We start from the raw sequence: 126,872 nt of genomic DNA on the forward strand, positions 1-126,872 counted from the left end.
TCACCCGGTGCCCGAATCCCCTCGCTAGCATGCAAGGGGATGTGTATGAGAAATCATCCGATGGTCGCTGATCATCGAATGATTTCTGCAGCCTTCGCTCTGAAAAGTCCATACTTACTTTTCAGATGGCCGATGATCTCCGAATTCTTGCAGGGCGCTGACGCCATGTGACGCCATCCACCCGCCCCTAGCAGGCATTGCCACTATGCATTCTCAGGGGAAAAAACGCCAGTACACCTGGCCCTTGGACCCTTAGTGCCTGGTTTTGCACATATTTTTACATTGTAATTCAAAATATTGGGCATGCGCCAGGCTTCCCGGTTCTAGACTCCCATAATATATGTCTAGATACAAATGACTATATAACTGCTTCTAATAAATAACTAATGCCTGAGAAGTCAGAGAAACCAATGACCTTACCCACTGGGCCAGATGCACTAAGCTTCAAAAGTGATAACATGGAGAGTGATAAATGACCAACCAATCAGCTCCTGTCTGACATTTTTCAAACCCAGTGTGTGACATGGCAGGCAGGAGCTGATTGGTTGGTTGTTTATCACTCTCCAATGTATCACTTTTGAAGCTTAGTGCATCTGGCCCAAAGTCTGCAGTTTACCACCAACCCCATATTGTGATAGAAGCATAAATGAATAGCTATCACAAAATTACCAAGCAGCAGATTAGGGCCCTTATTCTGATCGGTGCGGATATTCCCGCATTCTTACGGAGCGGTCCGCACGCCACGGTGTTCTGCCGCGTGCGGCCATCGTCCGTAGAAACGCCCACGGGTCCTCCGCATTCGGACGGACTCACTCTTTAAGAACAGGGCGTGTTTACGGACGACATACAAACCATGCGTGTGCGGGAGAAACACTCAGATTCTGCACGGTATTACAGAGTATTACAGAGTATGCTCGGGAATACCGCATCCGAACGGGAGCCAAGCGGTGCTACCGCACGTAAGCGGAGTATTTACGCCAAACAACCCACTATTATGTATCTTCTGCAATACATCACATGACCCACTTATTCAATTACCTATCCTCATAAAAAACTGCTTATTTTGAATTGGAATCAATTAGATGCCAATATATCCTTACAAGCATGCCTAACACATGCATTGCACACATTAACCCTTACAGCAATTGAAGTGCAATGGTTTCAATTAAAGCACTGACAAGCGTCCTATTAGTGAGTAATGAGTAAAGGAGTCGATTCTATTGGGTTCAGGTGTTAATGCTTGTAGTCATTAGGCGTACGTTCGCCTACCGCATGAACGAGTGGTGTCCGCAAAGCAATAGTACACTTGTGGACACCGCACATTTCTTCCCTTTTTGATCGCGTGCATTCGGAGTGCTATCCGAATGTACGCCCCCCAACATAAGTGTACTCCCCCGTGTCCGCCCATGTTTCCGCCCCGTTTTGCCCACTTTGAAACTACGCCCATGTGTCATTCCGCATGACGCCCATAATACGCCCATATTTCCCGACTGATTGCGGGGAACAGTTTGGGACGGGATTTGGCCGAACTGGTACGGAGTCATGGCCTGGCACATGCGCGTTGCGTTCTCCACGCATGCGCAGACGGCGTAAAGACGCCATCCGAAAGTATGCGGTAAAGTACGCGTCAATCAGAATAAGGGCCTAGGAGAGGAGAGTGTGCATGATCCATGCAGGCCACCTCCTCCCTGGCATCGGCTGCATTGCTGTAGGCTCTGGTTTTGTGGCAGAGTCTATTGTGCATGAGCAGGTCTCTGAGAACATGGCTCCCGTGCGGTATCCCCAGCGACATCTCTACTGTTCCTGTGCAGTTCCCATTGATTTCTGTCTGCAGCGCTGGCCCCCGCTGGACTCCGGAGGGGTAAGTATACTTATATGGGTGCAGGGTGCCTGATGTGAACCACCTGGAATCAGTAGCCCATGTGCACCACACACCCTGCCTCCAATATAGATATACAACTGTGACGCAGCAAATAGTCGGGGGTTTTGGCACTAGTTAATGCCATTTTGAGATGGCTTTACCTCCCCCTGGCAATAGCTGACCTATGAAACTGGAGAGGCTTCGCTGGGTGACCTCTGAGTTAAACCTTTATACAGTATGTATGTTATATGTGTGAGCTGCCCTCTTGCTATAATCCTTTGCTGCCAGTTAGTTTGCAAGTGGCAAGAAGAAAATGTCCACTGATAGCTTGCAGAGAATCTGCATTGTGCAAAGCTCTGGTATGTACAGAATGTAGCCAATAACTCACCAATGATAACAGAGCCCAGTAAAGCATAACGCTATCTATTCCGTTTAAGCCGGAAGCAAATTTTTAACCGTTTTAGAGGTTTTAGCTATGAAGGACATTAGGCCTTCATCCGCAGCATTCTGTGCAAAGGTCCATACACACTGGATGATGTTATGTTGAAAGCAGCTCACGTTTTATCGTTTGATCTGCACTCAGCTCAAAAGCCGCCCAGTGTGTATGGCCCAGCAATGAGCTCCCGCGTCATTGCCAGCCTCCGCCGCTCATCTGCTGGTATTACCAGCGGATGAGCAGGGGGCTGGACAGTTTCCCCGGAAAAAATTGTTGATTATGCCAGGTGGGACCCCCCCCCCCTCCCCCAAAGGTGGCGATACCCTGCCCTGTGATGACGCGTCAGCCGGGTATTCGTACCTTAGAAAATGCGGTAAACTCCCAAAAACAGGGGTTTTACCATATTTTTAGCTTAGTAAATCACGCCCAGGGGCCCTAAAAGGCGTGGGGCCATAGGCCACTGCATACTCTGCCCATTTGGTAATCCAGCACTGCCAATCCAGCTGTCTGCATAGACACTGTTGTCTTTCAAATGAGTGAAGTAATTTATTTGTTTATATATAAACAAATATATAGTTAATATATAGTTAATGTACCATAGTAACCGACAATTTAGGTATTGTCAGATTTGTTCATCTCTTACCTCAAATTTTTTTCAAGACTAGGAGATACAGTTAGAATACAGCTGGCGAATAATCCCCAATATTGATCTGTGAGTTCCTGTGGTGATCAGCACATATGGGCTCCTACCTGTAATTCTCCCTCCCACCACTAGGTGCCTCCGTGGACATCTGTATTCTTTCCTTGCTTCAAATCCACATTGAACCTGTTGTGTCCACAATGCACTGGGAGACAATCAAAAGGCAAGTGACTGCAGAGCCTCACATTTTACATTCTCCCCGCATCGCTGTCTACACAATTCTGCTGTGGTTGAGCATTTGATGGACAGCATCACTCTGTAGCTGTAAGTGTAGCTTACCGGAATCAAAAAGTGTGCCTGGATAATGAAATATAAGGTGTAATTACTCTGTAATAATTCAAAAATCACCCAAAGCAGTTCAAAAAGATTTCTATTTATTATCTAAGAGTTAAAGCTGACTGCGTGCGATCATTGTACTGGTTGCATTCCAAGCCTCTTATCTGATTTTCAGTCTCTATAGAATATGCATACACTTCTGAAGCAACATGCACATTACTGCCCCAAGGGGATTCCTGGCTCCCATTTCATATGGTTTCCTTGGCACTGTATGTGATCGGCATGCCTCCTGCCCCCATCTGCTGATACTGTACACTGGGACTAATTCAGCGTGGCTTGCTCCTCAGAGAATTCACAATCCATCCAACTGCACATGCAGAGCACAAATTAGGGAATAAATATCCAAATGCATGGCCAGGGCCGGCAACACCACTAGGCAGTTTTAGGCATTTGCCTAGGGCGCCGGCTACTGGAGGGCGGTACTGAACCGCCAAGGAGACCAGGAAGTCGTAAGAAAGCTCTTTCTGGCCGGTGTATTTGTAAATTAAGGCAGCTGCTTTTTCTCTAACTAGTGATCCAGGCTGAATTAGGCCCATACACTCTACTAAAGTTGGAGGTGTCCTGCTTGTATATCAGGCATCCACTAGTGAGTTGGGTTATTCGATCTGTCTGGAATATCGATAGTAGCCTGGTCCTGCAGCTGTTCCTGAATCATGAAGAGTTTCCATCTTTACCTTATATGAAAACTCAGCAGAATTCTGTGATTTCTAAAAGAGCTACCAAGAAGTCAGAGAACATACTTAATATTAGGGATTTGTGGGTTCGGATCTCCAAGTTCTGAACCCCCCAAACTTCACTATCCGAGGTGGGATCCGAGATCCGAAACCCCCGTGGCTCTTGATCAGGGACGTGCGGTGAGGTACATGACTCGAGTCCCTGGCAAGTACCAGAGACAGATTTGCACACACTATATGAGCCATGGGGTACATGCTGGCATTATACACATGTGCAGCAGTATACACTGCTGGAGATTCGCTGTGTTTTGATAAGAGATGTGCAGAAAAGGTAGCCAGGTGAGGCACTGCCTCACCTGCCATAGACTTTTTACTCCAGAGTTTTGACTATAAAAATTATTACCATAACAAAAATAAGATTATTTTTATATATTATTTGTACTTTTGACATACTTTATAAATTGAAGCCGCCGGCATATACGCTAGTATGACAGGAAAGGCTGTGCCTCACCTGCCTCACCCCACTGCACGCCACTGCACTCTTGATACACTAACTCCAGCTTCGGTCCACTCCTTGTAAAGTACACCCTGACAATCCTCTCTAGGCTGCGGTCATCCCTGCTGCTTGTGCACCTTTTACTTCCAAACTTTTCCCTTCCACTTAACTTTCAATTAATGGTCTTTGATCCAGCACTTTGAGAACATTCAACTTCTTTTGCAATTTCCTTTTGAGGCTTTCCCTCCTTGTGGAGGGTGTCAATGATGCACAACTAGGGAGAAGTAGAAAACAAGAAGAGAAGAGGGCGTGTTTTAGTGGGAGGGTGATAGGCGTGTTTTAGTGGGAGGGTGATATTCACTTATCACAACACTAAAAGGAATGTATCCCAGTGTTTAGGTATTCCTACCTCACTTACACTTATATCAAGAATAAATTGTTCATATTTAAACCTTCGCATGAGAAAAGATACCTTTATGAGAGTAATCCTACAGATATCATTGTGAGTATTGGTACGCAGCACATATAAGAAAGATACCTTGATGTGAGAGTCTTGGGATATATTCCTTTCCTTTTAGTGTTGTGAAAAGTGAATAGCACCCTCACACTAAAACACGCCCTCTTCTCTTCTTGTTTTCTACTTCTCCCAATATAAATCTGCAAGATTAAAGTGAACACAGAGGAGAGAAGAAGAATCACCCCACTGGATTAAAAAGATTAAAAAGATAAGTATCAAGAAGAGATCTATGATTAACCTAGGGTAGCGCCACACCCTTACCAAACAACCTATTTTACATTATTTAATTGGGACTTCAGGGAATAGTCCCTCATTAGGTAAAGGTGGGCAGCACAACACTAGGAAGAAGTGCAAAGGACTCTGTTTTTATATACATTCTTTTCATTGATGCACAACTGTCAGCAGTCTTCCCCATGATTGTGAATTCTACTGAACCAGACTGAGAGACCATTTAAAGGCTCAGGTGTTTTGGATGAATTAGCTGATTACTGAGTGTGACAAAACCTTTTCACAATATTCTAATTTTCTGAGATTTGGAATTTGGGGATTTCATAAGATGTAATCATCAAAATGATAACAAATAAAGGCTTAAAATATCTCACTGTGCATGTAATGAGTCTATATAATATATTAGTTTCACCTTTTCATTTAAGTGACTGAAATAAATGACCTTTTGCATGATATTCTAATGTGTTTCACTTGTATAAGTCCAGTTATGAAATATAATAAACAAACAAATATATATAAATATATATAAAAGGCTAACTATTCCTCACCTCTATGAGGTGAAGTACCACCAGCGACCAACAGAGGGCATTCGGCGGACCAAATTACTCCTTTGTGTGATAAAAGTTGTCATAACAGAAAGTGAAAGCAATTTTTTTCAGGGATACTGATCTGTTTCAAACTTGCTGATATGGAGAGAGGGAGCTGCATACCTCCCAACTGTTCCGATTTTCGTGAGACAGCCCTGTATTTTTTTAACTGTCCCATGTCTCACCCAGGGCCAGGAGTGTTCTGTAGCTGGTGGTGGTGGTGGTGGTGGTGGTGGTGGGGGCTGTTGGGAGTCCCCCCTGCCTGTTACTGCTCTGCTTCATTCAGTGAAGCCACGCCCTTTTTACTGAGGCCATGCACACGGGCAGCATCTTAGTGATAAGAATGTTGGGAAAAATGGTACTGTGAAGACAGCAATGGGAGGTAGGAGCAGATAGGATGTGTGGTGGAAAGTTTGTAGGCTAAAAAAGTACATCGCAGAAGCCGTAATTTTGACAGGCTTTTAATTAGTAAATAAATAGGATAGTACAGTAAAGCAGGCAGGCTGGTTTATAAAATAAGTGAACACAGTACAACCTACTTCTGCACTCATCACTCAGCACCAATAGGAAAACAGATTAGACTTTGCTTTGTTTTCTGCCAGTTAAAGGCCATTGTATCTCAAGGGGTGTAAAGGGGATTAGCATCGCCAAATGAGCTGAGGCAAACACCACTCTCTCCACTCTGTGCTTCTGTGCATTAAATTGGATTTCTTTTCACTGGTACTTTATATGCAGGCGCAGTTATTCAGTCAGACTTTGTGCACACCCGGCTTTGAGCTTGATGCACCCACATTTTCAGGATCAATGAACTTAATGAGAAAAATATTCAAATAACACCAAAATCATCCATATTGGTGCATATAGGTATTTATCTCAGTCTCCCGCTATATATATATCAGTCTCAATTTAAATGTAAAATTGAAAGTTAGTAGTCACGTGACTAATTTAAAGCTATGTTCACTCATTTTGTTTGTTAGGAGATACATACTGTCCAAAATGTTCTAGCCCTAAAGCAGAAATAGTGAAGATCTATCTGTAACTAGTTGACTTTTGAATGATAATGATTGATATTTAACCTTAACTCTATATTACGCCTAGAAATAAACCAAACTGACACATGCATGAGTTAAAAGGTCCTGGGTATGGTACGACCCTATTTGTAAAGGGATGGCCAGGAAAGCGCTTGGAGACCAAATCCGATGACAAGGTGTTAATAATGGCGGCGACTATAATGCCCCAACTTATAACATGGGCGATGAACCGCCCCCCATCTATTTAATGTTGCAGCCCACGCTGTACATATATATGTGTGTGTAGTGTGCTGTGTGTGCCTATGTGGTGTACTGTGTGTGTGTGTGTGTGTACAATGTGTACGTGTGTATTTTATGTGTGGTATATGTATATCCCCAATTGTTCAAAGCCTACACCATAATGTTAGAATGTGCGTGCATTCACAGCAATGAAATCAGGTGTGGTGGTGTTCCTTTTTCATCTGTTTCCCAGATCATCGATATTTTTTCCAGATCATCAATCAAGGCAAATTGAACCTTGTTTTTTTTTTTGGAATTGGGCCCACTATCATGCACATAGCACTTTATGACAAAATTGTTGGAAATGTATTAAAAAGAATTTGATATCCAAACCAGAAGTCTGGTGAGTGTTAACCCAAGAAAATAACACATGTTAATTTTAGCTATGATGTGCAATCAGTTGCCAGATTCCCATGAAACCAGTTGTTAGTGTAGGACTTGCAGTGAAATGGGGTCCCTTGGCGATGGGCTGCAAGCTTAAATGCATTGATCAATTCATGAACTAAAACCCCATTATTTATTTAATAGATTATTTGAATGTTAAGGTGAGTCAGTTTTTTGTAGTGAGTGCTGGGCCCCCTGTGTTTGTATTCACTAAAGTGTGTGGTCACAGGCCACCGCACCCCATCCTGGGAAGTGGGTGCCGTTTGCACCCCATTCTTAGGAATGGCGAGTGTGTTGGTACTTCTGTATCTGTCTATCTATATATATATACGATGGTCCTATTGCGCCGGCTCCCAGCCACAAATAAGACAGGCGGCACTCCAACGGATTGAGGTAAAAAAGAACAAGTGCTTTATTTCATAGATGCGGCTGCCTACGTTTCAAGACCTCAGTCTTGTCCTCAGGGCGTGCATATAAAGGAAAGTGATGCACATCACTTTCCTTTATATGCACGCCCTGAGGACAAGACTGAGGTCTTGAAACGTAGGCATATATATATATATATATATATATATATATATATATATCCTGACCTCTAAGCTGTGTGGATGTCAATGCTGTGGTGTCTTGATAAAGGCCCTCTAGAGGCCGAAACGTAGACCTACAAAAAAACCAAATCTGGTAATGGATTACCAATAAAGAAGTTGTCTTTACGTGAAATTCTGGTGAGTGCCCTTATTGGGATCCTTCCCACTCTCTATATATTATTGAGACACACTGTGTTACTTTAAAGGAGCACCCCCTGAATGTTCAAAGCTGGCCGTGAGTGCATAATCTACAAAGATTTATATATATATATATATATAAAGAGTGGGGGGGAGTGTGGTCCTTTTTCTGCGCTGGTTAGTGAGCAGCACTTCTACCGTACCTAGCTGTTAATATAGGTACCAGGTGGGACAAATAGAAGGAGAGAGAGATAGATGTGCGCTCTGTCTATTTCACCACTTTAGTACATTAGTAATCATATATTGGTACATAAAAAGTTTTTTATTATAAATTTCATCACAGGGATAATATGTCAGTAAAAAGGTTTGTACAGAGTTTGGTTCACTTTTCAATTTTAGATCATAGTTTTGTTCAGACAAGTAACATCAGATCCAACTTCATGATGTGTGCGGCTCCTTAAAATGCGAGAACCCTACGCGTTTCGTCCCTTTAGGACTTCATCAGGGGTGAAATAAGGATCCAATCTGAATAGTATCGTGAAGACAGATTTCTTCCAGTAATAAGGGTAATTTTATAAGGGGTTACTGACCGCGTTCAAGTAAAATCTCTGTCCTGCAGAGATATGGGACTTCAAAAAGTCCAATTTTTGCTGATAATTGTAGAACTGCTCTACCACAGAGATCACTCCCACGTATGTGTGGATAAACAACAGATAGTAATGAACATCCGACTCCTGTGGGTATGCAGCGACTATATATATATATATATATATATATATAGTGACAGTCAAAGAACAAACAGAGGCACTCCAGGGGTCTTGAAAAAAATCAAACTTTAGTGTCCCAACGTTTCGGGGTTAGCAAACCCCTTTGTCAAGGTGTTTGCTAACCCCGAAACAGTGGGAGACTAAAGTTTGATTTTTTTCAAGACCCCTGGAGTGCCTCTGTTTGTTCTTTGACTGTCACTATACCATTTACGTGAGAGGGCACCGGGGCAGCTGAACCCCTGTAAAGGAGTGCCAGGCTGATCCGTGCATATATATATTGTTTTTTATACTTTGTTGTTGCACGTTTGATTTCATCTCTTCTGGTCCTGACGAAGGGCGATTGCCCGAAACGGCGTAGACCGTTAAGAAGGAGAATAAATACCACAGTTTGATTCACCTAAGACCCGGAGTGACGCCTGCTTTATTGGAGGTTACATTGGTGGCAGCATAGCCACAGGGGAAGGCACCTGGGCACATACAAGTTTTGCAGCGAGGAGTGCCGGACATACTACAAGTTCTATATATATATATATATATATATAGAAGACTTGCGGTGGGGCACTCGTGGCTATTTTACAATAAGCAAAAATTGCCAGCTGGTTTGAAGCAGCAACGTTTCAATTTATTAGTCAAATTGTCGTCAGGTTACCTGACGACAATTTGACTAATAAATTGAAACGTTGCTGCTTCAAACCAGCTGGCAATTTTTGCTTATTGTAAAATAGCCACGAGTGCCCCACCGCAAGTCTTCTACATTCCCTTTGTGCTGGCACCGGCGCAGTTGCTCTCATCGTTACAAGGAGTGCCAAACCTCTGTTCTCTCTCTTTCTATATATATATGTCATTTTTAAAAGATTCCTCTCGCAGATGTAGCAGGTGCCACTTTCACAATCTCGATTCACAATCTCTCCATATTTGGAACTAGCCACGCCCTTTGGGTGCAGCATGACATGCCCCCTCAATGGGGGGGCTTTGCAAAATTCTATTTCCAACTATAATCTCTGTGAAGCCAGTTCTCAAAAGTATGCGTCGGAATGCGTGTGCCCAGAGCAGCTGCTGTACTGGCTGCAGGATACCATCTCCTGAACCCCGCACCATGAGAAGCGGCACCCCTCATAGGCCCTTATTCTGGTTCACTCGCAAAGGCAAATTCTTTCTCCAATTGGCAAAACCAAGTGCACTGCAGGGGGGGGGGGGGGGGGGGGGAATGTAACTTGTGCAGAGAGATTTAGATTTGGGTGAGTTATTTTGTTTCTGTGCAGGGAAAATACTGACTGCTTTACACTGCAATTTAGATCTCACTCAGGGCCGGTGCCCGGAGCGCCCCAGGTGAGTCGGGGTGGGGGCGCCCCGGTGGCGGGGGGGGGGGTGTACCTGTCCTGCGGCTGTGTATATAAAGCTTGCGGCTGCGGCAGCAGCGGGGGGTCCCTGCAGTCAAGAAATAACGAGCGCTATCCGCCTGGCTACGCGGAAGCGCTTCTGTTGTGAAAACACTGTCCGCACGGCGCACGCTGATTGGCTGAATCTCAGCCAATCAGCGTGCGGCCAGTGTTTCCACAACAGAAGCGCTTCCGCGTAGCCCGGCGGATAGCGCTCGTTATTTCTTGACTGCAGGGACCCCCCGCTGCCGCTGCCGCCGCAAGCTTTATATACACAGCCGCAGGACAGGTACCCCCCGGGGGGGGGGGGGGGGGCGAAATGCCGCCCTCCAGTGGCCGGCGCCCTAGGCAAATGCCTAGATTTGCCCAGTGGTGGCGTCGGCCCTGATCTCACTTACAGTAAAACCCCACCCAAATCTAATTCTCTCTGCACATGTTACATCTGCCCCCCCCCCCCCTGCAGTGTACATGGTTTTGTCCATATGAGAAGGAATTTGCCTTTGCGAGTGAACCAGAATAATGACCACAGACCCCTAGTTATTGGAAGGTCACATTAAGTATATTTCCTTTAAAAGCATAGACTCCTACTCCATGTCAATCACACAATCGTTCAGTGCTCCTCCAAACTTCATCAGAGGACCCAGGAAAGGGATCTGCTATAATAAGAATACATTGGAACTCTCCAGGACATTCCAGGAGAATAAACAAGTATTGTGGCAGCATTCATTATAAATCATAAGTTATTAGTAACCAGACCGTCAAAAGAACGGGATAACAGTAATGTCAGCACCAGCGACTGTGTGCGGCGGAACAGAAAAATACTTAAATTGCACTTTCGGATGCCATCTAGTGCCCGTTCAAAACACTTGAATCCCCCCCCCCCCCCCCAAAGGTGAGGAGCAGTGTAGTATTTTATTATTATTTAGGATGATACATTCTCCATATAGTCCTTGGTATGCTCTTATACAGTATATGTATTTTTTTTACATGGTAAAATGCATGAAAACTGATTAAAAATAGTTGAAATTCCAGAAGTTTTTGTCTGTCTGGGTAGCTATCTAAAAATATTACATATGATTATTACGCAGCTGTTCTCTATTTTCGATATTGTCTTTTTTAATAATATGTTCTATTGCAAACAAAATAAAAATAATACAAAAATATATATATATATATATATATATATATACGTAGTATATTACACAATCATCACGCAAACTGCATTGAGAGATTTGTTATTCGAGCATATGCGCCTATGAACTCTCAGTAGAGCTGGCGTTAAAGGGTTAAGAATAAACTGCAGAGCAAAAATAGGGCGGGCGGCTGACGGCAACCACAGAAACCATTGAAAGCCTGAGAGAGTGTATGCAAATGAGGTGTATAGTAGGAGCAGGCGCTGTGCATGCTGGGCTGTGATCATGGTGGTGTACGGACAGGAAGGAGGCTGGAAGGCAGCCGGGAGCCCCAGATCTCCGTAGATCTACTGGAGGACACCACCGGGGATGGGCGGTCGGTGGTGAGGAGGACTGGGGTCACCTGGGAGCTCCTTTATAAAGACCTCTGCTTGGTTTACAGCCACCCTACCGCCTGCTGCATTGGGCACTTTGTAACGTGGGTGAAGATCACACAGGTTACCCTGATCCCAGCGTTCTAGAACGTTGAGACTCTGGGGGATACCTTGTATCTTCCTGAGGAACCCACCAGCCAGGGAAGACCGTTGCCTGGAAACCCTGGGAGATGGTGACATCTGAAGAGTGTCGGAAGGACCATGGTTGAGAGGACCAGCAAATTTTTGCTGATCTTGGCTGGCTCGGTGTTCTTCATGCTGATCCTCTACCAGTATGTGGGACCAGGGATGAATTTGGGATCCCCAAGCAGGTACTACCAAGAGGACCTAGATCTTTTCCCAACCCCAGACCCCCACTATGTCAAGAAGTACTTTTTCCCAGTGAGGGACCTGGACCGCTCTCTGACCTTTGATATGAAAGGGGACGATGTGATTGTCTTCCTGCACATCCAGAAGACCGGGGGGACCACTTTTGGGAGGCACCTGGTGCAGAACGTGAGGCTGGAGGTGCCCTGTGACTGCAGACCTGGCCAGAAGAAGTGTACCTGCTACAGACCCAACAGGAAGGAGACTTGGTTGTTTTCCCGTTTCTCCACTGGTTGGAGCTGTGGGCTTCATGCAGACTGGACAGAGCTCACTAACTGTGTGCCAGGGGTGCTTGATAAGAAGGAGACCTTAATGAAGATGAGAAGGTGGGTGAGAGCAATAGGTACCCATGGTCATGTTGGTGAGGACCAACTATAATTCCTTTAATATAGCACAATCCTCTTATTTACTGTACCTGACTTAAGTCATTCCAGGCTTGGGCAAGCTATGGTGAGCTAGCTGTTGTTGAACTACAATCCTCAGCATCTCTATGTCAGCTGGGTGTTGTGTTTTTCTGCAACACCCAGAAGACCACAGATTGACTGACCGATAAATGCAAAACATTACTTTTTTTTTGTAAGTAGACAAAAATTAGAATTAGACAGTCCCGATGTTGTAGATATCATGGTTTCTAATATAATTATTTTTGTTTGCAATAAGCACTTACTGTATGCAAACAATTGCAGATAATTTATTGGAGATGCATGTGTTGTCTATTGAGGTGAAACAATACAAATATGTCCATGGCCATCTCGAATATTGTTTGCTGGAATGCACAATGTGCACATTCTTTGTGCTGGAATATTTCTGGTTTCTGATGCTTCTGACCTGTCATTTTCAGGGTGTTGGGGGGTTGGGTTGAGTGTATAAGGTTTTCCTTTGGCCTGTTTAGAGGTCAAATGAAAATGACCCTTCCTTCTCTGCCTGCTCCTGGCTTTAAACTTGCTGGGAAATGTCTGTTTGTTTATTCCAAGTGCTTGGATATAGCTGGTGAATGAATTCCTTGTCTGACTTCTTTACTTACAACAACTTCATTTTGGTTCATTACCCTAAACTACTTCTGCTGTTTCCCGGGGTGGAAACTTCCATTAAGTTGCCCCGTCAAAAAATTATTATAAAAATATATTCCGATTCCAGAGTTTATTAAATCCTCATTAGAGAAGAACAAAGTATGTATGTCAAATATCTAAATTATTAGGTTGCAGAGCTATTCATTTGGGTGACCATTGTCTATTTCTTTGCTACACATTGTCACCTGAATACTGTTAAATAGAGTATCCAGTAGAATAGAAAATGTTAAGTGAGCTTCTGCCATTATTATAATATAAATTATAGCCGGTAGCTCGTTTTGTGGGAGGTTTACTTTACTAATAGTTATGTTTATTATTCTTTCTTTGATGTATTGGATAGGAATACCTTGGTGGAGTACCAGCTGGTACAACTGCCTGGCAGCTCCTGATGGCTTTTACAATTTATGGGCACGGATAGTCCTGCCAGATAGAACTATGTAATCAATGATTATAACTAATGATTATACGGTAACTGAAATTGTTGCTTCTAATAGAGGAGAAAAGGCTTCAAGTAAATCTTAGGCGCTAACTTCTTTCGGTACTAGTTCCCATGAGGAGAAAATATTGTGCGCTCCTGCTTAGTGACAGATTTTGGGGTTGGTAAAACCCCCACAGAGCTGGCACCTATGGTGTGAGTAGTTATTTACAGAGTTCTCATGAGCAGAGATAACATTATAAAACCTGTTTACACGCGGTCTGTTGTTGTGTACTCCTAGTGGCAATGTAGCCAAAGTGTGAGGTGCCATTGATTGACTTGCAAATTTTCGGCTATTTAAATGTAAACTTTTTGCTAATTAATACCTTACAATAAACAAACAAACACTCCCCAGCTGCTAAAAGTAAACCTGATCTGATTGTTTGCATTCGTTATGTAAAATAGAAAAAAAAATCTTTAAATTAGTGTTGAACAACCTCTTCACACATTATCATACCTTGTTAGTCTTTGCAATTAGAATACACACGGCACAGAGATTTACAGCTCGAACCGTTGAGAATAACATTATCATTTTGTTCAGACATTTACCGCTAATTGGATTTGAATCCCTTTTTTTTTTTCACAAACACTTTTTTTGCTATTCTGAAAAGAAAATAGACAAATGCCAGCCCCCGAACGTACACCCACCCCTGAGAGACGGTGCTGAATCGGACCCCTACTGTCTTTATATGTGTTTATATGTCCATTCTGGAAGCTGGCTAGAGACCTATTCCCAGAACCTTGTTTAGCTCCATGTGAATCAGGACCATATTGCAGTGTTTGCCATGGTGATGAGCACTGGTAATGCCACCAAACCTTAGTGGAGTGAAGTATGTACAAGTAGATGTCATCATTATAAACCACATGGTTGGTGTAGTAGTTGGCATTATTGTCTGACACAGCACTGGGGTCTTAAGTTCAATTCCACCAAAGTCCTATGTGTGTGGAGTTTATATGTTCTCATGTTTGTGTGGGCTTCCACTGGGTACTTGGGTTTTCTCCCACCGGGTCAGATGTATCAAGCTGGAGATGGAGAGTGATAAACAACCAGCCAATCAGCTCCTACCTGTCATGTCACAGACTGTGTTTGAAAAATGGCAGGTAGGAGCTGATTGGCTGGTTGTTTTTAACTCTCCATTTTATCACTTTGTGAAGCTTGATACATCTGGCCCACAATCTGAAAACATAGGTTAACTAGCTTCTGATCAGACATCATTACACTGGGGCAGCACTGATGCGAATGATTGAAATATTCCCTGTAAGGTGATATAGTCACTATTTTTCTATTCGATTTTGCTTATAGAAGCAAAATCGAATGGGCATTGAATGGTTTTTCTACATTCGATGCAGATTCGATCCCAATGAGCGCTCCCGTGTAGTGTAAATTGAATAGAAAAATAGTCTTGGCAGGCAAGACTATATAGTACAGACCTGTGCTAAATAGTCAAATGAAATGCATTTTGCGTACCATTCGTCCAAATCGAATCGCAACCGTGTGTACCCTCTATAAAGCAGCACTTCATGTGCACTACGAAATATCTGTTTAGAAGTAAATACGTTTTTTTTTTAATATCGGCTCAAACGATAATTAAAATCATTTATATTTAAAGTTTTAAGTATTGGGGAATTAGGGAAAGTATATCTGAGTTTGCAAAAGTACTGTTGTTGCTTATATTTTTTATTTATTTTTTATGTTTTTACTGTAGGCAAGTCATGTTTTTGCCTATAAAACAATCGCTGCTTTAATGGCCACAGCGAAATTGCAAAAATGCAGATTTTAGCCAATCGGGTCTGGCTGTCTATAAAATCCCTAAAGATAGAAATCAGACCATGGGAAATCCCCGCCTAAACCATATACAGTACAACACATCCACTAAACAGAGGTCTATCCTGAAACTGTCTTCTATTTATTATGTTTGACATTATCCAAGGATAATGTCCAATAAATGACTGTCCACATTAACCACATTTGTGACCTTTCTCACGACACACATATTTCCTTGTCTGGCTGCATGTCCTATAACCTGAGTAACAGGCCTATAGATTGTGTTACAGTCTGTGCTATAGAAGTATTATCAGCACGGGTTCATCTGTGCTCTGTACAACATACACAGGGGCTCTGGTGAGGAGGAAATCTGCTGTGAGACCTTGGTCAGGCCCAGCTGAATGATTGAGGTGAGAGCCCAGTGCTGATTCATTAGCTGGACTGTAATAACAGACTAAGCGCCTTTCCCAGAAGGATGCAGCATAAAACTGCAAGCATGAAATAGCGTTATTCTCCAGAGCCGAGTGTCTTCCACAGAACAGATCAAGGAGATATCTGTGCGCAGCAGATATATATACGTCTGCCAGTCTCTTGTGTCCTCATGCTTTGCTGTAAAATCATTACTAGTAATATAATAATTGGTCTACTACAGATGCTCAGCCCTATTACCTCTTTATCAGATCACCTCGCTGTGTAGACAAATGATCTGCTTGCTGTAATAAACCGTGTTGGACTCCTTAACCACTGGTGAAAAAAATAATGCTTTTACTAGTGTGTTTCCAATGCTTGCGAGTATTTTATCAGGTATGGGAATGGATGACAATGGGGTAAATGTATGAAGGTTGGAGAAGCGTTATCTATCCCCATAAAGAAGTTATGTTCAAGGTGATCATGCTCCAGCCAATCAGCTCTTAACTGTCAATTTACATATTGGAGCTGATTGGTTAGTGCCGTATCACCTTGAAAATAACAGTCTTTATGGAGATAGATAACGCATCATACATTTACCTCATTGTTTCCAATGACCCCATACCATAGTTTTTGTTGCTAGGCCCATTACACAGTGTGCTGTCATTAGGTTGACAGTCAAAAAATTCGTTACATTTTTTAACCTACCCAGTGGACATAGACGGAGTATATATTAGTGTATGAGCCATGCGAGGGGACCTCGTTACATGTATTGGGTGTCCCTGTTGACCTAGACACCCAAATAAAGTGAAAAATTCATGTGGTCCTTTTTTCTACGTCTATGTAATGAACATCGACTTAATGCATGTTGACATTTTGACTGTCACCCTAATGACCCTTACCCCATGACACTAGTAAAAATTGCAGAAGGGAATAAAAATCTGGTGAATTAAAGTTGTGTTGCAGGCCTCACAGAGTATATGTAACAAAATAATGTTCATTCTAGCATCCTGCACTTTTCACAATCCCTACAGTTCCTATTTCCCGCTTGGGGTGTCACACTCTGCTGTTGTAATTCTAGCACAGGCCGGTCTGTATTTCAGGTGAGATACAGACTAAACTGTGCTAGAAGCAACACAGCAGATTGTGACCCCACAAGAAGGAACTGCACAGAATTTGAAAGGTGCGGTCTGTGTGTGTAAATATTATAGTGTAAACAAACAAATTTAGTTGTAGCCTGGCGCAACTTCTTCAAAAAGATATTGAAACCACCATATATAATTGACAGGGGTTTATTAGATTAAAACAAGCAAACAAATAAATTGATACAGAATACAAACGAATGATTCTTGTGGACTTCGGACTGGGGTTTAACAATTTTTGAGGATATACATATTGTATCTCACCATCAAACGATGCTGCGGTGGGCTATTACTTCAGGCGAAGTTTCTGCGGCACCACCGCAGAGAGCTTGGTCTTTCAGATGAGGTCCTCAAAACAAGGTGCAGTTGCAGTAAAGTGCAGGTGCAAAAAGTGCGATCCCCATAAAGTGTCCAAGTGTCCAGATAAAGTGCAAAAAAGGCAGGTTATTGCACTCTGTAGAATCAAATAATGTGTCCTTTCAAAGTAGGGTCAGCTGACCCTACTTTGAAAGGACACATTATTTGATTCTACAGAGTGCAATAACCTGCCTTTTTTGCACTTTATCTGGACACTTGGACACTTTATGGGGATCGCACTTTTTGCACCTGCACTTTACTGCAACTGCACCTTGTTTTGAGGACCTCATCTGAAAGACCAAGCTCTCTGCGGTGGTGCCGCAGAAACTTCGCCTGAAGTAATAGCCCACCGCAGCATCGTTTGATGGTGAGATACAATATGTATATCCTCAAAAATTGTTAAACCCCAGTCCGAAGTCCACAAGAATCATTCGTTTGTATTCTGTATCAATTTATTTGTTTGCTTGTTTTAATCTAATAAACCCCTGTCAATTATATATGGTGGTTTCAATATCTTTTTGAAGAAGTTGCGCCAGGCTACAACTAAATTTGTTTGTTTTCTAGTATTCCTAGGAGGTGGTGTACCTCCTTTTTTTTGTTGTAGTAGGCTGCACTCCCTCAAATTTATTGCGCTGATTATTCCACATACCCTGTGCATATCTAAATATTATAGTGTGTGTGTATGAGTCGTAGCAAGGTTCCATGGTACCTGGTATACTCTATCTACAGTACCTTCTAAAAAAAAAAAACACAAATATATGTGAAGCCATAACATAGGGCCTTATTCTGGTTCACTCTCAGAGTCAAATTCCTTCTCAAATGGAAAAAACCATGTGCACTGCAGGTGGGGCAGATGTGACATGTGCAGAGAGAGTTAGATTTGGGTGAGTTATTTTCTTTCTGTGCAGGTTAAATACTGAATGCTTTATTTCTACACTGCAATATAGATCTCACTTTGTAGAAAAACCCCACCCAAATCTAATTCTTTCTGCACATGTTACATCTGCCCCACCTGCAGTGCATATGTTTTTTCCATTTGAGAAGGGGCAGGATGTACTGAGCCGAAAATGCGGTTTTACCGCATTTTTAAATTAACCAAAGCCCGTCCACACCGTCTTCGGCGGGCAGAGTATTGCCACCTTTGGGTCCACACCCCCCTCCCCGTGCTGCTCCTCCTCCCCCAGCAGCATTTCACAGCCAGGGATATCCTTCCGGCTGCAGGGGGGAGGAGGAGACGCCGGGGATGCCGCATAGCCCAGGAGGTGACAGAGACTCCCAGCAAACCACATTACAGGTATCACGGGGGGCCTCCGTCACTGCACCGCAATGTCAGCAGCATATGATAGTACATATGCGCTGGCATCGTGGCAGGGCCGTGGCGAGGGGCAGCGATGTATGTTAATACATCCCACCCATTGAGTGAACCAGAATAAGGCCCATAGTTAGAAGAGCTTGGAGTACTTATTCCTCCACCTCAATGCCACACATAGGGGTAGATGTATGAAGCAGTGATAAGGGAGAAGTGCATGGTACTTTATCACCGGCCAATCAGCTCCTGACTGTTAAGTTACAGGGTGGGTTTAAAAAGTAAGGAGCTGATTGGCCAGTGTTAAAAGTGCCAGGCACTTAATCACTTCTCCCTTATCACTGCTTCATACATCTACACTATAGACTGGGATCGCAGTAATCTGGTCACTGTTCTCCCCGTGTCAGTCGCACAGCACTAGTTGCTCTGCTATGTACGTATGTATGTATGTATATATAATATACTGTTGTGGAATGGCAGTGGCAGCATACCATCACTTCTCCTACTGCTTCTATTGTATGAAATTCAATTCCATTTCACTTTTCGTACTGATGCTTCTAAATTTACATTTCAATCCGTATGCGTACAGTCTGTACTGCATGCGAGTATAATTCAGGCCTACTGCAGAGCAAAAAAGTATGAGGTTTATCAGACTGCTGGTTCTTCATAAATCTCCAGAATTCCTCCTCAAAGACAAAACAATGAGCTGACAGCTGTGGATGATCTAAAACAAAAGGCACTCCAAGCTGTTGGATCACCCTGTAGATAATCTCTTAACCTCAAAAGCTACATAAGATGCGCCCATAATTTTGTAAAAAAATTCTCCTCTAAACAACTCCAGGTCCAGCTGGAGGTTGAAGGAGTCTGAGCGACCTTCCGATCTTATCAAAGAGCATGAACTACGATTGTGTGACGGTGGGTTCGCAGAACTGGGCGCCCATTAATTACTGCGCGTCACGCCCAAATGCCCCAGGTTTAACCGTGTCAAGGTTCTAAAGTACTGGATGCCCTTTATTTTGGCACCCAAAATTCCAGCTTTTCGTGGGTTTCTCCTCGCCACCTTATGAGGGTGTGCGCCGAAATCATTGCCACCCATTATTTATTTATTAACAGGTTTTCATATAGCGCACACAAATTCCGCAGCGCTTTACAGAGAATAGTTATGAGCAAAAACACATAACGAATTACAGTACAAGACAATTTAGGACAAGTACATGGTAAATAAGGATAGTTACATTGGGGGACAGGACACTGAAGCAATCAGGGTGGCAGAGCGGGAGCAGGGCGTCTGGCTCGCGCCGCTGCCTGGCAGCCAGTTTCATCCTCCCTGCCCGGCGCCCTGCTCCCGCTGTCACCACACCACAACAGCTTCAAGTGCCTCCTGCCCGGCTCCCTATGCAGCCTCCCCCTGCTCGGCTCTCTATAGCCGGCATCCCCGCCCGCTGTCATCCCCCACACGGCTCCAGGGCTGGGCTGCACATAAGATTTAGCAAATCTTATGTGCAGCCCGTCCGACCTCCCGACCCCGATCCGATGCGCACGGGACCACACATCGGATCGGAGGGGGTGTCTGCAAGTGCGATTTGGGCCGATTTCATCCGAATCGGGTGAAATCGTGCCCAAATTGCATAGTGTATGGGGACCTTTAGTCCAGGCTTAAGCTATGTAACTGTTTTCTCCCTACTTACAAATCTTCCTACTTTCAAATCTGACAAAATATTAAGTCAGCTTTCAATGGTCAGCCTGGTATCCTCTATAAATACTAAGAGCTGTTTCTAAGTTAATTGATTGAGACCCCACCCAGCCATTGCCCCTCTCCCACTAGCAATAAAACCAAGATAAACAAATGGTAAGAGGTTGCATAACAGGGACCTATAGTGGGCGCATGCGTAGCCGCATTTCTGCGCATGTGCGTGCGACCACGCCCCAAACATTGCGGTCTGGGCGTGGGATGGTGGTGGATAGTCAAGCCCATGGGAACGCCCAGCGTTTCATGGGTGTTCCCATGAAAACACTGTGCCCGGTGACGTGGGCAGCTGACGTTACCTGAGAGTAGATAAGTAGATGTGCGTGTGCCTTCCACATCATTCGATAATTGGCGACGATCGAATGATGTGGGTATTCCCCCACAGCCTGCAAATGGATGTTATGTAAAACATCCATTCGCAGCCCATGCGGGCATATGCGGTGTGTGAGGGGGGGAGGGCACACCAGCATTTGCAGGGCGGCATCTGGTGGACGCACAAGGCTGCGAATTTGCAGCCCTCTTGTTCTGTTCAGGTAGAATGATGGTTGCTAATTATACAGTGCAATACAATTAAATGTATTTTGTTTGCACTTGTCTGTGTCTGACAATGTATGCGCTGTGTCAATGTCAAGACTTGTAAGAATTTAATCTCCAGTAAAACGTTGACACCTTAAAACAAGGGTACACCTATGTGTGTTCTGTTGTTTCACAAAGTTCTTAGAAAATAAATGCAATGTAGTGTGGAAATGTTATATTTGAAAGATATAAAGCACTCCCTTTTTTTTTTTTTTAACCCTTCAACTCCTGGTTCTTAAGACTAAACTTTTGACTCTGAAGGTGCCCACACACTAGAAAGATCTGCGATCTTAAGATGTGCGCATAAATTAGCCTTGAAATCTTTTGTCCTTCTTGGACAAAAGATTTCAGGCAAGCGCACATCTTCACCAAAGATTTATCTGAAGGCCCCCATACATTAGGTCGACTTTGTCCTTAGGACAAGTTGGACCCAATTCCCCTGTAAGCCGCCCGGCAGCTCCCCGGGAGAGCTCTCAGCCAATCAGAGAACGGCCAGTCATTTGACAGGTATTTTAAAAATCTAATACCCGCCAGTCGGCCACTGCACTGCCCGTCCCCGCTGCTGATGTCTGTGAACACACACCGCCCGGCCAGGTCAGCACTCTGCGCCGCCAGCTAGTTAAAGCGTCCGGACCCGCTGCCCCCCTTATGAGCGCTGCTGCTCCCCCGGTCAGTCTGGAGGTCGGACGTGATCTTATGTTCTGACCGTCCGACCTCCCTGATTTGATCCGATGGGACCGCGCGTCGGATCGGATCAGATAATCACACATCTGCGATTTTGGGACGATTTCACCCGGTTGTCGGCCCAAAGTGCTGAAATCGGATGAAATCGTACCAAAATCGCATAGTGTATGGGGGCCTTTAAGATCCGATGTGCGTTCCTATGGATCTTTTGCTAAATCTTCTGATCTTTCATGCAGCATGTATTAGATCAGAAGATTCAGCAAAGATCCGCGGGAGCACGCATCCGATTTTGCGTAAAAAAACGGCTGATCGGCAAAAAATAAATTTTTTAGTGTGTGGGCATCTTGGGAGCGATGTGCATGTAACACAGTAACTGCTTCTTGCAGAATTGCAGTAAACTGGATAGAGTATAAACACTTCTTTAAAGTATTTACTTGGGTTGGCCCCAGAGTGTGGCCATTGCTTTGGGAATAAATAATGGTCAATGCTAACGTATCCATGATGGGCCCTCAACCAAGCAAACCCCCCCCCCCCCCCTTAAACCTTAAATGCAAGTGGCTGTTTTTAGGAAAGCAAATAAAACCAAGAACGAAAATACCATATGGTATGTGAATGGGTCAGCCGTCATCGTATATCTTGGTGGTATTGAAAACACAATTATGGGTGTCGGATATCATTGCTGCCCAATGTGAATAACTACCTTCCTTATTGTACTACACATGATGAACCTTTGGGTGCCCAATAAATTGTACATGGATATAGCATTTTGTAACTTGATTATTTGATTTCTCTAAAGACCAGCAGGTCTGTATTCATTTAAATGTGGGATTTTGTCATCCATTAAAACTTGCCTATTGTGTAGGTGTAGCATTGTTTTCAAGCCATGCACTGCCTAAGTAGCAGTATAATGGTAATTTAAATTCACAAAAGCCCCCTTGTGTTAATTACGGAACACTCTGTCAAACCTAGATCACAGATTATGCAAACAGGTTTCTTCAAAGCACTTGTGACTGTCTTCCTAATGCAGACACGTGAGCGTACCGATCACCATTACGCTTACTGTATAAACTCTAGAACTTCAGTTTTGGGAAGGAAAGAACAGAAGAGAAATCCTGCTACACAGGTACACAAATGAGCTGCCCGGGATCCAACCCTCCAGACACTTCACCGTTCTTCAGGACGTTACAGAATAGGTTGGAGGGTTTGATACACCAAGGCGCTGTTTATTTAATACCATATACTGTGTCTTCAAAAAAAATAAAGGTAATACGTTACATCCCCTTTAGTCTTTATGGATTCAGATGTCTTCCGTTCCCGTATGGTTGGTTCAGATATGGAGTCTTGTTTTGATGTGGTGACCATGTAAATCAGTGGTGTCAAACTCATGACACTCCTGCTGTTGTGGAACTACACATCCCAGCATGCCTTGCCACAGATTTTATATAATGGATTGCTAAAACTGTGGCAGGGCATGCTGGGACGTGTAGTTTCACAACAGCTGGAGGGCCATGAGTTTGACACCACTGATGTAAATAAAACAAGTTTAAAAAATGATGTGAAATCTTCTTATATGTATATTCTCATAGGTGGGTTACATCAACAGAGTCTTCTATATGTGTGAATTAAACGTAAATGGGCGTACCCTAATCGCTTGGCATAATTGGGTACTTATTTGGGTCCCAGCAAAATTAACCCTAGAATGTCTGTGTGCGTGTATATGTGGTGGTGAATATAGGTTGTAAGCTCCACTGGGGCAGGTACCGAAGTGAATGTTCAACTATACTATACTGCGGATTACGTGTACGCTATATAAATCACTAGGAATAAATGAATGATACTCGCAGCAGTTGGTGATGTGATCCAGTATTTGCTTGTACCTGTGTGGATTCAGGTCACTAGGGTCCTAGGTTTACATAATACTTCATTGATTTTTAGTAAAGATCTGACCTGCATTTATAGATTACATCAAAGTAAATTTGAATATCTGTTCCTATCCATTGGCCCTCTCTGTTCTATATTGATTTAGCCGTGAGAGCGGTCCCAGTGTGGACTTTAACTTTGGCAATTTATTTAGAAAATCAATTATAAGCATTATAGTAGCTGTGTCTCGGGTGCAAATTTTGCTTGGACAGTACATGTTTTAATAAAACAACACACCTGCATTTTAATAAATGCATGTGGTGGTTTTATGTACCAATAAATATGCAATTCTTAGGGGGATATTCAATCCCGGGTCCCGAATGTTGGGCTGGCCCGACAGCCATGAGCCTGTCAGGCAGGATTCAATGTCCCGCCTGCCGAACGATGAAAAGGGGGCATGGCTGCGAGCTACGACTCTGGATCGTTGAACTGAGAGCTTGACAATCTACGGCTGTTCTCAGCAGAATGGGCCCGACTGCTTCTAAAGTTGGGTCCGTTCTGCTGAGATCCCTGTTCAATGCTGTCGGGAAAGACGGCATTGAATAGGGCCCCGCCACTATTTCCCCCCCGTCGGGAGCAGCGGCGGGAGACTAAATACCCTCTTACACTTTTCTGAGGTCTGAAATGCCCCAAATGGTCAATGGTTGTTGGGCAATTAACAAGTAGGCCTAAAATAAATTATTCACTTGGAAAGAGGCTACAGACATTGAGACCCTTATGCTAATTGGTTTAGAATTTCCGGTGCCATCATGGTTCCTTACACCACTAGATGTAAGGGGAATTTTTTGTTTTAAAGTAACATCAACCTGGTTTTCTTTTAAAACGAATCAGCCGCTTAAATCTCTCAACTATAATGCTGAATTCCCACCGTGCACATCACATAAGGGTCTGAGAGATATGTTCTTTTGAGATAAAGGTCTTGGCTCCATAGCAAATGGGGAGGCTAGATTATCCTTCTGTTATATTGCTCTTCTTTTCTTTACCGTAAAAGGGGGATAGGTGATAAGCACCAACCAATCATCTCCTGTCATTTTTCAAAACGTCCGTTAGATGCTGGTCAATTGGTACTTTATATCTCGCCCACTTTATCTTTCTCCAAGCTTTGATACGTCTCCCCCCTCTAATTGTTATGCTTATCCTTCCACTGGAAAACTGGTTGTCCGTGCCACATTATCGGTTTCCAACTTGGCCCCAAATGTGGGCCATTTAACATGTATTCCCAAAAAATGATCCGATTGATTTTAATTGGATCATTGCCTGGCATGCTGATCATTTTGGAAGCACACATCAACATCAAGCCAGTTTGACGTCAGCTGTACCATCTATTGCTGCCTGCGCTGCCAGCATCCATTTATGCCCTCAGAAAACATCTGATAACATAGGGCCTTATTCTGATCGGTGCGGCCCGATCAGAATATGCGGCCGCAACCGTGCAGGCGAATCCCCGCCTTCCATACGGATCGCCACCTGCCGTCCGTACGCGGATATGTGGCGATCCGCATGAAATTGGACGGGGATACGCCTCCTCCGTCTTGGGAGCTGCCCCTGCATTCGATGGTCGCCGAACATCGAATGCAGGGCCGCACGCTCCACCAGGTCCCGCAACACAAGACCACACGGACACTTGTCCGTGTGAAATCATGTATGGGGGCGGGCAGCTGACATCCGGCGATGTCAGATGCCCGCCCCGTACCCACGCGTCACGGCCTCATTACCATGCATACGCCCCGCGTTTGCATGGGAACGCCCATGAAACGGGGGGCGTATGCATAGGGTAATGAGGCTAAGTAGCCCCTCACGCCCCTCTACGCCCCCTGTGCGGCGTATAAAGAATCCATGCGGCGAAATCGCCTGCACATGCGCAGAGTGACCTCTGCACATGCGCAGACGATAAACATCGGCGGGCCGTACGCAAGCGGGAATATCCGCACCGATCAGAATAAGGGCCATAGTCAGTTGTTTGCAGTTCCCCTCCAAACCCTAAATCATCACCCTTTCCAAAAAAAATACCTGGTAAATATAACAATCACCTTAAGACACATTTTTTTTTTTTTTTTTACTTGCATATTTAAACGAGCGATTTTATTAAAGATTTTTTTTTTTTTAAATAGTAACTTGACCTTGCTTTTTTTTTTTTTTTCGAGGTCACCTTTAAACCCATTTCAATGTATGCATTTATGATTCCTTTGTACATATCATCTATATTGTACTATCCAAACTTTCTCCAGTTTCTTCCGTGATGTATTTACTATGAAATACAGTTTTACATTATAAACCTTAGATGGTCAGTGGTTTCCTTTTCTTGTCTTACTTGGCAATGAGAGGTCACTACAGAAATACTTAACAGCTTTCAGTTAAATGATTAATATTCTTTTCTTTCATTATTTTACTGTGTTTCATGATTAGTTTTAGTGGGCGGAAACTGGAGTACCCGGAGGAAACCCACACAAGCACTGGGAGAATATACAAACTCCACACAATTGGTCTCATGGTGGGAATCAAACCCATGACCTGAGTGTTGTGAGGCAGTAATGTTAACCATTACACCAACTGTGCTGGTGCCTTATTTATGAAATCTGATAATAATAGTGACCTATAACAATTGAAACCCCCCCCCAAGACTTGGCACAAGTTCTGTATTAACTTAAGTGCTGCATTCTATTGGTTACTTGATTTGTTACAATGAGACAGCACTGCTCCCACACCAGTATACCCATCATGATGTCCTAGCCAGGCATGTGGCCCTCCAGCTGTTGTGAAACTTCACATCCCAGCATGCCTTGCCATACTAGTGTTCATTCTAGCATCCACTATCTTTGCAAACCCATACAGTTCCTCTTCCCTGTCTGGGGTGATGCCGTCTGCTGTAGTGCTTCTAGCACGGTGTGGTCTGTATATCAGCACTGATATGCAAACCAGACCTCTGCTAGAAACACCACAGCAAACAGCGACACCCCAGGCAGGGAAGAGGAACTGCATGGCTTTTCAAAGATAGCGGGTTCTAGAATGAACACTACCATAGTTTTAGCCTTCCCTAATAGTGAAACTGTGGCAAGGCATGATGGGACTTGTAGTTTCACAACAGCTGGAGGGCTATCGTTTGGCCATGCCTGTCCTAGCCGTTAAACAACAGAGTGGACCGTACGAAATGCCCTCTGTATTCATAAATCCATGATTTGTTTGCAATTTAGAATTCTTTACATTTTCATGTAACCTATTCTTGACCTGGAAGTAAAACGTGAAATGTTGGTTTATGAACCACAGTATATTTAGGAGCCAAATCTTGGAAACTGATGGAATCCTTCCATGATAATCACGTTAACCTAAAAGTCTTTCAGTGATCCACTTCTATTATGGCCTGCTCAGTGTATTTGTTTGTGCTCCTGTAGTGTGTGACACATGCTCTATCTTTGGTTACACTGTAATTGGCTGTCAGTTATTCCGAGTGCTGGTCAAGGTTCATTGCAGGAGATTGTCATGTTGTCATACGGAGAGCATGTAATTGACTTGGGGAGGACACAATACCTGCCTGGATGCCCCACTGTTAGGCACCGACTGTCGCTGTGGGTCCTCTGCTGTATGACATCTGTTACTTGTGATCCAGTGCTTTATAAAGCGCCAATGATTTCCATACACTGTACAATGGCCCTTATTCTGGTCCGTTCGCTCAGACCCCTTAGTTCGCAAGGGATCCGATGTTTGGCATATGTGCACGTGCAGCCGCATTTTGCGTGGCAACACGAACAGAATGCACCCACCCAAGATGGGGGGGTGGAGAGGGGCGTGGGGTGGCTCATTAGCATATGGGACCGCCCAGCGTTTCATGGGCGTTCGGCTCAGCAGCATTTAAGGGATTGTTGATCAGCTAATTTACGCTTCTTACTGAGCCAACCTGAATCACCCCATTTTATCAGTTATCCATATCGGCTTTTCTGTTACGTCTCCCTACCTGACCCGCTAAGGGCCGTCGTATCAGAACACATTACATGAAGTCAGCCTTGCGCTCCCATCTCTTTGCAACAGGCATTGTTGAAAAGTTAATGGGTTCCTGTATAATCTCATTGTTATTTATTCATTTGCAGCATTTAACCAGCAGGATGGTTAATTCCATTCCTTCCAGTAGAATTTCCTTCACTCAGTCAAGGCTCTTGAGGCTGGACAGATGTAGTCTTGCCAGCTGTGCTAGGAAACGTCAATTAGTATCATCTTGTTACAGGGCGTTTTTGGATCTCTGTGCCATGGAAACTGGTTTATCACAGCGCTTACCAGATGGCTCCCAGTCTGCAGGGACAGCTCAGGAAGAGCTGCTAAGATTTCAACTCCCTCAGCGTTCCATTTCACCTTCCTTAAGGGGAATTTAATGTGCAGGACCTAACATGTCCTGAGACAAACAGTCTTACCCATTTCTCATGCATTGTGTAAGCGATCCAGCATGATACCTCTTAAGGAAGAATGTAATTGCAATTAAACAAGCTATTTAGACTAGAACGCAGAACGCAGGAGCCTGAAACGTGATTTGTGCTGTGGTTCCGGGTATGCCAATTTTGGATCCTGCTCCTAAGACAGAACGCCGGTGCTGTCTATATTGCAATGGAACAGCTGTTAGCCATGAGTCCATGGACCATTCCTTTTACATACTGTACATATGTAATTTTGAACACGACTGATAACCTTTTTATAGAAGTGTTGCAGTGTCCAAACAGCTGTCGTATCTCTATGCTGTTGTGGTGTGAAGATTCTCATTGGCAGCTGCATATAGAGTGAGTAAGTAGCAACCAATCAACAGCTAACAAAGGCTTAGTACAAAGGCCCCTAAATATCTCTCTGCTTCCACCCAGATGGCGTAATGGACCGTTAAACACTGAGATAACACATTTATTTCCACGTTGCCACCATGTACCTGCCCATGCTGTGCGCTGTTTCGAGGACAGACAGTTACAGGGACAGACAGCAGGGCAATAAGCCCATTATGGAGACAGAGCCCGGCAGAGGGGCAATGCTCGGGAGTAGGAGGGATGGGACCAGGCTACATGACTGGTAATGCTGCTGGCCGCTTACCTTCTCCTTCTTGCCCGGGTTGCTCTGCTACTCCGCCTTGCTGTCTCCTCCCTGTGACTGACTGCAGGGCTCCTTGTGATGACGATGTTGGCGGCAGCCCCTGTGACCTGGCCAAGATCTCCTCAGCGGTACCGCGAGTAAGGACCTGCAGTGCTGTAGCGCTATGGCAAGCAGATCAGATTTCATAGCGCATAGGTGGAGGGAAGCAAGCCGCATCTGGCCCGCTGGTCGTAGTTTGTTCACTCCTGGTGTAGGGAAGCCAAAATGTTCCCAGAAAAGCTAATGCTTGCCTTGCTTAGCAGACTACTCGCTGGCTTCTGTGACACTCCGTTATAAGGGGCATTTAATAACTTCAAGCCAGGTAAAAATATTTATGTGGCCCGTGAAATCTCAATGGTGCACAAATTGCCTTCTGTATTGGCTTCATAAATGTGTGGACAGACTATTAAACCACTATAGTTAACAATAGCTTGGCCCCCACTCACTAGCTGCCGATATCGGCAAGTCTGTATGCACTTGCCGATGCCTCCCCACCGCGCCTACATTCCCTTACATCTGTTAGCAGATTTCATACATTGTTCTAATAATCCTGGTTAATTGTAAACATGGGGGTGATGTATCAAGCAGCGAAACAGTGAAGAAATTGCCCATAGCAACCAATAAGCGTCTACACGATCATTTTTAGAATGTGCTCGATAAATGCAACCTCTGATGTTGGGCAATTGTCCTTTTACTGCACTGTGTTGGGTGGAAACAACTGTGCCTGTTACGGATGGATCTTTGTTAAGGAAGCTGGTTAATGTGTTCAGAAGATGATTACAGATGGCTGCTGGCCATTGTCACCTGACCAGGATCAGCCTAGTTTTACCGGTTTAAATATGGGTTGGGCTAAGAAAATGCAATAAACTGCCAGGTTCATCAGTTACAAAGCACTTTGTTTACCTATAAAGTATTACTTATTATATTATGCATAGCAAAGAAATGTTTTTTTATGTTTAACTTTTTATATGAAGGTTACCAGTATTCTCTCATTCAATGATTTTCAACCTTTTTACCTTGCGGCACACTAAATAAGATTTTAAAGTGACCAAGGCATACCATGAGATCCCCACAGGGCAAAACACATTGGCCACTACAGGGGAAAAAAAAACCCAAAACCTATTGATCCCCATATAAAAAAAGAACACAACCACACTTGTCCCCACAGGTAACAAAAATAAAATACATTGGTACTTTACATGAAAAGAAGAGACCAGTAAATAACAGTTGAACTGGTGGTGGCTGTAAACTGGTTTGGGCATCTCTAGATCTGGGGGCACTTGAGAAAAGCTCACGGCACACTAGTGTGCCACGGCACAGTGGTTGAAAAACACTGCTCTAAATGGCTGCGATAATAAACATCTACCCTGCTGCATCTAAACAGAGCATCAACTGGATATCTCCATTGCCCCGTTGCCAAGTAGAAGCAGGAAGGGTAACAATTGAATTGCCCCCTATATTTTTTCGAAGTGTACAGTTCTGTTTATACACTGTTAATGTTCTGCTTTCACTTTGTTTCCTCCACTGCATTTGTTAATGGTCTACAAATAAAGCTGAGATGATGATGATGGTGTCATTCTGCTTTTGTGCAAATGGTGCATGGGGTCTCTGCTCTGGTACAGGAGAGAAGTCTGGGTTGAAGAGAAATGACAAAGGCACTACATTCAGATGGAGAAATGCGTGACAAAGACAACTAAGAATAAAATAGTCTGCTGAACGGTTTTGAATATTTCATTCCTATTAAAAACTTTTTTATCGGTATAAACACCTGTTGTGAAGTACGTTCCAGGCAACAGCTGCTGTCTCTGGATGTGTCCGTTTCTCACACTGATGTTTACAGCAAAGCTAGGAGAAATATATTTTCTTCGAAGCTGGTGACGTAACCGTATGTTATATAAAACCAGAGGGCTTTTGGCTTTCCAGCATTACCTTCTGTTCAGTAAAAATAAAAATCTACCTGCATGTCTTCTGTCCCGTAATAAAGTGCAAGAAGTATATATTTACCCTCGCAGTAATCCCTAATGATATTTAATAAAATAAGTATATCAATGAAATTTATTTAATGCTGCATCATAGAATTTGACCGCAAATAAGAACCAATTGACCCATCTAGGATAACTTTTTTTTAGTTCTTAGCAAATTAACTTATCCGTATATTATTGTGTTGAGCGTGGGAGGAAACTGCAGTACCCAGAGGAAGCCCATGCAAGCACTGGGAAAATGTTCAAACGCCACATAGAGCAGCGGTGGGGATCAAACCCATGACCTCTGTAGTGCTGCATCTCAGATCAAATCCAGCAGCGTTTTCACTGTAAGGGTAGACTGGTGCTTAAATAACATTTTAGCTGGGCTGCACTAGATTCCAGTAACACCAGCTACCAAATGCAACACTGTCCTATGGGAACTGGCCAGTGGAAGAACAAGCGGTTTAAGGTGCCGATGTAGGAGCCTTGTGGCAAGGGCGCATTAGCCAACCATGATACATTGGGGATGGTCAGCACCTTGGTAAAACCACGTTGCACTGCGGATGGGGCAGATGTAAAATGGGGGTGCGGACAGGATCCCTGCAATCAGAATATGAAGGGAGATTTCAATTTCAGGGGAGGTCCAAATGAAAACAAAAGTGATGTTTTTGGAGGAGAAAGAAAAGGGGATCAGAGTTGATCTCGGGTGCCAAACAGTGAGCTCTTAAGGCCCCCATACACTATGCGATTTTGGGACGATTTCATCCGATTTCGGCACTTTGTGCCGATAATCGGGTGAAATCGGCCCAAAATCGTAGGTGTGTGATATCTGATCCGATCCGATGCGCGGTCCCGTGCGCATCGGACCCGATCAGGGAGGTCGGACGGTCTGTACATACGATCACATCCGACCTCCCTGTATGCATATGCCTGCCACCTGACAGGCATATGCATGCAGACACCGGGGCAGCGGGTCCCTGAGCACTGGCGAGTGCTGCTGACTGACCTGGCCGGGCGGTGGTGGGGGCGGGCGGCGGCTGCGGTGAGCGCTGCTGACCTGGCCGGGCAGTGTACTTACACATAGCAGCAGCGGGGACAGGCAGCGCAGTGGCGGCTATTATATTTTTAAAATACTTGTCATATGACCGGCCGCTCTCTGATTGGCCGGAGAGCTCTCAGCCAATCAGAGAGCGGCCGGTCATTTGACAAGTATTTTAAAAATATAATAGCCGCCACTGCGCTGCACGTCCCCGCTGCTGCTATGTGTAAGTACACTGCCCGGCCAGGTCAGCAGCGCTCACCGCACCCGCCCCCACCACCGCTGGCCGCCGCTGCCCGCCCCCACCACCACCGCTGCCGCTGCCCGCCCCCACTACTCCTCACCGCCCTGCAGCTCCCCGGGTTTTTTTTTACATGGGATAAATCGCATGCGATTTATCCCATGTAAAAAATGGCACATCAAGTGCCAAATTGTATGTGAGCCTCCCGGGGAGCTGCCGGACGGCTCGCAGGTAAATTGGGTCCGACTTGTCCCTAGGACAAGTCGGCCTAATGTATGGGGGCCTTAATTCCAATATAGCTGCTGATTATGGGAAGGGATAGTCAGTCCCCTGTAAGGAAAAACAAACAATACAAGCAAAGGGAGCAACATTTTTTTTTTTAAATGAAAGACAAGCGATTAAGTTCCAATATACTTTACTGAATAGTTTGCATGATTATATACCACATGAACACAAGAATGAAATAAATATGATCAAATGCAATAAAAATACTATATAATAAAAATATTGCTACAGTATCTATATAAAAATACCACACTGGGGATTGTACAGCTGATAATGGAAAGCAGATGAATCCTGGAGCCTGTTGCGTTGTAAGGTAAATGCACATTACCATGCATTTCCACCCCTGGAGGAAGGATTAAAAAAAGCAAAGTCCCAAATATTTGGATGGTAATTATCCTTGATATTGGTATGGAACAGCCACAAGTAACCTCTGAAGGAATGGTATAGACCAGGGCTGGGCAACACCGGCCCTCCAGATGTTAGTGAACAACACATCCCAGGATGCTTTGCATTAGTTCTACTATGTGGCCATGCTGAAACTGATGCAAGGCATGCTGGGATGTGTAGTTCATCAACATCTGGAGGGCCGGTGTTGCCCAGCCCTGGTATAGACGTTATCCCAGGGGGTCAAAATAAAGTCTCCACTCTATTACTCACGGCAGGATGTAACAGGCCGCTGGAGGAAGGACGTCCTGGAGTGGGGTCCCAAATTGGTCCAAATGCATGTGCTCACTATTATGCGGTGATTTCAGAGAATATTGCTATGTTGGAAAGAATTCAGGCATCTGAATCTGTCCAATGGTGGCCAAAGTAATATTTCCTAGGTGTGGTACAGGTAACACCTGACGCGTTATGATACAAGCTTGTAGCTTTATCAAATACATGGTAATGTGCACTTACCTTTCAATATGACAGGGTCCAGGATTCATTTGCTTTCCATTATTTTATATAGCAATATATTTATTAAATAGTATTTTTATTTTATAATTTTTTTTGGATATTGTGGGTTATAATCATACAAACTATTCAGTAAAGTATATTGGAACTTAATTGCTTGTCTTTCATTGAAAAAAGTGCTGGAAGTTTTTCAGGAGACCTAGTAGATTGCCTACCCTGAGTGCAGAGTGTGGAAAGAAACGTAGTTTAGGCCATATAGTAATGTGAACCATGGGGATAGAAGTATGTATTCCAAACACAATACTACGAAACTCTATCCTTTTTTTTTTTTTTTTTTTTTTTTTTTTTTTTTGGTGGCCATTGCTTGAGTAGGGAACATTCTTAGAATATATTTACTAATTTGTAATGGAAACACTCACACATATGGAGCATGTTTTTAAAATTCCAGTGTCTTATGCTCTGTGTAATGCTATTAAAAATATAAACTTTTATCTCTCTCCGGATAGCTGATGCGTTGCTAGGGTTAATATTTGGGGGAAGGGGATTGAATGTGGCAGATCTTTAAATTTGTTAAGTCCCTATGTGCTGGAGCATATTACCATTCTGACCCTTATGTATCAGATAAGCCGTCTGTAATGATAGGTTACACAAACAACTGTATCTGCCTAGAAGCCATTGACCTGCCAGGAATCTTTCCTGATAAGACGTGAAAGGGAAATGGCTAGAGCTTTTTTTTTTTTTTTCTTTTTCTTCAATATTACGAAATGTTCTGCTTGCTGTTTATTTTGATGAAGCTCCTTTTTAGGTTTAGGACTAGGATTCATGATGGCAGCCATTTTGTCTAATTACAGAAGTCTGTCAAGAGTATCTGATTTATAGAACGGCTACTGTATTAATTTGATGTTGGCAGTGCGTTTATTTTGTTTATTTACACATTGTGCAAGTTTGACTGTAAAAAAATACAACTATATTATAGAATAGGTGAATATTATACTATAGGTTAAAACTAAAATGGGAAGGACTTCTCTGTTTTGTTTACAATGCCAGCAGCGATTGCAGCATGACACTCGCTAGCAATGTCTTGCAGGGCCGATGGAGGATGATGCTGACGACGCGTGGGAGCAGGCATCATCCATGACATAGCGGGCACACACTAAACAATATGTCCCCAAATATGTCGGTCCGATGTGCCGGAGTGGACATCGTATTGTCTAGTATGTACCCAATATTTAGTGGTCCATATAAATGTTTTTTTTTTTTTGTAAACAGTGCTCTGGTGCTGGGATAATGGACATGATTCAGGGTTGTAGATTAAAGCAAAAAAAATAAAAAAAAATAACTTTGCATCTGGGCGAAACCATGCCACGCTGCAGATGGGGCAGATTCAACATGTGCAGAGAGAAGTAGTTCTCTTATGAATGTAAGTATCTGCTGGGTGGGGGCCTTGGAACAAAAAAGGTGTGATCTCTCAGGGAAGGGGGGGGGGGGGGGGTGTATGACTACAAAGTAGTACCAATTTGCAAAACTGCAACATCCCACGGTAGTCTGTGTGGGAGGGTCCCCACAGACTACCGACCGGGTCCCTCCCTGCGATGTGCGGGTACATCTCTGAAGCGTGAGTGCTCTGCTACATTGCAAATTGCTTGCACATGATCGGCAGTTCTCTGCCTCTGCGCAACCTAGCTGTGGTCTTGTTTGGGTAGCAGCATCTGCATGTGATGTTGCACAGCCTCTGGGTCACTTCCCCCGGAGCGACATGGACTCTCCTGCGTTTTCCTGGCCACTCCCAGAAAACGTTTTCCCCGTCAGAACAGGAGATTGCAATTTTAAGTGTTCCCAGATGTCCTGAAATCTTGTGATCTGCGATTTTTAGACCTCTGTAACTAACGTTGAATAACCCCATTATGCCAACATAGTATGGTCCCTTATAGTTACTTAGTAGTTAAGGCTGAAAAGACTTGCGTCCATTGAGTTCAACCTTGGTTTATTAGCTTAACCCTTGTTCTATGTAGAATAGAATCAACTTTATTGGCCATGTGTGCTTGTGCACACTGGTCGTTGCAACAGCCAGGTAGGTAACAGTATGTGCAGAGACAGTACAATTTTAGTGGAGACAGTACAGTTATCACACAGGGACACTTACCATGTAGTGAATACTAAAATTTTTAAAGACAGATTATTATTCTTATTTCATACCTCCCAACTGTCACGATTACAGCGGGACAGTCCCGATTTTCGGGTCCTGTCCCACCCGCGGCAGGCATTGTCCCGCTGCGGGGGGTGGCAGTTGGGAGACCCCCCAATCTTTTTTTTTTTCTTCGAATCTAAACTCGTGCCCACGTGTCCTAGAGTCCTTCCTTGCAGTAAAAAGGGCGCTTGACAGTTCCATATATTGGTCCCTGATATATTTGTACATGTTAAGCATGTCCCCCCTTAAATGTCTCTTCTCTAGCGTAAACAATCCCAATTTGTTCAATCTGTCCTCGTAGCTTAAATTCACTTTATACACCAAGTCACAGTAGTAGAATACTGAGATTAAGTATACCGGTGCCTTTGCCCGCCTACAGAGGGCAAACCACCAAATGGCCCATGCATACACAACATGCCAGGCATCTTACCCTATGGTGGGTAAGTACAGTATGTGGCTGCAATAGACAAAAAGTAGCTGGGGAAAAAGTCAGACTTCTATTAGAAGAAGCGACGTGAAGCACTCTCTTGAAATGAGCCCTATTGGTTGCGGACAGATGCCTGTACTACTGTACCAGCTGCTGCTGCGGAGGTATGGAAAATGTTCTCCGTTTGACGCCTAGATAACAAATTGATGCAGCTGTCAGTGATGTTATGATGGTGGAGACTGCTATAAATCAGCTGCTGGGTGTGGAAATATTAAAGTGCTAACGGATATGGAGAATGTGCAAGCCAGAATTATTATTATTTTTTTCCTTTTTATATTTTATTTATAAACTCCTTTTGGAACGGTGGAAGAGGAATGGAGCGCTCCAACTGTTACTGTTATAGATAACTTTTAAATATTAGTAATCTAGGATAGACTGGCGGTCACTGTGGCAGCGTCACAAAGTCTTCACGATGATGCAGGCTGCAACTTTCAGTCACTCTGGCTGTGCACAGGATGCTTACAGGTGGGAAACCATAGGAGCTCCTATATGGTCTCTGTGTTTGTGGACTTTGACCACTGGAGCCAGTGACAGCCTGCCCTGCAAATATGTTACAGTAAATAAATATATATGTGTGTGTGTGTGTGTGTGTGTGTGTGTGGATGTGTGCACAGCGGCAGCACTAAATAAAACGGCAAACGCCTTCCTCCTAGTCAACATTTCAATGTTATGATTAAAATGTGGGTACTTGTGTAATAGCACGGCGCCCGGCAACGCTTCATTTTCAGCGTAGACTAAGCTACGCTACCAGCGTAGCCCAACGGTTGCCTAGCGTACTTAACGTAGTGACTCCGCGGCAGCCCGACTCTGTCCCCGGCGTCTGTGGCTCTGTCCCCGGTGACCATGGCAAGCCTAATGAGCGCCTCTCACACCGCGCCGGTAACCACCAGATCCCCTGCGCTGGCGGAGAGGCAGTATTATTGCGGCAGGGTACGGCAACCCTGCCCGTGTCCGCTTCAGGGAGTGCCTCATTTTCAAACCCCCACTATCAACGCCAGTCCGAAGCGTGGCGAGCGCCCGCGTTAGGGGGAACCCTGACCTGTTCATACACCCACTATCCACGTCGGTGTGGAGTTGATTGTATAAAGTGTGGCGAGCCACCGAGCTCGAAGCACAGCAAGCGAACGCGGATTACTTTACATGTATTCTGCGTCCCTACCCGGGTCTCGCTGTGCTCGCCACATTTTATAAAATCAACTCCACGCCGATGTGGATAGTGGGGGTATGAACAGGTCAGGGGGATGCTTCGGGCTGGCGTAGATAGTGGGGGTGTTTCAGGAACATATCTGACAGGGACGCTGACCGCGGGAACACTACGCTACTTCTGACAGGGACGCTTACTACGCTAGCGGGAACACTACGCTACTTATGACTAACTACGCTGGCCGCGCGAGCACTGCGCTGATTCTGACAGGGCCGCTACATTAACTACGTAACGGGCGCCGTGCTATTACACAAGTACCAAATTGTGAATAGCATTGAAATGTTGACCGAGGAAGTCATTTTCTTTTTTATTCAGTACTGCTGGTTTTAGGAGGACTTGCTGCTTTGTTGGGGACCTTCTTTCGGAGGGCACCAGTATAGGTAACACAGTTTTCATAGGAGTATCGGTGCAGTTTCATAGATATATAATATAAACACGGACTGCCTGTAGCATAAAGAGGTCAACAATGTTGCCTGTAGTAATATGGGGGTCACGATCAATTCAATCTGGATTAACCCGACCTGGGGAGAGAAGTCTTTCTGGCCTCCAGACATCTAGTCTGAATTTACGCCCCTGAGTGTAGGGCATTTACGCTGAGCGATATAGATAATCATCTCGTTCAGTTATGTCACCTGACGTGGCACATTGATTCCTATCAGCCTTGCTCTGATGGTTTGAATTCAGGGCACCATGTACCTGCAATGGACTGGTGCAATTCCCTAATCCTTCAAGGCCAGGGAGTCATGGAAATCCAACCTTCAGAAAAAGCCAACACCATTTATATATAACCGTCCATCTACAGCAGGTGAGCCTCCCTGGGTGTAGCACTGACAGGAACCCCCACCACTTTATCCTGTTTGGGTTCATGAGGAGTTTGTATGCCTGTAAAATAGGAACGGTCAGTTATGCAGATTGTGAATGGGAAGCTGCGACACATGGCGCTCTCATTTTAGTTCAAGGACATTTGGGCTTCTAAAAATAACCGTATTGTTCTTTTTCAGAGATATTGGTCCATGCGTCAGATATTGTGCTAGAATCTGTTTTCTTACTGTTCCCTTTTTCATGACATGGTATTTTTAACATTATGGGGGAGATGTACTTATCCTTGGAGAGCGATGATCACCAGTCAGCTCCTACCTGACTTTTTAAAGGATGCAAAAAAAGACATGGTTTCCCCCAGCTCACTGAATGGTATTAGTAACCAATCTAGAACACTACATGATAATAGAATTCAGAGATATTGGTTACATTATACCTGCGCAGGTGTAAATGCCCCCCAGCCATCGCCAAGGCTTCTCTGTATATTGGGGGTCCCTAGCGCTATATATCTAGGTGCAGGGTGCGGCACCCCAGAAAACTAGCATAAGCTAGAAAGCCCAGAGCGGCACACCAGTGAGATACTATAGTGTTAACAAATATTAGTGATAGGAAGCCGAAGCTATGTATATAGAAAGTGAGAGAGAGAAGAAAAAAAAATGAAATGTAATTAAAATATTGAAGAAATAGTGTTAGTGAGAAAAATATTGTTTTTTTATAATAGAATGTAAAGGTGTTCCACACTAGAGCCACCCAGCCCAACCAGTCCAGGGGCACCGCACCCCACACCACCATTACCCTAAATTGGTTCTACGACTAACCATCACGAAGCCACATGATAATGGCTCCTTACTTGATATATCTAAACTAAGAGCTACCTACCTTGGAGCAACCCCAGACTACTCCATGTGGCATATCAGGACCTGCATCTCCTCCTAATGCAGGCTCCTTTCTGCCTCTCACAACATACATATGGATGTCCTCATGTGTTTTTCACCTAGTATTAACCCCTCCCTTGCATGCACCTGAGTGGTATTACTAAACTAATTGAGCATCTACCACTATCCATATGTATGTTAAAGGATGCCTCTGGAAAATAACAGGAGCTGATTGGCTATGTAGTTTATATCTCTCCAATGTATTACTCAGTCTTCGTACAACTGTCCCTATATGAGAAATATTTGTTTTGCTTGAGGTTGATCTATTGGCTATTGCTAATGGGAAAGGAACACATGCTGTCTCAGGATTGATAAATGAGCAGGTCATTCATTTCCTGCATTCTGAGGTCTTGCAGCACATAAAGCGCCTAAATAATATCTAGTGTGTCTCCTATTGGAATGCTCCCTGCAAATATCATGTTCCGCTGACATACTCCTAGTTACCGCTTTATGGCTGGCTCACAAAATTACTGGAGGGTTAATATATGGCAGAGATTGACCAACCTTGGCCCTCATGCAAATGGCATTTAGAAATGCACAACAGCATGACGTCATTCGCCCAATGTTGGCCTCATTCGATCCCGATGCGCAGCACCACGGCGTTGGGATCGAAAGCAGAAATAGACTGTGCAGGCAAGTCTATCTATTTCTGCTTCGATCCTGCCACCTGGGAAGGTCCTTGGTTGCTCAAGAGAACGCTGCGTGCGACTTCTCCGAGGGAAGACGTCGCCGAGGTGTATGGGGGTCTTTAAATCATCCAGCTTGCTGGTCCCAGAATCCTGTATTCCTTGTGATGTTCTCCCGTTGGCTGGGTGCGCCGTGATTTACAGTATGTCCATTTCTGGACTTCAGCTTAGCCTTGTTGTAATTCATTGTGCCTAAAATTGAGGGGGGGGGGGGAGGAGAGTGAATATGACACACAGAATAAATTATTTGTGAAAAGCTCGTTCAATTAACTCTCTATGTGGTAATAATGTGCTGCGTATACTTGTCAATCTCTCCATTGTCTGATTGTCAGCCCTCACTTGCTGCATTGTGCCTCTGTTTTCTTTCCCCTTCTTGATACAGGTCATGGAAGGAGGATGTTCTGTAGAACAATGGCTTTATATGCTTGGAGTCATAGGTTGTTTTACATGCTGGTATAGAATCGCTTTTGAAAGGAAACCTGCGGATGAATAAAACTCGGATATACTGTAATTACGCAATAAGATTCTCCCACCTAAATACAGGCCAGTGTTTCCGAAGCTGTTCAGACCCACAAATAATTAACGTAAGGGTCATTATTCTAATTCCGTGTTTGCAGAGCACCTTCAGCAGCGCGGCACAATTAAACCTCTTAGCGGCTGATGAGTGTTTCTTGTCTGTGTGTCATCTTAACGAACTTCACTCTGCAAATGGCAGATTAGAGTCAGCTGTGTATTCATAGACTACAAAGGAGTAATACAGTGCGGCGGTGGCCAGGTACCCATGCCCAAACAGTGCTAAATGCAATGGTTGCAGCTCCCAAATGACCGCGTCTGTCAGACAATTCGCCATTTCCATTACGTCAGTATTTTTGAAATCTCTTGCACAAATACATTGGGTCCAATTCAGATCGTCTGCGTGATTTCACAGCCTAGTGAGCATAACTCCACCCCGGCGAATGAACACACCCCCTGCCACGGGAATCCCAGCGCAGGGAAGCAAACAGGTGTGTATGCGTAGCCATCCGTTCGCATGCAGCCTCACAGAGGTGATCTCATCCGATGGTTACTTACCATCAGACCTAAAACATCTGCGGAGGGGCTGAATCAGCCCCACTGTACAATTATCTCGGCAATCTGACTGATACCAGGCAGATCACCCCAGATAATTGTAGTGTTCATTCGAGCATCCTGCATCTTCCAAAACCCATGCAGTTCCTCTTCCCTGCCTGGGGTGTCGCTCTCTGCTGGTGTTCTTCTAACAGTGGGGCAGATGTATTAACCAGCGTTAACTGGGGGGGATTACGTCTGTCCCTAATGTATTACTAGCGCACCTAACGTGCGCTAGTGACAGCCCGCCGAGTTACGCTCGGCGGGGCTGTCCCTGCAATCCCCCCCCAGGGATTAACGGCCGGGGCGATGTATTAACAGCCTTCAAGGCGTTAATTCGCCCCGGCCGCTTCGCCAGCTCAGGGCTAGCGTTATCCTATCCCCCACTGTTGGGACAACGCTAGCCCTGCGTCTGGCTTGGGCTGCGCTGGAGATCTCGCGGTTTTTGCGAGATCTTGCACATGCCCAGTAAGCCGGGCAGGGGGGGCGACGGGGAGTGCGCATGTGTGGGGCGGCGAGGGAGCCGATAAGGAGAGCCGTTAACGCTGGGCATAACGGCTCTCCTTATCTGCTTGGGGGATGTTAATACATCTCCCCATAACGAGTGCACGCTTCTCCTCGTTATGCAGGAGAAGCGGGACTCGTTATTTCACAAACGTAACAAGCTTAATGATACATCTGCCCCAGTGTGGTCTGTATTTCAGCACTGACTGACACTGACTGAGTCTAGTGCTAGAAGCATCACAGCAGAGAGCGACACCCAAGGCAGGGAAGAGATACTGAGCAGGTTTTAAAAGCTGCAGGGTGCTAGAATGAACAGTATAGTAGTATAATGGATTCCCAGCATTAGTGTATCCAATTCCACCATCATTCATGAACCTACCCAGCAGGGTGGTGGTGGTGGTGGTGCTGGGACAGTGTTTAAAATCAAATAAAGGTAAGTGCACCCAAAACATGCATCTCGGCTGATGGTCTGCTGTTCTCTCCTGCCACAGAGTAGCTATCGGTCTGATGGTTCATCGGTGTCTGATTATAAATGCTGATATTATAAATGAGATGCTGTACTGAATGATTTATCAGAAATAACTTCATAATTCAGCTTCTTTTGCGATTTGGTCACTATCCACATCCAGCCCTAAGGATACCATTGGATACTCACCCGCTGCTGCCCCCAACCTCTGCGTTACTACACAAACAGCGCACATTGAAGTTAGAGGTCACCTTTAGAAGTCCGTAGTCTGTGGTGTGAGAATAGGACATGTGGCAGTCTGTTGTTTAATGCAAATGTGCAGATCAAAAATGCTTCGTCCGTACATATTGCTAAATATTTTATTCTAGAACAAATGGAAAACTTATTAGCGTGGTATACTCTGCCTTTCAATATCTGAAATGTATCTGGCCTCATTTTAGAAAAGAAATATTGATTTGTTATGAAGCTGTTAAACAAAATCCATTAGGGTAAGGAATGCTCATCCTAATGCACTGTCCTGTTATACTGGCCAATATGAACCTACCCCAGTTGAATTGTCATCGATTTATAATGGCTAGATGGAACTGAGTGCTTCTATAGGGTGCTGTTAAATCTATACTGTAGATCCTATTTCTGGTTCCTTTGAGGCTCAATGGGAAACTAATATCATAACGCATTTTACAGTTTTGGAAAGTACAAAATGCTATTTTTATTTACTAGTTACATTATTTATTAAATTACCTGATGGTTTGGGAGGAAGCAATCTCTCGAGGATCCACTTAGAATCCCTTTTATGCCCGTTAAACAGCAGCACACCTACTGTAGCAATCACTGAGATGGACATGAATGGAGAGTTGATGAATTCTACGAAAGAAACTGACAATATGCTGTGACTGAATATATATAATACAGTACATTTCTGACTGCTTCCCACAACATAATCGCCAGTTTCTGCTTACCCAAATTATTTCCAAATTGCAGTAAACTTGGCTGGGTAAGCTCAACTGTAGGTGGTAATGGAAAGAAAATTATTTTAATGATAATGATGGAAGTCTTTTAATAATTGCACTTTGGGGTGAGTTGCAAGTGCTAATGCAAGCAGTTTAGTTAGTTAATGCTGTATTTAAAAAATAAAATAAAAATAACCTCCTTTAACACACGAGCCCTAGTACTAAGGGGTGCCGATAGTGGGTAGGGTACTAATTGCTCAGGCCCAAGCTCGTTCTAGCCCTTTTGTACCCCTTCATGGTGGCATGCATAGTGTTCATTCTAGCACCCGCTATATTTGAAAAGCCATGCAGTTCTTCCCTGCCTGGAATGATGCTGTCTGCTGTAGAAGTTCTAGCACAGTGTGGTCTGTATATCCGCACTGATATGCAAAACAGACCTGTGCTAGAAACACCACAGCAGACAGTGACACCCCAGGCAGGGAAGAGGAACTGCATGGGTTTTCAAATATGGCGGGTGCTAGAATGAACACTACTGCATAGTATTTTCGCATTGATTTTCAGATTGGCTATGACCATGCTTTGACCACACCACTTATGTAGCTCCTATGCCCACCTCCTTTTCTCTATAGCCCTGCTGGTCCTACTCGCAGGAACATGTATCTGATTCAGCAGACTGTATCAAAATTTCCATTCTGCCCCTTGTATAAGCAACTTGTGTTGCCCCATTATTAACCCAACCTTCCCTAAAACTTTGCTTTTTACCCACTTTCATTGGATCGAGGTTTATCAATGATATTAATGTTGGATTTCATGTTTGCCAATTATTAATGATAAAATGGTTAAACTATTTTACAAAAAATCTAGGAAAGCATAATCTATGTTACTAACTTCCTGGCTTGGAGGGGTGATAAGTAAGTAATTAAGAAAATCTGTTGATTTAATACTTCATGATTTCTCTAAAGCTTTTGACACAGTGCCTCATAAAAGGTTATTAATAAAACTAGGTAATTAAGTGTTCGGAGATTAACATTTGTAATTGGTTTAAAAACTGGTTGCACAATCTGCAACAGAGTGGTGGTAAATGGCATACATTCCAGCTGGGGTAAGGTCCAAAGTGGAGTTGCACAAGGTTCAATATTGGGACACACCTTGTTTAATATATTTATTAATGATATAGTGAGTAAAATCGCAATATTTAACTATACTTCAGTTACATAATAGTTAAGGCTGAATATAGACTTGCGTCCATCGAGTTCAACCTTGACCTATTAGCTTCATCCCTTGTTATACGTGGGACAGCGACAACCCAGGCAGGGAAGAGGAACTGCATGGGTTTTCAAAAATGGCGAGTTCTAGAATGAACACTAAGACAGATTATGATTATTGTTTGTACCGCTGGATGTTTTTAACCAATAGATGTTTGTCCAACCTTATTTTAAAAGTATTTATAGTGTCTGTATTTATTGACTTGGCTGTATTTGTATTTATTTATATTAAATGAACAGTCTCTGTGAGTGATGCCGGCATTTTTAGCGGATATTTTGAGGATTGCTCACAGCAACGTTGGCACTGAAAGGGTTAAAAAGAGAACTCATTGCCGGTGGGGGTGGTTACAGCAACCTCTGTTGATGAATGTAAATAAAAACTGGATACATTTTTGGCGACTTAAGAGAGTCCTATAGATATGACTTAAGTCAGTAGTTACAAGTCAAATTAGGTTGAACTTGATGGACTAACGTCTTTTTTTCAACCTTAATTCCTACGTTACCAGTGAGGTGATTTGGAAAACGTGGACTGTTGGTAGATTTTGGGCTGGTTGAGCCACCTGTGTTGTAGGCTATTGCATAAGCCCCGTCGTTGAAGCAAATTATATTTCTATAGGTGGAGCGCAAAAGCACAGATCACTAGCACAAACTACGAAGAAAACAAAATAGCATATTAATGTATTACCAATTATTTATATAGCGCACACATATTCCGCAGCGCTTTACAGAGACTATTTGAACATTCACATCCGTCACTGCCCCAGTGGAGTTTACAATCTATATTCCACACCACATGTCACACTTTTTTATCTACATTTGTTTTTAATTTTGTTTTATTTCTTTTAATAAGTTTGAGAAAAGTGTGCTTGAATAACCAGATCCGTGTCTGAGACGTCTTTAAGCATTTCATGTCCATTGGGAATATTGGGCGTATTATTTTCCTGATCATTATGCATGTACTTCGTTCTGGTAGTTTTGGTGTTTTTTTTTTATTAGATAGTGAATACAGCTTTGCTATAAATATACACGTTGTAATTATTTTCATAAGTGTCAGTGACACATTACATTAGTAAAGGCGTCGCATCGCCTCTGATTAATTTTAAAGCCTGGGAATAAATCTTGTTTACCCAGCGTAATTCTCTTCCAAATGGCCAAACCTCTCTCTTCTCTGAATGGCAGCAAGATCAATGGAGCTGTTAAGGCAGAGAATTAATTAGTCATTTTAGGTCGCTTTTTTTCCTTTTCTTTAAGTCCTTTTTTTCTTCCATCTCTTGTTGCCCTAAATTGAATTTCGTTCTGTGTAATACTGAATGTACACAGTATATTGGAAAGCAAATTTAGACTGACTAGCTAATCTGTCACTTGCTAATAGGCTGAATTCCCTTGATCCCCTTAGCAATTGATTTTGTCATTTATTTTATTTATATTATGTGTATATACACTAGATACCCTGAACTCTGCGTCAGCCTATAGTATAAGTTGGCTGTAAAGGGGACAGAGGGCATTTTATATGGCTGGCTGATTTTAAACCTCCAGGATGGGGGTCAGGATATGTTTAGTGTCAGGGGTTAATGAGGAATTGACCTTTGTCTTGAGGGATCGGGATTTGAGGGGTGTGTTATTTTGTCTAAATACTGTTGCTTCCTGGGCTTGGAGATCACTTGCTTCTTCATATGTCCCCACCCTTCCTCCATACTTTTTTTTTTTTTGAATGTTAGGCTTTATTATTGGAGAGAATGGTAGCAGAAGTGGGTGTGCTGTAGGTCTTATGTAGCTCAAGCAGCCAATACACCAGTTAGGCAGATTCAAAACAACGGGCATTATTGGTCCAGGTGGGCTTCTTGTATGTCATTGGAAAGGAAGTGTGGATACCTTAGTTGGCTGGTGATGGGAAGGAATTTGGCCCCATCTCTGCCTTTTTGAATAGCATGTTTTACAGTGACTTTGCTCCCACTTGATTACTTGGACATATTTTGAGCTTGGATACAGATAAATTTGAGAGAGCGAAATTTTCCACCAACCAGCTCCTGTCATTTTTTTCAAAGAAAACTTGTCCGTCTACCCACTTGAGATGTTGGTCACTGTCATCCCATGCAGCAAGTGTATGTGCACCAAGCCAGATGGCCCCAATATGTCTGGGGGGGGGGGGGAAGAGGAGGATGAGCTGCAAACATGAGACCACATTAGATGGAATAGCTTGCTGTGGGGCACTTATGCCTTTTGAAATAAGGTGTGATGGCCTACATATGCATTTGGACCTGGGTGCTTTACGGTGGGGGCGTTTTAGTAGTCCCTCAGTTTGTATATATTTTATTTGGTCTGAAGCTGATTTCGTAGCCTCTCCTTGGCCAACCCTGTGACCTTCAATCCAGCAGTGGTTGACTATCGTTTAGAATTATAAGGTGTAGTCAGTCTTACGGTGCTCATACACGTTGCGATTTTAACATGCGTTTTGAATTTTTAAAGTTCAAAACGCATCACATCGGTTAGAATGGCACCGTGTAGCTGCGGGGATGCGATGCGCGTCCCCGCGGGTACAATATTGTATCGCATCGCATCACTTTTTGTAGTACATGCGATGCGATGTCCGTATAAACTTAACTATAAAAAAAAAGGCAAGCATCGCAACAGTACAGTACTGTGCATCGCATGCCCTACAAGTCCCAAAATCGCACGGCACCTTGAAGTTCAAAATGCACAGCACGTTAAAATCAAAACATGTATGGGCACCTTTAGTGAGAGATAAAGTACTAACCTACTGTATAAGCTGCTACTGTCCTTTTTCCAGGATATGTTTGCAAAATCACAGCTGGTTGGTTGGTCCTTTTATCTCTATCATAGTTTGCTACATAGTTCAGTGATTTAAAGTAATGGATGCCTTATGAGTATCATGTAGGTTAAGCAGTAAAGGGCCAGATGTAATAAGCTTCAAAAAGTGGTAAAGTGGAGAGTTATAAACATCCAGCCAATCAGCTCCTGTCATGTTATAGGCTGGGTTTGAAAAATGACAGAGCTGATTGGCTGGTTGTTAAACACTCTCCAATTTATCACTTCTTGACGCTTGATACATCTGTCACAAAATGAGAAGACTGGGGATTACACAACATGTAATTGGCTTTTAAGTGCTTTGTAGTGATTGTGGCTCTGAATAAATTGTGTTCTGCCGCGTAGAGGCGTTTGGTGAGGCGTGTATTTGCATGTTTATGTATTTACCTGGAATTCAAGCGAATGTGGGTCTATGTACAATAAGCTTAAGTGCTCAGTTATATTGTAGAGGAGTGTTCCGTGTATTCACATAACTGTTCTTAAATGTCAACACCGCTCTGTTTACACCGAGTTTACTCTCTGTTCACACGAATAGAATGTGTAATATTCTTTGGACATTGACCTGTATCTGTGTAGTCACACATCACCCATGTCACACTCCTAAACAGCCTTGTTAGTGGTACCTTGGTTATCTCTTCCGACTGCGGGTGAATGTTCGTGAGTGTACATGATGCTGGGTGAGATATATCAAGACTTGGAGTGAGGTAAAGATGACCAACCAATCAGCTCTTAACTTATTTTTTAAAGATAACCTGTAAAATGTCAGTCAGGAGCTAATTAGTTCTTTCTCGCCCCTTTGTTTTGATATACATTTTGGTTAGTGCTTGCTCTCTCCCCTATGTTTTATACATTTCCCCCACAGTATTGTATTAGGCTTGTGAGTGTTGACTACTATTTTCAAAAGTAAAATGAATCCACTGGATGCATTTTGATGCATTATAAACATCATATACTGTACAATAGCACAGGGTACTGCCATACCAGACAATGGGGCAGATGTATTAAGCCTGCTGAAGGGATAAAGTGGAAGGTGATAATGCACCAGCCAATCAGCAGTGTTTTGAAAATGACAGGTAGCAGCTGATTGGCTGGGGCGTTCTCACCTTCCACTTTATCACTTCACCAGGCCCAATATTATAAATATAAGTAGCGGTATGGTGTATACTGTACAATGTTTGTTACAACGTGTCCATTAAGGCCTCTGCTTCTCATCCATTTTCTTATTTTGTTTTGGCAGAACAAACAATTTGGTCTCTTATATCTGGCATAAGCCCTGCTTTTAAATATGGCTGGCTATTGGCTGTAAATCTCTGCTTTACATTTTTTCTGTTGATCAATGTTTTAAAAAACAAACAAAACAATAGAGTAAAGTAGGAATGTTGTAAATATCCTTATTTTATATACTCGAGTATAAGCCTACTTTTTCAGACCATTTTGTATGCTGAAAAAGCCCCCCCTCGGCTTATACTCGAGTGAGGGTCCCACTTGAGTCAATGAGTTTTCCCAGTTTTTTGTTGTAAAATTAGGTGCCTCGGCTTATATTCGGCATCTGTGGCAGGTCGTTAAGTCACCCACATGATTGGAAGCTTTACATTTAATTACTTTGTGACCAGCTTGTTTAGAAGAACATGTCCCAAGAACGGCAAGGTTGCTTACACATTCATACAAAGCTGCGGCATCTAGGACTTCCTAATTGATCGCTAGATCTAATTACTTAAACATTAAATGTATGTGACCCTGCATATGTTGTTCGTGTTAGTATTCCTTTAAGGAACGCAAAATATCCAAGAGTGTTTTATGCACAAGTAGCAGACGGCACATTCAATAGATCAAATGCTTTTTTATCTATTATCAAAATAATTTTCTCTAGTGCGTACCGTGGAAATGAGGTCCCTGGGGTACTTGCTCAGTAATCCATGCATCTGATCCTCACCCCCTCCCCTGGTTCTTTCTGTATTAATCAGACCCCCAAGGTGGCAGTAAATGTCTTGGGAATATCCAAGACATGTTGACACCTGTAGGCCCACAAGATGCCTCCTGGGCAACTGTTTGTTGTTAAATCCCTCATTACCCAAATGTTGCTGATTTGTTGTAAGAGTCATGAAGGACAAGCAAGCTACAATGCAAAAATAGCAATGGCAAATCTGTGTGTTTTTTGAATTTTTTTGGGTTATTTATTTATTTTTCTTTGTACAGATGGGAAAGCATTTGGGTCTCTCGGAACAGACTATTGAGGTTGGCGAGATCCTGTGTCTGATCAGTTGCTGTGTTTTAAGAACAGAATTTGTATGTGTTATGACCACTCTAGGGGCTCAACCAGATAAGCACTGTACATACCCATGCACCCAGTCCTGGACTGGACATGTAGCCCTAAGACCAATCTTGGTGTCATTTCAATAAAAGAGAACCTATGTTTCAGTGGTCGTGCTCCAGCAGGTAACTGACCTTCTAGTCAAGTAACAATGTACAATTCAAGAGAATAGTCTGGAAAATAACACATAGACGACAGGATCTGGCCCCAGGCAGTGAAGCCCTTTGGGAATTTTCCACAGACCCCCTCCCACCCCCACCCCTGCGGGTCAGTTTAACACTGCATACACCTGTTATGTATGTTACATGGAAGAGTTTGTTTTGGCCACCTAAAAATATCCAGGCGTGGCCAGATTATCGAACACTTTGATTAACTGTCCTCGTTCGTCAGTATAGGGTCAGAAGTGGCAATTTTTGGGAATTTTAGTGAAATAATCATGCAGAAGATATTTTTTTTAAATATATATCTTCTGGGAAAGATTATCCACCAAATATTTTCTCATTTATTTTACACTTTTCATTACTTTTTTTTTTATTTTTTTTATTTAATCTTTTAACAAGTTGCAGCTTTTCTCCAATAGTTTTCTCCTTTTGGTGTCCGTTCATCTAAAAATCAGCTTGCATTTCATGTGGATAAAATCAGGAATGCTATTGAGAGTCATTGAAATGAGCTTCCCTTACATTCGTCCAGTATTATAACCAGATTCAGCATGGAGACCTTGGAGTATATTGTTCATTTAGCAGACAAAAGACATTGTCACATGTTATTTATAACATTAGATTTATAAGCCATGAAGACTCTGTAGGGGGGTTCTATTGCTTTCTTTTAAGCTCTAAACCCCTAGATCTTCCAGTTCCTTTTATATTCTTGAAGTTGGATATAAGGAGTGGTAGCATATTCTGTCCTTAAGATCGAACATAATCTACAAGTCCATTAGGTATTCTTCTAGGGCCGAAGCTACTTTATATTAATATATTGATTTGTACGGTATAGGCATAATGCAAATGTGTCCTTGTATAAGACATCTATGATATACAATTAATCCTTAATGGGTACACTTAAGTTAAAAACTAATATTAAAATTGATTACTTAGAAAAGATGGGGCGAAAGGGCTCAGGGAAACTTTTAATACAGATTATAATAAACTGCTATAGTAAATCCATGGTGGTATCCATTGGGCAAAGATTATTGGGCAACTATTTTTAGCTGCTCTGATAGCAACCAAAAAAGCCAAGAACCGCACACCATTAAAGTAGCATAAAGGGATTTTATATTGGAAAAGGTATCCTACAAGCAGCAGCTCATGCTTCAAAAAAGAGCAACAAGGTTACTTACAGAAGTTCAAAGGGGTCTGTAATCCTGAATAGCTATCGTCCCTGTGGCCCAACAGCAGCCGTTTCGTTGGACATCTACCTTCATCGAGAGGTGGATGTCCACCGAAACGGCTGCTGTGTTTTTTTTTTTTTTTAATTGAACGGATTGTTGACGCCACGTTTTGTACCCAGAGGTCCCTTTGATCTCTGCCTCTAGTAATGCCTCATTTGCCTTTTTCTGTGTCTTCAATATTCTGCTTTTAGGGCCAGATTCTCTAAGCTTCAAAAGTGATAAAATGGAGAGTGATAAACAGCCAGCCAATCAGCTCCTGCCTGACATTTTTCAAACACAGTCTGTGACATGGCAGGTAGGAGCTGATTGGCTGGCTGTTTGTCACTCTCCATTTTTATCACTTTTGAAGCTTACTGCATCAGGCCCATAGAAATGTAAGCCCTGTGTCCAAGTTTTCTAGAGCTGTTATCTTTTAATTTCTAATCCTCCTTGTTTTGACTTTTCCAGAGGGCTGTGTACTTTTTGTCTCCACTGCTTAACAAATAAAAGTATTCATATATTTCTGTGTGATAGTTCAGGGTTTCTGGTATGAGTACAGGGCTCTTATCGCTAGAAATGAGTTTCCACTTAAACACTTGGTCCGACACTGAGTGCTGAACACTCCTCACAGTATAATCTCTGTAGCACTCTCGCATTGATAAGAGGATACATAGTCATTCAGCATCAAATAAAGCTTTAAAACAAAACCTAAAACACACGGCTCCCAACTTAAATGCAGGTTATTGGAGGAAGGTGGGGAGGATATCACACATGGGTACAAAGGGTGAAAGCGTGGTAATGAAATCTGTGGTCAGGACGGTGGCTGTGATAAGGAAGAGTTACGATTCAGACAAGATGAAAGCATGCTTACAGATGACTACAGACCTTCTAATCCAATCATTTAACCTAATCACCTAATAATGACTGGAATTTTGGATAATTTAGTTACACATGCGGAGCATCAAACCACACATGGGTCTAATCGTACAAAGGAAAGGTACAGTCGATTTACATTGCGGAGGCCACGTGCAGTGTGGTTAGTATAGTACGTACACGCAGAAGGCGTTGGCTGAGCAAATTTTACTTTCTACTCTGATATTGATGTTTTTTTTTTTTTAATTGAGTAGTTTGTTTATTAAATTTTCAAGAAAAAGAGAAAAAAAAACACAACAATAATATTACAGACGGCAGTGTAGCGGCAGTGTAGCATTAGGTGTGTACAGGGAGTATGCAATAGTAAGGATATTGTATGTACAGGGGTAGAATTAAGTACCCATATATAGTTCTGCAAAATATAATTATGACATAGGGTGAGTGCCAACCCCACAGGATAGAGGCAAACACGCTGTAAGACCAGTACCCGGAGGTGCCATCCGGGGTCCTTGGAAACGGAGGAGTAGGAGGAGGCACAGTTGCATGGATATAACTCGTATCAAAACATGAAGCACCATGAATTTGTGTCATACAATAAACAAAAACACCACCATCCAATTGTGAAGAAACCCACAATCCTAATAGAAAATAACAAAAAAGAAAAGAAAACCTCCCAAAGGACCCAAAGCAAACCTCCCAAATAACCCACCACCCTGTACTACCCACCCCCACTATAACCGTGTTACCCCTATACCTACTATAAACTCCCCCCCTAGTCTACCATCTACAGTAGCTAACTAAGACTAGTCCTACCTATACCCTCCCAGATATGGACTAACCCCCCCCCTCTCGAATAGACATTGTACAGAATTAACAGCAGGATGTGTCGAGAGCTGCAAGGATATGACCCTGAAAACAATTGAAATATAACAGAACCTTCTCCCTAAATATATCTCAATATTAAGGTAGGATGAAAAATAAAGATAACCAAACAGGATATAAACAGCACAGATTAATCCCAGCCCCCCCGCCCCAATTAAAAATGAGGAGAATTATCATATGAATTATACGGGGCAGGGAGCATGTATCAATAGTAAGTGGAACACTGTGTAAAGTAATGAGGACAACAAACAAAAAAGGGCAATATACTGTAGCACAATTGACCGTAAATCACAGTAGGGAGCTAATATATAAAGAAAAGGGAAAGGGAGAAATCTCTAGTCCGGCCAGTCCTCCTGTCCCTGAAAAAGAATGGGCACAGTAGAGAGAAATTTGTCTTCAGGATCTCGGGGATAAATTGGGCAGCAATCAGAGAGGGCAGACATATGGATCCGGAGGACTACAGTATCCAAAGTGAATTTTTCTGCAAGTTCATCCACCAAGGAGCGCATAACCGGAGTTGGTGCAGGTGAGATGCAGTTCGCAAAGGAAATGTAGGTATACAGGTCGCTCTTCACGCTCCCCGCATCCTCCACGACATCAGCAAGGGTACATGCCTGGGTCAGAACACCATAGTGCACATCTTCCAACTTGGCCAAAAGTCTGTTGGCAGAGGTATGGATCGCCAGAATTATTTGTGAAACGGAGAGTTCCATGGTCTTGAATAGCCAGCGTATGCAGGAGTATCGTGGTGGAAGTACCTCTGCCCAGGAGACAGGTAGGCAAGATGGCACCGGCTCCTCCGTGTGGCCGAGCAGCGCGCCCCGTCAGAGACGACTCCTGCTCATCACCGCTACTCTTCCGGAGAATCACCAGGCGTGGTCACCCACCGGATCGCCTGTCAGGAGGCACCAGTGAAACAGCGGAGCCCAGCCAGAGCCTCCGGTGAAACCAAGATGGCGCCCGCTTCCAGGGCTGAGGATCCACTGATCACAACAGGACCCGCTGGGTATCCAGGTCTCTGTTAAACGTCCAGGAGGTCCTAAAGTAGCGCAGGGAATGCAGGAGCAGCTCTGACTCCAGAGGAGGTAAGTATAGGGTATCCAGGGGTACCGGGGTAGGATGTTGACAGAGCACCCGATCCCCGCACCCTCTCACAATGCCAGCCAAGCCACGCCCATCCTGATATTGATGTTTTAAGTCTTCTATTTGTAGTCTTGGGACATCTAGTGACTCCAGACACTTGTTTTATATTCACTTTCTTTCTCACTAGAACAGATTTTTTTTTTAACCCTTTGAGTGCCAACATCTCTGAGAGATGTGCAAAATTTCCACTAAAAAAATGCCAGTGTCGTTTGCATTTGTTATATAAATTCAAATAAAAAAATGTGTAAAAAAAAAAAAAAAAGATTATATTTCCTATATAAGGTAAACATTACAGGTCATTGGCCCTTATTCTGATTGACGCGGACTTTACCGCGTACTTACGGATCGCGTCTTTATGGCGTCTGCGCATGCGTGGAGAACGCTACGCGCATGTGCCACGCCTTGACTCGGTACCAGTTCGGCCAAATCCCGTCCAAAACGGTTCACCGCTATCTGTCGGGAAATAGGGGCGTATTATGGGCGTCATGCGGAATGACACATGGGCGTAGTTTCAAAGTGGGCAAAACGGGGCGGAAACATGGGCGGACACGGGGGAGTACACTTATGTTGGGGGGCGTACATTCGGAAACCACTCCGAATGCACGCGATCAAAAAGGGCAGAAATGTGCGGTGTCCACAAGTGTACTATTGCTTTGCGGACACCACTCGTTCATGCGCTAGGCGAACGTACGCCTAATGACTACAACCATTAACACCTGAACCCAATAGAATCTACTCCTTTACTCATTACTCACTAATAGGACGCTTGTCAGTGCTTTAATTGAAACCATTGCTGCTTCAAGGAACCCGTACTAAACACCCACATATGCTGTACTTGTCAGACACTTTCAAACTGCTAACAATGGACATGACAGAATATTAATACTAGCAATACACATGTGTATTCGACATGTTCCAAATAAGCAGTTTTTTATGAGGATAGGTAATTGAATAAGTGGGTCATGTGATGTATAGCAGAAGATACTTCATAGTGGGTTGTTTGGCGTAAATACTCCGCTTACGTGCGGTAGCACCGCTTGGCTCCCGTTCGGATGCGGTATTCCCGAGCATACCTGTAATACTCTGTAATACCGTGCCGAATCGGAGTGTTTCTCCCGCACACGCATGCTTTGTATGTCGTCCGTAAACACGCCCTGTTCTTAAAGAGTGAGTCCGTCCGAATGCGGAGGACACGTGGGCGTTTCGACGGACGATGGCCGCATGCGGCAAAACGCCGTGGCGTGCGGACCGCTCCGTAAGAATGCGGGAATTTCCGCACAGATCAGAATAAGGGCCATTATAATGAATAGAAAGGTTTGCTTGGCAATTTTCACACCTATTTTGACAAATTCCCTTGGCACTCAAAGTGTTAAGCTACTTTTTAAAGTCGTACCAAACAGTCCATTACATTTAATTATTTGCTAAGCTGGTTGTTTAGACCATGACATGGACTTGTGGTGTTTTAGGACATCCACCTACATTTCTGTATTTCTGCTTAAGCTGGCCATTCACTACAGCGATTCCTCGCAGCAGTGTATGGCCAACCGATCCCCCTTGAGCCACCTGGGGCAGGATCACGTGATATATCGCATGCGGTCCTTTTTTAATGTTATGTATCATATGCGACCCCCAAGTCGAAAGTCTGATGTGCAGGCGGGTCAGACCTCCGATCCAAACACATGCGATTTTTGGTCAATTTCCCCCGGTTCCTCAATCCCGTTGGAATCGTGTGAAATGGGCCCAAATCGCATAAGTGTATGGAGGCCTTCAGTTGGACTCATCAGAGCAGGATAGGTTCTCTTCTACTTTTGAATGTACTTTATGTGTATTTCTAGCTGTATTTTTAAGTTTTTTAAATCCAAAGACTGAGGACCAATAGGACTGAGCTGTGCCATGCATCACGGCACTCAGCGCTGTGATTAATCGGCAACCTCATACCAGCTTTTTTATTACTATTTATTTTTGTAGTGCTGCAAGGCAACCGCAGCGCCCAGTTACAAAATATATAAACAAATTGGCGAAACAAGAACACAGTGAGTTAAGTTGTGGACACACGGTGCAATTCGGGTTTGATTCGATTTTGGCTAACTGCACTTTAGATGTACTTTAGATTTAGTTCTTGCTATTTGCCCCTAGGCCAAATACATTCCACATGTGAGATTGTTTTTCTATTCAATGCTGATGTAACGGGGGTGCAAATCTGCATTGGATGTGGTTGAACACTGTATGATTTATGCTAACTTTTTTTATTCGTTTTTGACTATATAGTCAAAATCGATAGCCAGAATTGCATGCTGTGTCCATAGCTTTCAAATAAAGACAGTGTAGTACACAAAAAGGGTATGCTGTATAAACTTAAGGCCCCCCAAGCACTGTGGCAACTCTTCCCTTCAGAGAAGTTGCCTGCGATTCCACCCCCCCCCCCACCCCACCCCGTCTCCGGGGCACGATTGCATAGTGACCCTTGTCGAGCCCGTCTGGCTGCTAAAACAATCCAAGATTGGATTAACACACAGCCTGCATGCATATATACATGCATGCAGTATAAATCTAGTCATCGCCAGTGTTCTCTCACCAGAGAACACTGGCCTTGCCAGATTGCTCGTCACACGTTGCTGGTGCTTCGCTGTGTGCTGAGCCTTCGGTGATAACCGTATCGCTCACCACGGATGCTCAGTCGCCCCATGTGTATGGAGCATAACAGTCCAGGATTACGGCGATCCATAAATGGGCACAGGTGACTTAATTAGCAACTCAGTCAGTTTGTGCACACATGGTATAATAAAACAGAGAGATCCCCTAAAACCTGGACTGTTTTGGGTGCTATGACGATCACATTTGGGAACCACTTTACTGGATTCCGTCCCCATTGAGACAAATGTATTGACACAAATGCTGCCTAGGTGGGCATAAGCTGCCCAGGTTTTCTGATTTTGTGCAGCACAATCATACTAGATTCAGCTGTGAGCAATCCTTTGTAAGGTTAATGGGACTGCCTTGAATATGACCAAGTACAGGAACAGGCATAATGTATATGTCTGTAGAATCGATTGTATAAAAACTACCTTCTGTAGCTGTCCTCATACAACCACCTTCTACATAGTGTAATGACTGTGTACGCACTTCCACGTATAATACTCTGTCTAGCACTCTCCGTTTCAGTGTCTGGAATGCTTTTTGTATGATTTACAGAGAGAAACCTACACAAATGGTTTTTGAGGTTATCGTTTTGGTTTCATTTCAGATATTCCAGACAATGGAGATGTTTCATGTCATCACACTGCGGAGTGGCAGACTGCTCCTGGCTTTTTCTGGTGTGCTAGGAAAAAAACATCTGACCGCTTTGTGATTTAAATGGTTTCTGCGCTCTAAAGTAACTCCTTCGTGTCTGAAAGTTATACAGTAAAAAGTACCAATACAGCATGCTGTGCTTGACAAATGACAGTTGGGAGCTGATGACTGAGTTACCACCTTCCACTTTATCACTTCACCAGGCCCACTTGGATGTCTGATACAGTACATTGGGGCAGATGTATTAAGCCTGGTGAAGAGATAAACTGGAGATTAAGTGGAAGGAGAGAACGCTCCAGCCAATTAGCTGTGTTAGAAATATGACTGTCGGGAGCTCATTGGCTGGTGCGTTATCTCCTACCACCTTATCTCAACTTTATCTCTTCGCCAGGCTTAATCCATCTGCCCCCCCTGTCAGCAGACATGTTTAGAATAAAATGTAATTAGGTTTCTAAATCTCCTCGGCCCAAAGTTTGGCACCTAATTCAGTTAACCATTTTTTGGGGATGCGCTCTTCAGCCCTTTACAGTATTGTGGCTGCCAAGCATCTCACTCGATGACGTTAGTAGACTTCAAAGAACCTTCCCAGGGAAGCTGAAATAAGACTGTATGCTGTGTGGTTGGGTAGAATCCTGTCCTAAATTTTGGGATTATTCCTCTTGGCTTGCTGTTTGGTGAACCATAAATATATTCCTTTCTCCCTCAAAATTCACAGCCAGGGGGTTAAGTGATATAATGAATCACCCGTCTCCGCTCTCAGCCTCCAGGGCTTGTAAATGCAGATTAGTAGCCTCAGTAGGGGAATCGCCGCTAAGAAAAAGAAGCAAGACAGTGGGAACAGAATAGAGCTTGGCCTCCTCCATTCACCAGCAGACTGGCTACAGTTCTTTAGCATGCAGATGAGTTTGCTCTGAATAATGCAGTGTGCTACAGATGTCCGTTTTCCTGATGGCCTCTTACGCGATACCTCATTACACGCCGCTCAGAAGAACGGTCCTTCTTTATTCTTCTGACGGCAATACACCGCCGGCCACATGAGTCCCAACTCAACCAATTCCATTCTACGGCACAGGATAGTTCTTCTTTCCTAATCTGTAATGTAAGACAAATGCTACTGTGCATATTGTACTGATTTTTATATGAGTTCCTTCATATTCATTATATCCCTTAGGCCTCCTACATACTTGGTAATATATATATATTTTTTTAGTAGTTCATACATTTGCAGCCTTGTTAACATTCAGAGAGAATATTGTTACATTATTTGCGCAGTCTCTTCTGTAAGCCCGCTAGTGTGGAGTTTTATTAATGTATTTGAATGCCTGAATTTGTATTTTACTTTACATGTTAGAACTCGATGTTTAGTGACAAACCATCCCGTTATTCTACGGTTGAGTGTGGGTCACGGAATATCTGGTAACCATCCATTTTTTTGTTGAAATGGTGATTGGAGCATATTATTTTAGAACTGCGCTACATTTCAGAGAATACTGTACTCGTTTAGGCTTTGAGCCCATCCATTCATTTTAATTAAAAATCTGTTATTGTGTCCTAAACCGTAATTACCTTCCAAGGCCTTCCTTACCTGAAGCCATTCACTAGACAATCAGACACTGTCATGTGTAATTAAGTGGCACAGGGAAGATGAAATGGCAACCAAGTTCTAGCTCTCATCTGTCTAGTTAATCATTGGTTGTGCTAGATCAGGGCTGGGGAACCTCCAGGCCCGCCCACTCGCCTGTGGGCTTTGCCGGGAGTCAAGTACAGGGGAATTCTTGCGAGAGGTCGGTAGTTCTCGCTAGATTCCTCTTAATCAACAGCAGCCAGAGACTGTCAGTCCTATTCAGCGGCAGCCGCCGGAGCGTGGGACTGCTGCAGCAGGACAATTTTGTAAGAGACATTTTTACATATGGCCCCCCAAAGGATTTTTTCCCCCATACAAACGGCCCTTGGCACAAAAAAGGTTCCCCACCCCTGTGCTAGATAAACAATGGCTGGAACCTGGTTGCTATAAGCAACCGCTCCACTTTTTTTTTCACTAACGTCCTTGATGGGATACTGGGAATGGTCTTAAGACATTGGGTATTAGAGGGTATCCGCAGGAGACAGGCACATCTATAACTTTGAAGCTGGGTGTACTGGCTCCTCCCCTCTGATTCCCCTCCCAGGAACCAGTTTAGAAAAATGTGCCCTCAGGAGAGGATGCACACTGCTGGAGCTCCAGAGAGTTTGTCTTCAGTTTATTTTCTTTTATTATTTTGGGGTTACTGTGTTGGACTTCACAGTATCCCTGCTTCGAGGGAGTCAGTTGAGGAGGGTTCAGCTGCAGGCCTCTTAAGGTACCGAGCTGTCCCTGCTGCAGGACCACTGTCCTGAGAGGGTGTTTGTACTCACGGGCATTGCGCTGCAGTGATACTCACCCCCAGCATGCCGCACACTCCTGACACAGTCCGAAGACGTCTGTGGTGAGTAGAAACCGGGGTCCCCACAGTGGGGTACCCCGGCTCATTGTGCGGCAAGATGGCGGTGGCGGCAGACGCGGTACCCTGCACAGGGGCTGCGCAGACCCCCTGTCACAAACTGGCTGCGGGTGACAGTCCCTGGGCTACCAGGGCAGATCCCACCATAAAACGCTGTTCAGTGTAAAGGGCGCCATTAAAACGGACAGCCAGCGCCAGTATAAAGATCAGTGAAGCCCCTGCGCCATCACAGGGGGGCGGGGCTTCAGCGGAGCGAGGCCAGAGCTCTGAGCGCGCATACACTACTTCCTGCTTCTCCCTGGGCGCCATTACTGCCTCCAGATCACTCCTCAGCGGTGAGGTGTTGGACAGAGGAAATCTGCAGAAAACAGCAAGTGTATTTAGCGCTAAAATCGCTTAATTGATCACACTGTTCTGTGTTTATGCGTGTTACCAACTCCTAAATAGGAGTTCAGGTTGTACAGGGTGTGCTGGTCTCCTCAGTGTAATCTGAGCGCTCCCCCACGTGCTTGTTAAGCTACACACTTCCAGTGATAGAGCTCACACATATATAGCTGCTATACACTGCACATTGATTATATATATATCTTTATTTCATTGTGATTGTGGTGTGTTTGTGGATAAAAGGTTACTCTTTCCTTCAACATGGTGAGGAAGTTAACCTGTCTCATTTGCAGCAGCAAGTTTGTGCCTAAATCCACCTCACAGATTACTTGTGAGGAATGTATGACCACTCAGACAGGGGTTTCACCCCAGATCAGTGGTACTCCCCAATCAGACTCACAAGAGCCTGAGTGGGCTGCAGGCATAAAGACCATGCTGCAGGCAGTGTCAACGCAATTGGCTGCAAATACAATGCAGACCAAACAGGTGCAGCAGGACTTAACAGTTCTAGCCGCACGGGTGGATAATATGAACACCACCACGGGCCAGTCACGGAAGCGTGCTGCGGCCGCCATGTTGCCTGATTCAGATGAGGATCTGCAGGCGGGTGACGACATGGATGATAACGTGGATGACGGGGCTCTGATCCCTGATTCACAGTCATCTCTTAGGGGCCCGGAACCTCTTATTATAGCAATAAGAGAGGTTTTAGACCTTCCCTTAGCAGACATGCAGGAAGGTGACCCGTTTTTTGGGTCTCAAAGGAAACAGCAAATTGTTTATCCTGAACAAGTTGACCTTGATGAGATGTTTAAGGAGGCTTGGAAATAACCTGAAAAGCGTTTCCAATTATCTAAAAGGTTTAAGTCTAACTTTCCCTTTGATCCCGCCACTAGAGAGGTGTGGGAAGAGCCTCCGGTTGTGGATGCATCAGTGTCCAGACTGTCCAAAAAGGTGGTTCTCCCTGTCCCAGGGGCAGCAACACTAAAGGATAGTACAGACAAAAAACTGGATACTACCCTTAAGTCCATGTACACTGCGAGTGGGGCGTCTCAGAGACCTGTCCTCGCCAGTTGTTGGATGGCAAAGTCCATTTATACATGGGCTTCCCAAATCCAGGAAGGCATGCTGGCCGATATGTCACTGGCGCAAGTTGGAGAAAGACTTCGCCATATCCAGGATACTGCAAAGATCCTATGTGACACTCAAAAGGAGCTTGGAGCTATAAATGCTCGCTCTTCCGCAATGGTGGTTTCTGGCCGCAGGGCAGTCTGGTTAAGACAATGGGTAGCTGATCCAGAGTCAAAGCGTAGTGTGGAGAGTTTGCCTTTTAAGGGAGAAAAGTTGTTTGGTAGCGAACTTGACGACCTGATATCCAAGGCTACAGCCGGCAAGTCGACTTTTCTGCCGACAGCTTCCACTCACGCTAAACGTCCCTTTCAGGGGCATGCTTCCCAGTCCTTTCAGGCGTCTCAGTCCTTTCGGCCTTCCAGGCCCAGGCAGAGGGCGAGAGGCTCCAGCTCGGCCGCCAGAGGGGGCCGCGGTAGGTTCAGAAAGCCCGCCAGCACAGGATCTCAGGATCGTGCCGCTAATGCCACCGCCTCTAAGCCTGCGGCATGACTCGGGTTCCGACCCTGGAGTCACTTGCGAGGTGGGGGGTCGCCTGTCAGCTTTCAGCCACGTGTGGTCAGTCTCTCTCCTGGATTCCTGGGTGAGAGATCTTATTACCAACGGCTACAGGTTGGAATTCGAAAAACCTCCCCCTCACAGGTTCTTCAAATCAGGTCTGCCGGCCCTACAGGCAGATCGAGTGAACCTACAACAGGCAATACAACGCCTGCTAACGTCACAGGTCATCACACCTGTCCCATTGGAGGAACAAGGAAGGGGTTACTACTCCAATCTGTTCCTCGTGCCGAAGCCGGACGGCTCGGTACGCCCCTTTTTTAAGGGTTTACAAATTCAAGATGGAGTCCCTCCGGGCAGTAATAGCAACCCTGGAGGAGGGAGAGTTCTTAGCATCGCTGGATGTGAAGGACGCCTACCTCCACATACCAATTTGGGGTCCACATCAGGCTTTCCTGAGGTTTGCGCTGAAAGATCTGCACTTTCAATTCAGAGCGCTGCCATTCGGCCTGTCATCAGCACCGCGTGTGTTCACGAAGGTGATGGCAGAAATGATGGTACTGCTCAGGAGGTCGGGTGTCAACATTATCCCCTACCTGGACGACTTGCTGATCAAAGCAAGGTCGGAACAGGTCCTGCTGCAGGATATAGCAAAAACCAGGCAGGTTTTATCCGAGCATGGGTGGATCCTAAATATCCCCAAGTCCTCCCTGACGCCGTCGCGTCGTATCCTCTTTCTGGGAATGTTCCTGGACACAGAGCTGAAAAGGATTTTCCTCCCTCGGGAGAAGATGGAAGCCATACAATCCCTGGTGATGGTGATTTTGGCAAAGCCTCAGGTGTCGGTTCACCAATGCATCCAGCTATTGGGCAGGATGGTGGCCAGCTTCGAGGCCATTCAGTTCGGACGCTTTCACACCAGGGTGTTCCAACTGGATCTGTTGGCAAAATGGTCGGGCTCCCATCTCCTGATGTACAAGAGGATTTTTCTGTCGCATCAGTCCCGACAGTCCCTTCTATGGTGGACTCAGGAGTCGAACCTGCTTGCAGGTCGGAGATTTGGCATCCAGGATTGGGTGCGACTCACGACAGATGCGAGTCTGCAGGGATGGGGTGCTGTGACCAGAACCTTTCAAGGTCAGTGGACTCGGTGGGAAGCGAGACTCCACATCAATATCCTGGAGCTGAGAGCTGTATACTATGCAGTGTTACAAGCCCAGGATCTCCTCCAAGGTCGGGCGCTCCAGATACAGTCCGACAATGCCACAACTGTGGCCTACATAAATCGCCAGGGAGGCACGAAAAGCAGGACTTGCATGAAGGAAGCTTCCAAGATCCTGGCTTGGGCGGAAATGTACGTGGTGGCTCTGTCGGCCATCTTTATCCCGGGTGTGGACAATTGGGAGGCAGACTTTCTGAGCCGTCACGCCCTCCACCCCGGGGAATGGAGCCTGAATTCACAGGTGTTTGCAGCAATTGTGGACCGTTGGGGCCAGCCATCGATAGATCTGATGGCATCCCGGTTAAACCACAAGGTCCCCATGTATTGCACAAGGACCAGGGATCCCTGCGCAGTGGCAATAGACGCCCTGACAATTCCATGGGTGTTTCCCTTGGTTTACCTGTTTCCACCCATACCACTACTGACAAGAGTTCTAAAAAGGGTTCGAAGTCAGGGAGTGGAAGCCATTCTTGTGGCTCCGGACTGGCCAAGAAGGGCTTGGTTCTCGGACCTACAGAGCCTGCTGATCGAGGATCCTTGGCCTCTGCCTCTAAGGAGAGATCTTCTCACACAGGGCCCTTGCGTCTTCCAAGATTTAGGGCGGCTACGTTTGTCGGCGTGGAGGCTGAGCGGAAAATCTTAGCTCAGAAGGGTCTGGATTCATCAGTTATCACCACGATGATTCAGGCCAGAAAGCCGGTAACAAACACCCACTACTACAAGATCTGGAGAAAGTACGTGGGTTGGTGTGAGGAACAGAAGGTCCCCCCTGCAAAATTTAACCTGAACAGGTTATTGTGCTTCTTACAAGCGGGATTGGATTTGGGTCTCCGTCTGGGCTCACTAAAAGTACAGATTTCGGCCCTGTCCATATTCTTCCAAAGAAAATTGGCTGTCATCCCGGAAGTACAAACTTTCCTTCAGGGAGTGCTTCACATCCAGCCTCCCTTTGTACCTCCTACACCTCCTTGGAGTTTGGACGTCGTTCTCAACTTCCTTCAATCCTCCTGGTTTGAACCGTTGGAGTCGATTGAATTGAGGTATATCACCTGGAAGGCCGTGGTCCTTTTGGCCCTAGCCTCGGCTAGGAGAGTGTCTGAATTGGGAGCCCTTTCCTGTAAGAGTCCCTATCTAATTTTCCACTCAGACAGAGCGGAGTTGAGAACAAACCCTCGATTTCTCCCTAAGGTGATCTCTTCCTTTCACCTAAATCAGCCTATTGTAGTCCCGTCTGCGTCTAGTTCACCGGAGATTCCGGTATCTCTGGATGTGGTGCGTGTCTTGCGTGTGTATGTCCAGAGGACTTCAAGAATCAGGAAGACAGATTGTCTATTTATCCTGTAGGACGCACAAAAGAAGGGACACCCTGCATCTAAGCAGTCCATTGCTAGATGGATTAGGACTACAATCCAACAAGCCTATGTGACGGCAGGCATGCCGACACCCCCTGTTTTAAAGGCTCACTCCACCAGATCGGTGGGCGCATCCTGGGCGGCTGCTCGGGGTGTGTCAGCTCTGCAACTCTGTAGAGCTGCTACTTGGTCGGGGCAACACACCTTTGTAAAATTTTATAAGTTTGATGCCCTGGCCAAAGAGGATACCCAGTTTGGGCAGGCAGTACTGCAGCAGTCTCCGCACGTACCCTCCCTTTCTGGAAGCTTTGGGACATCCCCAATGTCTTAAGACCATTCCCAGTATCCCATCAAGGACGTTAGTGAAAATAGGAATTTAATACCTACCGGTAATTCCTTTTCACGTAGTCCTTATGGGATACTGGGCGCCCGCCCTGTGCGGGGGTCTGGCTGCAGCTTATTCTGCTGATTAAAGTTCAGAAGTTCACTTTATTGTCTTCTGGTTCTAAGGTCTAGTTCAGTGACCTTTGTTAAAAGAAAATCCACCCAGTTGGTGGTATTATAGTTGTTTTTTATTTTGATGAATGCGGGTGTGCTGGCATGAATCTCACCACACATTTCACACTTATGTTTACATAGGTGACATATAAGTTATTCCTCTCGTATGTACATTCTCCTTCGGGCACAGTTTTTCCATTAACTGGTTCCTGGGAGGGGAATCAGAGGGGAGGAGCCAGTACACCCAGCTTCAAAGTTATAGATGTGCCTGTCTCCTGCGGATACCCTCTTATACCCAATGTCTTAAGACCATTCCCAGTATCCCATAAGGACTACGTGAAAAGGAATTACCGGTAGGTATTAAATTCCTATTTTTTTTTTTTTTTTAGACGTTTTTGGAAATCTGCCACTGGATGGTGATGCGGTTTACATCCTGCACCTGCCCACTGCTAAACATATCCGCCCTCTAGGGGGTGGGGGTGGGATTGACATGTCTATTGGAAGGCTGCAAAATCTTCCCTAATTCAGGTGTCCCCTGTGCATAGGTAGTGTCCATTCAAGCATCATGCACCTTTCAAAGTCTGCGCAGTTCCTCTTTCCTGTCTGCGGTGCTTCTAGCAGAGACTGAATTGTATTCCAGCAGAGAGATACAGACCAAATTGTCCTGGAAGCACCACAGCAGAATAAAGGCCCATACACATCGGGCGACTTTGAGCTGAAAGCAGCTCAGTTTGGTCTTTGAGCTGCTTTCAGCTCAAAAGTGGCCCATGCTCCTGCATCATCACTGGTCCCGCCGTTCATCTGCTGGTATTACCAGCAGGTAAGCAAGGGATTGAATGGCTTGCCATAGGGTAATGCTATGGAAAGTCATCCACCCCTGGGAAAATCACTCGGAAGGGTGAAATTCGCTCAGTATGTATGCACTTAGTGATTTTCAGCCCAGCGCTTTTCCCCATCAATTCTGGCCATACACGCTGGGCAAAATCGGCCAACGTGTATGGGCCTTAACACCACAGACAGGAAAGAGGAAATGCACATTTTGAATGGTTAGGGTGCAAGGATAACTACTATATAGGTAGATTCCGCTTCACAAAGCAGGTTGTCTGAAGAACATTTTTGTCCATTTTCCATTGTTTACAAGAAAGTGGTTGATTTGTTAATTGCTCCCATACATTACCAGATTTTTGATATAAGCAGCAAAATGATTGGTGTAGGTGTATGACCACCTTTACTTCTAGAGCTGGGGTAGCCAACTCCAGTCCTCGAGAGCTACCAACAGTGCATGTCTTCCAGATCTCCTGACAGAATCACAAGTGAAGTAATTATCTCCACCTGGGGATCATTTAAAAATGTGTCAGTAAGTAATGAGTACACCTTTTGCAGCAGCTAGGTTGTCTGGAAAATGTGAACTGTTGGTAGCTCTCGAGGACTGGAGTTGGCTACCACTGTTCTAGAGTATCGAAATTAGATGCGGAACAATGTCCATAAGGCACAGAACTCTAATGCAAATTTAAAAGATCAGATTCTCCTTTTATGTTTCCAAAGCACATACATACATACATACATACATACATACATACATACATACATACATACATACATACATACATACATACATACAGTGTTAAGTGTCTGTCAGTTCATTTAGCTGATCTTCCCTTTGTGTTGAGTACAATACTTGGCACCATCTGACCATACCCCTTGGAGAATGTGTTGCAGTGCTGAGGTCTTTACATTTTTTGCTACTTGCACAGGATAGAATTATTAATTTGGAAAGTACCATCTGCTCCTTTCAGCATATTCTGCGTATGCAGTTTATTAATTTAGATTGCATGCAATGGACAATAGCACTAAATCTAATCACTTTAATGGATAGTACATGACTGCTGGTAAGGTTAGGACCCACGGGGCGTCATTTCCATGCTCCTCGTAGACCTCTTTAATTCAATTAGTGCTCCAACTATAACTGGTATTCTACTAAGATGGGAGTTCTATTGAAGATAGGGTGTTGCCCATAGAAACCAATCAAAGTCGAATTCTTATTTATTTAGCACCTTCTTAAGGATAATAGAATCTGGTTGCTATGGGAAACATTTCATCTTCAATAGAACTCCCATCCTAGTCATTTACACCTTATTTTCTATTACGTACATTTTATGTATTGAGATTCACATTGTAGCTTGAGCCTAGCACCCACCACACTTTACGGCAGCAGGATATATCTACTCAATAGGGTAGCGAGCAAGCTTGTGCAAATCTGGCATACTGCCCTCTGGGCAAAGGGTGCGAGACAGTGAGCCGCTGCCAGCATTGAAACAAAGCAGCAACGTCAATTTGCACCCTTTGTTGGCAATTCAATTCCCCTCTTAGTCTCCGATTTGCTTTTATTTTGTTTTCTACTTTTTAAAAAAAAAAATCCCTATTTTTTTTTTTCCCTTTTTTTTTTTTTTTTTTTTTTTTTTTATACAACAGCTCAGTGTAACTAGGACTGAAGCCATTCTGCTGAGCCTTTGTGTATTTGCCACTCGCGCAAGGAAACGCTGGCATACAATTTTTGTTTCCGTAAAGTTTCACGTTTCAGCGGAATTGTAGTCAGTCACCGGCCTGGACAACCTGTAGCTCTGAGTGTAGTGGATCTGCGAGCCCCTGAATGATCTACCTTCTGATAACTGGAAGGGTATGCTGGGCTTTGTAGTGTCACAGCACCCTTGGCAACAACAGGATGCGTCTTTATCAAGCAAAACTTTTTGAAAAAATGGGAAAAAAACCCATTGTTCTATGTAATGGTTAATATTAAATCCATTTACCTGGATTCTAAATCCTATAGTCAGGAGTTCATCGACTGATGAGTCTGCCCTGACATTATAGTTGTATCCTCAGGCCTTTTTCCTTTGCTTGCTCTCCTCGTTCCCCCATCTATATAACTAATGTATGTGCAGGTGGAGGGAGGAGAACATTGGTACGTTATCAATTATGTAAGGAGAAGGTGCATTGAGCTAAAATATAAATGGATTTTGTGGTGATACATCTCAGCTCAATCTCCCATTATACAAGTCACAGCGTTATCCCGTAAAGTGGTCAGAATTAAAACAAGATGAGTTCATTCTTTGGTCATGACCCACTTAGCTCGGAGGCGCGATTCTGTCCTGGGAGCAATTAATGGAGCGAACCGCAGGCCAGCATTAAGATGTGTTGAAGCAGCACTCTGTATAACACCGCAGATGAATCGCCTGTGTCATCATCTCTGCTTTGGAAAACACACATTTGTATTTAGGGCTGTTTTGTGGTTTGCAGACACTGCCTTCAATTGCATAATGTGTCATACAGTGGTTGGGATGGATTTAGGGTAGCGTGGGCAGTGTTCTTAAAGTTATTGCCGTCATTGTTGTTGCTGTAGTAAGTGTACAGTAAGGAGGCTTGTGGGGCTGCCAATGTATTCTTTGTGGTCTACGGCGTAGTGTAGAGTTGGCTTTGTAGGTGCATTTGACTTGTTCTGTCTTTTTAGTGCACGTACTGGTCGCCAATAACATACAGCGTGGAATGTGCGGAGCCGGGCCAGTGGTAGCTGGAGATAAGAGCGGAATGAATAATGTGGGGGGAGTTGCCCATCAATTGTGTAAAGTGGACGTATACTGGCTAGAAACTTGTAATTCATGCTTGAGTAATGTCACTAGTTTCTAGTGTGTAGATGTTGGATACACTTCAAGAACTACTTAGAACATTTTGATGATTGTGTAAAAAGTTGTTTACACAGGAATATGCATTCCTTGTAATAATGGGCAAACATTACGCATTTATGGACAGATCATTGCATAGTGCGGTGGTTCACAAACTGTGTGCCAAGGCACCGTGAGGTGCCTCTGGCCACTTGGAAAGGTTCCTCAGGTTGGTGGTCCAGGACTAAAACAAATTATTTATGCTCAAAGTGAGGCGCAAAACCAGTGCTGGTGGCTGCCAATTGTAAAATAGGTGGACAATTAGAACCATTAACTATGTACACCACCATATACCTGAAGCATATGTATCAATAAACTTTTGGAGAAGGGTTGCCTTGGAAACATGTCGATGCTCTAGGATGCCCTGATTCAAGAAGGTTATCATAGTGTATGTCCATGACTAATCTGTGATTATCGGTCGGTCATTCATGAATTATCTTCCATCATGCCTGACTGATCCGATTGGATGTATTAGGCAGTGTAGATGCTGCCGCCCACCCGCCATTTCTTCTATTCCTACACATTAGAGAAATGAAAAAAAAATTTCCTCAGGGGAGAACCCAAGATATCATGTGGCCATGCACTGGGCGGAATGCACTATGCTTAAAACCGCTTATTCACCAAGTTCTAAAATGCGATTAGATTCCGGGGCTTGGATGCGTTGAGACTTTGCCGTATAGAAGCATATGATCTTCGATTACACTTCCAAGCTGATCAGATCCCTCCAAACACTCCCCACTCCATCAGTAGATGCATGCATAGATAGGACTCTGGGTCAAAAACCTGGGACTTCAAAATCTCAAAGGACAGCTCTTTAGTGTTCATTCTAGCACCCGCTATCTTCGAAAACCCATGCAGTTCCTCTTCCCTGCCTGGGGTGTCTCTGTCTGCTGTGATGCTTCTAGCACAGTGTGGTCTGTATATCAGCACTGATATGCAAACCAGACCTGTGCTAGAAACACGGGGGGAGGGATTGTCAATCGCACAAGACTCAATAGTAATAGGTGAACCCCTATCAATTTCTCCTGTATGGTAAGTATCACATACATAGGATCAGGGGTGTGCTACCATAGGACATTAATGAATAGGCAAACAAAGAGAGAGAGAAAAGAATATCCTTTTGTTAAGGTGCACCTAAGAAAGAATGTGTATATAAAATTTAACCTTTATTGGGTATGTACTAAAAGGCTGCGAACAATTTTTAAAAAACACATAACATCAAAACATTTATGGGATGGGGTAAACGTATGTTAAAACAAAGGTGGCAGGCAAACTGTTGCTTTATTGTTATCAGTAACCGGTGTGTAGGTGGGGCTACCCTGGTCTGTACAGTGGATTTTGATCACGTGTGTGATCTTCTCAATCTCAACTGGCAGATCTCATAATGGTGACAATGTTAATTTAACGTGTTGGGGAGACTGAGTGTTAACTCCTGTCACCTTGATGCTTGTCCAAGCTCACTTGCAAGGTATTGTTATTCAGAGTTTATATAAACACATTTGTATATATATATAGATGTGTATCAAACGGTCCCACATATAACTCATATGGGTGTCTGACTGTATGAATGCCAGAAAGACTTCAACCCATATGAGATCACGGCTGTAACTCCTAAGGGGTGTCCAACTCTATAGGACTTAGACCCCTAGTGGTCGCCTCGGGGGTATAGTAAATGCGCGCCCAGTGGTGAATCGATGTGAAACAAAGATTCTGGGACTCAGGAGTGAGCTTCAGCCCTTAAAAGAAAACACCACAGCAGACAGCGACACCCCAGGCAGGGAAGAGGAACTGCATGGGTATTCAAAGATAGCGGGTGCTAGAATGAACACTAGCTCTTAGCACAAGAGCTGCCCTTTGTGACTTTTCTTCATGTAATCTTGAATTTGGGGTGATTTTTGCATCATTCCCACTGAGAGATCTCTGTATTTTTCTAGTATGTATATTTAACATACTAGATGCTAAATATAAACATATAATGCAACTTCAATCAAATTTTAGAGCGATTTGTATTGGGTGTTAATTTGTGTCTGGGTTCACACAAAGTAAAATTAGCAATGTTGCGTTCACAATATGCAGTTATTACGAGGGAATGAGACCTATTTGATCAGCTCCTGTTTTATACAACAACACCTAGAACATTGTCCACTACCAGTCCATACCTGTTAGCTACTTTTTTCGCTGTGCCTATTCTGACCACACGTCTTTATGAAGTGCCCCAATAAAATGTCTCATGACAGACTTATAAATAAAACTAACCTAAGCATGAAATATTTTGTTAAAAGCCCATTTTGTGGCTCAAACCAAGATTTCTAGATCCTTAAATCGCTAGGATCTGGTGACATAACCTTGAATTGCTGGGCTGTATTCTGATAAATATGGTTTAGTCCAAAAAAAAAAAGGCTTTAACTCAAGCAAGTCTGAAATATCAGGATTAGTAATTAAAGGCCCCCATACACTATGCGATTTTCGGCCGATTTCATCCGATTTCGGCCCTTTGGGCCGATAAATCAGACCAAAATCGCATGTGTTTGACATCTGATCTGATGCGCGGTCCCGCGCGGATCGGATCACGGCGTCGGACCTGCAGAACATAAGATATATCGGAATCTGAGCCATCATGGGTGCTTTTTAGCACCCACTATGTTCAGATCCGATATATCTTTATCTTTATATTTACCTGTCACTAGCAGCGCCCCCCCCCCCGCATTGATGGCTCCCGGCGGAGGTAGTGCAGGCGTCGCAGAGCAGAGACCGTCGGCGCGGCGGGAGAATAGGAAGAAATCCTATTCAAAAGACCGGGCGGCCGCTGATTGGCTGAGCTCAGCGGCCGCCCGGTCTTTTGAATAAGATTTCTTTCTATTCGCCCGCCGCGCAGACAGTCTCCGCTCTACGACGCCTGCGGTCCCCGCCTGCACTACCTCCGCCGGGAGCCGTCAATGCGCGGTGGGGGGGGGGGGCGCTGCTAGTAAGACAGGGGGCGCTGCGGGGGACACAGAGTTGGCAGTACAAGAGCTGGGCAGGAAAAGCTGTCAGCACTGGAAAAAAAAGCCCCTACAATGAATGGGCAGCCTGTGATTGGCTGAGCGCTCTCTCAGCCAGTCAGCAATTGGCTGAGAGAGCGCTCAGCCAATCACAGGCTGCCCATTCATTGTATGGGCTTTTTTTTCCAGCACTGGGAGCTCCCGCCTCCCCCTGCCCGGCTCTGTCACTGTCCCCCGCAGCGTCCCCTGCACGCTGCCTTAGCAGCGCCCCCCACCAGCAGCCCTGTTCTGCAGCCCCCCCCCCTGCTCCCCGGGTTTACATGTGATAAATCGAGACGATTTATCACATGTAAAAAATGGCACATCAAGTGCCAATCTTATCAAGCTGCCGGGGAAGCTCAGGGGGAAGTCGGGGGCGACTTGTCCTCAGGACAAGTCGCCCTAGTGTATGGGGGTATTGACTGCTAGGTCAATTGGGTCATGACAAATTGGCCCTGGTGTGTGTTTGTGTTCCTGTGGTTGTGAAACAGTATTGTGAAATAAGAGTATTCGGAAGGTCTATGACTGATGTGTGAAATATTATAGTGTGTGTTGTAATAAAGATTTATAAATTAAAGAGAACTTCTCTCCTAGTAGTAGTGCACATTGAACGGAGAAGCGAAACCGGACCATGGGTCGAGATTTGGCAAAGCCAACTGCCATGTTGCAGAGCATTGTGGCAAGATGGAATCTCCCTGCAAATGGAATATGCCCCGTAAACTTGTAAAAACAGGCGTTTTACAAAGGGTGACTCATACAGAGCTCTTATGGTTTTCTTCCCTCTCTCTTCCTCTTTTATAAGTGACATTCTGACCTTGGTTTTCCCAGAGGGGCTAGGTCAAGGTCAAATGATCCATGATGATTTTAATTACAACATCCCACTGACAGGCTGTCTCTTGCTTTTTAACCCTATAATACCCCCTTCTCTTGTGTTTCACATCTTCATCTTGTGTTTATTGATGGAAACCATTGATCCATGGCAGACTCGCAGGGCTTGAATCTGTGATAAGTCTTTATTCTCTTATTAGGAGCTGGGGGAATCGCTCTTTCCCCTCTGCTCTACTTGTCTCTTCTGAAAGCTATTTACATGTACATTATTCCAAGACACGTTCCATTGTGATCTTATAATTGCCGGTATCAGTGTATTGGATTTTGATGACCTGTTTTACAATTTTGAGTGTTTTCTAATTCTAGTTTCTGTTCCTTCTCTCCTATATGTGCTGCGCTTCTGAATTATGTGCTGCTGTTTGTTACGAACTTCTGCTACAGGTAAGTGGAGCCATATTTAATTGGATTAACTGCCTGTACTGGAAAGAAAATGTGTATTTCTGCACAATGCGCTTGATTGTGCAAATCTTCTGTAGTGCAATTTCTACCACAAAATATGCCTAGGGTACCAGCTCCTACAAGCAGCTTGTTTGTCTACCAACATATTATGGTTGTATTGGTAAACCCTCCAGACTCTCCCGCCTGCGCTAACTATACCCTTACTAAAACCCCCCTCCCAATATGTGCCAGGTAAATTATTATGAACCCTGTACTTGCATCATGAAAATCTCGTTTTTCGTAGACATGAACAGTTGTGTTTTTCACCAACTTAGCGCAAGTTTGGCTGTCCAAAGCCAAGCCGGATAGTCCGTAAGAAATGGCGGTTTCAGATCCAACCATAGTAGTGAAAACGGAACCAATTTCCTCTAGTTTTTAACAGTGGCAGTGAGTCCTAAGGATCTACTTAATACCCAGTTTCCACCTCTAATCATGTTTCCGCAAGTGTTAAAGGTGATACATTAGGAGAGTCTTCGGTTTTAAAATCCAGTGGGATGGTTACATAAGTGAAAGTTCACTGACCGTGACCTGAGTGCTTCCCATTAGCCACACCGCCAGTTCCAAGCGGTTTCCGACACCGGCGTGTGGTTGGCTAGAATAAGGGATGTCCAGGTCACTGCAAGTTATCAATAAATGTTAGGTAGGAGATCAAATCAGATGAGCTGGTCTACACGATAACTTGCCCGGGTCCTCTGAAGGGCCTTAGTCAGAGGTAGATGCAAATCAGCTTTGTGATGCATTTACGGTCACAGTGTCTGAGAAGTTCCGCTAAAGCCCATAGGAGCTGGGTTTTGTAAGGAGATATAGCACATCGGGAACAGTAGTCACACCGTTGGCAACTGACACGTTTGGGCAAATGCCTGAAAGATCCCACAGCCAGTCAATATTCAGCGACCGCAGGCAAGCATTACTTGAATATTGTACAGTGCTGAGTACTCTGCTACCAAGAGCAGAAGTGTTGCTTGATTAACATCAAGGGAACGCAATCTACAGAAGGCAGCGGCCACACAATGGAGAGGCAAATGTTGGCTCATAATTAGGGATGCCAATCCCGGGGCATTTTTTCAATCCCGGGATTCGGGATTGAAAAATGCTCAATACCGGGATTGGCATCCCTAATAATAAAAAATGCCCTGGCCGCCTACAGTGGGAGCCAGGTGCAGCCGGGTATGTTGATAGGGCTGCTTGCTGGGTTGCCTGCGGGGTGGCCGTGAGCCGGGAAGGTTGGGTGGGTCGGCTGTGCGGCTGTGCCCTGCACAGTGAGACCTCTGACCTCGTTACGCCGCACAGTACAGCACTGCCAGGTATGGGAGAAGCCTGGCAGCGTCTGAGCGAGTGCTCAGACGCTTCCCAGAATTAGACTGCGCATGTGCAGTCTATTCCCGGAATCCCCGGCGTTTTGGGGGCCAAATCCCGGGATCCCGCCAACCCCGATCCCGGGATTGGCCACCCTACTCATAATGCTCTAAATCATCCCTACATAGAACAAATAGTGACCCCTTTTGACCCATAGACATATACTACCCAGAAAATCATAGTTACGAGTATGTTTTCTTTCCTCTACTAATAATTCATAACTGATCAATTATTAATCTGTTTGTCAAAGGTTCTAAACCTACATTATGGGGTGATCTATGTAAGGGCCTGTACTAAATTATATACGACACTGTATGTGAGCTTGGATCACCAGCCTTGCAGATACACTCCTAACCCCCTGCTTGTTTGTCACGTTCTCTGTACTTCGTTACGGTCATTGTTACTGAACAATAGAAATTGTGTGTGTGTGTGTGTGTGTGTGTGTCTGTCTGTGTCTATGCATGTACTTTCCCATGTCAGATATTTCAAGCTCTAGTAGTGTGTGTGTGTGTGTGTGTGTTGCGAATGTATTCATCATTTGCCTTTTGGGTTATTGGCATTTTTTTAAGGGAACACCTGCTGAGTTGCGACACATGGCGGGGGAAGCACTACAGATAAAGCACAGATGACTGTGTATTCTAGAGCTGGGATCTCTGGTGTATTTCTGGGAAATCCCCCTGCTTGTTTTTAGTACATGTGGAAACTATTCCAGAGATTAAAGCGTCTCTGTGAAGGGAGGTGATCTGTTGTTTAATGCATAGAACTCCAGAGACTCCGTCCCGCTTCTGCCAGATCTGACTGGGACAGGTGCGGGAGTCGCGCCTGCTATATTTGTATGTGAAAGGAGCCGCCTAATGCTGGAGGTATGCCTGCCCCTCTTCAGCTGGCAAGAATTGCTAATCACATTTCCATAGCTGGATCAGTATTACAACCCTAACATCCATCCGACCACATTCTTTCACAACGCACGCTGATGCTGGGCAGCATAGTGCACCCAGAGGACAGAAAAACCCTCCTGAGTTTGCAATGTTTCACTCTGATTGGAAATAACAGCATAGCAAGTGTGGGCCTCCAAAGTTCTAGAAAGACAAATTTTCACCCCCTCCCCCCTCCCTTCCTTTAACATATCGGTGGTGGTCTATATAAAATCACACTCTGTTAGGAATCTTGGTCGCTTTCCCATGACTGGAGCGGGAACTGAACAGTGGATGCTAAGTGTAGTGCTATAATAGTGTGTAGAATGAACCCACAATGCACAGCAGGCATCTCTATCCTTTCCTTGACAGGTTTAATGGACGCAGGGCAGCATCCAAAATTAGGACTTCCAAAAAGAAAAAAAATGTTTGCATCTCTTGTGGTGAAACCCAAAAGTCTTTATTTGTACTGCTGTATACAAGTGAATTTAGAAGAATACTTTAAAGGGTTAAAAACATTTAGTACTTTAACCCTTTGAGCATCAACATCGGTACTTGTTTCCTATCTGGGCGCCCGCTAAGTTAATTGCGCACCATGCTATTCTCCGTATAAAAATCGCATCGCATCGGATACCACAAATACACATACACGATATTGAACGATGCGATGCGATGCGATGTGATCCGATTCGATTTCCCATAGGAAACAATGTTAAATGGATCAATTTACCCAAATCAGCATAGGGAAGAATGTTAAATGGGCCAGAAACCCCAAAAAAACCCACAGAGCAGTGGAATGTCCCCCCAAAAGTAGTTGACGCCACCCCGCCATCAACGTGAACCCGAAGCGTGGCGAGCGGCGGCGGTACGCGTCCTCCGACCTTTTCATGCCCTACTATCCACTAGGGCGTGGAGTGAGAATAGAATAGTGTGGCGAGCCACCGAGCCCGAAGCGTGGCGAGCGCAGCGTGCCCCGCGAGGGGACGCGGTTTACCTGTGAAGGTATCCGCGTCCCCTCGCGGGGCTCGCTGCGCTCGCCACGCTTCGGGCTCGGTGGCTCGCTGCGCTCGCCACACTATTCTATTCTCACTCCACGCCCTAGTGGATAGTAGGGCATGAAAAGGTCGGAGGACGCGTACCGCCGCCCCTCGCGGGCTCGCTGCGCTCGCCACGCTTCGGGTTCACGTTGATGGCGGGGTGGCGTCAACTACTTTTGGGGGGACATTTCAATGTTCAGGGGTGTTTTTGGCCCATTTACTATTGTTCCTATGATAATTTGGCTAAATTGAGCCATTTCACATTGTTTCCTATGGGAAATCGGATCGCATCGCATCGTATACCATCGTACATCATCGAGTACCGAATCCGATGCGATGTGATCCGATTTCATTACGGTACCGTACGTAGAAAACCTGGGCGCCCAGATAGGAAACAAGTACCTCAACATCTCTGTGAGAGAGGTTCAAAGAAATCAGATGAAAATTTCAATGCCGCTGACATTTGTTATAGAAATTCAAATAAAATGTGTAATAAAATATCAGATTTCCTTTATAAGATAAACATTACAGGTCATTATGATGAATAAATAAAAAATGTTAGCTTGGCAATTTTCACACCTATTAGGTCAAATTCGCTTGGCGTTCAAAGGGTTAAACATTGTAAATTCCGTTTATTACATTATTCTATTGGCTTTCAGAGAAGCTCAGTTTTGGACAGGGCAGCCAGGCGGCCATTCCTTTCTACTACAGAGACTTCTGTGTCGGCTGCTAAGTGCAGGGTTAATATAAAAGTTTCTGCAGAACTTCTGAGTGTTCATAGAGAATGATAACTTTGTTGTTCCAATTAGCTGTAAATTTACCAAACTGATTATTCATAAGGAGAGACCTTTTATAGAGAAAGTAAATGTTTTATATCGGTGGAACGATGTTGACCACATAAACTCAGAGACGCAGAAGAGGGTGGATACATAACTTTGGGTAGCATTTTGCTGTGGCAGCAGAATATTGTTGCCACAGATTATTGTGTGTGCACCATTTTAAGGTGATTTGGTTGTGTATTTGACAGTCCGGTATTTACTAAAGGCAAGAATGACTCAAAATCCCCTCAAAATTTGGTACCTCTTTGCCAGCAATTCTTGCACAAATAGGCCGTGAATGCCCATCATTTACACAGAATGAAGGCTCGTGTGTTATTGACTGAACATTAAAGGGGCCATCATTATGCAGCCCATCCATTCATGAGGCACTAATAACCTCATTGAGGCATCTTAAACAGTCTTCTGGATACCAGGGTTCCCAGCCCCATACCTGAACATGTTTATTTCACTCACACTTCTGTCAAGCTTAAATCTCAATTAAGTTGTATGGGACCGTGGTAGATGACTTGTCCAATGTCTCCGGGAGAGCTCTGAACTGGAACCACTGCCTTATTCCGCTGAGCCAACTCCCTCGGGGAGCCCTGCAGTCACTGATTGCATTTGTTTATAGTTGGACTGACTGCAAATGTAAGCTGTCCGGAGCCAGACGGGGTATAAAACGCTACTGGCTCCAGCACTGAGACAAGTACTATTCTGTTGGATGGCATAAATATCCTGATTTAAATGGGGCTTTCATTTAAAAAGCTTAAATGCTATACAAATGATTTAATAATACCTGTGTGTGTGTTTTTTTTTTTATTTTTTTTTTTTATTTATTATTTTTATATATTGCCATCAAGTGACCAGCCTATCACTGTGTATGAGTGTGTATATGTATGTGTGTGTGTGTGTGTGTGGGGGGGGTTCCCTAAATGCTGGGAAACAGAGCGTCTCCATGTGAACGCAGGCGGGCACCTGGCTTCTGTGGGCAGGCGGTTGAGCTCACAGGGTGTCAGTCACCTGCCCAGTTCTTGGACCAGGATGCCGCAAGTCTAAGTCAGCAGAGACTGACTTCGATTTGTGAGCACTGTAGAAATCATTCGATGATCGGCGACCATCAAATGATTTTGTGCCTACATGCTACCCTGCGAGTGGATGTTTATGCAAAACATTTATTCGCCGTGCGGCGGTTATATTCACTGGGCGGCAGGCATTCACGTGGCCGAGTGGCGGCATTTGAAAGTTCGCTAAGCAGTGAACTAACCAGAATCAGGCCTATAATGGATGTGACTTTTGGCATGTTCTAGTAATTGTAAAAACCCTGTATGATTTGATTATGTGAGTGTAAGGGGATAGAAGCACACATGTAGGTGATAATGGCCTGTGATTACATGGCTTCTAGGGATGCCAATCCCGGGATTCCCGGGATTGGCATCCCTAGTTCGCAGCCATGTAGCCCATACCCACCCCCACAACGGCCGACCCGCACATTTACTTACATTGGCAGGCGGGCGGCCAGGAGTTGAGTGGGTTTGGAGGTGCACAGTGCCTCCGGGCGCGTGCACCTCCTTCTCAGCAGCCGGAGAAGAAGCAGGCAGGCTGCAGGTGAAGGCGCGGGTGGGTGCAAGTGAAAGGGCGCGCGGGCAGACGCAGGAGAAGAGGTGGGGGGGCGGCCGTGCAGAAAGGAGAAGGGGCGTGCATGCGGCCAGGAGAGTGGGCGGCGAGGCCACACGCCGGGGTCAGACGCTGCCTGGGATCCCGTTGATCCCGGGATTGGCGACCCTAATGGCTTCCCTTAGTGTATACAGTAGGAACAGGACTTGATGATCTTTTGATGCTCACCTGTGCTATCTGTATGCTTGCTTTTATACTTTTCTATGTAGCACCTCTAGTTTGTGCAGCACTGTAGGGAGAACTTACTGTATGTCTGTTTTTTTCCAGTCCTTTCCCCACTAGAGCTTACAGTCTAAAATCCCCAACATAGAAGCCTACATCCTCAATAGGGCTTATTTTGATCACCGTTTTTTTTTTATATAATTAGAGTGTGGAGGGAAACCGAAACACTGGGAGAACATACAAGCTCCACAAAGATGGACAATAATGACGATTTGAGCTTCTAACTTCAGTGCAGCGATGCTAACCACTGTGCCATGCGTGTTGCTCAGTTGTACTTGTCATTGTGTCATCAGTGCTCACTTGCACCAACCTATACTATACTCAATAGGTCAGACAGAAAACATGTCATTGTACTTCCATCAAACTCTTGGAGCTCGCAGATGTTGTCAGCATGTCCTGGCTGACCATTGCCTACCTGGGAATACTCCACCACAAGTGGAGATATGGATTACATGCACTTTGCATTCCTCTGAACACTTGCTTATGGGGCACGTGCAGGGCGTGTAGATCACTAATGATCGGACATCGAACGTCTCACTTACCCCATGATTGCATTCAGCTATATAGAAGTGGTACTATGTGGTTGGTCAGTCTTTATATAGGCATATTGCTGGTCCAATTTCCCTAAATATCAGACAGTTAAACCCATTTCTGTACACACTGATTTCTGAGAAATTCGAATTCTCTTTAGAAACCTACATTATATGCAAAATCTTACATTACTGCTCACACAGTCGGCAATTGTTATGTCGGCATTCACAATGTTGACACTAGAATTTGGAGATGGGACAACACACTGACGTTCTCCTTGATTTGTTTCTTCAGACCGCTGTAAATGATTGACTGCATATTTTCCACAGTGTTAATTTACAATTGTGCTATGACCATCACAATTTTCATGTCACATAACGTAAGTGTCTTTGTAGCGGAGTGACTCTGTCTGGCAGTAGTAGATTATTTTTCTTGGCTATCCTGCTTTAAATCCAATGCACACGGGTACTGAAACGGTTATTTAAAGGAATAAAACCTTTTGGCGGTGGGGGTATGTTGCTTAAATGCACATCAATCATGATCATTTCATATTTTGACTTTAATAGGGTCTCAAGTATTTTCTGTTCCTCCTGCTTAATCATTTTTTTTTTTTTTCATTTTCCCTTTTCATGACCAAACAAATGCATTCCATACCAGCATTAGCGAAATAGACCAATGAAGCTAAAATAAATATTTCCCTGGACTTAAAATATTTATTAATTTTGTTTATATAGCGCGCACGCAGATTCCGCAGCGCTTTGCAGAGAATATTTGAACATTCACATCAGTCCCTGCCCCAGTGGAGTTTACAAGGTACCACAGGCACAGACATTCTAGGCTTAATTATGTTGGGAGCCAATTGAATGACCAGTATATTTTTGGATTGTGGGAGGAAACCGGAGTACCCGGAGGAAACCCACACAAGCACGGGGAGAATATACAAACTCTGCACAGTTAGGGCCATGGTGGGAATCAAACCCATGACCTCAGTGCTGTGAGGCAGTAATGCTAACCGTTACACCAGGGGTGGCCAACCAGTCAGAGGTGAAGAGCCGAAAATATCTGTAGTCAAGCTAAAGAGCCAACAACATGCGCGTGCCGAAAAAAGGGGCGTGGTCTATTTGGACCCCTTGGGTGGGATGAAGGCACACAGCAGCAGGGACATTGCTGGGGCAGTTAGGGTAGTGGAGGATAAAGGCAAGCAACAGTCGGTGTGTAGGCAGGGAGAAGTTTGTATAATTGAGGGTAAATATGAGTAAGGGCAGGGAGTGATGTGGGTAGGGAGGGCTATTTTGCTTGGAGGTAGAGGTAGACACACTGGGGTAAAGGACAGAAGGAACAAGCCAGGCAGACAGGGTGAGCTGCACAAGGTTCAAGTGAGCTGCACAAGGTTCAAGTGACAGCCAGTACATGAAGCAGTTACAGGTTTATGGCATCAAAAGTCCCAGAATCATATGTAAAAAGTGGCAGTGCCACTGATGAGAGAGAGGCATCCCGTCACTCCCCTCCAAGGGTCAGTTACTCACAGTGCCGCAGGTCTCATAGCGGTGCTTTCTGTATCTCCGAAGCAGCATAATGGACGCAGCATGTGGCATACAGGCCCCGAAGACAGCTCCATCCGATGCAATAGCAGAGCTGTGAGGGATGGGGGCGTGGAGGTTTCAGTGTGGGGAGCGGGTGCTTGTTCCACACCAGTGACACCCTGTGCCCGGCGCTGTGGCTCCTCACTCGTGTTGCGCGGGTGATGTAATCACATCCCCCTGCATCCGCGCACTGCATCCCTGGGAGCGATGAAGCCTCTGAGAGCCTCAGAGGCTTCAGCAGCTATTTACATGGTACATTAGGGCACTTCACCGCAATCTACCTGCCGGAGCAGGAGCCACACTTTAACTGGGGGAGAGCCGCATGCTGTTTGAGAGCCACGGGTTGGCAACCCCTGCTTTACACCATCCGTACTGCCCCATCCGTACAGTTAGGGCCATGGTGGGAATCAAACCCATGACCACACTGCTGTGAGGTAGTAATGCTAACCCTTTCACCATCCGGGCTTCCTCAAACAGCTCTAGAAGTTGCTTTGACGTCTTTAGGAACCACAGAAAGTAGTGCGTCCTTTACGGAGTGGAAAAGCAATGTCGGGCCTTAAACTTTTTAGCTACTATGACCTGATGTGAACCATTATTAGATGTATATTCTCATATTTTTGCGCTGTTACTTGTCTGGAATGCACTTAACTGGCGTTATCCAGTCTGCTGGTTGCTTTTTTCCTTGACCTCTCTGGGACTGTAGCGTTAAATTGGTACAGCGCTGAGAATAAAGATCACTGGCGGTTTTCTGCATGGCTTAGCTGGGCTTCTGAATGAATGCGAGCATTAGAGAGAGTTTGTCACCGATAGCACACGACCTTCAGTTTGCCCTTCTCAGCGTGATGCTGAGCATTGAAAGCAGCGGCCCCTGAGTAAGTTTCCCTCTCATTCTTCTGTAGCTTAGCCTGTGCTTTTTCTTGTCCTGCCATATTGCTTTCTTTTATATGGTTTGATGGCATCTGAAAAGACTCTGCTCTGTTCCTGGGAAAACCTTTGTGCTGCGTGACCATATTGTTGATGTTAAATGACTGGGGGATAAAAAAGAATATACTGTATTTAAAAGAAATATGCCCACGCTAGGCCTCCATTGAATTATTACTATTTTATGAAACCAGCTGTACTGCTATATAAATATGATATATTAATAGCACAATAGCGTCCCGGTGTTTGTGCCTGCCAATACATGTTGGATTAAATCTAGCACAGTAGCAGCATGGTTTGGGCAGCCATATTTGAGCAATACGTTTAAGCTTCAGCCTAACATCAAAGGGAATTAATTTTTCGTTACCCGACCTCTCAGCCATGCATACACTTAGTTCCTGGCTTATTTGCCACATTCATGAACCAATATTGATTATGCTGGATATATTACTCCGTATCGAAGTATTTGCAATAAAAAAAAAAGACCCGTTTAAGGCACAAATCATTTTTATACATTCCGTAACTGTACATTCCGTAACTGTACAGGAACCTATTTTACAGCTTCTGTTTACTTGTTGTTTATTTAAAGTGGAAGAAGTAAAGGGAAGTGTGGCGGTTGATTACTTGTATATTCAAAAATATGGGTCCTAGTACCATTTTGTTTTTATTTGAAGTTTGTTAAACTGTGCAGCACGGATGGTGTAATGGTTAGCATTACTGCCTCACAGCACTGAGGTCATTGGTTTGATTCCCACCTTGGCCCTAACTGTGGAGTTTGTATATTCTCCCCGTGCTTGCGTTGGTTTCCTCCGGGTACTCTGGTTTCCTCCCACAATCCAAAAATATACTGATAGGTTAATTGGCTTCCAACAAAATTAATGCGTGTGTGTGTGTGTGTGTGTGTGTAGATGTGGTAGGGAATATAGATTGTAAGCTCCACTGCGGCAGGGACTGATGTGAATGTTCAAATGTTCTCTGTAAAGCGCTGCGGAATATGTGTGCGCTATATAAATACCTGGTAATAAATATTAAAATCTATTTGTCTTTTTTTGTGAGGTGGGAAATCCATTTTGTTTTTGGGTAGCCGCAGATATATAGATAGATAGATATATTATCATGACTATCTGCTACAATCATATAGACCACAGGCAAAAATGCTTTGCTTTGTATACAGCTGTCATATAAATAGTAACCCCCCCCATCCCACTTCCCCAGTGCCTGATTCTTTTATTGGAGCTAATGCTCGCTGTTCCTGTCGCAAGTTAAGCTCCTTTTTATTTTTAGCAGGGTGCGTCCTGGAATTTTTGGCTGACAGTCAGCGTGCATGGTGTCCCCTGAGCCCTGGCTTCTGCTAGGAGACATGACATTTGTAGAAAAGGTGTCAGAAGCCTGCATATGACTGAACATACTGCTTTACATTGTTCTAGCAGGGTTTTAAAGAGCTGTCGTGTCTCCACCTTGCTCCGTAGTCATTAAGCATTCTGTGCTAGCATGTTCCATATGTACCACCGCCTATAGACTTGTCCTTTCACCGTGGCCCTGATGTAGCTCCTGTTGGTTTTGTCTTCTGTATGCTTGTGATGTTTTATCGCGGAGCAACAGCAGAGCAGGAAAATCAGCAGCAGGTTAATTACCATGGCTGTGTTTAGAGGGAGCCATCTGTTTGGTCATTAGTCTCGATCGGCAATCATTAATTGAGTCATGTCTCATTAAGGATTCTGTATTATCTTGTCAGAGACCCGTGATAGAGGATTATTTCCCTACCATGGCTGTCCTATTTCCACTAAAGATCTGCAGATGTTTGGACATACTTTGGTTGAATTAGTTTCTCCGCATCCTACTGCATGCTACAGGAAAGACCTTTATAGGCATTGTTGGGGGTGTCTGTCCATTTCTAATCCAATATACACCACACTTCAAAACTTCCTCCTGGTTTTATTTCCCCGTCTGCATTTAGTGGTAGTTGTGGTGGTTTGTCATGGCTGTAGATCATGGGTCTTCAAACTGTGGCCCTCCAGATGTTGTGAAACTACAAATCCCAACATGCCTTGCCACAGTTTTGCTATAAGGGAGTGTTAAAACTGTGGCAAGGCATGCTGGGATTTGTAGTTTCACAACATCTGGAGGGCCACAGTTTGAAGACCCATGTTGTAGATGATGATGGAGGTGGTTGTTTGAAATCTCTTTCCCTTCATAGGAGGTTCTAAAGATTATAGCCAGTGAGGACATCTGATGACAGATGGGCCACCCCGCAGATGACTGCTTGGCTCTTCCCCTGTTATGTCATGTGGTACTGCCCCTTTCTTGATTGGTGTGCTGGAATATCCATTGAGAATTTCGTTCGAACATTCAGCACTCCTATCACCAACTATTGTTAACCCTTTGATGGCCAAGATTGCGGTAGGGCCTTGTGTTGTGGTCGTAACCCCATAACAAAGTGGCAACAGCCTCCATTCCATTCTCACCCTCCAGAGATGGGAGCTGTACTAGGTGTTGTAACTGGTGACTTTGTCAATATTATCTTGACTTTATTTATTTTGTTGGGGATTAGCTACTTCGCTTTTTTTTCATTGTGCAAGCAGTCCATGTATTCACACCTCCCCATCCCCCCTCCCTTTTTGGTTTTCCAGCGCTGTAATAAATTGAAGCCCATTGTTTATATACTAGTCATTACTCATATGGGTGCTGCAATACAATATCAATACAGAAATGCTGCCTTAGCAATACAAATATTCTTTGTTTTGTTAAGCAGTGATTACTGCAGATGTGTACTTTCCTCTTTTTAAAGCACCATTTTGTATGAGATTGCAGTAGCTACCCATACATTATGTTGTCATCTGTCCAGTACTGGGGGATAAACAAGGGTGTACTTTTTTAAAGGTGATTAAACAGATTTAAGTTTTATGTTTGCACTTGCATATCTGTATAGTTTGTGGTCATCTGAATAAGTTTTTTTTTTTGTCTTTATTTATTTACAGTTTCTTATATAGCGCACACATATTCCGCAGCACTTTACAGAGTATAGTTAAACATTCACATCAGTCCCTGCTCCAGTGGCGCTTACAATCTATATTCCCTACCACATGTACACGCACACACATACATTTTAGGGTTAATTTGTTGGGTGCCAATTAGCCTACCAGTATATTTTTGGATTGTGGGAGGAAACTGGAGTACCCAGAGGAAACCCACGCAAGTACGAGGAGAATATACAAACTCTGCACAGTTAGAGCCATGATGGGAATCGAACCCATGACCTCAGCGCTGTGAGGCAGTAATTCTAACCAGTGTGTACGGGGTATTGGGTGCATTGAGGGCCAAGCCTGGAACCTCTATACTAAATCCCATTTTTTTTTTTCCTTACTTTTTTTTCCCTTACTTTTTATTTTCCCTGCAGCACTTTCAATATTTTAATAATAATGCACAATGTTTTTATTTTTCAAATCATGATTTAAATATTCATTCATTTCCTGCATTTACAGGTTAAGAAAAACTTCTATTTAATATGACGTGTAGTAAATAAGAAGGTACTGCATCCCCCTTCATAGTGGCAATAAGATCCGTGTGATAAACAGTCTGGAATGTGTGGATTTTGCAGCTGACCTTTTCACTAACCTTATTAAAGAAATGAATGGTTTACTTCTATACAGGGGTCTCCAGTCAAGGTCACCAGTTCAGAGCTGGTAATGACTGAAAATCCAGCCTATGATCTGCAATTAATTAGCCTTTCCTTAATTGCAGAGGAAAAAGGCTAAATAAGCCAGGGCATGTCAACTTACGTTCCCCAGGAAAGAGTCCTCGAACAATGTTCATCAATATAACCTTCTATATTTACCCAAACCTTTGTGCATTATATCTACCACATCCCCTCACTGCCAAATCTAAAATATAACTGGCCCCTTACAACCAGGAGCGTCGTCTCTGCTGGTTTTCGCAGTTATCGGACATGAAAACAAAGCTATTTTATCTTCTAATTCCGCTCGGAACATGCATGTACATGCCTATGCTCAGCGTAGGTTAATTTAGGAGTTATGGCATACTAATAATGTCCGTTTAATATGCATTGCGATGACTACGTTGTATATTGTTTGCTAGACAAATACATTCCACACTTCATAAACACAAGGACAGATAAGACATTCTAGTTTCATAAATAACTGAAATGATTACGTAAATGGCATCGTATGGTAACGGCAGTTGGGAAAGTAGCGGTGGAATTCTATGACCAATGCACCAGCCCACATTTGTCACGGTCTCTGCCCAGGGTCAACTTGTCGCCATTGTTCCTTTTTAACTAATGCAAGGGGCCGCTCTGAAAAGAGTGCAGTCCATTAAACTTTTAGAAGAGTCTTTCACAGTTCTGGACCAGGAATAATACGCAGTGGAGTGACTGCTTCTATTTGGTGGGTCGCACTCGCTGAATAGCCCTGGAACACCAGATTCCCATTCGCGATTAGGGCTCCACTGTTCTACATATCAGCAACTTCCTAAGGATCTAATGGGTTAAACTATTACTACTGGTGTGACAATGTCCTGTCTTGGCACAGGCTCTGTTCATTTGTTTACCCATTAGTGCTAAACATGAGTTCCCTTACAACACTCCAATCCTAAAAGGGCCTGTGTTCATCATACCATTTGTATAGTTAATGGCATATTTGTCCATAATGGCTTTAATAATGGACAATAAACCATCTCCTTAGGAAGTACTTTTAGAACTGTCTTCTAGAAACAATTATTCTGCAATAAAAAGAGGGGAGTGCACATGAGGCATCTATACTTCTTGCCATACGTGCAGCCCTGTCTAAGAGCCAGTACAGCTGCCCTAACGATGCCGAACCCACCCTCTATCCGAAAGAGAGGGGAGAGGTTTTCTAGGAAGTCTATCACAGATGTGTCCAAGTTTTCCTTTTAGCTGCCTAGAAAATCTCTAACGCTGCTGCGGCCATTTCCAAATTGTCTTCATTTGATCCTTTTTTTTTTTTAATATGTATATTCTTTATTTAAGTTTATCAAGAAAAATAAAGTCATTACATATTTTCAAAACACATGTAGTCATACAGACTGGGTACAAGAGGACAATAAAGACAGACAGTATGCTATAGCCAAAGATAGCCCCCCTTTAATACATAAGTTTTTCCCCTCAGTCTCCCCCCTTTTGCTGGCGTTGCGGCAAAGAATGGGGAACACTGATACATATATGGTGGGATTGCGGTTTTTTTTTTTGGAACAAGGTCATCCAACTTTCCTCTGAAATACTGGGGTTCCGAGCCCCCGATAAGCCTGACTTCTGGTTGCTCTCCCACACCACCATTCCTTTAACAAAATATAAACAATCCCTTCTTAAACATCTTAATAATGCGGCAAGGACGGTGATACCGGTCCATTGGAGGTCTGCGGATCCTCCTAAGGTCTGAGAATGGTTCCAGAGAATAGAATTTTATAGAGCCATGGAGGACATTTACTACTCCGCACTAGAAAAACACTCGGACTACGCAGCCACCTGGCTACTTTGGCTCGACTTTAAATCCTTCATTGATACTTTTTTTTTGGTGTGGTTTAACTGTAAAAATAGATCTGTTCCATTGTTCATCGCAGATCAAGATAACCTTATATTTCACCATTTCAGGACATACCACCATCCATGACAAAAAATAGTGATAAATCTTATACTTCATACAATTGGGTCAATGCATAGAGACCTAAGCCAGTATGTATAGCATTAAGTTACGTAGGGCGGGATACATCAAGCATTGCTGTTTGCATGTGATGCTTGATGTCAACCAATCAGCTATATGATTTTATATTATGCAAATTATTGATGTTACTTAAGTGCTGATTGGTTTCCATGGGCCATTTCTCCTCTGGTTCACTTCTCCCTTATCACTGATTCATACATCTACCCCTCTGTCCTTTACGGACCTTTGTCAAGACCAAGCTTGTCATTATTTATCTTATTTATTATTATTTTATTATTTATATGTTCTGTATCCCCAGCCGAGGACCTATCCTGAATCCCCTGAGGAAAGTAAAGTGATTTGTTCGCTCTCTTGTAGCAACATAAACATGATACTATTCTGTGACTCATTACCAGTATGGGTCGCTCCCACACCAGTGTGAGTGGGATGCAGGAATGTGTAGAACACACCAGAAAAATACAAACAGTAGGTTTAGGGAAGAGTTATGTCGGTCTGAAAATTAAATGTCTGAGCTAACTCCTTGCATACCCTGTGGATTGCTAAAATGCTTGGTTTGTTGATTTTCTTTGTCCAGAGACTGTTCCATGGAACATGCAATCATAATTCATTTTAACGTGCCAGCCAAGTGACCACTTTATCATTGTAAATCTGGCACCTGCAAGCTGCATGGGATAAGTAGTATGCATTATCACCGGCCAGGTTAGGGTACAAGGGTAATATGGCTAGATGTAGCGTCAACACAGAGTAAACCATTCTGTTTGTAGTTATTGTTGGATGTTCAATGCTTGAAATCTACATAGATGACTGTAGAAGTTAGCTGTGATTTGCTGATGGGCATAGCTCCGTTGACCAATCAGTGTTATGTGACAAAAAAATAGCAATGCAATTATTTGCTAACAAAAATATGCTACCTCATCTGCAATACAGTAAATAGAGCATTGTTTCATTTCAAATTATTTTTTTTTAAACCCAAGGAAATATGTTGGATGGTAAGGAAAAGGAGTACTCACAATATCCACCCATGATATACATGATCACGTGGAGATCAGATGAGATTTTAGGGGCATAGGTATGAATTATCAGGTTTTAGGCTAGATCGCTGTGGTTTTTTTTTTATTGTTTTGTTTTATATCACAGCTTTTCGTGGCAATATTGATTTCACATTCACCAGTATAGATCAGAAAGCACATATATGGGTTCCACGTCCCTGTGATGTTTAAGAAGTAAAATGATGAATGTTGCAGAATGTAGCACAAAGGACTTAGCAGCTGCCTAGGTTTACCACCACCGGATGTACACCCCTTAATGTAAACCGCCATCACGGAAGCATAGCATGTGATGGCATATAAGAACCATTTGGCCCATCTAGTCTGCCGTTTAGGGTGTGGTTATGGGTTAGTGTTGGATAAGGGGTTTGTTTAGGGTATTAGGGTCAGGGTTCAGATTAAGGGTATCAGGGTGACGGAATGTGGAGAGATACTCGCAGCCAAGTCGCTAAGCTCCAGCTGGGGAGAGTGTCCAGGATGGAGAGTGGATTAGCTGATGCTTTATCTCTGCCCCCCCAAGGCTAAGTACCCCCATGTCCCTATTTTTAATTATTATATCAAGCGGATGACTCTGTATATATTTGTATCCTTTATCCCCCTCCTTTCCTTTATTTCATATACCATCTGTCTCCGGTACAGTGCTAGGGAACATTTGAGCACTATTTCAATTAGGGAAAAGAATCCTACTGAAATATGTTCAATAATGGGATACAAACCTATCCGCAAATCCTATATTTAGTATGCATTTTTTTTTGTGTGTGTGTGTGTTAATGTCTAAGCATTTGTAATTACTCAAAATATTTTATTTTAATTAGCAGCAAATCATGTAGTAATGACTTTAATCTTTTTTGGTGCCAGAGCTGGGTTAGTCTGGCGTTTCCTGTAAACACAGCTGTACGTGGTATAAGGTAGCTGCAGGGGCTGTTTGGATGCTAATTAGAGCTGCTAATTTTATCTGTGGTGCTCAGTAACCCCTCATCTCCCAGCGGGGCAATAGTGGGGTATGTGTTACAGAGCGGAGGTGTTCTCCTTTGGTAAATGAACGGTTTATTTATATGGTGACGGTGCTGCCATAGCGCAAGGACACGTCGCTGTACCTCTCTGCAGAGCCCTGGGGTAGTAGCCCAGTCATCTAGCTCCTGAATGTGTTATGAAATCACATTCATGTATTGCATGCTGTATTACAGACCATCGCTCAGGAATGGACAATGCAGCTAAGAATGGTATTCATGTTTAGGGAATAGTAGGCTGCAGCAGGAATGTACAATATGCAGCATTGTGGATTTAAAGGGCCAAATGAGGCTCTTTAAAGGCATATATGCAGTGACCCCTACTGTCCCGGACCAGGAGACTTTTAAATTGTTAGGTGGTCTCATGGGCTTCTTGCTTTCCTGGTCTAAGCTGGTTAGATTTATGCTAATGAACATTTTCTTTTCATTAGCAAATTAACCAGCAGCATCTATCAGGAGGAAGACCACTCTGATTTTCCAATATTTAGTATTGTCCTATGTTACTACCAGTCAGGATCCCATTTAGTCAAGATCCCACCGTTAGCTTATGTAGGGCACACACCAGAATGATTTGGCCTCAATTTTCCCCCAATTTTGATGCCATCTTGACCGATTGTATGTAAATTGGGCATATTTTGCCATGTTTTAGATCTGATGCCCGTCCCCGCTGGTTGTTTTGGAGATCCTACCTGCAGTCAGGATCTGTAAAAAAAAGCCATTCAACTGGGTAAAGATCGTGATTGGATCATATGCAGATCGTGCGATCGTCTCGCGATCATGATCGTTCTGGTGTGTACCTAGCATTAGAGTCTGCACTGGAACAAGGGAGAAGAATCAGAATTGTTCAGTGCTGTAGGATACTATACTTTCCTGTACAGGTCATCCAATTAGTTGTTTGCATACCTTACATTCGTAGACTTTTTAATGTTCTATTGTAACTTTGGTTCTGACTGGAGCAGGACAGGTGTGCATGAGAATAGGACATTGATACACTTCAGTGTGCTGTACACACTATGGGTATGCGCACAACCCATTCTCCGATGTACTGATGTGTGAAGCCACCTTGATTAGGAAGGGCAGGAAGAGCCCTCCAATCAGGGATGTTCCACATGAATGGGAGGTGTGCTTCGAGTTCATTTTGTCTTGAAAAAAAAAAGTTAATTGACCATCCCTGCTTGTGTCCAGGAAGGTTATGAAATGTCAGCGGCAGGAACCAGGTGGTCAGAATCCCGACAGCGGAATGCCAACCGGTCCTGTAAGTTTTCTAGAATTAAAGCTAGCCCCGACCCAAACTATCCCCTCCCACAGCCCAGCACAGTCACCCTAGTGTCCAACCCTCAAACTAACCAATCGCGGAGCATGTGCAGTTTTTCCCTACAAACTTCAAAAAGCAGCGGTGGCTGTATTCCTGTTATGGCCATAACACACAGAAGTAAGCCGCCCACACCAAAAAAAAAAAAATCTAAATAGGTGTTATCTTTTTTTATTATTTTTTATATATATTTAAATCTCTTAGTTTCTTTTATATAAAGTAACTTTTTTTATTTACAGTCCTCTCTATTGCACAGAAACTTTTTGTTGTATTACAGCTCCTCATTTACCTTTTTATGTGGGACCCTTAAAGTCCCCTATTAAATCTGTGATGATGAATGGCCGTGACGGACTTATTCTGTGGAATTTTGTAGGTAATGACCTTCATGGAAGCTGTCTGATCTGTATTTTGTAATCTTGCTGCTGAGATATTTGGCCTTGGCTTGTAAATCTATCAACAGTTTATCAATCTTATGACTTATTCCTGAGCAGGATATTACATTGCTGGATGATTGTATATAAGCGACCTAGGTGCATGGCTTCTCGCTGCTGCTGCTACTACTCTCTGCTGACTTTGTGCCAGTACTTGTGTTAAACAAGACTCATCGGCTACACAGTAGAACCCAATGTGAGATTTTTCAGCATAGTAGTTACAATAATTTACTAGGAACTGAAGACATGTGTGAGGTCCTATGCTATTCCTTATACAGTAATAGAGGTACACATGTGTGGGTGTGATATGGCGGTCCAACAGGGGGTATCCCGATGTCGGATTCCCGACTGCCGGTGCTCCGACAGGGGGGTGAGTGCAAAGAAGCCCCTTGTTGGCTAGCTGTGCTTTACACACTTCGGCCTCGGTGGCTCCCTTCGCTTGCACAGGTTCTATTCTCCCTCTGTGGGGGTTCTGGACCCCCCGCAAGGGAAAATAGCCCCTGTGAGTCTAGATCCCCTGTCGGAGCACCGGCAGTCGGGTTTCCAACCGTCGGGATCCCTCCTATCAGGCAGTCCATCTGGCACCCCACGTGCGTAGTCATGTCTAACAATGAAGAAAAATAATACTGTTTATACCATAAAATGTATGGAAATCCTATGTACTATATATTATAACCAAGACACTGTGTGATGTTTAAGGATGCATCGGGAGATGATTAGTTTGATATGACACACACTTGTTTCATTGAGGCTCCTGTATACATGTGCTATAATACCGTGGCTGCAGCTCTGTTCCATACCTAGTTCCATTCTGCAATGTAAGTGGACTTGGGGGGGTCTGTGTACTAAGCCTAGTACCAGCCAATGGGCTCCTATTACAAGCTGTGTTTGAAAAATTTCTTTGGTTCTATCTCTCCACTGCTTAAATAGGCCCCCTCATTCATAGCTATACAAGGGTCAAATATCCGTTACGAACAGTTGCATCGTGTTGCAGCAAAGATGCATTGTTAAGTCCAAAAGTTGCGAAAGCCATCTGGAACTGGCAGAGACGCACGGGACCTGGTGGTTCACTTGCACCAGGCGTCTCCTGTCACACAGCGTGTTGAGGCTAAATGTATGTGGACACCTCTGTATGTAACAAACATTGATAGACAGATTTTAAATGCAAAAACAGAAATCTATGTATACAGAAGCTAGTATTTCCACCATACTCTTTCTTCTCCTGTAGTGTGTTAGGGCTCATGTGCTCCTCCTCTTCCCATGGCATGTTAGGGTTGGGTGCTCCTCCTCTTCCTGTGGCATGTTAGGGTTGGGTGCTCCTCCTCCCTCGCCAGCTTAGGGGTGGGCCTCCTTCTCCTATCTCCGCATTAATTCATACAGAAGTAATATTATTTTAATCCGCAAAACCGCTTTTCTTCTATAGATGCAGATTTGTTTTTTCCTTGTTTAATGTTTATTTCAATCAAACAAAAAAATCAAGGTTGACAACATCACAGATTTACATTTTTTACATAGATGAATAATTGATTATACAGTGCCCAGGAATAGTTATTTGAACAACATATTCTGGAAATGAAGTTGTTGTGGCTTTTGATCGCACAGAATGGATGAGACCATGTACACGGATGACGTGGGGAAGAGGCTCCTACAGTCTGCTCACAGTGCCTGAGATTCTATATGAGGAAGATGGATGTCTGCTCATACTTAGAATTCCTGGTGCTGCTAATTGATGGTCTGCATGCTGGGACAAATGTAGATTATACCTCCGCTCCTGGCGGTGCCAGGGTTTATGTCAAAGTCCTTTCCCTTTTGTTACATTCCATGTGTGAGTAGATATCGGGTTTACGTTTGTTTAGTCTTAAGATGCCTGTTGTCCAAAGACATTTATATATGTAAGAATGTACTAACATTGCGACTATTACTGGAGACCTGTCTGGCTACGGGTGTCACTGATATAAATACTATAGATGCCTCACAGTGTGTGTGTCATTATTTTTTAGTCCACGGGGGATATCATGACTGCCTGGACTGCAGTGGTACATCCCACTGTATCTAGAATCAACAAGATAGTTTAGTTTGTGTATCAAGCAATCGATCTGTAGATGAAGGACTTTTTGCAGCTTTTAGACTCCCTTTCCCGCACAGTTCGAGAGGCCCCCACTTTAGAATGCTTCAAAAACAGACTCAAGACTTTCCTGTTTACTCAAGCATTTCCTTCATTCCCTTAAGTATTGTTTATGAAAATCTTTTCTGTACTTCAGTGTTCCTGTACTGTATTACATTCATTCTATCTGTTAGGCGCCTTGAGTCCTATTGGAGAAAGAGCAATATAAATGTATTATTATTTGTTTTGATAGCTTCCTCTCTTATGTTGTGATAAACTGGTAGGTTAGAGGTATATTGTGGTCATCCCTGAGAGGGTAGATTTCACAGATCTCCAAGTTCTAGAATTTATATAGGTGGTTTACGGTCGTTAGGTCGACACACTGAAGGTCAACATGCATTGGGTCCACCTCAGAAGGTTGACATGGGTTAGGTCAACACCTCAGAAGGTCCACATCGGGTTGCGTCGACAGGTTCTTTAGGTTGGCATGGGCAAGGTCGACATGGGGTTTTCACATCTTTTGAGCGGACATGTGCAGTCAGGCGGTATTTCATGCCCTACCATGCACTGGGGCAGTGGTGTCAAACTCATGGAACTACACATCCCATCATGCCCTGCCACAGATTTTATATAAAGGATTGCGAACTGTGGCAGGGCATGCTGGGACGTGTAGTTCAACAGCAGCTGGAGGGCCATGAGTTTGACACCACTGCACTAGGGCATGGAGGTAGTATAAAATAGTGTGCTGAGCGCAGCGAGGCATGCGGTGCACTGATACGGTGTCCATGTCAACTGTGTCAACATTTGGGACAAAAACATGAAAAACCCATGTCGACCTAATGACCCTGTTGACTTACCCCCATGTCGACCTTCAGTGGTCGTCCTTACTTGTGTTGACACTATGAGCCCTACCCATATAGATGAGCAATGGTTTAGAAGTGCGAAGACATTATACACACACACACACACACACATACAATTGTAAAGCGCAATGGAATTGTTATGCGACATAACAAACTGTGAATAAATAATAAATACGTCAATGTTGCCAATATGAGCAGTGTCCTACACAGGGAACCCAGGGAATCCCTATATTTGGAGGATAGAATAGAGATGGCCATTGGTTGGTTACCCATCGATGGCGTCATTGATGGGTAACATCAATGGTGTGAAACCATCTGTAATAGAACCGTTGATGGTCTCACCCACCAATGGTCACCCCCACTACAGCTTAGATGTAAGTAGCAGGAGAGCGCTGTAAGTGAAATGTGGTATCTGTGTACTGGAACCTTGGGGAAAAAAATATTTGTTGCTTGTGTATCATCCATGGTTGATGGCCATCCCTAGGATAGAAAATATGTGTATTTTACGTGCAGTGTAATTCTTCTCTGTAGCTGAAAGCATGTGGCTGATCATCCAGAAAACCTCTAAGGCTCTCCTGTACCCCTTGATTAGGCTTTCCATTTATGAGCCCCCCTCTTCTCATAACCCCCCATCCCTCCAACGAGCGGTATGCATGTCCTTATATTATACCTAGTAGCGGAGGAGTAGTGTGCGGTCAGGTATCGAATCCCTCGGTCTGGCCACTGGCTGTGTACTGTATCCGGGGTTTCCGCTAGTGCCTGTAGTGCTAATTCTTCCTCCACCCGTGTCAATTACGGGGCAGATGAACGCTGATGTGATAGTTTTCTCCCACTGTTTGGGGGCCAGACGTCATTTATCCATCTGCAGGCATCACAGGTTTATCCATCTGAGGGCAGCGCGGGTAGCTCCAAGTGGATTACTGGTTGGACAATAGCACTGGGAGATGCTGATGACACTGCAGATGGAACCGGAAGTGGCACAGCATTGTTTCCATGGCAACGGGACACTTGTTCCGCCATCAGACTACTTCTTCCGACATTAACAAAATTATTTTTTTTAAATAACCCCCAACCATTCCACACCACTGGTCTTGGGCATGAAAGACTGTTCGGGCCACTTATCTGTATGACCAAAACCCTGATCGGAAGTACCTAGTATACTACAATACCATGTTCTCATTGCTGCCCCTGCAAAAACCCGGGTTTTTGTTCCTGGATTTTTGTCGGGGCACAGATCATCTCCGCTCACAGACCCCGTTCATACTTAGACACAGGAAATTCCTGTGTCTGCCCCGGTCACACTGCTTCCCTGGTCTGCCCTGCCAACATGTGTGAGGAATCTAAAGGTGCCCATACACTAGTAAGATTTATCTTCAGATCTGGCTGGTTGGAACAAAAACATGGTTATGGATTAATGACAGTTTGACAATTTCCCAGCATTTCCAAGCAAATGGTCAACTGTAATTTGCTCTCATCCATAACCATGTTTTTGTTCCAACCAGACAGATCTGCAGATAAATCAGCATGTGTATGGCCACCTTAAGAGCAGCTAATATTGGCTGTTGAAAGAGCAGCCTTTATTGTCTGGCAGTGGGTGTGGCTCCCCTATTTGAACTTTGATCTGTGTTGCAGACCCTCCTCTGGAGTGCCACTGCATACATTATATATGTGGGGTCATTTTTCTTGGATTTTACCAGCTCTTCTGTGGAAGATGGCATTTGGCATGGAATTCTTTTTGATGTGCTGGCAGTGATCAGTTTGGAGCCCTCACAAAATCCCCCACCACCTCCAATACATGCACTTGTTAATTCCTAGGCAGAAGTGTAACCTCATGACACTAACCGTACAGTAACACATTCACTCTGGCTATGTGTTACTGGCTATAAACCTTGCTTAGAATAGTATTAGCATTCATAATGGCGCACATTCAGCTATGTAGCTCGTCTGTGTTAGTGGATGTACCTGCTTGTCATTATAAATAGCCCTGCATCGATTGGTTAAGTGTTTTAGTATGTTTATCAACAGTTGAAGAAGAAACTTGGCAGTGCTATATATTGTTCTGATGTTGTAGCTTTCAGCATGATCCCTTACTCTGTATGCTATTATCTGGCTCCATCTTGCAGAGAGAGAGAGAGAGGTTCTGTTCTCCCGGCACGCTCAGCTGTATGTTGTCAATGTACACACTATCCCAAACTGCTTGATTTTCTTGTATAGTATTCAGTAATACAGCCACCTGTTATTGTATCTCCTTAACTGCTCCGTCTGCTGGTAATCTGCGTTCCTTGCCCAGCACTGTGTATTGTCTTGTTTCCACGCCCGGCACATCTTATCCCAAATCATCCAGCCAACTGGCTCTCAGTCCTCTTGTTTTTCGGACACACTCCCCCCCCCCCCCAGAAATAATCTAATCTCGCAGCTATGTTTGACATCTGGTTTTTGCTAAAACCGTAATTCTCTGGGTGTGAACGTCTCTGCTGGATCTTACTTACAAATCTCTCTCAAAAAACCTGTTAATTGACTAGTATTCATTATGTTGTGTAGTTCTTTTCAGTTTTGTTTTACATTTTTATTTTATAAGAATGAACTATGCACCGTAGGACTGATGTAGACTTGGATGAGAAATGGGTCTTTGTTGCATCCAAACTGTTGTGTTCTTCAACAAAATATGTATGCAGATGGTGCCCATGTGCGAGTGTACACACCTACCTTCTATGTAGACACCGAGTATGGTAACTCGGTGTGAAGGCTGATGGGTTGATCAAGGCTGATGTTCCGGAGAATGGGGTGGGGGGTGTCTTGTTATCACTCTGATCGCCCCCCTCCCCTTTAGAGCCGCCTCTGGTCACAGAATAAAAACAGAGAGAAGTTGGGCACATCCAACTTTTGTGTGGCAGTGTCCTCTCCCAAGCTATCTGCAAGGTGGGAAAAGGTTGCCAGTAGGGTACCTTCAGCTCTGCACCAAAATTTAAATCTAAAAATCTAAACTTTTGTGCACATGTTTACATTTATCATTGTGTGTGTGTGTGTGTGTGTGTGTGTGTGTGTGTGTGTGTGTGTGTATATATGTATGTATGACCTGTACTGTGTGTATTCGATGACTACACTTTAATGTAGCTGACGTTTGGTCTAGTTCCTTAGGGATATTGCACCTGTCCCCAGAACTAACTACATACAGTAATATATGGAATGTTTAGTGAAGTACTGCTGTAAAAAAGGGCAAGAGAACAATAAAAGAACAGATAGCAGAGTACATTTTTTTTTTTTATTATTATTGTTACTTGGTCATAAAGTTAAATACTTATTTCATGGTTTAAAGACCCCCAGTGTAGTTTTATGTGGTGTTGACGGGGCCACTTTAACAAGCAACTGGAAACACGGCCCATGACAACTGCCCACGGGGGTATGAGCGAATAAACTAGGGGTTATGTGTTCTCTGATCTTCTTCCACTGGCACCATGTCTGCTCAGAAAATGCTTTAGAAATACAATCCCGAAGTTCTGCTTACAGCGTCCTATCCAGAAGCATGATCACTTCTAAAAGCACCTAATCTAGAGAGGTCACATTCACTGATCTGCAGTACAAGGTTTGTATGTTATCGCTCATAAGAGATAATTAACTTTGGAAGACTGACCTCTACCCCTAATTTCTGTTTATTAGCAGCCAGAGGAATTCCAGAAGAATTCAGGAAAAAGGCTTTACATAGTGCGGGCAGGGGCTCAGGTTTTCCCTCCACCATCTGTTCTTTCAGTCTGTGTGAGTGGATGATGGGGTCTGTGTAGTCAGTTGGAGTCATTCAAATTTTCAGTGATTGAATGAAGTAGACAGAAAATAAGAACTAGACCTGGAAGTTCTTGCTGTGGCCAATAATAATACATCGGTATACAGCCCAATGCGGAGATTCTGGGGAGCACGGTCTGATATCTGGAGGGCTTAGATGCTGCAGATAGCCTCTATATGGCAGTCAGGCCGCATGAGAGAGAGACAACCAAATCATTGCCACCTAAGCATGCCCTCTATCACTAATAAATATATATATATATATATATATATATATACACACAAAATAGTTTGTGCACAAAAAGTCTGTCTCTCTCAAATCCAGTCCCTGTGGAACAACAAGTCCCAGGCTACAGCCGTGATTCAGGAAACGGTATTCTTTAATGAGATTCCCAAGTCCTTCTTGCACTTATCAATCTATCTTATAGAAGGGCCCTCTTACCTCCAAGTCTGTTGTAAAGGTGCCCATACATGTTACAATTATTGTATACAATATTGTATACAATATCGCATCTCATCGCATATCGGTTTTGCGATGAGATGAGATCTAGTACAAAAAGTATGTGCTGCACATACTTTTTGTACTAGATCTCATCTCATCTCATCGCAAAACCCAGATGCAATGAGATGCGATATTGTATACAATATTGTATACAATAATTGTAACGTGTATGGGCACCTTTACGCAGGGGTAGATTTATTGTAGCGGTGCTGACAGCACATCAGTTAACACTGACGCTCTGTCTCCTCCCCCCCCCCCCCACCCCGGTCGGGTGGACTGTGCATGCGGAGGATGTCGCTACTCACGCAATATCCCCCCGCGCAGCTCAGAGCCAGCAGCAGGGACAGCGCTGTCCCTGCTGTGGGCATAGGGCATCGCCACCTGCAGCTGTCGAAGTCGATAGGTGCGGAACGGCCAGCGATGCTGACCGCTCATACATTGGATAGGAGACAGGCGCGCAGTATAAATATTGTTCCTGTGCTATGCCACCTGCCCTGCACCGCCGCACGTTAGACACCCGCACAGCAGGTGTCATAGATCAGGGGAAGTGCTATCCCCTGACATAACGCACGGGGATAGAGCATATTCCCCTGATCGACACTTAGTAAATCTACCCCACATGTTTGTTTTATCACTGTCTACAATTGTAGCGCAACGGAATTTGCTATGCTATATAAGAAACTGTAAATAAATGACCACCAGAATCAAGGGTCCATACACTCATGTCCTGTATTATGACATTAGCTGCACCAGCTTGTAGAGGCTCGACGATGCAGGAAGGATCCATGCTTTTTTGCTGATGCCTCCATATGCTCACACTACCGAATGTATGGCGTAATTGAAAATGCGATTGGTCAAATCACATGACCCATCTCTGTCCAGTTTCTCCGCAAACTAGGTGGTTCACCCTGTTGGCAGCAGAGAACACTGGCGTAAGGACCAAGTGTTCTGTTTCTGTGGCCCATACAATGTAATGTTCCCTGCTTATTGAGAGGCTGCATTGGTCGATGTTTCAAATTAGCCGTAACATGATGTAGTATAGCCCAGATCTGCCCCTTTTCCATGCAGCACTCCTATACGACGACAGGCCTTGCGCTCGGACCAGGTTATTTTTTTGTCTGCTGGCCCAACAGCTGCCACCCTGGAACAATTCTCCAGTGCAAATGTTTTTTGTTAATGCTTGTACGGCTGCAGCAAGCCCCAACAATCGTTCCAAGTCCAAAGTCCATCTCATCCCATAGCTTCGCTTACCATTTAATGGATGATGCACTTCATTAGTTTCTGCATACCTTTTGCCTTTCCATTCTTGCTCCGACATCCCACAACCACGTTATATGTGGAATAGCTACTGTGAAATCACCTGGTGTTCAAAATAGTTTTGTTTTATAGACTGTCTTTAACCCCCTTCCATTTTGTTCGCCCAGGTGCACTAAAATAGAACACAGGGATGTGACCACACAAAACATACAAATAGCATGCACTCAATGGGGTCTTATTCAGACCCATGTAAGTGAAGGCTAAGCACCTGTTCTGTGTATTATATATTCTATCTGTCTGGTTTGCGAGCTGCGGTTTTTACTACGATAGAGCAACTGTTCGCTTGGTGCTTTTTTAAAATTTTTTTGTAGCATTTATTGTAGTTGACTGATGTTACCCTGGGGTGATATAAAACACAAACAAGTAGGCAGTATTGACTACTTTCTGCCTCTCTTAGAATAAATGATTCGGTTGGTTTGAAGTGGAATTTGATGTGCCAAGTTCAGTATTCCGTGTCATTACCATGACCTTGAATCATTCCCAGGTCACCATGCAGCTGTTCTCTGGTATGGGCAGAATAGTGTGCTGGTTTTATTCAGTTTAAGTGGACAGGTGTTCACTAGGACTAGTTCCAACTGGCAAGGAGATCCTGGGAACACTATAGGGATCACCTAATTGGATTTACTGGTAAAATGCTTCAGAACGGTTCAGTCTTGTCATATGCCAGGCTATACAAACAAACTTGTATCTGAACATTTTTATAATCCTATGAATAATGTACTAACAATACATCGTTTGCAAACTGCTTGAAATTATTCTTTATCTCATTCCATAGGACTGTAGAATTGTTTGTCTTTTACCCTGTATGTGATGAGATTTGGCCCACCAAGACCCTTTATCTATTTTACGGTCAGCCATTCCTTTTTTGTTTTTGTGGTGTGGGCAATACCAATGGGGTGTGGTATAGGGTTCTGACAGTCGGGATCCCGACAGTCATTAGCCTGATGTCGGGATCCCGACTGGCCTGACTCGGACAGCATGGCGAGCGCAACAAAGCCCTTTGCGGGCATGGTGTCTTGCTACGCTCACCACCTATTCTATTCTCCCTCTATGGGGGAGGGGGGGGAGCGGGGGTAAGCTGCCAAACACCAGGGGAGGGGGAGGAGCGGGGGTAAGCTGCCATGTACCGGGGGATGGGGGGGGGGGGGAGGGAGAGCGGGGATTCGCTGCCAAGTACCGGGGGGGGAGGGCGGGGGTATGCTGCCAAGTACCAGGGGAGGGCGGGGGTATGCTGCCAAGTACCAGGGGAGGAGCGGAGTGCACTGCCAAGTATCAGGGGAGGGGTGGGGGGCGCATGCCAGGTACCGGGGAATGGGTGGTATATTACTGGCTTACCGTTTTTGTACCTTTCACATCGGGTGAAAGGTACAAAAAACGATGTTTAACCAGTAATATACCGTTTACAACATGCAGTGTGAAAGGGGTAAAACTTGCTCTGACCTGGTTAAAGAAAAGTTTCAAACCGTGTCAGAGCGTGTTTTGCAGTGTGAAAGCCGTATTAGATTGACTGTTATTCATTAATGAAGAGTCGTTTACATAATAATGAAGAAACTCAGGCAAGGTGAAAGTGAGAATATTTATCTGTATGAAACTTTGCCATTATAACATCATCTAGTAATGTCTGTATTGAGCCAGGTAGCATTAAGCTGCCTACTTTCTTTCCTTTATGTCCTATGTTTGTGATCTGTACACATTTCTGGTATTATTATAGTGGGAAAGCCTTGCTTATTGTATGTCGAGGAAGCAAACACATGGTCGCCTCAACCTCGCAGCTAAATTATCCTGCTCCACAATGTCTCAAAAAACAAACTAAATGCATCTACAAATTGTTACGGGGGGCGGCAGTAACCTGGATTTCTAACCAGTAGAGGATAACGTGACCTTTTACTGTACTAGATTTACTGACATGTCTAGGATTTACAGTTACTCTTCATTTGGGAAAGGCAGAACACGGAACTTGCTTTTCCTAAACAACAATATAATCCGAAGCACAATAAAGAAGCAGAATAACATGTAGAAACCTATTTGGGTGGCTCTTCTCATTGCTGTGAATTACCTCATTTGGAAAAATATTACTACACTGTGTTTGTTGTAATGGTGATTGCAGCCTTAGAACACTTAAGGCCCATACACACTGGGTGATTTTTTGAGTTAAAAGCCGCTCAAGCTTGTTTCAGAAAGTGAGAGATTTGGTAAGAAATCCATTTTTTTTTTTTTTTTAAGGGGCAATCATTTACACTGCAAAATCAGTTTGATTTAAAAGTTGAAATGATTGCCACTTTAAAAATCTGGCAATTTCTTACTTTATGAATCTCTCATCCTATAAAATTTCCCCCGTGGTGTTTTGAGCGGCTTTCAGCTCAAAGCCGCCCAGTGTTTATGGCCCGGCGGGGATGCGCGCTCCTGCATCATTGCCGTGAAAGCTGCTCATCAGCTGGTATTACCAGCAGTTGAGCGGCTTTGTGGATGGCTTTGCATAGCGCTGGGCTATGCAAAGCCACCCGCCTCCTGCTGACAGCGCCGGGCAGGGGGAAAGCCAATCAAGTGTGTATACTGAGCGGCTTCCCCCCTCCCCCCCCCCCCCCCCCCCCCCCCCCCCCCCAGCGATGACGGCAGTCATCGCTGTCCATACACGCTGGGCAAAATCGCCCAGTGTGTATGGACCTTTAGAGCTTCCTTATGCTCCTTTTTGAAGCATTTCATGCACAGATGCCCAGAAGACTCTGTAAATGACCCATAGGCAGGTGCAGGATTAGCACCACTTATTGTGGGCTGTTGTGTTCTTCTGCATTTTGGAGGTGATTCAGACCTAATCGCTCAGGTCCAAATGGAAGTGAAAGCCTTTCAGCCAGTTTCACCTGTGCTCAATGGTGCGCGGGCATAGGGCAGCCGCAGGGGACCGCCCAATACACCGCATAGCAGGCATATGAAAAGTATAGACTTCCTTTTCAGAGCAAAGGCTAGAGATATTAAGGCATATGAAATATGTGCACCCCAGCAACCAGGTCTGAATCAGGCCCTTTGTGCAATGTTCCCTGCACATGTGAATGATGCATAAAGCAGAGCACCTAATGCTTCCATTGTCTCATATTCCACAGTCTATAGATAAACTTGCAGTGTAGAATATAATATTGGGGATTATTTCCTCCTTTCCATACTCAGTGTCCTGTTAGGTCTGTGTACAATTTTCATTATTCAATCATTTTTCCATCCCACGATGGCCTGCATCACGTTTACATTTAGTATAATAACCTGGCTCTGTTTTATGTTTCGTTATGTTTCATGTTACAGTTTTTAAATGGTGTTCAGTAGAGGAGTATATTTCTACCTTTTTAATGTGGTTTCCACATTTGGAGAATCATCCCCACGCTATACCTATTTATGTAGTACTGTACTTTTAGTATGGGTCTAATTAAGCAGATTAGGGCATAATGGGGGCTTACATCCCCCCCCCCCCCCTCTTACTGGCTAGACACCTGGTATTCTTGCTGCATATCTTTATGACTAAAATTATCTGCAGAATATAAAATCTGGACAAATTTTTTTTTTTCTCCTCGGAATTTTCCATGATGTATTCATTAACATGTGTACTATATAGGTGCGTGCAGATGTTCTAGTAGGCTTGTACTCCCCCCTATCCCACAGCGTTCTGAGGATAATATGCATGAGCTTATCTGCAGAAATTGTAAAACGGAACCAGGCTGTTCATTTCCTTGGTGTCTCCTTAGCAATACCCCCTCCTCTTATACTTCCCCTGCTGGAAGCTGATAAATGAGCTATTCCAGACGCCTATATCCTGCACACCTTCAAGGATTCTTCAGGCACGGTAGATGCACAATAAGCCACACTCCCCTCTTTATATTGTTATGTAACTGTATTAGTTCTGCAAAATCCAGTGTAAAATGCACCTCCTTGCCATTCCACTTCAAAGGCAGAAAAGTATCATGGCTCATTTATTCCCAGTTATTCACAAATGCTAGGAACTGGGAGACGAACCAAGATTAGGTCAGGAAATGTATGCCAACAAAACAGACATTCGCCCAGAGCAACATATGGGGAGGGATGTGTCTTCATGCAATGGATCCGTGGAGTGCCTTTATATGGTAGATAATTTCAGTTCTATGCTTGTAGTGTAGATAACTAAAAGCTTTGTTTATAAATCGGGCCACCTCCGCAGACGTCCTATGAGAAACAAACAAAGCATTTGCGTAGAGTAATTAATACTGCTGGTACTTATTTTATTGCCGATGCATACAAAGTATTCCAAACATGAATGTCCAATGGCAGGATGGGCAATACAGGGATCGGTACTTGTTTCCTAGCACGGCGCCCCCGATTTTGATCGAAGTGCATCTTATCGCATCGCATGCAATATAGCGGCATGTGATGCGATTCGATTTTTACTTGTACAAGCACCCTGATGGGTGCTTACAATGTTAAATGCACCCCATAATCAACGCCAACCCGAAGCGCAGCGGTACGCGTCCTCCGACCTTTTCATACCCCCACTATCCATGTCGGCATGGAGTTGATTTTAGATAGTGTGGCGAGCGCAGTGAGCCACCGTGCTTGAAGCGTGGCAAGCGGACGCTGAATACATGTAAAGTAATCCGCGTCCCCTCGCGGGGCTCGCCACGCTTCGGGCTCGGTGGCTCACTTTACTATCTAAAATCAACTCCACGCCGACGTGGATAGTGGGGGTATAAAAAGATCGGAGGACGCGTACCAACACCACCGCTCGCCACGCTTCGGGTTGGCGTTGTCAATGGGGGTGCATTTAACATTGTTAAATTAACAGGGTGCTTGCACAATTAAAAATTGCATTGCATCGCATGCCATTTGCTGCGATATTTCATTGTACAAGCACTCCTGTTAATTTAACGCGAATATCGCATCGCATACCACTAAATACGGTATGCGATGGGCGCCGTGCTAGGAAACAAGTACCCATCGTGCCTTGCAACAGTTTTACTGTTAGAGAATGCTAAAACTATGGCAAGGCATCCTGGGATGTGTAGTTTAACAGCAGCTGAAGGGCCCAGAGTTGGACCATGCCTGCCCTATGGTGAAACGATGTACAAGTGAAAGGCAGTTGTGTTTAATAGAGGTGGATGGCAACATCTAACCACTTTCTCACTGTTTTCCATTTCAGGAAATTCTATTACATCACGCTGCTGAGAGACCCTGTCTCCCGATACCTCAGCGAGTGGAGACACGTCCAAAGAGGAGCCACCTGGAAGACATCCCTACACATGTGTGATGGAAGGTCACCAACACTAGAGGAGCTGCCGTCCTGCTATGAAGGCACAGACTGGTCAGGGTGTACACTGCAGGAGTTCATGGAATGCCCGTACAACTTGGCCAACAATCGCCAGGTTAGGATGCTGGCGGACCTCAGTCTTGTTGGATGCTACAACATGTCCTTTATCCCTGATAACAAGCGAGCGCAGCTTCTGCTAGACAGCGCCAAAAAGAACTTAAAGGATATGGCTTTTTTCGGCCTTACGGAATTCCAGAGAAAGACTCAATATCTCTTCGAGAGAACTTTTAATCTAAAGTTCATCAGACCTTTCATGCAATACAACAACACCCGTGCAGGTGGGGTTGATTTAGACAATGGCACTATACAAAGGATCGAGGAGCTCAATGACTTAGACATGCAACTGTACGACTATGCAAAGGACCTCTTCCAGCAGCGCTATCAGTTCAAGAGGCAGGTAGAGCGAATGGAACAGCGCAAGAAGAATCGGGAGGAGAGGCTTCTTCAGCGGTCCAACGAGGCTTTTGCCAAGGAGGCAGAGGATCAAGTTCGCTGGCCAACAGAGGACTACATGAGCCATATTATAGAGAAGTGGTAGACGGGACATGAACTTTTATACTACTGGAAAAACTGGTTTCACGTTTGTTATCTCTATATTGTATAAAATACTGATTATAAATAAGAACACTTTTTATTTAATGTTGTAGCACAGAGCTCAAAGCTTCAGTAACTGTTCAACCTTATGGGGGACAATGTCCCTTATTTTAATGTAGTGAGAAGGTGACCACACAGTGTCAGCAATCCAAGGTTCCATTCACACCAGGGAATCATTAAAGCATTAACTGTCACTTTTATCTTGCTTCACAAATTCTCAAGAGGAAAATGAACTAATAACAGTGGTATGTTTAATAGTCTAAAACACATTCTTGCTTTTATAACCCTTAAACAAATCCCGTACGTTGGCCAAAGACAACAATTTGCAGTGAGAAACAAAATTTTATTGTACCTCTATCTTTTTATGTTTTTGTTGTGGTTTTTTTTTATATAAATCTATGTAAAAAAAACAAATTTCTATTTTTAAAATGTTGTACAGGTATGGGTAACCATTTTATATAGAATGTTAATATTGTTTGATTTTTGCCGTTATTAATAATGCAATCAAAAGAGAACAGTCAATGTCTTCTAGTTGGTTATGTGTTTTGTCCCACCTTTTTATATCTTGGTTTTTAAGTTTATATCTATGCAAATTACTTTCATTCAAGCTTACCCATGCTGTCGTGAAGGCTGTAGAGGGAACAATGTAAGTCCATCCTACACCCTAAATCACGCTCTTGACATCTGTCTCTTTTGTTAGTAGGTGCCTTTAACTTCGCTTTTAGAAGCTGAGGGACCATTTGGTACATAAAAAGGTTATCTTTTTAAAGCCTAAGGGGTTAATTCATCAACGGTTTTATCATACACAACAAGTTTTAAAACTCATTGCATATGTTAACTGTTGCTCTAACTATCCAACGAATTGGCTCCCAACTGTCTTTTTCAGGATCTGATTGCCTGGAGTACCATTTATATTATGCAACGAGTTTCAAAACTTGTTGCATATAATAAAATTCATTGATAAATCATCCCTTTTAAAGTAACTCCAGAAAGAAAAAAAAGATAAATTATTTTTCAATACGCTCCCATCTTGTACAGCTACAGTGAACCAATCTTAAGCAAATCCACAGTTCATGAGCTACACGCCACCCGGCTCTGGTGATTGGTTGTTTCTCCAGGCAAAGAATCATAGAGTAGAGGGTTGTAGTTGTTGTGCCTGAACATTTTTTTTTTTTTTTTTACAGATCTGATTGGACAGTTGCTTGTCAGTATAAATAACCCTGTAATACAGTCTGTGCATGTGTGTACTTCTTATGGCTTGTTTTCTTGGAGATGTAAGCAGTACTAGACCTGTGCAGGTTGTGTATGCAAAATTATTCATCTGTTCTCCGTAAAAACAAAACCTATAGTAAACATAAAATGGAGCTACGCTAGATATAATGGTTTATAATAAAAGGCAGGACTCCTGTAGTGGAGTAGACAAATTATTTGGTATACAGAGCTTTTTACATACAAGTTTTCCTGGGATTTTTTTTTTTTTTTCCCTGAAAATTTGGATCTAGAAATCTAGGATTCAAAATTGCCATTAATAACAGATGGAATCAAAGTCTTAGGGAGGATTCCAAGTAATATTTTATCATGGCTAATATTCACCCTGGGCTATCCAATCTGCTTCGAAAAGCCTAGACAAGCTGCCGCTTATTGGGGATTTTGTTTTACCTGCCTTGGGTAGATGAAACAAAATCTCCAAAAGCTGCAGAGCTGCAACCGTGAAAAAAAAAATAAAGACTTTTTGGTCAATTTTTTTGGGGTGTCCTAATAGAACAGTTTTTGGTACTTGTGTATTATCTGGGCGCCCGATTTTATCATTGCATGCCACTACTTAAGGCATGCGATGCGATTTTTCATTGTAAAGACCTAATTTTTAAGTGTATAGTCACCCATGGGTGATTTCATACCCCCACTATCCAACTATGCATGGAGTTTATCTTATATAGTGTGGCGAGCCACCGAGCCCCGCGAGGGGGCGCGGATTACTTTACATGTATTCTCGCTGCGCTCGCCACGCTTCGGGCTCGCTGCGCTCGCTACACTATATAAAATCAACTCCGTGTGTAGTTGGATAGTGGGGGTATGAAATCACCCATGGGTGACTATACACTTAAAAATCGGGTCTTTACAATGAAAAATCGCATCGCATGAATTGTATGCCACTATATTGCATGCGATGCAATGAGAAAATCAGGCGCCCAGTTATTACACAAGTACCCAGTTTTTTTGCTCCTGATGATTTTTCTTTAGAATTACATTATTAAAAAAAAATTACCCCCACCTCCCCTTAGTATCCTAAAATTCTATTGGTTGCAAGCATCAGCACCTGTCTGAACATCATCTCTCTTATAAAATAATATCTTTCTGGGAGGCAGATTTGGTTACACACCTGGGCCAAATGTAATAGGGTGAGAGTTTTCCCGTCTTTTTTTTTTTTAAAGCGGCAATCATTTACATGGCAAAAGCAACCTGGTTTTGCAGTGTAATTGATTGCTGCTTTAAAAAAAAAAAAGGGAAAACTCTCCCAAAATCTCTCACTTTCTGAAACTCACCCTATTGCATTTGGCCCCTGGTGTTTGTCAGTCAGACTGGATCTCCAATGTTAGATAACATTTCCTATTCTGTTCCATAATCTCTATCTACAGGATCACATACAATTGTTTGACTCAACCAAATTGGCTGAAATTGACCAAATCTGTCAACATTCTCTATGCATCTTATTTTCAAAGCACTGCTATATATTTTTGAACGTTCAAATTTCTTTGGGTTTTGTCAGATTAAAAATAGAGCAGAAAACCAATGGCTAGTACTGTCCTTATATTAAACATATCACTGTTTCTAGTACGTTAAGTCTCAATAGGGTGAACTTGAAGCTGCCATAAATGTACCCACTAGCAAGACTAGTCCATATTAAGGACACAGCCCCACTTAGTGTTGGAGAGTGGAATTGCAAGAAAAGCACTTACTGCTGTGAGTATTGTACAGTAATTGTGTTTTTAGCATTTTTACAGCAGTGAACTTCTAGAATCCCCTTATCAGGATGACATTTGACACTTATTTAATTTTTTGTTTTTCTGTTCTACGCAAGAAATGTGAGATGTTTGCTCATTGTAATAAATCAGAATATGTTAATTTATTGAAATGAGCATGCCTGAATATTTAAAGCTATTTAAATGATCATACAAGTACACAATCAGTTTTTGTCTTTCCAAAACCGTTTAATATGTCGGAGTTATAAATAAACATTACCCTCTGTTCCTTACTGGATCTCTGTCCCTCTCTACCTTTCCCTTGATCCCTTTGCCACTGTTTCTAATGTTGCACACGATAAATTTTCTAAGCCATTTATATCACTGTGAAACTCTTGTCATCATGTTGCTTTAATAAACAAAAAATGGATAATGAAGATCATGTGATAACTTTTCAATGCTCTGGTGGTATTCCTAGAGGGCACCAATAATAATATGTAAACTGTGTCCAGTAATAAGGGCATATCTTATAACGAGTAATATTCTTGTTGTTAGTAGCAAGTGCTGAAAAGAATATCACTTGTTATTAAATATGCTTTAAAGTTCTATAACTTTGATATTCCCTCTTATGGACTTAATGAGTCTAAGGGCAGTGTTCAATTACTTTTTTCGGAATTTTTCTGTTTAGGATTCCCTGCACATTCGCCAGTTCCGGAGTGCTGGAGCATTCGCTGTCAGCCCTCCCTCTCACCCTATTCAACTCAGCAGGGGCTCGCTGACCGTGAATTTTAACGGCCACAGGGAGCCGGGGGGCGGCGGCAGGCAGGGAGATGGAAGCCTCCCTGCCTGCATCTGAGGCACTGGGGAGACTGGAGGAATGCCTGCCCCCTGCAGCCCGTATCATCAACCCTGGACCGGGTTCTCGTCTCCCCTGCTGCTGCATCTGTTCCGGGGGGGTAGGACCCTGCTTTTTTACCGTTTCCAAAAAAGTTTTTTTGGAAATGGTAAAATCACTCTGCACCTTTCAGACCGTTTTTTTAGTGCGGGCTGAAAGGGGCATTACTGAAGTGTCTAGTAGTTTTCTATAGTCAATCAATAAGCGTAAAATAGGCATAAAATAATTATACTGTATTGATCTAGAAGACTGTTTACTCTAGATCAGGGGTGGCCAAACCGGTCCTCAAGATCTACCAACAGTTCATGTTTTTCAGGCAACCTGTGGATTTATAGAAGGATATGAATGCAGCATATGTTTGAAAATGTGACAGTTAGTAATGACTACAGTGGTGCACCAGCTAGGTGATTTGGAAAACGTGGACCTTTAGTAGATCTCGAGGACCAGTTTGGCCACCCCCTGCTCTAGATCTAAGTAAACATGCAGTGGGTTTGAAGCATTAAATCTAGGCGTATCTGCATAATAGTAGAATGGGAGTCCATATATTGATTTGTGTGCACTGAGGGAGATAGGGTAATCCGTAAAGTATTGGTTCTTCTGGTACTCCTATACAAAGTCTGGAATGGTGATTTTAGCTGAGGGAAACCATATATGATCTTTTGTACAAGTATAATTAAAAACAGGAGAAAGAGGATGCCAGAACATGGATCTTTTAAAGGAGTAAAGCTAGTAAGGGGTTTCCAACCATGGCCCTCAAGGCATAATAACAGTCGATGCTTTAAGGAGGATAGCTATAATTGAGCACAAGGGTCTTCTACTGCTTTCAGACCACACTCTAGACACGGTCTGAAAGAGCCACCACGGATCGAGCAACACGGGAGTTCAACCCGTGTCAAGTGCAGTGTGAACGGGTGCCTGGGTTGAGCGACCTGGGTCCTGTTCACAGTATGGAGAAGGCAGCACTGACAGCTCCAAGTGCTGCCTCGTCCCAAGCCCCGGGTGACATCACCGAAACGGTAATAAGCTGGGTCGGTGTTGGAGCTTTCAGACCAAATATAATATGATGCTCATATGCGGTCAGAAAACAGTATTAATTAGTACCTCAATTTTTTTTATTCAACCACCTGTGTTCAAACATGGCTATCCCTAAAACCTGAACTGTAATGCTGACCTAGACCAACTTTCATCCAACTAGTTCAGGCATGTCCAAACTATGGCCCTCCAGCTGTTGTGAAACTACAAGTCCCATCATGCTTTGCCATAGTTTTAGCATTCCCCAATAGCTCTCAAATCCAGGAAAATGAACAAAAACCTTCAGTCAAATTGTTTGAATCAAACAGATTCCACTACAGTCTGATCAACAGTTTTTGTATGTTTCTAGATTTTAGGAGCATAACTGAACAGAATAACTGAACAACAAATTACATTTGCTCCAATCCTGTACAAGGTTTTTATTCCATCCAACCATCTAGTTGGATGGTTGGAGGAAAGTTGGTCTGATGTGTGGCCAGCATTAGTGTGCCTTGAGGACCAAGGTTTGTAAACCCTGAAGTAGAGGAAGCTAGAGGCTAGAGATCCAGGAGAAAAATAAATAATAATTCATAATAACATGTACACAACAGACATGCAGAATTTGTTTACATGCCAGGATCCTATTGACTGTCATCTGGTACTCACCAAGCACTACAATTTGTTTAATCCCATCTCCTGTGACAAATAACACAAAACAGATTTTACCTTGTCATTATTAATTTAACAAAAAAATGCCCGCCAGAGAAAGTTTTGTGTGAAGCAAATCCAGTGCATCACTCTGCAGGAGTTCATCAGTCTTACATCATCGTTAGTGAAGTTCAGCCTTCACCGCCCTGCATCAGTCATTTCATCCGTCTATGAGCAGCTCTCTTACATACAGAAAATGTACTTCTGTAATTAAGAGTTGGTTATTAGTATAGGAATAGCATTAATCTTTATCAGAATGCTGGCTCTTTATAAATACTATGTAGCTCTTACTACCAAACAGTAAAGGTGCCCATACATGCACCGATCCCGGTGGTGCGATCTGTGCTTTGAGGTGCGCGCTCCCGCGGCACCTCATCGCACAGTACAAAAAGTATGTGCTGCACATACTTCTTGTACTTGCTTTTCATCGCACAACGCATGCAATGCTATTTCAGCCCAGAACGCACGCCGGGATCGGTGCGTGTATGGGCACCTTAAGAGCTGCATGCGCTGTACTAAAACAGCAACAATGTGAAGAAGGCGCTGTGCGTGGAAGCGTGTAATCTGTGGCCAGTCACCGGGGGGAATTCCGGTGCATTTGCCGATATATATCTTATACTGCTCCTGAAAGGGTAAGGACTGGAAGGTCTCATATCATTTGCTGCGTATGCTACCCCCCAAACCCACTCCCCCCCCAACCTGCTGTTGCCATCATCATCTCACATGGCATGACGCACACAGTCTGGCTAATTGGGAGCGGTTAACCCTTGGAGTCAGGGAATGGACGCCTGTGTACCCACTGTCAGTTGGCCTTGCGACAAGGATTGATTGGGGTAAAAACATTTAATTATATGTGTAAGCTGGGGCAGAACTGTGGACAATTTATACGTCATTGGGCATCAATTTCTGGCCTCATAAAAATGTACAAATCTTTGTGCGGGATATTGAAGTTGTATATAGCAACCAATCAGCTTCAGTCATTTTATAGACACTGCTAGATAACTGATAGCTGGTTGCTATCAATCACGTCACTTCATTTCTCTTAAAGGTTTGATAACTCTCCCATTTAGAGAGAAGAAATGGGGTAATGGCAGCATCTTACAAATACACTAAAGGTGCCCATACAAAGGTCCGATTTGGCCTGTGTTCAATCGATTCTGACAGATTGGGACGATACAATAAAACAAAGAAGCAAAAAAGTCCCAAGGCGCCACCTAGCACCTTCAGCCAGGCCTTCAAATTAGGACCACCAACAAGTCCTTGTATAGAGCAAATATGTAACAAAATCAGGCACGCGGCGAGGGTGTTATGTTCTTCCACCGTGGATAATTCTCTCGAAGTCAGTCGGATATGTCAAAGAGAGAAAAAGAAGAAGAGGGCGCATGTAGTGTCTATTGATTTTTATAATACACTCAAAGATGGAGATCAAGGGCCATACAATGCGTACCCTCACTCACATAGAGAAGGATAGATACCCGTGTGTAAAGGTTTCTTTCAACGTGTTGTCTTCCCTCCACCTGGTAAGTTTGTACACGTACCGTACTCACATGAAATACACTTTAAGTACTCCTATAAAGGTATCTTTAGATAACCAGTCAATCTTCTTAATCACTCTCTCATGAGAGCGGACTCCAATATAAATTCAGGGGAAGACGTCGGATGGATATGACATGGGAAAACAAAGAAATACAGTGTGTAGAGGATCTTGAACCTGGTTGTAGGATAATCTAGAGGGACCCAAGATGCGTACCTCCACTCACATGTAACAAAGAAATCCCACGTGTATAAAGGTTTCTTTTAGTCGGGGTCACACTTCGTGGTAAAAAGACAATAGTTCCCTCCACCAATAGAGTTATGGACGTACCATACTCACATGTGGTACTGCTGGATAACACATATAATGGTATCTTTTTGGAGTGTAGGCTTGTCCTTTCAATATGCACAACTCAAACACATGGACTCCAATATGGGATTTTTGTAAAAATAAAGGAGAGGATTCCTCTCAGTATAAAATATTTATTCATACATAAAAACTGGTGCATAAAAACAAGTAGTGACTGTAAGATGAAAAAATGAATGGCAGTACCTAGATCCGTGCAGTGGCCACATGCACCGGAACTCCACCATCCAGTACAGTCACAGGTTACAAATAGCTGACACCTCTCTCCACCAACGCGTTTCGATAGGTCCTCCTATCTTTGTCAAGGCTGGAGAGAGGTTCAGCCTGTAGGGATATTTATACAGGTCATAATGAACTATCCAATTAGGCTTCCGTGCACTTCCGCCGGAAGTGACGTCACGGAGCTTTCGTTCAGTCAATTTAAATAATTATGGTTAAATTACTGATCTTGAAGAATTGATTGATAAAGTCAATTCTCCCCATTCTTAATCGCGGGTGAATATATCAATAGAGCCCGAGATTTAGGCGGCGTTATCAGTGGAACGCATGAAGTAAGATGGCGCTGGAACGCATTACGTATTTCCGGTTTTTAGGAAAGTACGTTTTTCACCGTTAGCGTCCACTTTTTTATGCTTCAATCTGCATTGGCTGTTAGGGCGCTGTTATGCCCACCACCTATGATATAAAAATCTTGTCATAAAGTGCAGTAAACTACTCCGCCCTTACTGGGCTCTGTTTGGAACGCATTTCAATATGGCGCTGGAGCGCATATTCTATTTCCGGTCGTTCGTATGGAACGCACGGCCATTTGTATTGCATGATGTTAATAATAAAGTGCATTAGTACATGTGTAAAAATTCCCATATGATTATGTAAGGTGCATTGATATGTGCAATTTAGATTTAGCTGGGTAAAAGTGCAAATGCCTGTATAAATTTCTCTTTACAAAAATATGATAAAAACAACATAAAAATCACATTAATAAATACCAGTAGACATAAAAACATTTAAACGAACCACTTCAATTCAAAGTCTACATTAAGACCATGAGGTGCTAGCGTTTGCATATTAAAAATCCACCTCATTTCTTTCTGTGCAAGGGTGGTGTCCTTATTCTTATGCCTCCAATTGTCTCTTACGTTCTCTAGGCCCCAAAAACCTTTTATATGTGCCGTAGAACAATCGTGAAACTCTTTAAAATGCAGTGAAAAGGGATGATCTGCATTTCCTTTTTTAATGTTTCTAATGTGTTCTGACCATCTCACTTTTAGAGTTCTAGTAGTTTTCCCAATGTAGCATTTAGAACATGAGCACATAATCATATAGATGGCATATTTGGTATTACAGGTCATAAATTGATCTATTTTGTACACATGATTATTGATGTTTAGTTCAGTTGTTTTCCTGTCTGTGCCCTTGCATGCTTTGCACATCTGACAGTCTCCACAACGGTGGAAGCCCTTGTTCCTAGTTGTCATTCCACCTGATGCGGAAATAAAGGCACTTGAAACTACCCGATCTTTAATATTCGGTGCCCGTTTGTAAATAAAACGGGGTCTCTCTGGAAGTATTTGTGCCAGTGTCTCATCCCTTAATAAAAGGTCCCAATTATTTTTAAAGACTTTTTCAATGTATTTATGATGGCTAGTATACTTTAGAATCATTGCTGTACCATGGGTGTTATCTAAAAGTTTCTTAGGTTTATCTTGAAGGAGATTTTCTCTAGGGATGTCACCCACTACATTAATCGCATGATCTAATGTGTGGGATTTGTATCCCTTTTTTATGAATTTTGCTTTCATAATATTTGAACTTTCCTTGTACGTAACTTCCCTGGAGCAATTTCTCTTGAGGCGGATAAATTGCCCTTTAGGTACGTTTTGTAGCCATCGATTCAAATGGTTGCTCTTGGGATCAATGTAAGTGTTTGAATCTGAGGGTTTTGTAAAGACACAAGTCTCTAGACAACCATTTTCGACATAGATTTTAAGATCTAAAAAATTCACTGTATTTTTGCTTATATTATAGGTCAATTTAATATTCAATAAATTCCTATTTAAGAATGTGCAAAATTCATTTAATGATAGTTCGTCCCCATTCCATATAAACAGCACATCGTCTATGTACCGCCACCAGTTTACCAGGTTCGCCTCCCAGCCATGGCCTGCCCAGACCATATCGTCCTCCCACCTTGCCATAAAAGTATTGGCATAGCTGGGGGCGAACCTGGTTCCCATGGCGGTACCTACTTCTTGGTTATAGAAGACTCCGTTAAAATTAAAATAATTATTATTTAAAATAAAGTTAATACCATCAATGATTAAATTCTGAAGGTTGTTCTCCATGGTTGTCGTCTCTAAAGTTTTACGGACTGCCTCTATACCATCTGTATGCTTAATGATGGTATAGAGGGATGTTACATCCGCTGTGACCAAAAATAAATGATCGTCCCATTTAATACCTTTGAGTTTATTAAGTATATCTTTAGTATCCTTGAGATGGGATTTATTGCACATCACAAGAGGTTGCAAGTGATGATCGATCATATATGAGAGGTTAGACGTGATGGAGTTTGTACCTGCTATAATAGGGCGTCCTGGGGGGTTAATGGTGGTTTTGTGGATTTTGGGTAAAAGGTATATCACAGGAACTGAATAGTCTTCCTTTATTAGGAATTCATAACAGTCCTGATCAATAGTCCCCTTTGCTAGATATCCTTCTAGGAGTGTTGGTTACTAAGTATCCTGTTTGATGGGTCAACTTTCAATTTTTTATAAGTTGAACCATCTTCAAGTTGTCTTAACACTTCTTCCACATATGCAGTTTTATTCAGGATTACCACCCCCCCCGCCTTTATCTGCAGGCTTTATTATAATTTGTTCATTGGATTTTAAGGCCTTTAAGGCTTCTCGTTCCCCCATTGTAAGATTATTTTTATGAACAGGGAGTGAGTCTTTCAACTGATTTAATTCCTCATTTACAATTTTATGGAATGTTTCAAGGAAGCAACCCTTGACATGTTTCGGATAAAATGTTGACGGTTTTTTAAAAAGATTTTTTTCCCTCTCTATTGAGGTGGTCTCAGTTTTTTGAGCAAAAAATTTCTTTAGGGACAGTCTCCTTATAAATTTTTGAACATCAATGAATAAATCGAAGAAGTCAATCTGATTACTTGGGCAGAATTTAAGTCCCTTTTGAAGGACTGCTGTTTCATCTTTGCTGAGAACATGGGAGCTTAAATTAAAGATTTTAGTGGAGGTGGTCTCGGGATCGCTTTCCTGGTTAAATTGTATTGTAGGATTTTTTCTCCTTCTCTCCCGTTTTCTAACTCCCCCTCGTTTTCCCCGTTTCCTGTGGTGATGATTTGGTGCTTTTGGTGGGATTTCTATTAAACATTCCTCCAGGGGAATCTGGTTCTGGATAAAAAATCCTCCCCCTCAGTGTTCCCTTTTAAATGATCATATCTATTGCTCGATTGGTATCTATTTGTCCAATCATCCTGTTTTCTATTATAATGAGATTCCCTTGGTCTGTCCCTCTGTTCTCTTTGATATACAGGTATCTCTTTTTTTTTTTCCCAATCGTAGATGGGTTTTGGATCGTTTGGGGGATTGAATATTAAATTGACCTATAATATAAGCAAAAATACAGTGAATTTTTTAGATCTTAAAATCTATGTCGAAAATGGTTGTCTAGAGACTTGTGTCTTTACAAAACCCTCAGATTCAAACACTTACATTGATCCCAAGAGCAACCATTTGAATCGATGGCTACAAAACGTACCTAAAGGGCAATTTATCCGCCTCAAGAGAAATTGCTCCAGGGAAGTTACGTACAAGGAAAGTTCAAATATTATGAAAGCAAAATTCATAAAAAAGGGATACAAATCCCACACATTAGATCATGCGATTAATGTAGTGGGTGACATCCCTAGAGAAAATCTCCTTCAAGATAAACCTAAGAAACTTTTAGATAACACCCATGGTACAGCAATGATTCTAAAGTATACTAGCCATCATAAATACATTGAAAAAGTCTTTAAAAATAATTGGGACCTTTTATTAAGGGATGAGACACTGGCACAAATACTTCCAGAGAGACCCCGTTTTATTTACAAACGGGCACCGAATATTAAAGATCGGGTAGTTTCAAGTGCCTTTATGTCCGCATCAGGTGGAATGACAACTAGGAACAAGGGCTTCCACCGTTGTGGAGACTGTCAGATGTGCAAAGCATGCAAGGGCACAGACAGGAAAACAACTGAACTAAACATCAATAATCATGTGTACAAAATAGATCAATTTATGACCTGTAATACCAAATATGCCATCTATATGATTATGTGCTCATGTTCTAAATGCTACATTGGGAAAACTACTAGAACTCTAAAAGTGAGATGGTCAGAACACATTAGAAACATTAAAAAAGGAAATGCAGATCATCCCTTTTCACTGCATTTTAAAGAGTTTCACGATTGTTCTACGGCACATATAAAAGGTTTTTGGGGCCTAGAGAACGTAAGAGACAATTGGAGGCATAAGAATAAGGACACCACCCTTGCACAGAAAGAAATGAGGTGGATTTTTAATATGCAAACGCTAGCACCTCATGGTCTTAATGTAGACTTTGAATTGAAGTGGTTCGTTTAAATGTTTTTATGTCTACTGGTATTTATTAATGTGATTTTTATGTTGTTTTTATCATATTTTTGTAAAGAGAAATTTATACAGGCATTTGCACTTTTACCCAGCTAAATCTAAATTGCACATATCAATGCACCTTACATAATCATATGGGAATTTTTACACATGTACTAATGCACTTTATTATTAACATCATGCAATACAAATGGCCGTGCGTTCCATACGAACGACCGGAAATAGAATATGCGCTCCAGCGCCATATTGAAATGCGTTCCAAACAGAGCCCAGTAAGGGCGGAGTAGTTTACTGCACTTTATGACAAGATTTTTATATCATAGGTGGTGGGCATAACAGCGCCCTAACAGCCAATGCAGATTGAAGCATAAAAAAGTGGACGCTAACGGTGAAAAACGTACTTTCCTAAAAACCGGAAATACGTAATGCGTTCCAGCGCCATCTTACTTCATGCGTTCCACTGATAACGCTGCCTAAATCTCGGGCTCTATTGATATATTCACCCGCGATTAAGAATGGGGAGAATTGACTTTATCAATCAATTCTTCAAGATCAGTAATTTAACCATAATTATTTAAATTGACTGAACGAAAGCTCCGTGACGTCACTTCCGGCGGAAGTGCACGGAAGCCTAATTGGATAGTTCATTATGACCTGTATAAATATCCCTACAGGCTGAACCTCTCTCCAGCCTTGACAAAGATAGGAGGACCTATCGAAACGCGTTGGTGGAGAGAGGTGTCAGCTATTTGTAACCTGTGACTGTACTGGATGGTGGAGTTCCGGTGCATGTGGCCACTGCACGGATCTAGGTACTGCCATTCATTTTTTCATCTTACAGTCACTACTTGTTTTTATGCACCAGTTTTTATGTATGAATAAATATTTTATACTGAGAGGAATCCTCTCCTTTATTTTTACAAAAATCCCATATTGGAGTCCATGTGTTTGAGTTGTGCATATTGAAAGGACAAGCCTACACTCCAAAAAGATACCATTATATGTGTTATCCAGCAGTACCACATGTGAGTATGGTACGTCCATAACTCTATTGGTGGAGGGAACTATTGTCTTTTTACCACGAAGTGTGACCCCGACTAAAAGAAACCTTTATACACGTGGGATTTCTTTGTTACATGTGAGTGGAGGTACGCATCTTGGGTCCCTCTAGATTATCCTACAACCAGGTTCAAGATCCTCTACACACTGTATTTCTTTGTTTTCCCATGTCATATCCATCCGACGTCTTCCCCTGAATTTATATTGGAGTCCGCTCTCATGAGAGAGTGATTAAGAAGATTGACTGGTTATCTAAAGATACCTTTATAGGAGTACTTAAAGTGTATTTCATGTGAGTACGGTACGTGTACAAACTTACCAGGTGGAGGGAAGACAACACGTTGAAAGAAACCTTTACACACGGGTATCTATCCTTCTCTATGTGAGTGAGGGTACGCATTGTATGGCCCTTGATCTCCATCTTTGAGTGTATTATAAAAATCAATAGACACTACATGCGCCCTCTTCTTCTTTTTCTCTCTTTGACATATCCGACTGACTTCGAGAGAATTATCCACGGTGGAAGAACATAACACCCTCGCCGCGTGCCTGATTTTGTTACAGATTGGGACGATACATTGGTTGAAAACTGGCCAAATCGGAGGTGTTTGACATCAGAACGGATCAGTTGAGCGTTCCCGTGTGCATTCGATTGAAGCCTGGAGATCTTATGTGCAGCACAAAAGTTAAATTGTAATTCGTAATTTGACCATCACCTGCACATCGCGGCTGCTTTCCAGCACCTGCAATGCATTGCATCCGATTTCCCTGCGATGCATTGCATCCTTTTACATGTTATAAATTGCATACAAAAACAAATTCAGATGGAGCCTTCCAGGGGAGTTCAAGGGAAAGGTGGTCCAACTTGTGCCTCAGACAAGTCGGACCTGTGTATGGCTACCTTAAGGATTGCCAAACTGGAAGATGGGCCTAGCAGCTGTGAATGTGTATGCAACAGTTTAATGTGTGTGACTGATGATGAATGTTCTGTGTAGGCTAATGGTCACACAGCATTGCTGCAGGCTCCAGGTCACAGACGCAGCACGAATCGGACTCGCAGAATGGTTTCGGCATTGCCTATTTACCGCTTCTCCCCCCCAACTGTCACTGCGAATAAATGATTTCTGCAACTGATGTTGCAAGACCGTGGCACATGCGCAGTGCAATATGGATGTGTGCGCAGGCTCCCGACAATCGCTCAAATTGGTTTTGCGTAGGATAAATATACAGGCTACAATATACGGCACGTAAAACTCTTTATTCTAAATACCTCCAAAACAAAATCACAAAACCCTGCAGACTGGATTGTTAGAACCCCATACATCTGGAAACAAAGCAGACACGTTCCATTCTTTCCTTCCTAATGAAGATATGAGCCGCAGCCTCGCCATGTGCTGCTGATTCCCTGTAGAAATGATGTGTGCGGAGTCAGATCATTCCAGGATGGCTCCATCTGACCCTGTTTTTCTGCTTGTTTCCTTTCTGTTCCAGTTGAGTGAGATTTCACCTCTGGATGCAGCACCGAGGGAATCCAGCTGCACACTGCACCTTTCAGAACCACAGACTGAACAGTGATTGTAATCTTGTAAGCTGGGGTGGAGGGAGGAACGCTGCTAAGGAGGGGGCTCTCACCTCCCCTTCTCTCTAGATGCTCTTGTACAGGCAAATGGCATTAAAAATAGACGTTTATATACAGAAAGTGATTAAAGACAGCGAGTGCTGCACAACCAGGGGTACTCTTTACTTAGTTGGGCGCCGATCGCGGGCATCGCGGGCAGTACATTAATGGCCGCGACGCGATGCCCGCGATCACCGCGATTTCCCATAGGGTTCAATGTTAAATTTAGTGCTGCCCGCGATTTTACATTCAATGCTTCAATGGCCGCGATTTGGCCATAGGAATCAATGTTAAATGGGCTACAGAGCCCAAATAGGCACAATTAACACTTAAATGTCCCCCCAAATTTGTAACGCCACCCCACGATCCACGCCAACCCGAAGCGTGGCGAGCGGCGGCGTGACGCGTCCTCCGACCTTTTCATACCCCCACTATCCACGTCGGCGTGGAGTTGAGAATAGAATAGTGTGGCGAGCCACCGAGCCCGAAGCGTGGCGAGCGGACGTGGATACCTGTGAAGCCCGCAAAGGGCCACGTTTACCTGTGAAGGTATCCGCGTCCCCTCGCGGGGCTCGCCACGCTTCGGGCTCGGTGGCTCGCTGCGCTCGCCACACTATTCTATTCTCAACTCCACGCCGACGTGGATAGTGGGGGTATGAAAAGGTCGGAGGACGCGTACCGACGCCTCTCGCGGGCTCGCTGCGCTCGCCACGCTTCGGGTTGGCGTGGATCGTGGGGTGGCGTTACAAATTTGGGGGGACATTTAAGTTTTAATTGTGCCTATTTGGGCTCTGTAGCCCATTTAACATTGATTCCTATGGCCAAATCGCGGCCATTGAAGCATTGAATGGGAAATCGCGGGCATCGCGTCGCGGCCGTTAATGTACTGGCCGCGATGCCCGCGATCACCGCGATTTCTTTACCCACGACGCCCGCGATGGAGATCGTGGGCGCCCAACTAAGTAAAAAGTACCCAACCAGGTTTGAATTGAACAAAACAAAAGGGAGTATAATGGCAAAAACCAACTTACATACACATCTCCATCATCTCCAGGTGTATCCTAAAGTCATAAACGGTGTAATATTTAGGTGCACAGTTAAAAAAAAAACAAAGAAAATCCCTAGCCGGTAAAATCACTTCCAAAAAATGATATTTACGTGGAAGTCTTATAAGACGAAAACCAGAGCTGTGGCAACATTGTCTTGTGGTGTTACTAATTAAAATTACGCTAACGAGTTATACATGAGGGAATTAAAAAATGTTGTTGAATGGAAAAGTGGAATTATCTTCCACAGCAATCAGATAAACATTTTCCTGATTATTCTAAAATACATTATTTCAGGATGCTTTCATTTACAGGGTGTGGATGGGTTGGTCGACATAAAGATGGTCAACAGTCATTAGGTCGACACTGTTGGTCGACATACTGCAAGGTCGACAGGTGCTAAGGTCGACACAAGTGTTAGGTCAGCAGTCAAAAGGTCGACATGGGGTTCACTTTTTTTTTGACCCGAATGTCGACACAGTTGCCATGGACACAGGTTAAATTGCACCACGTCCACTCGCCATACTTTGGGCATGGTGCAGCGCTACGCTCGGCACACTATTTTATTCTCCCACCACGCCATAGTGGATGGTAGGGCATGAAATACCGCCTGTCAGCACAAAAAACAGTGAAAAACCCCATGTCAACCTTTTCACTGTTGACCTAGACCAGGGGTCCTCAAACTATTTTGCTCTGGGACCCCATCAGACAATAAAAATAATTACAGGACCCCAGCAAGTTAATGCAGAAGGTCATCACATCACATGTGTAGTCAGCAGACAGCACATACATGGCAGCATTGTGGAGGCACAAAATGATGGGAGGAGTCTAAAATAACAGACAAATAACAGAGTTTTCAGACTCCTGGAATCACTGACTGAGAATAGAAAAGTCATCAGCCTGATTGGTCAGCAACATGGAGTTGGACCCCATGCTGAGAAGGTCGGGACCCACTTTGGGGTCAGGACCCACAGTTTGAGAACCACTGACCTAGACCATGTCGGCCTTGCAGTATATCGACCCAACGGTGTTGACCTAATGACTGTCGACGATCTTTAGGTCGACCAACCGACCATATCCCCATTTACAGACCACGGATATATTCATCAACACATCCTGAGCTACAAATCAGGACGGCAATGAATTATGATGCTGTTTATAATTAGGGAAGGCCATTGACCATCGGCTTGCAAACCATGTTCAATGGGTTTACTATCGATGGCGTAGATCTGGGGTCCTGTGCCTGGCAATGGCTGTCAACCAATGTTTTCTTTATCTGATGCTAGAAGAAACAGAGCTGTGTCCCGCTGGTTTCATGCCATCGATGTTACCCACCGATGGCCATCCTTGCTACCCACCGATGGCCATCCTTGCTTAATAATGAATACTGCAAGATGAGGGGGGGCGTGACCACGGCGGCACGTAGGTAACTCAGGTGAGCGAGAGCTCCGGGTGTTCCTGAGCTCCCCCATCTGCCACCGCAATAATGAACGAATGACCCCCGGATAAAATAACCTTTTTTCGGCCAGCTGGATGCAGAACGAGCGATGAGGGATGCCGGCGGGAAACTGTGGGTTAAAACCGGCTGACGATACGCTTAAACACTCCTGAAACCGGCTGCTGAGGTGAAGCAGCTCTGACGGGCGCAGAGTGATCGCGTCATCAGACGCCAGTATCCACGTGCTGGGTGAGAGCCAGCGCGAGGTATCGAGCGGTCGGCCCTGCTGTGGACGTCGTGCACCGCTAGCCCGTAGATTAAGCCCTGAGCGGATCCCAGCTCAGCACCGGGTGAGAGACGGTGACTAGTGCTAGAGGAGTCCCGGGGGAAAAGAAAAGAAAAACTGACCAAGCGGCTTGGGTGTACGGGAACCGATCCGGGTGAGAGCCGGTGCGAGTGGCCCTGAGAGTGGCTGAAGGCGCCAGCCGGGCTGTTGAAAGCCAGTAAATACTCGCTGAGTGAGAGGCAGCGAGGGATATCTGGCAGCCGGTCCCGTTGCGGTGGAGGTGGATCGTCAGCTTGAATGAGAACTGGCATGAGGACTCTAGGGAGACCTAAGTGAGAGGCGGTATTTGGAGCTGGAAGTGCCCTTGCAAAGAGGCGAGTATATGGCTGGTATATAAATACTGAGACGGTACGTGTGGGCCTGGGAGATACAGTGGACGCCAGAAGCTGGTATATATATGACAGCGGACATTTTGCCAAGGCAAGAGAAGAGTCCAGTGGAGGGTTAACACCATGGCATATTGCGGAGTATTTTGCCATACACTTTAACAACCCTGTCTGATACGCTGACTCCCTGAAGACAAGGTAAAAGACAGAAAACCAGTGTGTATATTTTGGTCAAGTTTTTGTTCAGTTTTTTCTTTATTTTTCTCTTCACTTTTTTAAATTTTTTGGGCTATCATTGCCAATTGTAATTGTCTCAGGATTGAACTTTAAATCGGGTAGCGGTCCCTCTGTTAAATTGATCTAGACTGCCTACTGACATATTGCGGCCATTTTGAGATAAATAGCAACTGGAGGGAACTTGCCCATAAATAGTGCCTAAGTATATAAGCTAAGTTAAAGGCAATATGGGAAAAACTGGCCAAAACACGGCTGCAGCCCGTCTTGAAAAATTCGCCCGCACTCAAACGCAGGCTGCAAACAATTCTCAAGTGGTTACACCACAGACTACTCCTTCCAAATTGCAGGCAACACCTGCTAAACCTCTAAATCCTCCCCAAGCTTCGGAGGTAACCCTCCAGCAGGTGCTGGACGCAGTGAATAGCTGTGAAGGTCGGTTGGCAGATCAAATAAATAAACTACAGGCGGATGTTATTCTTATGAGAGACGATGTCCAGAAAATAACAACTAGAGTGACTGAGCTAGAACAGAGAATTTCGGATACTGAGGACATTATTGTTCCCTTACAAAAACAAGTGACAAGTATTGCTAGCCAACTTTCCGACCTAAGATCAAAATTTACTGATATAAAGGGGCGTCTGAGACGTAAGAATGTCCGATTTGTGGGCCTTGAGGAGCGAGTTGAGGGCCCTGAACCGGAAAAATTCATAGAGTAATGGCTCAAAAAGGAACTGGGTCAAGAGAATTTTTCTTCCTTTTTTTCTATTGAAAGAGCTCACCGCATCCCAGGCCAGGCTCCGATACCAGGGGCCCCTCCCCGAACGTTAATTGTGAAATTCTTACACTACAAGGATCGAGACAAAGTGATAAGATTGTCTAGGAACAATCCGGACTTTGGCTACAATGGTCATAAAATAGCAGCCTTTCCAGATCTACCTCAGGCTGTCCAGAAAGACAGAGTTAAATTCTGGAAAATCAAAGCAAGATTAAGAGACCTGGACATTAAATATTCCATGATCTATCCGTCAAGACTAAGAGTAATTGATAAAGGGGAGATTACATTTTTTAATACTGCTGATGATGCTGCCAGCTGGCTGGATATGTCTTATCCGGCAAAAGTATATATGTCCGGGGAGCAGAAATAGTAGCTGATGGGGTTCTGATTGCGGAGGGGGACGGTGGGAGATGCTGTAAAATGATGTAGGGGGGGAAATAATTTCCCTCCCTTTTGTTTTTCCATTCTGAACTATGGAGCCCGGAGGTTTGGCCGTGCTAAGCGTGGTAATAAGTAAAAGCCCTTGGGGATAGGCTAGGGTGGTTTTTGTTGTTGGGGAATTATAGGTATGCCTTACTGGGGAGGTTATACAGGGTATGGTCTGCTCTGTTTATTTGCCCTTTATCCAGTCTATATCCATGCCTTTAATTACAGGAGGCAGGGATCACAAGTGATGCCTTTACGGTTAGTTTTGGCTCTGGTCTGGATTTACATACTTAAGAAATATCCACTAGAATAGAGTAATGGTGAAAATCATGACTTGGATTGTTAGGGGTCTTAATGATCCAATCAAGAGGTCATTGGTACTTAAGTATTGTAAAAGTCTTGAGGCAGATATTATCTGTCTCCAAGAAACCCATCTCTGTGGAGATAAATTGTTATCTTTAAAGCGCCCTTGGATATCAGCCGCTTTTCATTCATCATTCACATCGTCCTCTCGAGGGGAATCTATATTGATTAAAAAATCGGTTGCATATGAACATATCACTGCCCAGATAGATCAGGATGGTAGGTTTGTTTTTCTTGAAGGTATAGTAAATTCAGTCAGATTAAATATACTTGGGATGTATGTCCCACCCCCATTTCAATTTGATGTGGTGCGTAGCGCATTAAATTTTATTGTAGCAAGACCAGAAAATTCCTTTCTATGAATGGGTGATTTCAATATGGTGTTGAATTATAGCTTAGATATCTGGAACCCTAGAAAAAGTAGTCCAGTCGGGATTTCCTCCCTTGCTAAATTTGTTGCAGAAGTTGGGTGGTTTGAGATATGGAGGGAGAAACACCCGGGAAAAACTCAGTATTCCTGTTATTCGTTAACATATAATAATTTCTCTAGGATCGATATGGTATTTGCTTCTAGGGAACTTCTCAACAAAATCTCAGAGGTAGAATATGGTAGCCGAGGCATCTCAGATCATGCACCTTTAACATTTCAGTTGGATCCTCAGCCATGTCGGGGCTGCCAATACTGGAGATTTCAATCAATATGGCTGACTAGATTGGGGGATTTAGCAGAGATCAGTCTTGAAATAGATGTTTTTTTTGGTAATAATAATACCACCTCTAACCCCCTGATTGTGTGGGATTCTTTTAAGGCTTACTTGAGGGGTATTTTGATTAAGAGGACTGCCTATGTCAAGACTCAGATCCGGGAAAAAGAACTGTCCCTGGAACAAAGCATGATAAGGTTGGAACAAAAATATCAGATAGATAGAGAGGAACCCAGTAAACAGGAGTGGCTGATAGCCCAAAAGGCCTGGACTACTCATCTTCAGGAGATGGCAAAATTCCGGCTGGTAAAAGCCTCACATAGAAAGTATCTAAATGGAGATAGAGCCGGCAAATTGATGGCATATATGGCTAATTCGGATAAACCATCTAACATAATTTCAAAAATAGGTACTATAACTGGGGATATTGTGACAGAAACCCCCAAAATAGCGGAGGTCTTTGTTGACCATCTAGCCGAGATATACAAGTCGAAGGTTACGGTTACCAGGGAAGAATGTAGGAATTATCTACATAAGCTGGAGCTACCACAACTAACAGTAGAATCAAGGGAATTTCTAGAACAGCCGGTTAGTCTGGAGAAAATTGAGGTAGCAGTTGCTGGATTGGCAGGGGGAAAAGCCCCGGGAATAGATGGACTTCCGGCAGAGTTATATAGAGCGTTTGGAAACACTCTGGCCCCTAGATTATTGTACCTCTACGAGCAGACGGAGCAGGAGGCCACCCTATCATGTCAGAAGCCGTAATTAGTGTCATTCTTAAAAAGGGCAAAGACCCGTTAAAACCAGAATCATATCGTCCAATCTCGTTGCTGACGGTTGACGCAAAGATTTACGCGTCGATATTAGCATGGAGACTGAATTCGGTTCTGGATGAAATAATTCATACAGATCAGACGGGATTTAGGGCTGGCAAGTCTACAGCCATTAATCTCCGAAGAGTGTTTACATACATGCAAACGGCCTCATTGATACGGACTGAGATAGCGGTGGCCTCTTTTGATACGAATAAGGCTTTTGATTCGTTGGAGTGGATCTATTTAAGAGCGGTGTTGGAGGGGTTTGGATTTGGATCCATCTTTATAGAAAGAGTATTTTCCATATATCGGCAGCCTACGGCTAG

General features: G+C 43.8%; 1 protein-coding gene across 1 annotated transcript; it reads left to right on the top strand.

The window, feature by feature from the left end:
* Positions 1 to 11,780: 11,780 nt before the first annotated feature.
* HS6ST1 (heparan sulfate 6-O-sulfotransferase 1) lies at positions 11,781 to 108,658 on the top strand. Its single transcript, XM_083178433.1, has 2 exons — positions 11,781 to 12,659; positions 104,500 to 108,658. The coding sequence occupies exons 1-2, from the start codon at positions 12,169 to 12,171 to the stop codon at positions 105,203 to 105,205; spliced, it is 1,197 nt and encodes a 398-aa protein (XP_083034559.1). The 5' UTR covers positions 11,781 to 12,168; the 3' UTR covers positions 105,206 to 108,658.
* The last annotated feature ends 18,214 nt before the right edge of the window (positions 108,659 to 126,872 follow it).

Source organism: Crinia signifera, chromosome 3 (genome assembly GCF_055691185.1).
Source record: "Crinia signifera chromosome 3, ASM5569118v1, whole genome shotgun sequence".
NCBI classification, from domain to species: Eukaryota; Metazoa; Chordata; class Amphibia; order Anura; family Myobatrachidae; genus Crinia; species Crinia signifera.

Coding starts and splice junctions, on each gene's coding strand:
- HS6ST1 (XM_083178433.1), top strand. CDS start 12,169: ATGGTTGAGAGGACCAGCAAATTTTTGCTGATCTTGGCTGGCTCGGTG. Junction 12,660..104,499: donor ACCTTAATGAAGATGAGAAG/GTGGGTGAGAGC, acceptor TTTCCATTTCAG/GAAATTCTATTACATCACGC.